Source organism: Coloeus monedula (assembly GCF_965178545.1).
Source record: "Coloeus monedula genome assembly, chromosome: 3".
NCBI classification, from domain to species: Eukaryota; Metazoa; Chordata; class Aves; order Passeriformes; family Corvidae; genus Coloeus; species Coloeus monedula.
The window spans coordinates 29,433,768-29,555,663 of record NC_138783.1 but is presented as its reverse complement, the minus strand read 5'-3'; the positions used below and the strand labels follow the sequence as shown (position 1 = coordinate 29,555,663).

General features: G+C 43.8%; 1 protein-coding gene and 5 gene segments (V, D, J or C); 5 read left to right on the top strand and 1 right to left on the bottom strand.

Moving 5' to 3' along the window:
• Positions 1–17,745: 17,745 nt before the first annotated feature.
• Positions 17,746–20,825, bottom strand: LOC309571026 (trypsin-like; the record flags this gene model as incomplete). Its single annotated transcript, XM_082278158.1, has 5 exons — positions 17,746–17,895; positions 18,278–18,414; positions 19,043–19,296; positions 19,908–20,076; positions 20,786–20,825. 5 exons carry the CDS (start codon positions 20,823–20,825, stop codon positions 17,746–17,748), a joined length of 750 nt encoding a protein of 249 aa, XP_082134284.1.
• A 3,480-nt stretch (positions 20,826–24,305) lies between these two features.
• Positions 24,306–29,243, top strand: LOC309570772 (T cell receptor beta variable 20-1-like). The segment is given in 2 exons: positions 24,306–24,417; positions 28,927–29,243.
• A 3,897-nt stretch (positions 29,244–33,140) lies between these two features.
• LOC309570963 (T cell receptor beta constant 2-like) lies at positions 33,141–41,730 on the top strand. The segment is given in 5 exons: positions 33,141–33,169; positions 37,769–38,104; positions 38,501–38,518; positions 39,628–39,734; positions 41,522–41,730.
• Positions 41,731–48,631: 6,901 nt separating this feature from the next.
• LOC309570964 (T cell receptor beta constant 2-like) lies at positions 48,632–55,314 on the top strand. The segment is given in 5 exons: positions 48,632–48,645; positions 51,470–51,805; positions 52,195–52,212; positions 53,322–53,428; positions 55,216–55,314.
• Positions 55,315–62,316: 7,002 nt separating this feature from the next.
• LOC309570527 (T cell receptor beta constant 2-like) lies at positions 62,317–69,004 on the top strand. The segment is given in 5 exons: positions 62,317–62,330; positions 65,155–65,490; positions 65,885–65,902; positions 67,012–67,118; positions 68,906–69,004.
• A 6,048-nt stretch (positions 69,005–75,052) lies between these two features.
• LOC309571560 (T cell receptor beta constant 2-like) lies at positions 75,053–81,871 on the top strand. The segment is given in 5 exons: positions 75,053–75,090; positions 77,917–78,252; positions 78,642–78,659; positions 79,769–79,875; positions 81,663–81,871.
• The last annotated feature ends 40,025 nt before the right edge of the window (positions 81,872–121,896 follow it).

Sequence of the window (121,896 nt, the reverse complement as noted above, 5' to 3'; positions counted from 1 at the left end):
CAGCTGCACTGGAGCTGCTGCTGCCTCCTCAGCTGTGCCCGCAGTGCCCCTTCCCCAAGGCTTCCAGGGGGAGGATGGGCAATGAACCAAGGGAGCTTTTCCACCACCTATTGAATCAGGAAACTCTGCACAGCTACAGATTTCTTTTTTCCTGTCCCATTTTAATACTTCACCTGAAAGTGCCAAAGTCATTCTTTCTCAAAGCAGATTTCCCATTCTATTTGAAACTGGTTTGTTTGGGGTTTTTTGATCCCATGTGTCTTTTTTGCAGAAACAGGGCACTGTCCCATAGCTTTCTGGTATCCTGGTGGCATTCCATGCCATGACACACTTCAAGGATGTGCATTTTTGTCCTCTTCAATGTATTTCACTTCCCACATTTCTTCTCCTGTCTTTCCAGGCTGGGCCCTTCAGCAATCACCAGATACAGTCGTCCGGGAGGGAGACCCTGTGACTCTGGAATGTTCTGCATCAGGGAAAGATTACCTATACATGTCCTGGTACAAGTTGCCCATGGAGAAGGATGCCAGCATGCAGCTGGTTGTATATTCAGTGGAAGGTGGCAAAGCAGATATTGAGAAGGAATTCAGAAATCGCTTCCAGAGTAATGGGACTCGGAACAACCGTTTATCTGTGAAGATAGATCATGCCCTACTCAATGACTCGGGCACATATTTCTGTGCTGAACAAGATCCACAGTGACTCAAAGGCTGGTGCAGCACAGCACAAACCTTTCCAGGCAATCAGGGATCTGCCACAGCACACACTGAGCCCTGTGTTTGACAGAACGCCATTTTCTTCACTTGCCCTCCAGCTCTCCAGGAGAGACGAGGTTATGCTTGTCTGTCTTTCTGTCTGTGCATCTGTCTGTCTTCTTCATGGTCTCTAGCAGCTTCTCTATTCTTTCTCATGGGGGAATCACCTTTTGACTCTCCTTTCTTCTTGTCCTCACTGTCTCACCTCATTTCTCTGCCATTCACAGAGAAATACTCTGTCCCCCTGACCTTTCCTCTCCATCCCCTGACGCCTTCCTATTTCCTTCATTCTCATCCATCTCTCCTTCCTTTCAGTCTGCTACCTCAGCTCATGCAGAAGCACGATGTGGAACGCTTTGCACAGCCCTTTCCTTCTCCACCAGCAGGAAGGACAAGGCCAACTGGTCCTTGGCCCCACTGGTCTCCAGGCAATGGGCACACTGCTGTGCAGCAGGGACCCCAAGTCACACCACTACCCTGGCATCTGAAGAATCTGATGTTTGAGATCTGTCCTGAGTGCACAGGAGGAGACAGCCCAAGTTGGCCATGGAATGTCCCTGGTGACCAGGGCAAGGACTGGGAGGAAGAAGTCTGAGTGAACTCTTCAGCAGGGGCCGTTGGTGTTTGCCAGCATCTTGTCTGGCCCATCCACTACATCCCCTGCTGCTTGCTGCAAGACATGAGGGCTGTCCTGACTTGCTTATTCCTCTTTATCTCCAGCACAAAACAGAGTGCAAGGGCCCAGGGGAATCTGATGCTCACAGAAATTTTCATAATCCGTCAAGAACAGAAGCTGGAAATTCCTTACTGGAGTGTGAGGCACAGGCTTGGTCAGAGGTGCTGCAGCTCAGCCCATAGCTGTGGGGACAGGGAGGTGCTTTCTGCTGCTCAAGTTGTAGTGGTTTAAGCCCAATCAGCCACTCGGTGTCACAGACACTCACTCACCACCCCCTTCTCCTGCTGGGATGGGAGAAAGGGTAAAACTTATGGGTTGAGATACAAACAGAGCAAGAATAGGAGTAAATAAAAAGGGAAAGAGAGAGAAATAAAACTCATCAGAATCCATGTGATGCACAATACTGTCACTCACCACCCACTGACACGGGGCCCAGCCTGTCCCTGAGCAGTGATAGGCAGCCCCTGGACAGTTTCCTCCCCTCAGTTTCCATCCTGAGCATCATGTTGCATGGGAGGAAATATCCTTTTGGCCAGTTTGGGTCAGCTGTCCTGGAAATGCTCCCTTCCAGCTGCTTGTGCACCTGCTCTCTGGCAGAGCATGAGACACTGCAAGGTCCTCGACTTGGGGCAAGCAGTGCTTAACTACAACTAAAACTCTGTTATCAACATTATTCTCATGGTGAATTCAGAGCACAGCACTGTAACGCAGTCTCCACTGGCTGATCCTGTCTCCTGTTTAGCACCTGCATTGGGTTTTCCTCAGGACGTCCACTGAATTTCTTCTTCAGAGGAACACTGAGTTGGCTGACACCCCACTAGCCTTGTCCTTCCCAGAGTCCATGGGCAGAAGTTCCAGCAGGGATCCTAGCCCACTTCCCCTTGTTTCTCCTTGCCTATTGTCAGGCAGAGCTCCAGGCACAGGAAGGAGAAGGATGAGGGAAATGTGATGCCAGAAGACCTCAGTAGAATGGCCTGTCACTCGGTCCCTGTGTTCCTGTCACCCTTCCCACTGTCCCAGATGTTGATCCCTGTGCTCATCGCGTTCCCCAGCTATCCTATGCAGAGGTTGTCCCACGCAGGAGAGGCCACGTGGATGTTCTTCAGAGCAGAAACACCTGAGGGCGCAGTGGAGAGGATGCAGTGGCCTGGGTCACCTCAGCCTGGGAGCAGAGCAGCAGAGAGGTGTCACTGGCAGAGCACGAGTGAATGAACTTGCACTGTGCAGCTCCTTTCTAGACCCCAGTGCTCCCACTGGCTGAATCCCAGCGGCAGCCTCCACACCCCGCTGGAGGACAAGCTCAGTCGTGCCAGGAAAGCAAATCTCCTTGGACAGGTCACTTCACAGGGCAGAGGGGCAATGACACTGATGCTCTCAGTGCCCTGAATTTGCCAAATGCAGTGTGTTCCTGAAGCCAAACCTCTGGAAGCCCTTGTGCCACAGGCAGCACCAGTCTGCCACAGCCTGGGCTCCCCAGCTAGGCCCCAGGTGCCACGGAGAAGCCATCTCTGGGGGAACTTTGCCTATTTCCAGTCAGCAAGGAGAGGCCACTCTGACACCCATCCTGAGCACCCTGTCACCCTCACGGCTGTCCCTGTGGGCCACACTCGATCCTTTCTCTCTTCCCATGCCAGGGCATTGACTGTCCCTCGGCTCTTCACAGGTATTTACCTCCCTCTCCTACGGCTCTCACAGCAACACCCATGAGAGCCAGCCCAAGTCCGAGTGCTTGGGCTGCTGTGGTGTCTTTGGGTTCCTGCCTCTCTCTCACTGATGTTATTTGCTGTGCCCACAGTGCTGCATAGAGAAGAAGAGCCATCACACAGCTGGGTGCAAAGTGGGGTGGCCAGGCAGGAAGTGAACCAGCCACGTCTGGGGAAGACAGGGAAAGCACATGGGAAAATTCAAGGGAGCCCTATGTGGCCTTTATCCCTCATTCCTCCATCTCCCAAGGATTTCAGAAGCAGGAGGGCAGCGGCCAGCCTTCCTCGGCCTTGCACGCACTCAGCCTCCCATGCAAGCTCAGCACAGTTCTGCCCATACAACCCCTCCCTCCCTTCCTTCCTTCCCTCCCTCCCCACCCACCCACGCCCTGCCTGCCCCTTCCACCTGCTGCATCTCTGCAGGGTTTCTGCTTTCCTGCCACAGTTTGGGTCATTCCCCAGGCTGTCCCAGCCAGCCAATGCCTGCTCACATTTCTTGGCCGGCCCCACCCCAAGGTGTCTCACCCTCACTCACTGCTTCCTCTTCACATATCTTTGGGCAGCTGCAAGGGGCAGGTTGCTGAGAGGGTAGGGGGCTTTTCCCCATGGTTCCCTGCTGTTTCTTTGTGGCCATGCTGGCCCCTCTGGGTAAGTGAACTCAACTCAGCCCTGAGCACCTCCATCCATCCATCCATCCATCCCACTGCTGCTCTCCCAGCTGTGTAGCCAGTTGCTGGCAGTGCTTCATTCTGCAGAGCTCCCTGTGCTGAGGATAAGCAATGAATGTGGTGGGCAGGAATCCCTGAATCTTCTGCAATGGCTGTCTATTTGTCTTTCTTTGTGCAGCCCATAGATTGTTCCTGGTTTTGGACACAAACTGCCCAGGAATGCATCTTGCCTACTGAAGAGAGATTGGAAATTCACTTGCTGATCTGGAGATCTGTCCCATGCCTTGAACCGCTCCCTTGCCTGCCCTATTTCTTCTCACTCTTGCCCTCCCAACCCACCGTGCCTAGTTAGAAATTTTCCCATTCTTTCCTTCTCCTCACTGCTCCTTCTTTTCCTTTCCAGTGTTAGCCCTGGAACAGTCTCCAGACATGGTGATAAAAGAAGGCCAGTCCGTGAAAGTGGAATGTTCCAAGAAGAAATCCTCCAGCTCAGCTATGTACTGGTACATGCTGCCTTCAGAGAAGAATTCCAGTCTGACCCTACTGGCTTCTGCATTCGAAGGTGGCAATGCAGCTGTGGAGAAGGACTTTGAGAACCATTTCAAGAGCAGTAATATAAAAGGAGACAGTATCACCCTCTCGATAGACCATGCCTTTCTCAATGACTCTGGCACATATTTCTGTGCTGAGAGTGAACACAGTGGTGAGGCTGCTGAGGGAGCTGAGCACAAACTTCTCCCTGCACAAACAGGACCTGCTTTCCACCTCATGGGTGCTGTGGGAGGCAGGGTGATCTCTTCTCACTCATTAGCTCCTCTGCTTCCCAGCCTTCCCTTTTTCCTCTTCTCACATGCTGAGAGTTTATTTGTCCTGCCTTCTCTCCTTGCCACTCCACGCCTCCCTTTTTGTTACTCTTGGTCTAACTCTTACTTGCAATACACCTAACTCCTGCCAACCCTTCTTCTCCTCTCTGCCTCCCTTTCCTTCCCCACCTTGTTCTTTTTGCCTTCAATCTGCACTCCGCTGCCTTCCTCTTACTTAAGTCCAGTCAAGCCTGCTCATGATTCTCACTGCCAAACAGAAAGAATGCTTGTGTGGGAAGTTCTTGGTGCACCTGTAGATAAAGGCAAGGCCAGGCAGGTGCTGAAGTAGCCAGTAGTGTGTGGGAGGTGCCCACATGCTCCTCTGTTACAACGACTTGTCTGTGGTTGTTCTGTGGCCAAGGAGTATTTACAGCAGAGCCAAAGCCTGTGCTTACTCAGGTTAAGTGTTTTGTGGATCAGTAATACCTCCTTCTACAGTGGTCTCTGGGGCAGGATCCACCTGCCTTCCACCCCGTGATCCACACTCAGCTTATCTTTACCAAATACATGATAACAATTAGAGGTTATGTGCAGCTAATAGAGATTTCCAACAGGTTACATTGTTCCATTAATCAGAGACTCAGATGGAGGGCTAGAGAGTCTCCTCATCGACTTCATTGATGCCACCAAGCTGGGAGGATTGGCTGATACTCCAGAGGGCTGTGCAGCCCTTCTGAGGGACCTTGACAGCTTGGAGAGATGGGCAGAGGGGAACCTTCTGAAATTCAGCAGAGGCAAATGCAGGGTTCTGCACGTGGGGAGGAAGAGCCCCATGTACCTGCACAGGCTGAGGGCTGACCTGCTGGAAAGCAGCTCTGCAGAGAAGGACCTGAGGGTCCTGGTGGCCAAAAAGCTGTCCATGAGCCAGCAGTGTGTCATGGTGGCCAAGCACACCACTGGTGTTCTGGGCTGGATTAGGAAGAACATTGCCAGCAGGGCGAGGGAGGTGATCCTGCCCCTGCAGTCAGCCCTGGTGAGGTGAATCTGGGGTGCTGTGTCCAGTTCTGGGCTCCTCAGTTGCACAGAGACATGGAGCTCCTGGAGCAGGTCCAGCAGAGGAAAAGAAAGATGATTAATGGAGTGGAGCATCTCACTCTCATGAGCAAAGGCTGAGGGAGCTGGGCCTGTTTGGCCTCAAGAAGAAACAACAAAGTGGCCACTTCATCAATGTCTATAATGTGAAGGGAGGCCACCAAGAGGTGCATCCAGGCTCTTCTCTGTGCTGCCAAGCACTAGGACAAGGAGCAATGGGCAGAAACTGATGCCCAGGAACTTCCACCTGAATATGAGATGAGATCTTTGCAGTGTTGGGTGACTGTGCACTGGAACAGATTGCCCAGAGAAGTTGTGGAGTCTCTCTCTGTCTCGATACTCCAGAACCATCTGGATGCAATCCTGTGCCATGTGCTCTAGGAAGCCCCTGCTTGAGCAGGGATGTTGGATCAGATGACTCCCTGAGGTCCCTTCTCAGCTGACCCATTCCGTGTTTCTGTCATGCATAACACACACCGGTGCACAGCACAGGCCTGCATGGGCCACTCCAGGTGGTTCCCACCCTGCAGATTCCCATGCTGACACACAAGCTTCTCAGGACCTAAACACAGGGCCCCACAGAGCAGCCACGCCTGTTCAACATCACTAACTCCTCAAACACCGTGCCTTCGGCAAGGCTCCCTACGCACTGCTGTGCCCTCTGCACAGCCCAGGGAATTGCAGACCCTTTCCATGGACCCATCAGGCACAGCCTCCTCTCAGCTGGAGTGCTGCTGTGCTGTGAGGATCTGGGGTTTCTACAATGCAGCTCAACCTCTTTGCGTTTTTCTCCCTTTTCTTCACAGGAACCGTGGGTGTTTCCTGAATCTTCTCCAGGCAGCTGGGGAAATGAATGCAATGGGACACACTTAGACCTGCAGCAGAGGGTTTGGGAGCTGGAGGCATGGCTGCTCCCCTCTGCTGAGAGGACACAGGGGAACATCTTCACTGCAAAGCCCATGACAGCCTGGAGCTGCTGGGTCACTTGATGTCCTGTGTGGGCAGCCTTACACTGCCGTGCACCACTGGGCACACAGCACAGCACGGATGGGCTGGGTCTCTGTCAGACCTCTGTACCCAAACTCAGTGCACACAAACGACGAGTGTCTCTTCCTGCCTACACTGATTTCCCACTGCCTTGGGCTGCTGAACAAGGCCATGTGCAGAGAAGAACACATTCTTTTCTCCAGCTCAATCCATTTGTGTCCTGTTGCTCTTTTGCAGAGTGCTGCAACAAAGAGACAAGGAGAGTATCAGTTCTTCCCTGGCATGGAGAAGGGCAGTCTGTAGCAGCATATCCTGTGGGGCATTCTCCTTCTCTTCAGAAATCTCTCTGAGGCGCAGCCTCTGAAGGGGCAGTCCCAGTGCAGAGCCACAACCAGCCTTTTGTCTCCTTGAGACCCCCCCTTTGGAGCTCGAAAAGTTACAGAACTATTCTCTGTCTTGCTACAGGAGACACCAGGTTGACAGGTCAGTAGCTTTTCCCATACCTGGACATCATCTCAGCTCCGACTGGGACGAGCAGGGATTCCACCTTGCAGCTTGCAGGGCTGGGAATCTGTGAGCTTGAGGGTGGCTGCAGAGGACACAAACTGGGGGACACAGACACGAAGACACATTCCTGGGATCTTCTTCTCTTCCCATCCTTTTCTGCCATTCTGTGCATTCCTGTGCACACGCTCAGGCTGCCACACAGCCCCATCATGCTCCGTGAGAGCACTGAACTCTCCCACCTACTGAACTCCCACCTGCTCGTGCACACCCACGCTCACAGCCAGCAGGAAGCCAGGGGAGCAGAGCACATGCACCTCATGGCTGCCTGCAGGTGTCATTCCCCACCGCTCCCGGACAGCCAACTGCCTTGTCACATTTCAGACTCCCTCTCCCTCCCCTGCCCACCCACTGAGAGACGCATCTCTTCCTCTCCTCCTCTCCTCTTTGCACATCTCCGTGTCTGTGCTGTCACCAGGCCCAGGTTGCTGGAAGGAGGTGGCCTTTCTCTATGGATTTCCCCCGCTTCCTTGTGGCCATCCTGCTGCCTGTGGGTAAGTGGGCTTCCCTTCCCCTTCAACAGCTGCACTGGAGCTGCTGCTGCCTCCTCAGCTGTGCCCGCAGTGCCCCTTCCCCAAGGCTTCCAGGGGGAGGATGGGCAATGAACCAAGGGAGCTTTTCCACCACCTGTTGAATCAGGAAACTCTGCACAGCTACAGATTTCTTTTTTCCTGTCCCATTTTAATACTTCACCTGAAAGTACCAAAGTCATTCTTTCTCAAAGCAGATTTCCCATTCTATTTGAAACTGGTTTGTTTGGGGTTTTTTGATCCCATATGTCTTCTTTGCAGACACAGGGCACTGTCCCATAGCTTTCTGGTATCCTGGTGGCATTCCATGCCATGACACACTTCAACGATGTGTATTTTTGTCCTCTTCAAGGTATTTAACTTCCCACATTTCTTCTCCTGTCTTTCCAGGCTGGGCCCTTCAGCAATCACCAGATACAGTCGTCCGGGAGGGAGACCCTGTGACTCTGGAATGTTCTGGATCGGGGAATGCATTCTGGTCCATGTACTGGTACAAGTTGCCCATGGAGAAGGATGCCAGCATGCAGCTGGTTGTATATTCAGCTGCCGGTAGCAAAGCAGATATTGAGAAGGAATTCAGAAATCGCTTCCAGAGTAATGGGACTCGGAACAACCGTTTATCTGTGAAGATAGATCATGCCCTACTCAATGACTCGGGCACATATTTCTGTGCTGAACAAGATCCACAGTGACTCAAAGGCTGGTGCAGCACAGCACAAACCTTTCCAGGCAATCAGGGATCTGCCACAGCACACACTGAGCCCTGTGTTTGACAGAACGCCATTTTCTTCACTTGCCCTCCAGCTCTCCAGGAGAGACGAGGTTATGCTTGTCTGTCTTTCTGTCTGTGTATCTGTCTGTCTTCTTCATGGTCTCTAGCAGCTTCTCTGTTCTTTCTCATGGGGGAATCACCTTTTGACTCTTCTTTCTTCTTGTCCTCACTGTCTCACCTCATTTCTCTGCCATTCACAGAGAAATACTCTGTCCCCCTGACCTTTCCTCTCCATCCCCTAATGCCTTCCTATTTCCTTCATTCTCATCCATCTCTCCTTCCTTTCAGTCTGCTACCTCAGCTCATGCAGAAGCACGATATGGAATGCTTTGCACAGCCCTTTCCTTCTCCACCAGCAGGAAGGACAAGGCCAACTGGTCCTTGGCCCCACTGGTCTCCAGGCAATGGGCACACTGCTGTGCAGCAGGGACCCCAAGTCACACCACTACCCTGGCATCTGAAGAATCTGATGTTTGAGATCTGTCCTGAGTGCACAGGAGGAGACAGCCCAAGTTGGCCATGGAATGTCCCTGGTGACCAGGGCAAAGACTGGGAGGAAGAAGTCTGAGTGAACTCTTCAGCAGGGGTCGTTGGTGTTTGCCAGCATCTTGTCTGGCCCATCCACTACATCCCCTGCTGCTTGCTGCAAGACATGAGGGCTGTCCTGACTTGCTTATTCCTCTTTATCTCCAGCATAAAACAGAATGCAAGGGCCCAGGGGAATCGTATGCTCACGGAAATTTTCATAATCCATCAAGAACAGAAGCTGGAAATTCCTTACTGGAGTGTGAGGCACAGGCTTGGTCAGAGGTGCTGCAGCTCAGCCCATAGCTGTGGGGACAGGGAGGTGCTGTCTGCTGCTCAAGTTGTAGTGGTGTAGGCCCAGTCAGCCACTCGGTGTCACAGACACTCACTCACCACCCCCTTCTCCTGCTGGGATGGGAGAAAGGGTAAAACTTATGGGTTGAGATACAAACAGAGCAAGAATAGGAGTAAATAAAAAGGGAAAGAGAGAAATAAAACTCATCAGAATCCATGTGATGCACAATACTGTCACTCACCACCCACTGACACGGGGCCCAGCCTGTCCCTGAGCAGTGATAGGCAGCCCCTGGACAGTTTCCTCCCCTCAGTTTCCATCCTGAGCATCATGTTGCATGGAAGGAAATATCCTTTTGGCCAGTTTGGGTCAGCTGTCCTGGAAATGCTCCCTTCCAGCTGCTTGTGCACCTGCTCTCTGGCAGAGCATGAGACACTGCAAGGTCCTCGATTTGGGGTAAGCAGTGCTTAACTACAACTAAAACTCTGTTATCAACATTATTCTCATGGTGAATTCAAACCACAGCACTGTAACACAGTCTCCAGCGGCTGATCCTGTCTCCTTTTTAGCACCTGCATTGGGTTTTCCTCAGGACTTCCACTGAATTTCTCCTTCAGAGGAACACTGTGTTGGCTGACACCCCACTAGCCTTCTCCTTCCCAGAGTCCATGGGCAGAAATTCCAGCGGGAACCTATCCCATTTCAACTTGTTTCTCCTTTCTTTCTATTGTCAGGCAGAGCTCCAGGCACAGGAAGGAGAAGGATGAGGGAAATGTGATGCCAGAAGACCTCGGTAGAATGGCCTGTCATTCGGTCCCTGTGTTCCTGTCACCCTTCCCACTGTCCCAGATGTTGATCCCTGTGCTCATCGCATTCCCCAGCTATCCTATGCAGAGGTTGTCCCACGCAGGAGAGGCCACGTGGATGTTCTTCAGAGCAGAAACACCTGAGGGCGCAGTGGAGAGGATGCAGTGGCCTGGGTCACCTCAGCCTGGGAGCAGAGCAGCAGAGAGGTGTCACTGGCAGAGCACGAGTGAATGAACTTGCACTGTGCAGCTCCTTTCTAGACCCCAGTGCTCCCACTGGCTGAATCCCAGCGGCAGCCTCCACACCCCGCTGGAGGACAAGCTCAGTCGTGCCAGGAAAGCAAATCTCCTTGGACAGGTCACTTCACAGGGCAGAGGGGCAATGACACTGATGCTCTCAGTGCCCTGGATTTGCCAAATGCAGTGTGTTCCTGAAGCCAAACCTCTGGAAGCCCTTGTGCCACAGGCAGCACCAGTCTGCCACAGCCTGGGCTCCCCAGCTAGGCCCCAGGTGCCACGGAGAAGCCATCTCTGGGGGAACTTTGCCTATTTCCAGTCAGCAAGGAGAGGCCACTCTGACACCCATCCTGAGCACCCTGTCACCCTCACGGCTGTCCCTGTGGGCCACACTCGATCCTTTCTCTCTTCCCATGCCAGGGCATTGACTGTCCCTCGGCTCTTCACAGGTATTTACCTCCCTCTCCTACGGCTCTCACAGCAACGCCCATGAGAGCCAGCCCAAGTCCGAGTGCTTGGGCTGCTGTGGTGTCTTTGGCTTCCTGCCTCTCTCTCACTGATGTTATTTGCTGTGCCCACAGTGCTGCATAGAGAAGAAGAGCCATCACACAGCTGGGTGCAAAGTGGGGTGGCCAGGCAGGAAGTGAACCAGCCACGTCTGGGGAAGACAGGGAAAGCGCATGGGAAAATTCAAGGGAGCCCTATGTGGCCTTTATCCCTCATTCCTCCATCTCCCAAGGATTTCAGAAGCAGGAGGGCAGCGGCCAGCCTTCCTCGGCCTTGCACGCACTCAGCCTCCCATGCAAGCTCAGCACAGTTCTGCCCATACAACCCCTCCCTCCCTTCCTTCCTTCCCTCCCTCCCCACCCACCCACGCCCTGCCTGCCCCTTCCACCTGCTGCATCTCTGCAGGGTTTCTGCTTTCCTGCCACAGTTTGGGTCATTCCCCAGGGTTCCCAGCCAGCCAATGCCTGCTCACATTTCTTGGCCGGCCCCACCCCAAGGTGTCTCACCCTCACTCACTGCTTCCTCTTCACATATCTTTGGGCAGCTGCAAGGGGCAGGTTGCTGAGAGGGTAGGGGCTTTTCCCCATGGTTCCCTGCTGTTTCTTTGTGGCCATGCTGGCCCCTCTGGGTAAGTGAACTCAACTCAGCCCTGAGCACCTCCATCCATCCATCCATCCCACTGCTGCTCTCCCAGCTGTGTAGCCAGTTGCTGGCAGTGCTTCATTCTGCAGAGCTCCCTGTGCTGAGGATAAGCAATGAATGTGGTGGGCAGGAATCCCTGAATCTTCTGCAATGGCTGTCTATTTGTCTTTCTTTGTGCAGCCCATAGATGGTTCCTGGTTTTGCACACAAACTGCCCAGGAATGCATCTTGCCTACTGAAGAGAGATTGGAAATTCACTTGCTGATCTGGAGATCTGTCCCATGCCTTGAACTGCTCCCTTGCCTGCCCTATTTCTTCTCACCCTTGCCCTCCCAACCCACCGTGCCTAGTTAAAAATTTTCCCATTCTTTCCTTCTCCTCACTGCTCCTTCTTTTCCTTTCCAGTGTTAGCCCTGGAACAGTCTCCAGACATGGTGATAAAAGAAGGCCAGTCCGTGAAAGTGGAATGTTCCAAGAAGAAACCCAGCAACACAGCTATGTACTGGTACATGCTGCCTTCAGAGAAGAATTCCAGTCTGACCCTACTGGCTTCTGCAATACAAGGCGGTAATGCAGCTGTGGAGAAGGACTTTGAGAACCATTTCAAGAGCAGCAATATAAAAGGAGACAGTATCACCCTCTCGATAGACCATGCCTTTCTCAATGACTCTGGCACATATTTCTGTGCTGAGAGTGAACACAGTGGTGAGGCTGCTGAGGGAGCTGAGCACAAACTTCTCCCTGCACAAACAGGACCTGCTTTCCACCTCATGGGTGCTGCAGGAGGCAGGGTGATCTCTTCTCACTCATTAGCTCCTCTGCTTCCCAGCCTTCCCTTTTTCCTCTTCTCACATGCTGAGAGTTTATTTGTCCTGCCTTCTCTCCTTGCCACTCCACGCCTCCCTTTTTGTTACTCTTGGTTTAACTCTTACTTGCAATACACCTAACTTCTGCCAACCCTTCTTCTCCTCTCTGCCTTCCTTTCCTTCCCCACCTTGTTCTTTTTGTCTTCAATCTGCACTCCACTGCCTTCCTCTTACTTAAGTCCAGTCAAGCCTGCTCATGATTCTCACTGCCAAACAGAAAGAATGCTTGTGTGGGAAGTTCTTGGTGCACCTGTAGGTAAAGGCAAGGCCAGGCAGGTGCTGAAGTAGCCAGTAGTGTGTGGGAGGTGCCCACATGCTCCTCTGTTACAAGGACTTGTCTGTGGTTGTTCTGTGGCCAAGGAGTATTTACAGCAGAGCCAAAGCCTGTGCTTACTCAGGTTAAGTGTTATGTGGATCAGTAATACCTCCTTCTACAGTGGCCTCTGGGGCAGGATCCACCTGCCTTCCACCCTGTGATCCACACTCAGCTTATCTTTACCAAATACATGATAACAATGAGAGGTTATGTTAACAAGAACTGCAGCTAATAGAGATTTTCAACAGGTTACAGTGTTCCATTAATCAGAGACACAGATGGAGGGCTAGAGAGTCTCCTCATTGACTTCATTGATGCCACCAAGCTGGGAGGAGTGGCTGATACTCCAGAGGGCTGTGCAGCCCTTCCGAGGGACCTCGACAGCTTGGAGAGATGGGCAGAGGGGAACCTTCTGAAATTCAGCAGAGGCAAATGCAGGGTTCTGCACGTGGGGAGGAAGAGCCCCATGTACCTGCACAGGCTGGGGGCTGACCTGCTGGAAAGCAGCTCTGCAGAGAAGGACCTGAGGGTCCTGGTGGCCAAAAAGCTGTCCATGAGCCGGCAGTGTGTCATGGTGGCCAAGAACACCACTGGTGTCCTGGGTTCATTAGGAAGAACATTGCCAGCAGGGCGAGGGTGGTGATCCTGCCCCTGCAGTCAGCCCTGGTGAAGTGAATCTGGGGTGCTGTGTCCAGTTCTGGGCTCCTCAGTCGCACAGAGACATGGAGCTCCTGGAGCAGGTCCAGCAGAGGAAAAGAAAGATGATTAATGGAGTGGAGCATCTCTCTCTCATGAGCAAAGGCTGAGGGAGCTGGGCCTGTTTGGCCTCAAGAAGAAACAACAAAGTGGCTACTTCATCAATGTCTATAATGTGAAGGGAGGCCACCAAGAGGTGCATCCAGGCTCTTCTCTGTGCTGCCAAGCACTAGGACAAGGAGCAATGGGCAGAAACTGGTGCCCAGGAACTTCCACCTAAATATGAGATGAGATCTTTGCAGATGAGACTGTGCACTGGAACAGATTGCCCAGAGAAGTTGTGGAGTCTCTCTCTGTCTCGATACTCCAGAACCATCTGGATGCAATCCTGTGCCATGTGCTCTAGGAAGCCCCTGCTTGAGCAGGGATGTTGGATCAGATGACTCCCTGAGGTCCCTTCTCAGCTGACCCATTCCGTGTTTCTGTCATGCATAACACACACCGGTGCACAGCACAGGCCTGCATGGGCCACTCCAGGTGGTTCCCACCCTGCAGATTCCCATGCTGACACACAAGCTTCTCAGGACCTAAACACAGGGCCCCACAGAGCAGCCACGCCTGTTCAACATCACTAACTCCTCAAACACCGTGCCTTCGGCAAGGCTCCCTACGCACTGCTGTGCCCTCTGCACAGCCCAGGGAATTGCAGACCCTTTCCATGGACCCATCAGGCACAGCCTCCTCTCAGCTGGAGTGCTGCTGTGCTGTGAGGATCTGGGGTTTCTACAATGCAGCTCAACCTCTTTGCGTTTTTCTCCCTTTTCTTCACAGGAACCGTGGGTGTTTCCTGAATCTTCTCCAGGCAGCTGGGGAAATGAATGCAATGGGACACACTTAGACCTGCAGCAGAGGGTTTGGGAGCTGGAGGCATGGCTGCTCCCCTCTGCTGAGAGGACACAGGGGAACATCTTCACTGCAAAGCCCATGACAGCCTGGAGCTGCTGGGTCACTTGATGTCCTGTGTGGGCAGCCTTACACTGCCGTGCACCACTGGGCACACAGCACAGCACGGATGGGCTGGGTCTCTGTCAGACCTCTGTACCCAAACTCAGTGCACACAAACGACGAGTGTCTCTTCCTGCCTACACTGATTTCCCACTGCCTTGGGCTGCTGAACAAGGCCATGTGCAGAGAGGAACACATTCTTTTCTCCAGCTCAGTCCATTTGTGTCTTGTTGCTCTTTTGCAGAATGCTTCCACAAAGAGACAAGGAGAGTATCAGTTCTTCCCTGGCATGGAGAAGGGCAGTCTCTAGCAGCATATCCTGTGGGGCACTTCCTTCTCTTCAGAAATCTCTCTGAGGAACAGCCTCTGAAGGGGCAGTCCCAGTGCAGAGCCACAACCAGCCTTTTGTCTCCTTGAGACCCCTCTTTGGAGCTGGAGGTGTTACAGAACTATTCTCTGTCTTGCTACAGGAGACACCAGGTTGACAGGTCAGTAGCTTTTCCCATACCTGGACAACATCTTAGCTCTGACTGGGACGAGCAGGGATTCCACCTTGCAGCTTGCAGGGCTGGGAATCTGTGAGCTTGAGGGTGGCTGCAGAGGACACAAACTGGGGGACACAGACACGAAGACACATTCCTGGGATCTCCTTCTCTTCCCATCCTTTTCTGCCATTCTGTGCATTCCTGTGCACACGCTCAGGCTGCCACACAGCCCCATCATGCTCCGTGAGAGCACTGAACTCTCCCACCTACTGAACTCCCACCTGCTCGTGCACACCCACGCTCACAGCCAGCAGGAAGCCAGGGGAGCAGAGCACATGCACCTCATGGCTGCCTGCAGGTGTCATTCCCCACCGCTCCCGGACAGCCAACTGCCTTGTCACATTTCAGACTCCCTCTCCCTCCCCTGCCCACCCACTGAGAGACGCATCTCTTCCTCTCCTCCTCTCCTCTTTGCACATCTCCGTGTCTGTGCTGTCACCAGGCCCAGGTTGCTGGAAGGAGGTGGCCTTTCTCTATGGATTTCCCCCGCTTCCTTGTGGCCATCCTGCTGCCTGTGGGTAAGTGGGCTTCCCTTCCCCTTCAACAGCTGCACTGGAGCTGCTGCTGCCTCCTCAGCTGTGCCCGCAGTGCCCCTTCCCCAAGGCTTCCAGGGGGAGGATGGGCAATGAACCAAGGGAGCTTTTCCACCACCTATTGAATCAGGAAACTCTGCACAGCTACAAATTTGTTTTTTCCTGTCCCATTTTAATACTTCACCTGAAAGTACCAATGTCATTCTTTCTCAAAGCAGATTTCCCATTGTATTTGAAACTGGTATGTTTGGGGCTTTTTGATCCCATGTGTCTTTTTTGCAGACACAGGGCACTGTCCCATAGCTTTCTGGTATCCTGGTGGCATTCCATGCCATGACACACTTCAACGATGTGTATTTTTGTCCTCTTCAAGGTATTTAACTTCCCACATTTCTTCTCCTGTCTTTCCAGGCTGGGCCCTTCAGCAATCACCAGATACAGTCATCCGGGAGGGAGACCCTGTGACTCTGGAATGTTCTGGATCGGGAAGTGCAATCAGGTCCATGTACTGGTACAAGTTGCCCATGGAGAAGGATGCCAGCATGCAGCTGGTTGTATATTCAGCTGCCGGTAGCAAAGCAGATATTGAGAAGGAATTCAGAAATCGCTTCCAGAGTAATGGGACTCGGAACAACCATTTATCTGTGAAGATAGATCATGCCCTACTCAATGACTCGGGCACATATTTCTGTGCTGAACAAGATCCACAGTGACTCAAAGGCTGGTGCAGCACAGCACAAACCTTTCCAGGCAATCAGGGATCTGCCACAGCACACACTGAGCCCTGTGTTTGACAGAACGCCATTTTCTTCACTTGCCCTCCAGCTCTCCAGGAGAGACGAGGTTATGCTTGTCTGTCTTTCTGTCTGTGCATCTGTCTGTCTTCTTCATGGTCTCTAGCAGCTTCTCTATTCTTTCCCATGGGGGAATCACCTTTTGACTCTCCTTTCTTCTTGTCCTCACTGTCTCACCTCATTTCTCTGCCATTCACAGAGAAATTGTGTGTCCCCCTGACCTTTCCTCTCCATCCCCTGACGCCTTCCTATTTCCTTCATTCTCATCCATCTCTCCTTCCTTTCAGTCTGCTACCTCAGCTCATGCAGAAGCACGATGTGGAATGCTTTGCACAGCACCTTCCTTCTCCACCAGCAGGAAGGACAAGGCCAACTGGTCCTTGGCCCCACTGGTCTCCAGGCAATGGGCACACTGCTGTGCAGCAGGGATCCCAAGTCACACCACTACCCTGGCATCTGAAGAATCTGATGTTTGTGATAGAGCCCAAGTTTTGAGAGTATCCAGGGACTGTAGGTAAAGAACCCCAGGCACCAGCAGATTCTCATGTCTACCCTCACTCTCTGAGCCTTTTTTTCTGCCCTCCTGCAACTTTCATTTCCAGTCCTCATTTGAGTTTTTTTTCTTTCCTAGATTTTTGCTATTTTTTTAACCTTCCTGCTCTCCTGCTTTCTTCCTTGCCTTCCTCCCTTTCTGGCATGTGTTCCAGCTTCCCTCCCAACCTTAAGTCCTTCCTTCCTGCAGCTTTTCTGCCCTCCTTCCTCACTTCCCTCCTTCTTCTCTCCTGGCCTTTTCTTCTTGGGATTTGGGATGGTAAGGCCTTGTTCTCGGACTCTGGAAGCACAGAACATGACATCCCAATCAGCCTCCTGACAAGGACCAACTCTTTCACTTGGCAGGTCCAAAGGCTCCACTCCAATGCCCTGCCTCCTGCTGACCTCCTGTCAAAACACCTTCTTCCTCCCATTCCTCCCTTCAGTGGTATAAGCAGGCTAAAAAAAAGGATGACAATGTGCAGCTGGTAGTGTTCTCAGAGGAAGGGGGAAAGGCAGAACTTGAGGATGAATTTCAGAATCACTTCAAGAACTGTGGAAATGTGGGCTATTGCTTGTCCTTTTCAAAAAGAACATAAATGATGTTCTGTTCCAGAAACAAGAGCAAGTAACCGACTAAAAGACTCCTGATGAGGAGCCGGTAAAGTGTTCCAAGATCCCTCCACTTCTACAGGACTACAAATATTAAATACTTTCTCCTGAGTGGCATTCACTGCCTCTGTGCTCCATATCACAGCCCATTGAAGTTCCCAAAGAAACAGTGCACAGAGTAGGGGTGCCTGAAAGTCTTTATTTGTTTTTCATAATTTTTGCTTGTCCAGACCCAAAAGAGCAGAAATGATGATGAGAAAATACAGGTCACACCAAAGGAGTGTCTCAGTTGGCAGCTATGGTGGACTGGATCCAGGAGACGTAGTTGCAAACCTTGGTGTAAACTCCGGGATAGCCCCTCTGGGCACATCCGATACCCCAGGAAACAATGCCCTGGAGCTCTCCATTGCAGACCACGGGACCGCCGGAATCTCCCTGTGCACACAAAGGATAGGGATATTCAGCAAATGGCATCAGCCTGAGCAACGAGCCAGAGATCCCTGAGATCACGGACTTTGGAGGAAGCCCTGTCAGGCTTACTCTGCACAGAAGTTCTACAAAGGCCCTTTCTGATTCCCCCTCTCCACCTGATGCTACCGTGCCTGACTTTAGCTCCAAGGGCACCACAGCTAAGGATGAGTCAGCTGCCAGTTTTTGTGGTACTCGGCAAACATTCAGGATACGTGCGCCTGAAGCCTCAGCTGTCATTCAAAAACTCAGGTGTGCCAGTGCAGTGAGTATAGCTGACTCTAATGTGAAGGCCTCTTCAGCTGGGAAAAGGCAGGAGAGAAATGAATGGGAGAGGCAGATGATTTACCTGGCAGGAGTCTTTTCCTCCCTCCAGGAATCCTACACACATCATGTTCTCGGTAATTTGCCCAGGGTAGGAATCGGAGCAGTCGGTGGCGGAGAGGACCGGAGCCTTCAGGCACTGCAAGGTGTCTGGGTAGTTAGCTACAAGGAAATAGGGAGAGATGGCTGATGGCATTGCTGAGTCCCTTCCAGAGCTCAGAGAAGATCTTAGCAGAAAAGCAAATGCTGGACATTCTGTTCTTGCAGCCATCCTGCTTCCTCTCAACAGTAAGCACAGCATGGGTTCCTTCTGTAGAGATGCAACAAATTCTACCCATGGACCCACCACTCTACACTGCAGCCACCTCAACTTTTTGGGTACCTGGAATTCCATCAATTTACAACAGTGGGGCCACTCCTGTGCCAAATGCCCTGGAAGAAACCAGAGCCTCAGGAAAACCATCTTCTCCTCTGGTGCAGGTTTAGATGTCATCAGTGGAATAGACACCACTCGCCATGCACATCTCTGACCATTGGTGTAAGAGAATGGAGCTCTCTAGTAGGAATTCTAGATCCACAGTCTCAGACTTCACCCTTATTCTGAGAGAACTGACAACTCTGTTGACATGAGCTGAATCCACTATGCTGTCCCTACACTGACCCATCGCTCAGAGAAACCCGTGCCACAGCACTTCTCTCTGTTTTAGCCTGTCCTGGTGGGGGTTAATGGTGAGGTCTTGGAGACTGTCCCGGGCCCCCAGGGGGCTGTACATTCCCCCAGAGTACTCACTGCCACTGCTGAGAGTGTTGCCCCAGCCGGAGATCAGGCAGGTGGTGCCGGTGGCCACGCAGCTGGTTGGCAGAGGAATTGTCTGGACAGCTTTGGTGAGCTGGGCTGGGGTGGCCAGCTTGATGAGCATGATGTCATTGTCCAGGGTGTAGGCACTGTAGCCAGGGTTGCGGATGACTTTAGCAGAGTTGATAAACTGCTGTGTGGATTCTGTGAGTTCCAGGTTGTGTTTCCCGAGCTGCACTTGGATGCGACTGGAAAAGAGAAGGCACAGCACGTACTTTACTGCTACTGGCAGGTTGAGAGGAACCTCCCTGTCACTGAGTGCACTTGCTCCAACATCACTGCCACAGAAGCTCTCTGGGGGAGGTGATCTTTCTTGTCCTGCAGGGAGCCCTGGGGATCCACAGTGAGACTTTAACCCACTCCCAGTAGGAGTGGTGAATTTCTCCAGGTTTGCAACTACATGACAGCAGTTAAATACATAGCAGCGCTTCATACAAATGTTCTGCGACAAATCAAACTGCTCTAGCCTGACCTCACTCCTTTTCCTGTTCTCCAGGGAGAATGCTTTAGCAAGATTCATGCAATTGATAAGAAATCACTTGATAAGAGCTCAGCACTCGTTGCTTGATTATCCCCTTGTTATTTCAGACAGTGCTCTGCAGTCACAGAAACATTTGCAGAAGTGGAAAAGGCCTCAGGATGCCTCGGCCCAGCTTCCTGAACGATCCACCCATCCCTTGGCCGTGTCCGGTCAGAATGGAGGCACTTACATATTTCTATCTCATAGCTCAGAATTCCTGCTAGAAGTGAACTGGAAGACAGAAGTAGGTTATAGGAGGATGTCATTTTTTCCACTCACGATTTGTAGCAGTGAGCAGCTGACACGACCCACTGGCTGCTGATGAGGGAGCCTCCACAGAAGTGATACCCAGAATTCAGGGACACCTGATAGGGCACAGAGTTTGCTGCACAGGTGTAGCCTCCCACAATCTTGTCATCATCATCTTCAGCAAAGGTGGGGAAGGCAACTGCAAGATAAGAAGTGCCATGTGTCAACAGCTGGCCTAAGGTAATCTGGTGCCCTGTGACTGCCTCTTTGAAGCCCCTCATTGTAGGCTCCCCTTCTATGGACACTCAGGGCAGCAGTGGTGGGCAAGTCTAAGGCACATTCATTTGCTGCAGCCTTAGAAAAGAAGGGGATCAGACTTACACTGGTGCCTCTCATATCTGCAACTAAAGCCCTGCTGGCTACTCCCTGAGGGAACATAAGGACATAGAAATGTTCTTATGTTGGACCAGATCACAGGTGTGTCTTTCCCAGGACCCCGTTTGCAGAAACAGTCAAGAGTTGACTGCGGGAAAAAGTCAAACCAAATGTGCAGTGACATTTTCTTGGAGCACCCACCCAGCGTCCAACATTTTGCAGTTGCTTTAGGACTTCCTGGGCCAGAACTATTCCCTGTGCACTCCTTAGTCCTGAAGAGGGAGGCAGCCTTTTTCTGAAGCTATGGCCACATCTCTATAGCTGGGTCAGGAACCTCTATGAAGGCGTTCATTCCCCAGGTTGTGGCACAAGGCATTATGAACAGACAGAAGACAGAAGTTGCAGGGCTCCACCTTCAAACTTCTGCAAGTCAAAACTGGACTTGGCTTTCCCACAATAGGCCACCTTGCAATTTTGCTTAGAAAATCAGCGTCCTATTAAATTACAGAAATAGAAATAAAAAATATACTCACCAGCCACCCCAATAAAGGCGAGAAGCAGCAGGCACTTCATGGTCTTGATTCAACCTCAAGCCCAGGCAGGCCAACTGGAAGTGGGAGCTGCTAGAAATACGTTTTTGGTAATGGCCTTATCTCTAGTCCAAGGTTTTCTCCAGACAAAAAGTACACAGTGGAAAATTTGAAGATCCAAATGTGGGCATTAACAGGCATCGGTAGAACGCACAAATAACATACCTGTTAATCATAAACCTCTGCTAAGATAGAGAGCTATTTTAAATTATTCTAGAGGGTAGCCTTCAATCTAAAAATACATTTTGGCTTTGGAAGATGTGTAGTTGTCTGTCTGATTCTTATACGCAGCACCTGTTGAGAAGAACTCTCAAACCTCTTTCAGATTCCTCTGTGCTGATGGTGTCTTTCTAAAAAATGCATATTTTTACCAGAAGCTGAATATTGTAGGTAGCAGACAGAAAGATACAATGAATTTATTGGGAAAAAAAAAAAAAAAAAAAAAAGCCAGCAAAGCCAGTGGTTAACTTTGTTAAGTTTATTTCAGCAAATTCCTTTTCTTGACTAATGTGTGTTTTTATCGTATGCAACACAGTGTTTTCCTAAATCAAATTCCTGCATTGTAATTTCAAAAGGGAGGATAGAAAAACTATCCTGTGCCCCCCATTGCTTCCCAAGTTAAATAATTCCACTATGGCAATGCTCAGCATCTCCCTTTCCTAATTTCTCTCTCCTAGCCTGTATGAAAATATCTGCCTAAGTACCAAACCATGTTTTTATTCATCTTTGGAATGTTCTACAGAGACTAATTTTTGCCCCACAAGAACTTCAGTATAATGCTGATGTTTATGAATGTAATGTAGAGGAGCAATAATCCTGCAAACACAAATAGTGAGGTCTTCTGAAATCCCTCTCTGCAGGAGTGGGGATTTCTGTCATGATGCAAAGTTTACTAAAGCTTAATGCTTTGCTGAATAATCATTTTCATTTTCCAAGCAGCTGCCAACTTCATCATGTTAGCTCCTGAAAGACATAGGATTCTCTCCAGAGACAGTAAAGGGAAACGTTTGTTTGGAGATGCTGGAATAGCTTGAGAGACTAAATAGGAATACTCTTCCTACTCCATTTCTTGATTAATTTTTTTGCAGGCCTGGAGGATTGATACACAAGTTTTTCAGTGTCCAGATGCAATTTTTTCTTCATGATAAAGTACAAGTCCAAGGCCGGTGACTCCTCCAAGGGGGTGCATGAATTCTGTTGGCCTCTAAACTGGCATCAGTGCACCACTTTCTTACAAGCATGTTTTATCCTGTGACAGAAAGAAGGATTAGAAGCTTCCTGTGGCAAAGGAGAATGTCCATAATAGGACTAAGAGTGTCAAAAAATACCAAAGCTGTCCAATCCTGTCATAACTAAGCAGAGCAAGAAAAGTTTCCAGTTTACAATAGTGTTTTATTTGATCTGTGGATTTCTAATTTCTTTGTCCAAAACATGCCATTGGCATAGAAACAGACTGATACTTTACAACAATATTTTTCCTGATCAATAGCTCTCATATCCTATTAGGTAACTCTTAGGCTACGACTGGTTCCCTTTCCTTCTTTTTAGGGGGTTTCACATTTGGTTTAATGTCCACACAAATTTCAGAGGAATTAGGAAGTGAGCATTTGAATCAGGAAGCTTACTCGCCTTTATCTTGGTACTTTTTATTTTTTTTCTTTGTTACTTATTTAATCTACTCTGATCTTAAACTTATAAATTATTCTTAACAGCAGCATTGTATAGGGCTGGCTGATAATCCCCAAGAACAGGATCTCTGAGGTTCCCTATTCTATGTGCTTAAATCAGCAGGAGAAGACTCCTGACCTCTTCCCAGGCTACTGCTAAAGCTCACGGCCAAAGATCTGGATAATAGTTCCGGTGGCTCTTGTGTTCCTAAGTCCTTGATGGCAGGTATCTAGTGAACATACCTCACCCAAGTCTCTCTCGTTCTCCTAACAGCTATTCTGACACTCCTAGAGGCTCCCATGACGCCCAGAACTCCAGGGCATGTGCCCTGTTCATGGGGCAAACTGATGTCAAATGTAGGCAAATAGTGTTTCTGACTCATGATTCAGACAGTCTCGGAGCAGCCCTTCAGGCCTTTCCATGAGAACTGTGAAGGATGAACAGACCCCTCTGAATTACAGTTGAAATTGGAACACCTCTGATGACCCTCTTTTCTTTCTTTCTTTAGGAGGGCAAATCCCTGTCTGAAACATTAATAACTCCTTCTGCTCAGTGCTGCCAAACATTCCATAGACCCACTGAAATGCTTTTTACAGGATCCTTCAAAGAATATACTCAAGTATATATCCATTGCTGCAAACAAGTTTCTCATTGCACGCAGTGATGCTGCAGTAGAAAGCTGGTGGCTCCAGGGGCACAGGATGGGGGAGGGCTGGTGACTGAAGGGCAGCTGTGTTAGGTTTTATCAATGGACAAGCAATGGCAGCTGGTATTTCTAGAACTCCATGTTCCTAGTTTAAGTATTTCAGTCAGCTGTATCATTACAGGACTCAGATAAAGGAAATACATTTGTCCAAACTGATGCAAGATCCTGGGAAAGAGAAACCTGGTAAGACCATGGACTGACAGAGATAAAACTTCCCATGAGCATAAAACATGAAGTTTCTGAGCTTAGTCCTTTTACATTTCAGTCATGGGTTTGATCCCCTGTATGAGCCATTCACTTATGAGTTGGACTTGATGATCCTTGTGGGTCCCTTCCAACTCAGAATACTCTGTGATTCTGTGATCTCACACAGCTTCATGGTGGAGTCACCATTTCTACCCTCTTCCCAAGTATCTCCTGCCAGTGAGGTGTTTCTGGACTGGCACACCTAGGACTGGGAACATCAACTTCTCAGTTGCTGGGTGGCCAGGAGAGTGTTTGGTGAAGGGCTGTGCATCATCTAGTCTTTGCATCTGTAATCGATATTCAGAGACAGGCTGCTGGCTTATGATGTTCCTGTGCAGGAGTCTTCAAAGTGGGGTGCATGCACCCCTGGGGCTGTGCACAACGATGCACAGAGGTGTGGGGTGGAAGCATTAGAACTTTAGTGTTATACATATATAATTATCAGCTACTAAATGTACATATACTGGGTGCATGTGTTTAAAAATACTTTACTGATAGGGGTGTACAATGAAATATTTTTGGAGAACACTGTTCTAGTACTGTCAAAAAGTATTTCACATGGGGTTTCTTATATTTTGCTATAACATCCAGTGTCCAACAATGTCCAATTCTGCAGAGCCTTCATGTACTCTCTGACTTCTTCACTATCCTGCAGCAGTTCTGGTTTTTGTTAATTTTTGGGGGGCGAAGAAGGAAAGTTATGACTTCTTTCAGAGTGCCTGAGCTCAGGAACCGGGTAGGGATTCTGGATGATTGTGGCCAGAGGCACTGAGGGAATAAATAGTAAGCAAAGAGCATGATACTAGGGAGGAGGGTAGGAAAATCCTAAGAACGGGGTCCCACATGGAGCCAGATGTGGTTATAAAGCCTCAGCCTTTGAGGTGGAAAACAGACTGTGTCCCAGTAATCTTCAGCAAATGGCTGGACCAGAAAGAAAGGGCTTTGAAAGGACATGGTGGGGGGGAGATCAGATTTGAAAGGATTTATTTAATCCATCTCATCCAGCACATGATCTGCAAGAGAGCAGCCTGAAGAACCTTCCCTGGAGGGTCTGTGTACCCCAAACTTCTATGAACTGGGCCACTTCTGGGAAATTTTAACATCTCCAAACCTAGAAGCTGACTCTTTGCTATAAGAATATGGGATGGAGAGTTAGGAAAACAAAAGGAAGACAAAGAAAGACTGGGAAAAGTGTAAAAGTGGTGACGTAGAAAGTCAGATGGTCTGAAAAACTCGGGAAGAAGTTTAGAGGTGGAAGCCAGCAAGGCTGGCACAGTGAAATAGAATGGATGAGGAAGAGGAACTTTAACCAAACAAGCAGACAAGCTTGAAATTCTAGAAATAGAATTAGACTGGACTGGTTGGGGATGAGAGTTGTGAAAGGAGCAGCATGGGTCAGAATGGGCAAGGGGTGACAAGCCTGAGGAGGAAGGATTTCTCTAAGAATTTTCTGCAAAGATTTGGCCCTGGAGAAACTTCCTGTACTCATGTAGACTACTGAAAGGAACTGGTCTGAGGTGCCTTAAATCTCCTAAGACTAAAGAGCCATCTGATGTTCACAGTCACCACTGATTTGGATACAGTCCTAGTCCAGACCTTATGCCCTAAGCCTACATGTAGGCCTGAAAATGGGTTGTCAGTGCTTTCCTCGTGTTGCAACAGGCATTTTTCTCTATCATTTGGGACAGGGAAGCCCACCTTTGCCTGATGCTTGTTTCATTACATTAGTTTCCAAATCCAGCACAAACCTCTGCTAAGCCAGTACTTACTGTTCCCGGTTTATGTTTAAGACTCTTCAGTAGGAATCATTTCCTTATTCCTTTGGTTCTCGTCCATGTGTGCAGCGTACCTCAGCCCTTTCCTCATTGTCATAACTCTGCTACGGTCTCTTTTACCCTTAGGGAGATCTCACAGTTTTCACAAGGCTCACTGGTAGGCTGGGCTGACAGGGGGGAGGCTGCCACAGCTCCAGACCCCCTGGCCCAGCTGGTAGTATGAATGAGAATGTCTCCCCAGTTGACATACAGATAAATACCAAGCATACATACATGGATACACAGCTGAACACACAGATCAACACAGATGCACCTACAGAAACAGCACCAAGGGCCTCATCTTTTGCCCCTCTTTGGCTGGGGTCCATAGTGGGAAATAAGGGTTCTAGGCAAGGGTTCAATAGTGGGAAATACATGTATACATAGGCACAGTGAGCAAGCTTTCCATACGTTTCCATGCTTAGACACTGAGTCCTGTGGCTGGCACTGGACCCCAGTCAGCACATGTGCCGGCCCTTAGACCTCTGAGATCCCAGGTCCTGCAGCCCCACTTCAATTGCCTTTATGTCCACACACACACCTCTCACACATCTCCCTCTCCAGTAAATGCCTGGGACTCCCCTGCTCCCTACAGTTGCAACCTCTCACTGTTCTTGCCATTAGAGACACACACCTAGAGCCCAGGTCACCTCACTTACTTGGCAGATAGTCTGGCTTCACGTTCACCAGTGATCACACACTCACACACCCTCCCTCGCCCAGCTGCCAGCATGGTGAGCACATGGCCCTTCTTGCCTGGGCCCTACTCCAGTGTCTGCTGCTTAAGTTCACTCACTTTGGTCTCTCCAGCTGCTGGTGCCTGTGGTCTGACTCCAGTTCCTAGCCCTTAGATGTCCAGACAAAAAACACATGCACACAGAACAGACGGTTTCTCCCTCAGGTAAATACTTAGACATGGAACTTAGTAAGACATGGATACACTGAGCTAAGCCAGTACAAAGCATAGCCAGACAAGCATACTCAGCATCCTGTTTATCTGTGAGTGGCCCCTTTTATAACTGTATTCCTCCACTTTTCTGCATCTGTTCTTCCCCAAATACAGTAGTTCAGGGTCTTACTTGGGAAGCTTGACCATACCTGTCTTTATCTTGGTACTTTTTTGTTTTCTCTTCTTTCATCTTTGATCTTAAAAGAAAATAGACTGAAAGAATTAGACATTCTGAACTGAAAAATGAAAGGGTTGTCAATTTAGCTACATTTCAAAAGGCAGTAACATAGTAAGCAATTCCTGAGAGACACACTAGAGGTCCTGAGTTACATCTTCCAGGTACATCCTTCCTTTGGAGAGTCTTCAATCATCTTTTGTTTCCTGAGACAGAAAAGTTACTCTGAATAAAAATCTTCATCCTGGAATGAGTAATAAATTCTAACATATGTGATTAGAGAAGAAGATGTAGCCCAAATGCACTGAAATGATTTTGCCTTGTCTCAGAGTTCTTACACAGCATCATCTTAGTATTAATTCTCACAGTCTCCACAATCTGTTTCATTTCCCATCAAATCTCCAAAGCAGTTTCTCCCTCCAGGACTTAATGTCTGATTACTACTGGAAAAAAAGGCTTTAAACAGGTTTGGCATGACAGACAATAATCAAACTAAAAATCCTTTGCTGTCTCTGTGCAAAAGGCATGCATTTTGGGACATTGATCAAAGCAGGAGTGTCTTATGGAATTGTCTAAACAGGGTCCATGGAAGTGTCTAACAGTGTCCCATCCTAGCAGTAAGGTGAAAGGGCAAAAGATCAATAAAATCAAATGAAGAACAAGTAAAATCAAAATAAACCTTCCATAAAAAGAAGAAAAGATTGTGAGGAGTAAAAGCCAAAAATCTGCATCAAAGGATAATTGGTGTCAAAACATAAAAGAATATGGAAGGATATTAAATTTATTCAAATTTATTTGCTAACTGATGTATTGATTTTGAAAAAAAAAAACCAAAGAAAAATGTAAAAATTATGGAAGGTAATTAAAAAACCAAAAAGGTCCATATCACCTGCAATTCCTTGACAAGTCACTGAAACTGTAATGTCTCCAGCACAGGGCTCAGCCTCACTTCAGCACAGGTAAGGAATAATTTCTCCTGAGAAAAGCCACAGCGGCAAGAAATGGCCAAAACCATACTTCTTAGATGCAAAGTGTCCACGACACTGGAGATCATACAAAATTTTTATACACCATATAAAATGCATTTTCGTTCTTGACTGAGAAGAAGCTATAGCTTCTCAGGTAGTTTCTGCTAACTCGCTTATAAAGACGGATTTAAAAAGTGAGATAGGGAACATTCACTACCAAGTTTTTGAGATTCCCACTGCTCTGAATCATGCAGGATTCAGGAACTCAGCCTTAGTCCCAAAGAAAGTACAACATTGCCAGGCTCACAGACAGAACATGCCTTTTATATAAATATCTAGAAGCCAAGGGAAGATATAAATCTCTCTAGAGCATCAGGCAAATATGGGAGAGGGGATATCAACAAAATGTGAAGAAAAAGAGAAAACCTCAGAAGTATCCCTCAGTTTTTGGAAGATGGAATATCAGGATTACTGAAGGTCATTGAAATTAAATGTGTGTGTTTCATTAAAAGAACTAGGGAGAAAAGAAGCTGTTGCAATGATAGAAGCTTTTTGAATCTTACATAATCAGAAAAGAATGGAGAGGTCTATATATAGAACTGTATAGAATAGAATAGAATACATTCTATATATAGAATAGGCTAACTATGATGTATCTGGCAGGCTAGAAAAAAACAAGAGTGTTCATGAGGTTTATGTTTAACTACAGTTTTTACTTTCAGAAAAAATGGCTGGCAAAGATGTCTTGTTTTTTGTAAAAGTGACTTAGAGCTCCCAGAAAGATTAAATGTCTGGGAATATGCATCCCTGGCTGGAAAACTGAAGAAATTACGGTATGATTAAACACGAATTTTGTGCCTTTGCTGTCTTGATCTATCATCTTTGTTTCTGACTAGCAAGTTCTGAGTTGTGAGGTACCATGCTCCACATATTAAGAACAACTCTTCAGAATGAAAGAATACAGATGTACTTTTGCTGGAAAGCCTTCTGCAAAGATGGCCCAAGTTATATCCACTGATGTAAATGAGTCAAAAAATCATTTATGAATCCACTGATCCCAGGTTCCTGTCTGACCTCCATCACCCAGACCTTCTCAGTCATGGAATGACAGCTCAGCATTCAGCCAGCAACATACTGGTCTGCAGGAAATTCCGCATTTTTGCCAGGAGCTCAGAATACTGCCTGTCTTGTGGAAAGGCTAAAGCAGAACTTGGAGCCACCTGAATATGTAGCTTTGCTTTGAATGGCTCACCAAAGAAAGTATCAAAACTGGACAGTCCCTTCTCTCTTCTCCACCCAGGCTTGACAGACAAATCAGAGCAAGGGGAGGGGCATCAGTGTCTCTTACCTCACAGTGAGTAGGAACACATTGCCCTGGGACAGCTGGAGAGCCATGCTGGCTGTTTTGCTTGCTCTTTTACCTGGTGAGAGACAGCAGATCCATCTGCAGCATGGCTCTCACCCAGGCCATGCAGGGCTAATGTTAGGTAGAGGACCCCTCTGGCCATCATCTGTACTCCTACTCCTCACTCTCTCTTGTTATCTCTTTCTAATGCAGGTGTTGGGATCGGAACCTACATTGCACAGTGGCCAGAAAAAATCCTTAAAAGAGCTGGAGACTCTGTGACCATCTTCTGTTACCAGAATTACAGTAACCTTGCCTATGTGTTCTGGTACCAGCAGCCTCCAATAAATGGTTTGAAGTTAGTTGTCAGCAGTAGTACATGGAGTCATAACTCTTACGAGGATGGTTACAGTGAGGCCAAGTTTGAAGTTAACAGAGAGAGTACTGAATACACTCTGATGACAATCAAGAATCTGACACCCAAGGATGAAGCCACGTATTTCTGTGCTGCGAGTGATCACACGGTGTAGCGAGGGGGTTGTGCACTAAGATAAAATCCCCACCTTCTCTGAGTGAGAGATGGAGTCTTTGAAAAATGTGAGACAGTCAGGAGAGGGGCAGAGGAAGAGCAGAAAGAAGACTAGGAAGAAATTGGGGGAATAGATGCAGTATGTTTTGAAGGGGCGACAGAGCAGTGCAGCAGCCTGTCTTAAAAAAAAAAAAAATTATAAAATCAGATCCCTCCTTCCACCATCATTTCTTTTCAGTGCACAGATATGCCCTGAAAAAGAGTTGTTGCTTAACTTTAGCAGGTTGTGGTCAAAAGCACTGAATATTTATGGAAAGCTTCCTAGTGTCTCTAAAACAAATCTATAAATCTCAGGGAGTCTCTGTAGTATAGCTGGCTTCTTTGTAGCTGCTTCTTCTGTAAACGCCAAAGAATCCAGGACTGGTATAACTGATACAATCGCTACTTTCCTGTGAAATTCTTCCACTAAAAGGATATCACTGTTAGAAAATATGTCCCTAAATGTTTCTTCTTAGATGTTATAGTTTTTCCTTGTCTGAAGTCTTATGCAGAATAGCCTCCAAAGCCCAAAAAGCCTCCTATGAAAGACTTGGAAATAAAAATCTAGGATCTGTGTCCCCTTTGTTCTCTCACTCACATTTATTTGAATTAATGGCCTGCAATTTCCTTTTGAAAGGCTACAATGAAACATTAAGGTGGGACAAGACTGGTCTCTGCTGGCATGTCTTGGAAATTGCCTTTTGAACATGACCTGAGGAGCTGATAGCACCACATACTCCTCAAAAACTAATAGAGGGGTGACTTCCTTCTTTTTAAATGAAAGACATCTCATGGAAGAGAGTCTGTTAGTGACAGTAAGGACATTAATGGAGCTCTAGACTGGAGATGAAGACAGAATAATCTTAAATGAATTTTAGTACAATGGATTAAGACCCTGAATAAATTGTGTTGAGATGAGAGGCAGACTAAGACTGAGGCAGGAAAATAATATTCCACTATTAGTTTTATTATTTGGCAGTGACAGCCAAAAAAATCCTAAATGTATTTTTGGAAAGAATTCAATATATACAAACAAATGTTCGATATAAACAGACATAATTAGTGACTTAAGTACTCAGTTTCCTGTTGTAGAAGAGAGGACAACCTAGGGCATTCCGAGATGACCTGTCCAATACCTTGTGTTCTGTAGTCCTATCTCTTGATCCTACATGTTACAGCTTAGTCTATGTTTATTGTTCCCTTCTCTGGGACACTAAGAGCTCTCCCCAGCTAAACAGGCTGTATCAGAAGTTATGGCTTCTTCTGTGAAATCTGAAAATAATAGAAAAAAAAAAAATCTGTGATTTTCCTAGTAGAATGACCTCGTTTTGAAGGATTTTGTCCTGTGCTTTACAGTCTATTTTTCATATCAAGACCAATATGAAAAACATGTTTACTGCAGGTACTTGGTTAGGTTGGTAACTATGTGTTGACACTTTGTGAGAGAAGACTGGGCCTCTTATGCTTAAGGGAGGGAGATAAAAGTAGCCCGTTACCTGTTCCCATCAGTTCCCATCCCTTCAGACAGTCTGCAGAAGGAAGGCTTGCTCTTACTCCTAGATGAAGCCTTTTCATAGGAGAGTCACAAGCCCTGGGAGGACGCTCTCAAGCAAGACCAAGCTACCAAGACAGACACCAGCCTGTAGTAAGCAATTTACCCACATTGCAAACCAGTTGCTGTGGGCTTGAAGTTGGTTTGTCATCCTAGGGGCAGAAGAGAGAAAGAGTGGAAAGGAAAGCAGCATGAACACAGCCAGGACGCTACCAAGTGAAAAATTACTGCATTTAAAGCCAAGCAAGAAAAGAAAAACAAGTGTTAGCTTTTTGAGTATAAGCAAAAAATCTTGAGATTATAAATTGAGGGATAATGGATACACTAAGAGGTAATTGGACTATCACATAGAAATGGCAATGGCAAAGGAAGGATGTGGTCTGTGGTTCTCTCATGGTTTAGCCCCAGGCAGGATCAAGCCCCACTCAGCTGCTCGCTCACTTCCCACCAGCAGGACTGGGGAGAGAATTGCAAAAGCACAAGTGAGCAACTCGTGGCTTGAGGTAAAGGCAGTTTAAGAGGCAAAGCAAAAACTGTGCACAGAGGCAAAGCAAAACAAGGAATTCATTCACCACGTCCCATGGGCGGGCAGGTGTTCAGCCATTCCCAGGATGGCAGGGCCCCATCACACGTCACGGTGACTTGGGAAGACAAACACCATCCCTCCAAATGTCCCTCTCTTCCCTCTTCCTCCCCCTTCTCACCCATTTCACATACTGAGAATGATGCCACAGGATATGGAATACCCCGTGGATCAGTTGGGATCAGCTGTCCCTGCTGTCCCTCCTGCCAAGTTCTCATGCACCACCAGCCTCCTTGCCAGCACGCTGGTATGAGAAGCAGAAAAGCCCTTGAGTGCTGTGCAAGCATTGCAGCAATAACAAAAACATTTCTATCGTGTCAACAGTGTTTGCAGAACAAGGCCAAAACACAACCCCACCATAGCCACTGTGAAGGAAATTAGGTCTACCACAGTCTGCCTGAACCAGCAGAGGGTCTCATGGCAATCCTTCCTGGTTGACAAAAACAGGGGGTGGAGCCATGGGTGGGATTGTTTTTGTAGGAGGCTGTATCATTGTGGGGACAGGGGGATCCACGATGATACATTTGCCAGGAAGGCTTTACAAAAACCCAGAGGTGCATGAGCCTTGTGGCACAGCATGTGAAGGCAGCTGCAGAGCATCCTGCAGCAGAGCAGACGTGCTCTGCCTTGGTTTCTCTTAACAGACCTTGTATGCTGGGACTTACTTTCATCACCTGAGAACTGCCCTCTCTGGGAAGCAAGCTAGGAAATTCTGGGATATTGAAATTAATTTTCAGCAAACCACATTGACTGCAGATGCACCTAAAGCCCATCAGAGCATGCAAAGCAGGAATTAGTTTTCTGAATAATTTTTCCTGATTCACCAATGTTTGCTACAGATGACAAAAAGGTTCTTTCTTAATTTGGTACAAGTGTTACAAGAAGAATTCTACACATGTAGCAGGTATCTCTGAGAGACACTACATAAAATGTGTTGGGGTTTTCTCTCTTAAATAAGCTTCCAGTATCTGCTGACTGCCTCATGCCTGTGAGAACAAAGGTTGCCTCTAATCCTTGTCCCTACTGTCTCACTGCAGTTCTTCCTAATGGATATCAAGGGTTTGTCTGGGACCAGTCAACAGATTCTTCTGGGCTCTCCTTGTGTGGATTGTTTTAACCTATATAGAAAATTGAATGGGATCCTGAAAGACTGTTCAAGACAGCTGGCCTGCCATGGAAGGGAAAACAAAGGGATTTGTTTTAGTTCACTGCCAAAGGCAAATCACCTGAATTCGATTATGAAATCCACAAAGCAAGTATCATTAGATTATTAACTTCACAAGTTACAGAAACAAAAGGCTTCACAACGCTTGGAATACAAGACTGACAGTGAGGAAGTTCTAGTTGCAGAGGAGTTCTATTTCTAGACAGTGACAACCTTTGGGTATGTCTGCTTGTTTTTGAGATGTGCAAAATGAGAATAGCAGGTAAAATCAGTAACATGACATAGAGATTGGAGAAAGATGGCAAAAAGAACTTGGGGTCAAATGTAGAAAAAGTAAACAAATCTGGGAAATGCTTTTATGAATTCTACAGATTATACAATTGATTTCAAGCTGGTTTTCTGTCAAACCCCTTCAGACAGAGACTTGAGTGATGTGTGGAATTCCAAGTGCAGAAATGATTTCTTAAGCTTTTGCTCCTAGTAAGCCAGCTGCAGTGTATCCCTTCTCTTAGCTTATGATACATCACTTTGTCACTGTGTATAATTCTGGTTTGTCTTTCGGCAGTGGCACAAAAATTACAGTAATGGGTAAGAAATTTCTGTTTTCTCTTGCAATTCACTTCAAATGCTATGTCTTCCCATTCGAGAACTTCATTATTATCCTCCCTTTGATCATTAAACTGGCATTCTCCTGGTGTGCTAGCCACCCTGTCTACTTCAGAGAATAGAATAAGTTGAGTCCTCACACACCTTTCATTTTGAAGAACTGAATGAATGCATTTTCAGTAAAGAAAAAGCTGCCCATAGAAAGAATTAGGATAAGGAGTGGCATAAATAACGTATGCATGACATAAAAAAATGTTTTGTTAATGAGTCAACATGCAAAAATTCTCCAAAAGTATATCCTCTATAATGCTGGTTCTGCTGGGGCTACGGATGATTAAGGACAAGTCAGTGAAAAGCTCTCTATCTGTCTGCAAAGAACTGACTTACAGTTCCACTTTGAAGGGGTCTAGAAAACAAAATGAAGATGACACAAGCCTAAATTACCTTGGATCTTCCCAGAGTAAGTTACAGCATGTGTTATCTCAGATAACTGGGAAAACAAGTGTGCTAGCATTTTTGGTTGATAAAACAGAAAGCACAAATAAATACTCAGCTATATAATAGGCAATACTAAAATCTCTCTGCAGCTGTTTAAGTGCTTGTTGTTATAGAAAGTAGCTCTCCACAGCAGACCCACTTTCTTTTCACTAAACAGGCTCACCAGGATGGTGATAAAAAGATCATTAAGGACAATGGCCTTACCATTTCAGAATAGTTGCTAAACAGCCACTGAAAACCATAAAAAAGAATGTGTGATTCGTTTCAAAGAAAAGGAGCTCTCAGGGAATGTTTCTTTCTGAGCCACATTGATGGATTTGGACTGTCCAAATCTGGGGGAAAACAGGACTACTGCTGAGATGCTGATAACTGACAGTGATCTCTTCTTCTCCTTGCGTTGCTCCTGGGAATTGATGCCTCAGATACTTGTACCACATTTGTGCCACTACAGAATAAATTGGTAACAAGTGGTAAAATTCAATCTCCATATGAAAAAAATCAGGGATCAGCACATTTTTTTGATATCCAGTATTTACCTGAGGTGCCTGAGCTGATGAAAATGAAAACACTGATCCTTCATTGACCATAGTAATTTATGCAGCTAAACTGAATAATGATCACCAAGAGAACACAGGCAATAAAAGCAGAGACTTCCTTCCAGGGAAAGAGAAAGGGGGCAAGTTTAGGAACTTCCACAAAGAGCAGAATGGACCAGGACACCGTGGTATCTATAAAAATTATTTTGCAAGAAAAAAATAGGCATTTTTTTTACAAATTAAGAATATTCATAATGTTGAAAAAAATTAAAAGGAAATGTGGTTATTTAGCTGAGAATAAGAAATTACTCAGTCTGCACATGGGAAATATTTTCTAATATTCTAATGTGACCTAACCTAGATAAATATCTAAATATCTAACCTAGATAAATAGGTAAATATCCTCTAAAGAAATGGTGGAAGCTCCAGCAAGTGATTCACCTAAGCCTGAAGCAAAAGGGCTCTGGACAGGGGATTTCTGATGTTGATCTCACCTGTTCAGACACACAGATTTGCTGGTGTTCCCTTACAGACCTGTTTTTTAGGAGACCTGAGATAAATGTACGCTGTGTTTTTCCTCTTGCTGGTACCACATGAGGGGAGGGTTAGTCCACAGGCTTGGCTCAAAGGACTGGGAGTAGAGGAGAGGTTTTTCTGCAGCTGCAAAATGGTGTGAATAATAAAAGGCCGTCCTTTGGCAGTGGGACAAAACTTACGGTCATGGGTAAGTCCAAAGTCAGATCTCTGTGATCTATGTGATACTGGTTTAGGGGACAAGAACATTCTTAATTAAAAGCTGAATAATGATGATTTTTCATACAGCCATGAGAGCAGGATTAATGCTTTACTGGTTGCTTATTAAATGAGATGTGCTATTACAGAAGTGTAGGATTTGGAGGCACAAATGTTGAGGTCCTTGTGTCTGCAGCCTTTGTCTTTCATTTCTGGGAACTTCACAAAGGGAGAAGGGAATAAATAATTTTGTTTCCTCCCATTCTCCAAGAAAATACCATAGAGGTTGGGAATGAAAAACGCTTCTCTGGTCTGCAGGTTTTTGCAGTTCATCTGCGTAATGATCCAAAGCAGCATTTTGGAGGTAGAGTCTGGATTCTCCGGGGTGCTGAATCAGACAGGGAAAGAGTAATCTTGCTGGCACTTTGCTTGCCTCTCCATAGATGGTTGGCAGGCTGTCTAAAGTTGCTTTGGGGTGCTTGCTTCTGCTAACAATCCTTCTCACAACTTCTACTGCTCAGCAAGGACTGTATTCTTTTTCTCTCAGCATACTTTTCTCCCGTATTCTTTTTCCTTGTCCCCATTTGCTTTCTCTTTCTTCTCCACCCCAGCAAAGGATTTAACATCACCTATATCAAGGCAGGTTGGAATCACAGGGCAAAGTAACCTTTTCCATCTGCTACTGCCCCATCTGATAGCAAACTGTAGAAATACTCAGTGGTGCCTGATCCTTTAAACAGTACCATTTTAAGGAACAGTGTGGCTGGCAGGAAGAGCATAATGACACTGTGCGTTATAGCCTGACTTTGTACAGCTGTGCAAACCTGCAGCTTAACTTTGGAGTTGGCACTGTGCTCAGAGTTATAGGTAAGGAGCTGTTCTTAACCCAAGTGTTCCGTGAGGAGAACACTTGAAAATTTCCCTTGCATTAATGATATGTAGCATATACACAGATGATTTTAAAATAGAAGTAGCAGGGAAAGATAACAAGAAATTATGAAACTGACCTTGCCATGATGGGAATGGAGGAACTGTGGTACTTTTTCTCTCAGCTGGGTGAAAACTGTATGACAGGGAATGCATGAGTTTATGCATGGAAGTGATCAAGCTTTGTGTCAGTGTCTACCATGAGCAGTGTGGAAGACCAAAACAAAATGGGCTGCTGATCAGACTTTTCCTTCCAGTTCTTGCTTTTAGCAGTCTCCTTATTCCATTTCAAGCATGCTCATTTTCTGGTTTTCTTTGTCTTTCCAGTAGTTTCAGTAGTTTTATCATTCTCTCTTTCTGTCTCCCTTTTTCACCTACCTTCCCCTCCTTTTTTTTTTTTGTTTGTTTGTTTCTTTCTTTCTTTAGTCTTTTAAACCTCTCCTTTTCTTTTGTGTCTTCCTATCTGTTTCCATCTCTTCACTCATTAGCTGTTTAGGCTAGGAGCAGAAGAATCTGTCAGAAATACTTCTGAATAGGAAAAGAAATCATAATGCCAAGTACTAGAAGGGAGAAGTAGAAGCGATCAAACTCTCTTTGTACCCACTGGAAGGAAAGCAGAGCAGTGCTAAACCTTCTAGGCAGTCCTCTCTATTAACATCTAGGTCATCTAAAGTCTGTACAAGCCCACACAGAGGCAGCCCAGGGATCTTTGCAGAGTGAGCACTGGTGGTCACGATTAAGGCAACATTTGAATGTAAACATGAGGGCTTAGGGGACAAGATCCATGCAAGATATTAATTTCTGCTAATTCTGCTAGCTCTCTTCCTCTGCAAAGGAGAGAGTGATCAGGAAGAACAGCTACAATTTATAGTGCCTTCATACACAAAAACCAACCTGGAGTAATAATTTTCTCTTTGGCTCCATAATTTTCTCTGCGTTTCTTTTTCCAGCGGCACTCTACAGATCTCATGGGTTTCTCATGCTAGATGAGCAAAAAAGGCACTCTAAAATAGTATATGGAAAAAGCCCTGGCTTTTAGGGTCACTGCTTGGCTTCTGAGTAATTTCTCATTGCTGTCTTGTACATCCTTTTGACTGAAGTCTGTTCTCATGAGTCTTACAAGTAGGTATTAATCACTTTAAGGCAGGGAACAACTGTTGGTTTGTGAGTGTATAGAATCCTGCATCAGTGGGATGAGATTTGGGAGAGTGGGTAGCCTAGGATCAAGGCTTCTTGTACCTAGGATCACCTAAATAATAAATTACATAAAGAGATGTTTAATATTCTTAGAAGTGGATTGCACGTTAAGATAAAAGGCAAAACCTGTCCCTGGCAGATTCATGTTACCTGCTTCAAGTGTTCTTGACTTCAGACAGTGAGAAAGATCAGCTCTTTCCTTCCTTCCTTCCAAGTCATCTCTTAGATGGGGGGCCAAGTAGGGTATCCCGTGACAGTATAATTCTGAACGCTGCAATGACCACCACGTCTTAACTCCATCTCCAGGAATGTACCTCAGCCTACTGAAGAGACTCCCATCTGTTAATACAGTATTGCAAATACAGGCCTTACAGCAAAACTGGGGACGTTTCTGCCCACCTGTTTGCTCAGCTCCTTTCCAGCTGTCTATTCTTCCGACAGAGGCAATACAAGAAATTCTTAGGCTTGTGCATTTCTGTGGCCAGACCCTTTATGTTTCTGTGTAACGAGGGAAAACAAATGCTTCCAGTGTCCTGGTGTCTGATATCCAATAGACATTAACTGTCCAATAGACAGCTGCTAAAAGGCCAGGTCTTTCAGGAGTAACAGGGCACAAACTCAGGACCATTTTCAGGGGTTTCTGATTGCATAGAGTGATGGAGGCTCTGGGCCATGTTGCTCTGTGTTTCAGGGAAGAACGATGAAATCATACCTCCAGCTGTGGCCATCTTTTCCCCATCAAAGCAGGAGATCCAGCAGAAGAGCAAGGCCACACTGGTGTGCCTGGCCTCTGGTTTCTACCCTGACCACCTGACTCTGGTCTGGAGGGTGAATGGTGTGAAAAGGACCGAAGGGGTGGGGACAGATGAGTCCTCCACACGGAATGGGAGTACCTACTCACTGACCAGCCGACTGAGGATGCCAGCCTGGGAATGGTTCAACCCTTTGAATCGCTTTGAGTGTGTTGCCAATTTTTTTCAGAATGGAACAACGCAATCAGCGCAAAAATTTATCTATGGCGATGCTGGTGAGTAAAGAAAGACCCCCCCCCCCCCCCCCCCCCCGCCATGCTGTACAAGATGGAAATCACTAATCAAAAGAGCATGTGTTATGATATGAAACACATCTATATAGAGCTTCCATGCAGGGTGTTGTTATGCAGAAATACATGTCGAAATATGTCGGTATTAGCATATGTCTCTTCACATTCCTGGGCCTTTGTACCTACATTGCCATTAAACATCTCTAGTTTCCTCAGGCTTTCCACTGACAAATCTCTGTAGTATAGTAAGTTGTACAGTATAATAAAACACTTAATAATGTAAAATGAATGAGGCAGTGTTTTGTAAACGGAAATTTCTAAAATCTGTATTCTGTTTGCTTTGAAGAGAAGCATGACTTTCAGTTCATTTTTGTCTTTCAGGTTGTGCACTCACAGAAGGTACGTGCGGCTTCTCACATAAAGAGAATTTTGCCTCTTCTCTCAGGCAAATATCAGTGTGCATTTTAATTCCAGCTTTACTGACACTAAGTACAACGGGCAGGAGATATCTGCTGTATGAATAGCTTCTACTTTCTCATCTAAGTGATTTGTATGTGACATTAAAGAAGAAAAAAAAAGAGAAGCAAATTCTTTGGGAGGGCTGTTTGTGCATATTGTATCTAGCTCTGATTTAGGGTTTAGCTCTTCCACATGATTCCATTTTGAAAAATCAGAAGAAATCATGGAATCTTCCTGTAGACTGTAATTTCCTCTTTATCACCTCCTCCGCTCCTAGACACTGACTTCTGTTGGGAATATTCTTGCTCAGCCATGAAAGAAATGATCCCTACTTATCCAAGTGATTTTGACATCAAGATTCAGGATATGACATTCTGAAAATTTCTTGGTGTCAAACTCAGAACACTTCCCGTGACAAGCCACATGCCCCTCCACACTGGTGTCACGTATGGAGGAGATCCATATTGCAAATTACATTTTTCTCCTCTTTGTATACATATTTGCACACTCCTGTTTGTCACCCACTTCTTTAAGGCTTCAGGAATCTTAAGGCTGAACCAAGACTGAGCTGGTATCTCAACAGTACGGCAACCCCTTAAGAGTGAAAAATCAACAAGAATAAAAGCTCTAGAAGCCAAGTTATTCTGGGCTTTGTAAAACTTCCTTGAGCAGCACTCATAAGGCCACTGACAATAATGAGACAAAATAAAAAATTGGTGTCTTTTGATGCAGCCTATTCTGCATTCCTAACAGGAATGTTCAGATGAACAGCCCAGTTTATCAGTAGGTGTGGCAACACCGCACTTTGCTAGCATAAAGCCAATCTCTGTCTTTCCTGGACTTGCTTTCTCTTTTGGTTCTTTGAGTCCCTATGTTCTGTCCCATCCCCTGCTCTCTGGTGTCAACAGAGCCACTCATTCGGCTCTGGTTCCTTTATGTTGCTTAGCTAAAGATTTCAAGGGTTCACATTTGATAAAAGCTCCATTAGATCCAGCATCTCGTGATGACGATGATGATAATTGAATACACAAATGGTGCTTGACTTGCAGAGTCGTACTTGCGGTATGGAAATTCTCTGAAGCTCACTTACCTCATCCTCTGTGGCAAAGCCTTGGTCTATGCAGTTTTGGTGAGCGGTCTGGTGTGGACAGCCAAGGTAAGTCCGAGTGCCCCTGGAAGGCTGGGCTTCCTCACTAGTCAAGGAACAGTGGATGCAGGCTAAACCTGCTCTCAGAGGTGTGGTTGTTCTGCATGGGCTCTGGCAGGCTTTGTGCAGCCTGGCTTGAAAAATCACAAGTGATGGGTTTTCTATTACTGTTTTTCCAGGACTCAAATAAAATCAGTGCCATCTAGCAGAGAAATTCCTTCTCACAATCCTCTTTAAATACGTGAAAAAGATGAGAATTAAGGCGAAATTCTCCAGAAAGTAAATAAGGGAAATATCAGATATATCATGCTTTTCCGTAACCATTGTAAAGGGGCTTACGCCTGCAGTGAAAGTAATAAGCAGTTTTTTTGAGGTGATACAGGGGATAAATCTGATCAAACCTTTACAAGGACTTACAAAAACCAGTGGGATCAATCTGAACAAATGGGATAAATTGAACTAACTGCTGGGAAATGCTTTTTATTAGTAAGTTTTTTCTATGGCTAAAAGATATACCCAGTGAGAGCAGCAAAAGCCTCAGCACTTGTAACTTTTACAAGCAGAACAGGGAGATGTATTTGAAAAGTGACCTGGTAGAGTTGAGGGCAAGGATGATGAGAGTCTCAGGTATAGTTTTGGTTCTTTTGCAAGGATATACTGGACGGGGTAGATTTCTCCTTTTCTGGATCATAGTCATAGAATCACAGAATGGTTTAGGTGAGAAGGAACCTTTAAAGGTCATCTAGCTCCACCTCCACCCTGAAACGGGCAGGGACATCTTTCGCTAGACCAGGTTGCTTGAGCCCCATGCAACCAAGCCTTAAACACTTCCAGGGATGGGGCATCCACAACTTCTCTGAGAAACCTGTTCCACTCTCTCACCTCTCTCACCTGAACAAATTTCTTCCTTTGATCTGAAGTTACCCCGTATTAGTTTAAAAGCAGTGCCCTTTGCCCTGTCGCTGCAGGCCCTGGTAAAACATCTCTGGTTTTCGTAAAAGCCACCCCGCCCCATTTAATGAAAGGCCTCAGGCAGGCCTCTCCAGAGGCTTCTCTTCTCCAGTCTGAAGAGGAGTTGTTGTCTCAGCCTGTCTTCATACACTGGAGCCCTATGGCTATTTTTGTGGGCCTCCTCTGGACCTGCTCTAACATGTGCATGTGTTTCTTGTGCCGGGCCTGCAGAGCTGGCCACAGAACTCCAGGTGCCGTGGTGGGGGTCACCTGAGAGCAGAGCAAAGGGGCAGAATCGCTTGCCCAGGCCTGCCAGCCCCACTGTTTTTGATGTAGGCCTGGATACGGTTGCCCATTTGGGCTGCAAGTACACAAGGCGGGCTGACCTACAACTTCCCATCCACCAGTATCCCAGATTCCTTCTCCACAGGGCTGCTCTAAAGCCATTCATCCCCCGGTCTGTACTGATCCTGGTGGTTGCAGTGTTCACGTGGGCCCAGTCTCTAAGTTTGTCCCGGTCCCTCTGGATGTCATCCCTTCCCTCAGACACATCAATGGCCACACAGCTTCATGTCATCTGTGAACTTGCTGAGGGTACACTTGATCCCAGTGTCAATGACACACTGATGAAAGTACTGAATGGTTTTGGTCCCAGTAGAGACCCTTGAGGGAAACCTTTTGTGACTGGTTACCACTTGAACATTGAGCCATTGCTGGTAAATCTTTGGGCAAGGTCACCTAGCCAATTCCTGTATTTGTTTCTGCTGTTTGGTGCTCCTTGATGTTGTTATTATCATTGTTATTTTATTATTCTCATTATTTTACTCCATTTTGTTTTCAATTAGACCGGTGTCAAGTTATCTAGAGAATAAATGAAGAGCCCTCTTCATCACATCAGCAGGAAGACAGCAAGTTCTCAATCTTTCCATAGCAAAGTGTCTCTGCTTCTAAGAACTTCTGCATATAGTTTTCCTGTGATTGTCTCTTGCCCTCCTGTTCTTCACTTTGTTGTAATCACTGCTGAATTTTCTCTGTACTTCCATATCATATTGTATCCTATTTTATTGTAACATCTCTTTAAAACTAGCACCTTTGTAATGCTCAGAGGCTGAGAACTCATTGAATTGATTTAGGAATAAAGTTTTAGCTCCTTTTCCCTTGAAAAAGCAGGAGTTGTTGTTGTTTTTTAATTTGGTCTTCACTAGTAATGACGTGCTACTATGCAATTTTCAGTGATGAATAGCATCTGAAGGAATTCCCATTAAAGATCATTCACTGATAATCCTTATAGGAATAACTTACCTGTCATGGGAACAGTAGAGACTCATCCAGTACTTACACTGTGTACCAACAAGTGGAGCAGGGCTGCAGGCTTTAGAGGCTTGCCCTCTCCAGGGGCTGATTTTGAGCCAAAATAGATGCATAATTCAAAGGTGATAGAGAAGGAAACAGAATTTCAGCCAGATGAGAAGTGACATCCTCTCACATCCTCTCAGGAGAGGCATGGCAGCTGCCTTTTCTCTCACCGTTATTTTTTCTTCAGGTGAGCTTGGTGATGGCACCAGACTCACTGTGGAAATGAAGAAAAATTTGGTGGATAGATTAAAAGTCACCTGACATTTAATGCATTGTTTCAAAAGAATTTGATGACAAATTTGAGAGGAATATGGGATACCTCTTTATAAGTCGTTAAAGAGAAAAGCTGTATCTTAGTGCTAGAGGACAGATGGGTATAATGCTGAGAAATGGAGTTCTTTTTCCTGCTCTGTGCTTGTCACTACTTTAATCTCCTCATAACACTTCAGAACAGGAGAAAATATCCTATTGAACCAAGAGATTTCTTTGGTGTTATGATTACAAAAATTACTTATGGAGTCTCATGGCTGCTTCAAACAAAAAGGAGAACTGTTTCCTGATTAACACTTTTTACAAAAATGCTTCTAAAGTTCTTATATTCACAGGATGTGAACAGCCTGGTCTAGTGAAAGGTGTCCCCTTCTTCTTTGGAGACGAAACCAAAGGAACAGTTCTTGGCAAGTGGGAATTGTGAGAAGGTTGTGCAAGGGGCACATTTCAGGGAGTGTGACAAAGGTAAACAAAGAGAGAAGTCTCTCAGTTCTGACAATGGGCTCTTTTCCCAAGATGCCTCATTATTCATATTCTATGAGGTTAGAGTAGACTGGAGCACAGCAGAATGGAATATTAAAAAATAATTCTAGCTCAGTCTGAAACACATTAAGATGAATATAAGTTATTAGGACATTTGGTGAAAATGGCTGCATTTATCAAGGCTGTCAGACAAACCCCCAGATCCATTTTCACACACAGACTTTCAGAGTGGTCATGGCAGAACTTGGTCAAAGTGAACAGAGGACAAACTTGGGCATAGGAGTTTTGGAGCAGACAAGCTACATTTGGAAAGAGGGACACAACCAAGCAGTTCTATGGAAGAAAAGAATTTGGTAAGTGACAGAGACTTCCTTTAAGATTCTGGAATAAGAAGAATGTTCCCTCACTGAATTCATAGCTCTCAGTTGCTGGAAATTGAGACCAAGCACAGGAGTCCAATCCTGTTCTGTTCCAAGCTTGCTACAAGCCATGTAATTCTCATGCCCACACACTCCCTCGATTGTAGGAGTGATTGTGCAAAGAGAGCACTTCAAAAGATGGGCAGATACATATCTGGGCTCATATAATATCTCCTCCTTTTTTTCTTTTGGTTTGAAGTATGTTTAAAGGAAAGTTTTTGTCCATGAAGCTCATTTTCAAGAGTGGTTTGTACAGAGGATGTTTGTGATGGGGCTGATGCTTAGGTCCAAGGAGAGCAGCAGAATTCTGTTCTGCACACATTTGTTATCACTCATTCTAACCATACAGGAGGCCACTTTGGACACAGTGAGGTCTTCCAGGCGATATTTATGTAAGTCCACTTCTCTACAATTACACTGTGTCTCTTATAATTTTCAAGAGAACCAGATAGTGTGAATCAAGGGGAGGGTTTTAGACAAAAAGAAGGAAAGATTTACAGGTGCACTAAACAATGGAGGAAGTATGATAAAATTGTGTTGACCTTTTAAAGAAACCAGTAATAGGAAAATTAGGATAAATAAGCAAAAAGAAAAACAAAGACCAAGAAAAGCAAAGGAGGAATGAAAATAAAGACACAACTTAGAGATAGGGTAAAAAGGATACAGTTGAGAAACAGGGAAGAAAATCTAATCTGTAGTGGAGGAGCAAAAGGATCCAGAGTGTGTATCTGTAAAACTGTGTTTGTGGGTACTTTTTCTGTGCAACATAAACTATAAAACTAAAGGATTACTAAACCTGGAGAGTGTTTCTGGTGATCTTTCATCCACTTTACATCTCATTATTACCTCACACCACAAGTTAAAAAATTGTTAATGCAGAGGAAGCTGACACAGGACTAAATGAAGAACAGAGTCATACATTTTATGTATAAATGTTTCCTGCGTACATGTAGGAATAACACAGACCAAGGCAGATGAGCACTTGTGCAGTTTTGGATGCAGAAGATCTGGAATATTTGAAAACAACAGAAAATTTTTCGTGATTTTCCCAGTAGAATGGCCTCGTTTTGAAGGATTTTGTCCTGTGCTTTACAGTCTATTTTTCATATCAAGATAGACTCAAATGAAGACATTAAAGACCAATATGAAAAACATGTTTACTGCAGGTACTTGGTTAGGTTGGTAACTATGTGTTGACACTTTGTGAGAGAAGACTGGGCCTCTTATGCTTAAGGGAGGGAGATAAAAGTAGCCCGTTACCTGTTCCCATCAGTTCCCATCCCTTCAGACAGTCTGCAGAAGGAAGGCTTGCTCTTACTCCTAGATGAAGCCTTTTCATAGGAGAGTCACAAGCCCTGGGAGGACGCTCTCAAGCAAGACCAAGCTACCAAGACAGACACCAGCCTGTAGTAAGCAATTTACCCACATTGCAAACCAGTTGCTGTGGGCTTGAAGTTGGTTTGTCATCCTAGGGGCAGAAGAGAGAAAGAGTGGAAAGGAAAGCAGCATGAACACAGCCAGGACGCTACCAAGTGAAAAATTACTGCATTTAAAGCCAAGCAAGAAAAGAAAAACAAGTGTTAGCTTTTTGAGTATAAGCAAAAAATCTTGAGATTATAAATTGAGGGATAATGGATACACTAAGAGGTAATTGGACTATCACATAGAAATGGCAATGGCAAAGGAAGGATGTGGTCTGTGGTTCTCTCATGGTTTAGCCCCAGGCAGGATCAAGCCCCACTCAGCTGCTCGCTCACTTCCCACCAGCAGGACTGGGGAGAGAATTGCAAAAGCACAAGTGAGCAACTCGTGGCTTGAGGTAAAGGCAGTTTAAGAGGCAAAGCAAAAACTGTGCACAGAGGCAAAGCAAAACAAGGAATTCATTCACCACGTCCCATGGGCGGGCAGGTGTTCAGCCATTCCCAGGATGGCAGGGCCCCATCACACGTCACGGTGACTTGGGAAGACAAACACCATCACTCCAAATGTCCCTCTCTTCCCTCTTCCTCCCCCTTCTCACCCGTTTCACATACTGAGAATGATGCCACAGGATATGGAATACCCCGTGGATCAGTTGGGATCAGCTGTCCCTGCTGTCCCTCCTGCCAAGTTCTCATGCACCACCAGCCTCCTTGCCAGCATGCTGGTATGAGAAGCAGAAAAGCCCTTGAGTGCTGTGCAAGCATTGCAGCAATAACAAAAACATTTCTATCGTGTCAACAGTGTTTGCAGAACAAGGCCAAAACACAACCCCACCATAGCCACTGTGAAGGAAATTAGGTCTACCACAGTCTGCCTGAACCAGCAGAGGGTCTCATGGCAATCCTTCCTGGTTGACAAAAACAGGGGGTGGAGCCATGGGTTGGATTGTTTTTGTCCCAGGTTGTATCATTGTGGGGATGGGGGGGGCAGGGGGGCCACGATGATACATTTTGCCAGGAAGGCTTTACAAAAACCCAGAGGTGCATGAGCCTTGTGGCACAGCATGTGAAGGCAGCTGCAGAGCATCCTGCAGCAGAGCAGACGTGCTCTGCCTTGGTTTCTCTTAACAGACCTTGTATGCTGGGACTTACTTTCATCACCTGAGAACTGCCCTCTCTGGGAAGCAAGCTAGGAAATTCTGGGATATTGAAATTAATTTTCAGCAAACCACATTGACTGCAGATGCACCTAAAGCCCATCAGAGCATGCAAAGCAGGAATTAGTTTTCTGAATAATTTTTCCTGATTCACCAATGTTTGCAACAGATGACAAAAAGGTTCTTTCTTAATTTGGTACAAGTGTTACAAGAAGAATTCTACACATGTAGCAGGTATCTCTGAGAGACACTACATAAAATGTGTTGGGGTTTTCTCTCTTAAATAAGCTTCCAGTATCTGCTGACTGCCTCATGCCTGTGAGAACAAAGGTTGCCTCTAATCCTTGTCCCTACTGTCTCACTGCAGTTCTTCCTAATGGATATCAAGGGTTTGTCTGGGACCAGTCAACAGATTCTTCTGGGCTCTCCTTGTGTGGATTGTTTTAACCTATATAGAAAATTGAATGGGATCCTGAAAGACTGTTCAAGACAGCTGGCCTGCCATGGAAGGGAAAACAAAGGGATTTGTTTTAGTTCACTGCCAAAGGCAAATCACCTGAATTCGATTATGAAAACCACAAAGCAAGTATCATTAGATTATTAACTTCACAAGTTACAGAAACAAAAGGCTTCACAACGCTTGGAATACAAGACTGACAGTGAGGAAGTTCTAGTTGCAGAGGAGTTCTATTTCTAGACAGTGACAACCTTTGGGTATGTCTGCTTGTTTTTGAGATGTGCAAAATGAGAATAGCAGGTAAAATCAGTAACATGACATAGAGATTGGAGAAAGATGGCAAAAAGAACTTGGGGTCAAATGTAGAAAAAGTAAACAAATCTGGGAAATGCTTTTATGAATTCTACAGATTATACAATTGATTTCAAGCTGGTTTTCTGTCAAACCCCTTCAGACAGAGACTTGAGTGATGTGTGGAATTCCAAGTGCAGAAATGATTTCTTAAGCTTTTGCTCCTAGTAAGCCAGCTGCAGTGTATCCCTTCTCTTAGTTTATGATACATCACTTTGTCACTGTGTATAATTCTGGTTTGTCGTTCGGCAGTGGCACAAAAATTACAGTAATGGGTAAGAAATTTCTGTTTTCTCTTGCAATTCACTTCAAATGCTATGTCTTCCCATTCGAGAACTTCATTATTTTCCTCCCTTTGATCATTAAACTGGCATTCTCCTGGTGTGCTAGCCACCCTGTCTACTTCAGAGAATAGAATAAGTTGAGTCCTCACACACCTTTCATTTTGAAGAACTGAATGAATGCATTTTCAGTAAAGAAAAAGCTGCCCATAGAAAGAATTAGGATAAGGAGTGGCATAAATAACGTATGCATGACATAAAAAAATGTTTTGTTAATGAGTCAACATGCAAAAATTCTCCAAAAGTATATCTATTCTCTATAATGCTGGTTCTGCTGGGGCTACGGATGATTAAGGACAAGTCAGTGAAAAGCTGTCTATCTGTCTGCAAAGAACTGACTTACAGTTCCACTTTGAAGGGGTCTAGAAAACAAAATGAAGATGACACAAGCCTAAATTACCTTGGATCTTCCCAGAGTAAGTTACAGCATGTGTTATCTCAGATAACTGGGAAAACAAGTGTGCTAGCATTTTTGGTTGATAAAACAGAAAGCACAAATAAATACTCAGCTATATAATAGGCAATACTAAAATCTCTCTGCAGCTGTTTAAGTGCTTGTTGTTATAGAAAGTAGCTCTCCACAGCAGACCCACTTTCTTTTCACTAAACAGGCTCACCAGGATGGTGATAAAAAGATCATTAAGGACAATGGCCTTACCATTTCAGAATAGTTGCTAAACAGCCACTGAAAACCATAAAAAAGAATGTGTGATTCGTTTCAAAGAAAAGGAGCTCTCAGGGAATGTTTCTTTCTGAGCCACATTGATGGATTTGGACTGTCCAAATCTGGGGGAAAACAGGACTACTGCTGAGATGCTGATAACTGACGGTGATCTCTTCTTCTCCTTGCGTTGCTCCTGGGAATTGATGCCTCAGATACTTGTACCACATTTGTGCCACTACAGAATAAATTGGTAACAAGTGGTAAAATTCAATCTCCATATGAAAAAAATCAGGGATCAGCACATTTTTTTGATATCCAGTATTTACCTGAGGTGCCTGAGCTGATGAAAATGAAAACACTGATCTCTCATTGACCATAGTAATTTATGCAGCTAAACTGAATAATGATCACCAAGAGAACACAGGCAATAAAAGCAGAGACTTCCTTCCAGGGAAAGAGAAAGGGGGCAAGTTTAGGAACTTCCACAAAGAGCAGAATGGACCAGGACACCGTGGTATCTATAAAAATTATTTTGCAAGAAAAAAATAGGCATTTTTTTTACAAATTAAGAATATTCATAATGTTGAAAAAAATTAAAAGGAAATGTGGTTATTTAGCTGAGAATAAGAAATTACTCAGTCTGCACATGGGAAATATTTTCTAATATTCTAATGTGACCTAACCTAGATAAATATCTAAATATCTAACCTAGATAAATAGGTAAATATCCTCTAAAGAAATGGTGGAAGCTCCAGCAAGTGATTCACCTAAGCCTGAAGCAAAAGGGCTCTGGACAGGGGATTTCTGATGTTGATCTCACCTGTTCAGACACACAGATTTGCTGGTGTTCCCTTACAGACCTGTTTTTTAGGAGACCTGAGATAAATGTACGCTGTGTTTTTCCTCTTGCTGGTACCACATGAGGGGAGGGTTAGTCCACAGGCTTGGCTCAGAGGACTGGGAGTAGAGGAGAGGTTTTTCTGCAGCTGCAAAATGGTGTGAATAATAAAAGGCCGTCCTTTGGCAGTGGGACAAAACTTACGGTCATGGGTAAGTCCAAAGTCAGATCTCTGTGATCTATGTGATACTGGTTTAGGGGACAAGAACATTCTTCATTAAAAGCTGAATAATGATAATTTTTCATACAGCCATGAGAGCAGGATTAATGCTTTACTGGTTGCTTATTAAATGAGATGTGCTATTACAGAAGTGTAGGATTTGGAGGCACAAATGTTGAGGTCCTTGTGTCTGCAGCCTTTGTCTTTCATTTCTGGGAACTTCACAAAGGGAGAAGGGAATAAATAATTTTGTTTCCTCCCATTCTCCAAGAAAATACCATAGAGGTTGGGAATGAAAAACGCTTCTCTGGTCTGCAGGTTTTTGCAGTTCATCTGCGTAATGATCCAAAGCAGCATTTTGGAGGTAGAGTCTGGATTCTCCGGGGTGCTGAATCAGACAGGGAAAGAGTAATCTTGCTGGCACTTTGCTTGCCTCTCCATAGATGGTTGGCAGGCTGTCTAAAGTTGCTTTGGGGTGCTTGCTTCTGCTAACAATCCTTCTCACAACTTCTACTGCTCAGCAAGGACTGTATTCTTTTTCTCTCAGCATACTTTTCTCCCGTATTCTTTTTCCTTGTCCCCATTTGCTTTCTCTTTCTTCTCCGCCTCAGCAAAGGATTTAACATCACCTATATCAAGGCAGGTTGGAATCACAGGGCAAAGTAACCTTTTCCATCTGCTACTGCCCCATCTGATAGCAAACTGTAGAAATACTCAGTGGTGCCTGATCCTTTAAACAGTACCATTTTAAGGAACAGTGTGGCTGGCAGGAAGAGCATAATGACACTGTGCGTTATAGCCTGACTTTGTACAGCTGTGCAAACCTGCAGCTTAACTTTGGAGTTGGCACTGTGCTCAGAGTTATAGGTAAGGAGCTGTTCTTAACCCAAGTGTTCCGTGAGGAGAACACTTGAAAATTTCCCTTGCATTAATGATATGTAGCATATACACAGATGATTTTAAAATAGAAGTAGCAGGGAAAGATAACAAGAAATTATGAAACTGACCTTGCCATGATGGGAATGGAGGAACTGTGGTACTTTTTCTCTCAGCTGGGTGAAAACTGTATGACAGGGAATGCATGAGTTTATGCATGGAAGTGATCAAGCTTTGTGTCAGTGTCTACCATGAGCAGTGTGGAAGACCAAAACAAAATGGGCTGCTGATCAGACTTTTCCTTCCAGTTCTTGCTTTTAGCAGTCTCCTTATTCCATTTCAAGCATGCTCATTTTCTGGTTTTCTTTGTCTTTCCAGTAGTTTCAGTAGTTTTATCATTCTCTCTTTCTGTCTCCCTTGTTCACCTACCTTCCCCTTCTTTTTTTTTGTTTGTTTCTTTCTTTCTTTCTTTCTTTAGTCTTTTAAACCTCTCCTTTTCTTTTGTGTCTTCCTATCTGTTTCCATCTCTTCACTCATTAGCTGTTTAGGCTAGGAGCAGAAGAATCTGTCAGAAATACTTCTGAATAGGAAAAGAAATCATAATGCCAAGTACTAGAAGGGAGAAGTAGAAGCGATCAAACTCTCTTTGTACCCACTGGAAGGAAAGCAGAGCAGTGCTAAACCTTCTAGGCAGTCCTCTCTATTAACATCTAGGTCATCTAAAGTCTGTACAAGCCCACACAGAGGCAGCCCAGGGATCTTTGCAGAATGAGCACTGGTGGTCATGATTAAGGCAACATTTGAATGTAAACATGAGGGCTTAGGGGACAAGATCCATGCAAGATATTAATTTCTGCTAATTCTGCTAGCTCTCTTCCTCTGCAAAGGAGAGAGTGATCAGGAAGAACAGCTACAATTTATAGTGCCTTCATACACAAAAACCAACCTGGAGTAATAATTTTCTCTTTGGCTCCATAATTTTCTCTGCGTTTCTTTTTCCAGCGGCACTCTACAGATCTCATGGGTTTCTCATGCTAGATGAGCAAAAAAGGCACTCTAAAATAGTATATGGAAAAAGCCCTGGCTTTTAGGGTCACTGCTTGGCTTCTGAGTAATTTCTCATTGCTGTCTTGTACATCCTTTTGACTGAAGTCTGTTCTCATGAGTCTTACAAGTAGGTATTAATCACTTTAAGGCAGGGAACAACTGTTGGTTTGTGAGTGTATAGAATCCTGCATCATTGGGATGAGATTTGGGAGAGTGGGTAGCCTAGGATCAAGGCTTCTTGTACCTAGGATCACCTAAATAATAAATTACATAAAGAGATGTTTAATATTCTTAGAAGTGGATTGCACGTTAAGATAAAAGGCAAAACCTGTCCCTGGCAGATTCATGTTACCTGCTTCAAGTGTTCTTGACTTCAGACAGTGAGAAAGATCAGCTCTTTCCTTCCTTCCTTCCAAGTCATCTCTTAGATGGGGGGCCAAGTAGGGTATCCCGTGACAGTATAATTCTGAACGCTGCAATGACCACCACGTCTTAACTCCATCTCCAGGAATGTACCTCAGCCTACTGAAGAGACTCCCATCTGTTAATACAGTATTGCAAATACAGGCCTTACAGCAAAACTGGGGACGTTTCTGCCCACCTGTTTGCTCAGCTCCTTTCCAGCTGTCTATTCTTCCGACAGAGGCAATACAAGAAATTCTTAGGCTTGTGCATTTCTGTGGCCAGACCCTTTATGTTTCTGTGTAACGAGGGAAAACAAATGCTTCCAGTGTCCTGGTGTCTGATATCCAATAGACATTAACTGTCCAATAGACAGCTGCTAAAAGGCCAGGTCTTTCAGGAGTAACAGGGCACAAACTCAGGACCATTTTCAGGGGTTTCTGATTGCATAGAGTGATGGAGGCTCTGGGCCATGTTGCTCTGTGTTTCAGGGAAGAACGATGAAATCATACCTCCAGCTGTGGCCATCTTTTCCCCATCAAAGCAGGAGATCCAGCAGAAGAGCAAGGCCACACTGGTGTGCCTGGCCTCTGGTTTCTACCCTGACCACCTGACTCTGGTCTGGAGGGTGAATGGTGTGAAAAGGACCGAAGGGGTGGGGACAGATGAGTCCTCCACACGGAATGGGAGTACCTACTCACTGACCAGCCGACTGAGGATGCCAGCCTGGGAATGGTTCAACCCTTTGAATCGCTTTGAGTGTGTTGCCAATTTTTTTCAGAATGGAACAACGCAATCAGCGCAAAAATTTATCTATGGCGATGCTGGTGAGTAAAGAAAGACCCCCCCCCCCCCCCGCCATGCTGTACAAGATGGAAATCACTAATCAAAAGAGCATGTGTTATGATATGAAACACATCTATATAGAGCTTCCATGCAGGGTGTTGTTATGCAGAAATACATGTCGAAATATGTCGGTATTAGCATATGTCTCTTCACATTCCTGGGCCTTTGTACCTACATTGCCATTAAACATCTCTAGTTTCCTCAGGCTTTCCACTGACAAATCTCTGTAGTATAGTAAGTTGTACAGTATAATAAAACACTTAATAATGTAAAATGAATGAGGCAGTGTTTTGTAAACGGAAATTTCTAAAATCTGTATTCTGTTTGCTTTGAAGAGAAGCATGACTTTCAGTTCATTTTTGTCTTTCAGGTTGTGCACTCACAGAAGGTACGTGCGGCTTCTCACATAAAGAGAATTTTGCCTCTTCTCTCAGGCAAATATCAGTGTGCATTTTAATTCCAGCTTTACTGACACTAAGTACAACGGGCGGGAGATATCTGCTGTATGAATAGCTTCTACTTTCTCATCTAAGTGATTTGTATGTGACATTAAAGAAGAAAAAAAAAGAGAAGCAAATTCTTTGGGAGGGCTGTTTGTGCATATTGTATCTAGCTCTGATTTGGGGTTTAGCTCTTCCACATGATTCCATTTTGAAAAATCAGAAGAAATCATGGAATCTTCCTGTAGACTGTAATTTCCTCTTTATCACCTCCTCCGCTCCTAGACACTGACTTCTGTTGGGAATATTCTTGCTCAGCCATGAAAGAAATGATCCCTACTTATCCAAGTGATTTTGACATCAAGATTCAGGATATGACATTCTGAAAATTTCTTGGTGTCAAACTCAGAACACTTCCCGTGACAAGCCACATGCCCCTCCACACTGGTGTCACGTATGGAGGAGATCCATATTGCAAATTACATTTTTCTCCTCTTTGTATACATATTTGCACACTCCTGTTTGTCACCCACTTCTTTAAGGCTTCAGGAATCTTAAGGCTGAACCAAGACTGAGCTGGTATCTCAACAGTACGGCAACCCCTTAAGAGTGAAAAATCAACAAGAATAAAAGCTCTAGAAGCCAAGTTATTCTGGGCTTTGTAAAACTTCCTTGAGCAGCACTCATAAGGCCACTGACAATAATGAGACAAAATAAAAAATTGGTGTCTTTTGATGCAGCCTATTCTGCATTCCTAACAGGAATGTTCAGATGAACAGCCCAGTTTATCAGTAGGTGTGGCAACACCGCACTTTGCTAGCATAAAGCCAATCTCTGTCTTTCCTGGACTTGCTTTCTCTTTTGGTTCTTTGAGTCCCTATGTTCTGTCCCATCCCCTGCTCTCTGGTGTCAACAGAGCCACTCATTCGGCTCTGGTTCCTTTATGTTGCTTAGCTAAAGATTTCAAGGGTTCACATTTGATAAAAGCTCCATTAGATCCAGCATCTCGTGATGACGATGATGATAATTGAATACACAAATGGTGCTTGACTTGCAGAGTCGTACTTGCGGTATGGAAATTCTCTGAAGCTCACTTACCTCATCCTCTGTGGCAAAGCCTTGGTCTATGCAGTTTTGGTGAGCGGTCTGGTGTGGACAGCCAAGGTAAGTCCGAGTGCCCCTGGAAGGCTGGGCTTCCTCACTAGTCAAGGAACAGTGGATGCAGGCTAAACCTGCTCTCAGAGGTGTGGTTGTTCTGCATGGGCTCTGGCAGGCTTTGTGCAGCCTGGCTTGAAAAATCACAAGTGATGGGTTTTCTATTACTGTTTTTCCAGGACTCAAATAAAATCAGTGCCATCTAGCAGAGAAATTCCTTCTCACAATCCTCTTTAAATACGTGAAAAAGATGAGAATTAAGGCGAAATTCTCCAGAAAGTAAATAAGGGAAATATCAGATATATCATGCTTTTCCGTAACCATTGTAAAGGGGCTTACGCCTGCAGTGAAAGTAATAAGCAGTTTTTTTGAGGTGATACAGGGGATAAATCTGATCAAACCTTTACAAGGACTTACAAAAACCAGTGGGATCAATCTGAACAAATGGGATAAATTGAACTAACTGCTGGGAAATGCTTTTTATTAGTAAGTTTTTTCTATGGCTAAAAGATATACCCAGTGAGAGCAGCAAAAGCCTCAGCACTTGTAACTTTTACAAGCAGAACAGGGAGATGTATTTGAAAAGTGACCTGGTAGAGTTGAGGGCAAGGATGATGAGAGTCTCAGGTATAGTTTTGGTTCTTTTGCAAGGATATACTGGACGGGGTAGATTTCTCCTTTTCTGGATCATAGTCATAGAATCACAGAATGGTTTAGGTGAGAAAGAACCTTTAAAGGTCATCTAGCTCCACCTCCACCCTGAAACGGGCAGGGACATCTTTCGCTAGACCAGGTTGCTTGAGCCCCATGCAACCAAGCCTTAAACACTTCCAGGGATGGGGCATCCACAACTTCTCTGAGAAACCTGTTCCACTCTCTCACCTCTCTCACCTGAACAAATTTCTTCCTTTGATCTGAAGTTACCCCGTATTAGTTTAAAAGCAGTGCCCTTTGCCCTGTCGCTGCAGGCCCTGGTAAAACATCTCTGGTTTTCGTAAAAGCCACCCCGCCCCATTTAATGAAAGGCCTCAGGCAGGCCTCTCCAGAGGCTTCTCTTCTCCAGTCTGAAGAGGAGTTGTTGTCTCAGCCTGTCTTCATACACTGGAGCCCTATGGCTATTTTTGTGGGCCTCCTCTGGACCTGCTCTAACATGTGCATGTGTTTCTTGTGCCGGGCCTGCAGAGCTGGCCACGGAACTCCAGGTGCCGTGGTGGGGGTCACCTGAGAGCAGAGCAAAGGGGCAGAATCGCTTGCCCAGGCCTGCCAGCCCCACTGTTTTTGATGTAGGCCTGGATACGGTTGCCCATTTGGGCTGCAAGTACACAAGGCGGGCTGACCTACAACTTCCCATCCACCAGTATCCCAGATTCCTTCTCCACAGGGCTGCTCTAAAGCCATTCATCCCCCGGTCTGTACTGATCCTGGTGGTTGCAGTGTTCACGTGGGCCCAGTCTCTAAGTTTGTCCCGGTCCCTCTGGATGTCATCCCTTCCCTCAGACACATCAATGGCCACACAGCTTCATGTCATCTGTGAACTTGCTGAGGGTACACTTGATCCCAGTGTCAATGACACACTGATGAAAGTACTGAATGGTTTTGGTCCCAGTAGAGACCCTTGAGGGAAACCTTTTGTGACTGGTTACCACTTGAACATTGAGCCATTGCTGGTAAATCTTTGGGCAAGGTCACCTAGCCAATTCCTGTATTTGTTTCTGCTGTTTGGTGCTCCTTGATGTTGTTATTATCATTGTTATTTTATTATTCTCATTATTTTACTCCATTTTGTTTTCAATTAGACCGGTGTCAAGTTATCTAGAGAATAAATGAAGAGCCCTCTTCATCACATCAGCAGGAAGACAGCAAGTTCTCAATCTTTCCATAGCAAAGTGTCTCTGCTTCTAAGAACTTCTGCATATAGTTTTCCTGTGATTGTCTCTTGCCCTCCTGTTCTACACTTTGTTGTAATCACTGCTGAATTTTCTCTGTACTTCCATATCATATTGTATCCTATTTTATTGTAACATCTCTTTAAAACTAGCACCTTTGTAATGCTCAGAGGCTGAGAACTCATTGAATTGATTTAGGAATAAAGTTTTAGCTCCTTTTCCCTTGAAAAAGCAGGAGTTGTTGTTGTTTTTTAATTTGGTCTTCACTAGTAATGATGTGCTACTATGCAATTTTCAGTGATGAATAGCATCTGAAGGAATTCCCATTAAAGATCATTCACTGATAATCCTTATAGGAATAACTTACCTGTCATGGGAACAGTAGAGACTCATCCAGTACTTACACTGTGTACCAACAAGTGGAGCAGGGCTGCAGGCTTTAGAGGCTTGCCCTCTCCAGGGGCTGATTTTGAGCCAAAATAGATGCATAATTCAAAGGTGATAGAGAAGGAAACAGAATTTCAGCCAGATGAGAAGTGACATCCTCTCACATCCTCTCAGGAGAGGCATGGCAGCTGCCTTTTCTCTCACTGTTATTTTTTCTTCAGGTGAGCTTGGTGATGGCACCAGACTCACTGTGGAAATGAAGAAAAATTTGGTGGATAGATTAAAAGTCACCTGACATTTAATGCATTGTTTCAAAAGAATTTGATGACAAATTTGAGAGGAATATGGGATACCTCTTTATAAGTCGTTAAAGAGAAAAGCTGTATCTTAGTGCTAGAGGACAGATGGGTATAATGCTGAGAAATGGAGTTCTTTTTCCTGCTCTGTGCTTGTCACTACTTTAATCTCCTCATAACACTTCAGAACAGGAGAAAATATCCTATTGAACCAAGAGATTTCTTTGGTGTTATGATTACAGAAATTACTTATGGAGTCTCATGGCTGCTTCAAACAAAAAGGAGAACTGTTTCCTGATTAACACTTTTTACAAAAATGCTTCTAAAGTTCTTATATTCACAGGATGTGAACAGCCTGGTCTAGTGAAAGGTGTCCCCTTCTTCTTTGGAGACGAAACCAAAGGAACAGTTCTTGGCAAGTGGGAATTGTGAGAAGGTTGTGCAAGGGGCACATTTCAGGGAGTGTGACAAAGGTAAACAAAGAGAGAAGTCTCTCAGTTCTGACAATGGGCTCTTTTCCCAAGATGCCTCATTATTCATATTCTATGAGGTTAGAGTAGACTGGAGCACAGCAGAATGGAATATTAAAAAATAATTCTAGCTCAGTCTGAAACACATTAAGATGAATATAAGTTATTAGGACATTTGGTGAAAATGGCTGCATTTATCAAGGCTGTCAGACAAACCCCCAGATCCATTTTCACACACAGACTTTCAGAGTGGTCATGGCAGAACTTGGTCAAAGTGAACAGAGGACAAACTTGGGCATAGGAGTTTTGGAGCAGACAAGCTACATTTGGAAAGAGGGACACAACCAAGCAGTTCTATGGAAGAAAAGAATTTGGTAAGTGACAGAGACTTCCTTTAAGATTCTGGAATAAGAAGAATGTTCCCACACTGAATTCATAGCTCTCAGTTGCTGGAAATTGAGACCAAGCACAGGAGTCCAATCCTGTTCTGTTCCAAGCTTGCTACAAGCCATGTAATTCTCATGCCCACACACTCCCTTGATTGTAGGAGTGATTGTGCAAAGAGAGCACTTCAAAAGATGGGCAGATACATATCTGGGCTCATATAATATCTCCTCCTTTTTTTCTTTTGGTTTGAAGTATGTTTAAAGGAAAGTTTTTGTCCATGAAGCTCATTTTCAAGAGTGGTTTGTACAGAGGATGTTTGTGATAGGGCTGATGCTTAGGTCCAAGGAGAGCAGCAGAATTCTGTTCTGCACACATTTGTTATCACTCATTCTAACCATACAGGAGGCCACTTTGGACACAGTGAGGTCTTCCAGGCGATATTTATGTAAGTCCACTTCTCTACAATTACACTGTGTCTCTTATAATTTTCAAGAGAACCAGATAGTGTGAATCAAGGGGAGGGTTTTAGACAAAAAGAAGGAAAGATTTACAGGTGCACTAAACAATGGAGGAAGTATGATAAAATTGTGTTGACCTTTTAAAGAAACCAGTAATAGGAAAATTAGGATAAATAAGCAAAAAGAAAAACAAAGACCAAGAAAAGCAAAGGAGGAATGAAAATAAAGACACAACTTAGAGACAGGGTAAAAAGGATACAGTTGAGAAACAGGGAAGAAAATCTAATCTGTAGTGGAGGAGCAAAAGGATCCAGAGTGTGTATCTGTAAAACTGTGTTTGTGGGTACTTTTTCTGTGCAACATAAACTATAAAACTAAAGGATTACTAAACCTGGAGAGTGTTTCTGGTGATCTTTCATCCACTTTACATCTCATTATTACCTCACACCACAAGTTAAAAAATTGTTAATGCAGAGGAAGCTGACACAGGACTAAATGAAGAACAGAGTCATACATTTTATGTATAAATGTTTCCTGCGTACATGTAGGAATAACACAGACCAAGGCAGATGAGCACTTGTGCAGCTTTGGATGCAGAAGATCTGGAATATTTGAAAACAACAGAAAATTTTTTGTGATTTTCCCAGTAGAATGGCCTCATTTTGAAGGATTTTGTCCTGTGCTTTACAGTCTATTTTTCATATCAAGATAGACTCAAATGAAGACATTAAAGACCAATATGAAAAACATGTTTACTGCAGGTACTTGGTTAGGTTGGTAACTATGTGTTGACACTTTGTGAGAGAAGACTGGGCCTCTTATGCTTAAGGGAGGGAGATAAAAGTAGCCCGTTACCTGTTCCCATCAGTTCCCATCCCTTCAGACAGTCTGCAGAAGGAAGGCTTGCTCTTACTCCTAGATGAAGCCTTTTCATAGGAGAGTCACAAGCCCTGGGAGGACGCTCTCAAGCAAGACCAAGCTACCAAGACAGACACCAGCCTGTAGTAAGCAATTTACCCACATTGCAAACCAGTTGCTGTGGGCTTGAAGTTGGTTTGTCATCCTAGGGGCAGAAGAGAGAAAGAGTGGAAAGGAAAGCAGCATGAACACAGCCAGGACGCTACCAAGTGAAAAATTACTGCATTTAAAGCCAAGCAAGAAAAGAAAAACAAGTGTTAGCTTTTTGAGTATAAGCAAAAAATCTTGAGATTATAAATTGAGGGATAATGGATACACTAAGAGGTAATTGGACTATCACATAGAAATGGCAATGGCAAAGGAAGGATGTGGTCTGTGGTTCTCTCATGGTTTAGCCCCAGGCAGGATCAAGCCCCACTCAGCTGCTCGCTCACTTCCCACCAGCAGGACTGGGGAGAGAATTGCAAAAGCACAAGTGAGCAACTCGTGGCTTGAGGTAAAGGCAGTTTAAGAGGCAAAGCAAAAACTGTGCACAGAGGCAAAGCAAAACAAGGAATTCATTCACCACGTCCCATGGGCGGGCAGGTGTTCAGCCATTCCCAGGATGGCAGGGCCCCATCACACGTCACGGTGACTTGGGAAGACAAACACCATCACTCCAAATGTCCCTCTCTTCCCTCTTCCTCCCCCTTCTCACCCGTTTCACATACTGAGAATGATGCCACAGGATATGGAATACCCCGTGGATCAGTTGGGATCAGCTGTCCCTGCTGTCCCTCCTGCCAAGTTCTCATGCACCACCAGCCTCCTTGCCAGCACGCTGGTATGAGAAGCAGAAAAGCCCTTGAGTGCTGTGCAAGCATTGCAGCAATAACAAAAACATTTCTATCGTGTCAACAGTGTTTGCAGAACAAGCCCAAAACACAGCCCCACCATAGCCACTGTGAAGGAAATTAGGTCTACCACAGTCTGCCTGAACCAGCAGAGGGTCTCATGGCAATCCTTCCTGGTTGACAAAAACAGGGGGTGGAGCCATGGGTGGGATTGTTTTTGTAGGAGGCTGTATCATTGTGGGGACAGGGGGATCCACGATGATACATTTGCCAGGAAGGCTTTACAAAAACCCAGAGGTGCATGAGCCTTGTGGCACAGCATGTGAAGGCAGCTGCAGAGCATCCTGCAGCAGAGCAGACGTGCTCTGCCTTGGTTTCCCTTAACAGACCTTGTATGCTGGGACTTACTTTCATCACCTGAGAACTGCCCTCTCTGGGAAGCAAGCTAGGAAATTCTGGGATATTGAAATTAATTTTCAGCAAACCACATTGACTGCAGATGCACCTAAAGCCCATCAGAGCATGCAAAGCAGGAATTAGTTTTCTGAATAATTTTTCCTGATTCACCAATGTTTGCAACAGATGACAAAAAGGTTCTTTCTTAATTTGGTACAAGTGTTACAAGAAGAATTCTACACATGTAGCAGGTATCTCTCAGAGGCACTACATAAAATGTGTTGGGGTTTTCTCTCTTAAATAAGCCTCCAGTATCTGCTGACTGCCTCATGCCTGTGAGAACAAAGGTTGCCTCTAATCCTTGTCCCTACTGTCTCACTGCAGTTCTTCCTAATGGATATCAAGGGTTTGTCTGGGACCAGTCAACAGATTCTTCTGGGCTCTCCTTGTGTGGATTGTTTTAACCTATATAGAAAATTGAATGGGATCCTGAAAGACTGTTCAAGACAGCTGGCCTGCCATGGAAGGGAAAACAAAGGGATTTGTTTTAGTTCACTGCCAAAGGCAAATCACCTGAATTCGATTATGAAAACCACAAAGCAAGTATCATTAGATTATTAACTTCACAAGTTACAGAAACAAAAGGCTTCACAACGCTTGGAATACAAGACTGACAGTGAGGAAGTTCTAGTTGCAGAGGAGTTCTATTTCTAGACAGTGACAACCTTTGGGTATGTCTGCTTGTTTTTGAGATGTGCAAAATGAGAATAGCAGGTAAAATCAGTAACATGACATAGAGATTGGAGAAAGATGGCAAAAAGAACTTGGGGTCAAATGTAGAAAAAGTAAACAAATCTGGGAAATGCTTTTATGAATTCTACAGATTATACAATTGATTTCAAGCTGGTTTTCTGTCAAACCCCTTCAGACAGAGACTTGAGTGATGTGTGGAATTCCAAGTGCAGAAATGATTTCTTAAGCTTTTGCTCCTAGTAAGCCAGCTGCAGTGTATCCCTTCTCTTAGCTTATGATACATCACTTTGTCACTGTGTATAATTCTGGTTTGTCTTTCGGCAGTGGCACAAAAATTACAGTAATGGGTAAGAAATTTCTGTTTTCTCTTGCAATTCACTTCAAATGCTATGTCTTCCCATTCGAGAACTTCATTATTATCCTCCCTTTGATCATTAAACTGGCATTCTCCTGGTGTGCTAGCCACCCTGTCTACTTCAGAGAATAGAATAAGTTGAGTCCTCACACACCTTTCATTTTGAAGAACTGAATGAATGCATTTTCAGTAAAGAAAAAGCTGCCCATAGAAAGAATTAGGATAAGGAGTGGCATAAATAACGTATGCATGACATAAAAAAATGTTTTGTTAATGAGTCAACATGCAAAAATTCTCCAAAAGTATATCTATTCTCTATAATGCTGGTTCTGCTGGGGCTACGGATGATTAAGGACAAGTCAGTGAAAAGCTGTCTATCTGTCTGCAAAGAACTGACTTACAGTTCCACTTTGAAGGGGTCTAGAAAACAAAATGAAGATGACACAAGCCTAAATTACCTTGGATCTTCCCAGAGTAAGTTACAGCATGTGTTATCTCAGATAACTGGGAAAACAAGTGTGCTAGCATTTTTGGTTGATAAAACAGAAAGCACAAATAAATACTCAGCTATATAATAGGCAATACTAAAATCTCTCTGCAGCTGTTTAAGTGCTTGTTGTTATAGAAAGTAGCTCTCCACAGCAGACCCACTTTCTTTTCACTAAACAGGCTCACCAGGATGGTGATAAAAAGATCATTAAGGACAATGGCCTTACCATTTCAGAATAGTTGCTAAACAGCCACTGAAAACCATAAAAAAGAATGTGTGATTCGTTTCAAAGAAAAGGAGCTCTCAGGGAATGTTTCTTTCTGAGCCACATTGATGGATTTGGACTGTCCAAATCTGGGGGAAAACAGGACTACTGCTGAGATGCTGATAACTGACAGTGATCTCTTCTTCTCCTTGCGTTGCTCCTGGGAATTGATGCCTCAGATACTTGTACCACATTTGTGCCACTACAGAATAAATTGGTAACAAGTGGTAAAATTCAATCTCCATATGAAAAAAATCAGGGATCAGCACATTTTTTTGATATCCAGTATTTACCTGAGGTGCCTGAGCTGATGAAAATGAAAACACTGATCCTTCATTGACCATAGTAATTTATGCAGCTAAACTGAATAATGATCACCAAGAGAACACAGGCAATAAAAGCAGAGACTTCCTTCCAGGGAAAGAGAAGGGGGGCAAGTTTAGGAACTTCCACAAAGAGCAGAATGGACCAGGACACCGTGGTATCTATAAAAATTATTTTGCAAGAAAAAAATAGGCATTTTTTTTACAAATTAAGAATATTCATAATGTTGAAAAAAATTAAAAGGAAATGTGGTTATTTAGCTGAGAATAAGAAATTACTCAGTCTGCACATGGGAAATATTTTCTAATATTCTAATGTGACCTAACCTAGATAAATATCTAAATATCTAACCTAGATAAATAGGTAAATATCCTCTAAAGAAATGGTGGAAGCTCCAGCAAGTGATTCACCTAAGCCTGAAACAAAAGGGCTCTGGACAGGGGATTTCTGATGTTGATCTCACCTGTTCAGACACACAGATTTGCTGGTGTTCCCTTACAGACCTGTTTTTTAGGAGACCTGAGATAAATGTACGCTGTGTTTTTCCTCTTGCTGGTACCACATGAGGGGAGGGTTAGTCCACAGGCTTGGCTCAAAGGACTGGGAGTAGAGGAGAGGTTTTTCTGCAGCTGCAAAATGGTGTGAATAATAAAAGGCCGTCCTTTGGCAGTGGGACAAAACTTACGGTCATGGGTAAGTCCAAAGTCAGATCTCTGTGATCTATGTGATACTGGTTTAGGGGACAAGAACATTCTTAATTAAAAGCTGAATAATGATGATTTTTCATACAGCCATGAGAGCAGGATTAATGCTTTACTGGTTGCTTATTAAATGAGATGTGCTATTACAGAAGTGTAGGATTTGGAGGCACAAATGTTGAGGTCCTTGTGTCTGCAGCCTTTGTCTTTCATTTCTGGGAACTTCACAAAGGGAGAAGGGAATAAATAATTTTGTTTCCTCCCATTCTCCAAGAAAATACCATAGAGGTTGGGAATGAAAAACGCTTCTCTGGTCTGCAGGTTTTTGCAGTTCATCTGCGTAATGATCCAAAGCAGCATTTTGGAGGTAGAGTCTGGATTCTCCGGGGTGCTGAATCAGACAGGGAAAGAGTAATCTTGCTGGCACTTTGCTTGCCTCTCCATAGATGGTTGGCAGGCTGTCTAAAGTTGCTTTGGGGTGCTTGCTTCTGCTAACAATCCTTCTCACAACTTCTACTGCTCAGCAAGGACTGTATTCTTTTTCTCTCAGCATACTTTTCTCCCGTATTCTTTTTCCTTGTCCCCATTTGCTTTCTCTTTCTTCTCCGCCTCAGCAAAGGATTTAACATCACCTATATCAAGGCAGGTTGGAATCACAGGGCAAAGTAACCTTTTCCATCTGCTACTGCCCCATCTGATAGCAAACTGTAGAAATACTCAGTGGTGCCTGATCCTTTAAACAGTACCATTTTAAGGAACAGTGTGGCTGGCAGGAAGAGCATAATGACACTGTGCGTTATAGCCTGACTTTGTACAGCTGTGCAAACCTGCAGCTTAACTTTGGAGTTGGCACTGTGCTCAGAGTTATAGGTAAGGAGCTGTTCTTAACCCAAGTGTTCCGTGAGGAGAACACTTGAAAATTTCCCTTGCATTAATGATATGTAGCATATACACAGATGATTTTAAAATAGAAGTAGCAGGGAAAGATAACAAGAAATTATGAAACTGACCTTGCCATGATGGGAATGGAGGAACTGTGGTACTTTTTCTCTCAGCTGGGTGAAAACTGTATGACAGGGAATGCATGAGTTTATGCATGGAAGTGATCAAGCTTTGTGTCAGTGTCTACCATGAGCAGTGTGGAAGACCAAAACAAAATGGGCTGCTGATCAGACTTTTCCTTCCAGTTCTTGCTTTTAGCAGTCTCCTTATTCCATTTCAAGCATGCTCATTTTCTGGTTTTCTTTGTCTTTCCAGTAGTTTCAGTAGTTTTATCATTCTCTCTTTCTGTCTCCCTTGTTCACCTACCTTCCCCTTCTTTTTTTTTGTTTGTTTGTTTCTTTCTTTCTTTCTTTAGTCTTTTAAACCTCTCCTTTTCTTTTGTGTCTTCCTATCTGTTTCCATCTCTTCACTCATTAGCTGTTTAGGCTAGGAGCAGAAGAATCTGTCAGAAATACTTCTGAATAGGAAAAGAAATCATAATGCCAAGTACTAGAAGGGAGAAGTAGAAGCGATCAAACTCTCTTTGTACCCACTGGAAGGAAAGCAGAGCAGTGCTAAACCTTCTAGGCAGTCCTCTCTATTAACATCTAGGTCATCTAAAGTCTGTACAAGCCCACACAGAGGCAGCCCAGGGATCTTTGCAGAGTGAGCACTGGTGGTCACGATTAAGGCAACATTTGAATGTAAACATGAGGGCTTAGGGGACAAGATCCATGCAAGATATTAATTTCTGCTAATTCTGCTAGCTCTCTTCCTCTGCAAAGGAGAGAGTGATCAGGAAGAACAGCTACAATTTATAGTGCCTTCATACACAAAAACCAACCTGGAGTAATAATTTTCTCTTTGGCTCCATAATTTTCTCTGCGTTTCTTTTTCCAGCGGCACTCTACAGATCTCATGGGTTTCTCATGCTAGATGAGCAAAAAAGGCACTCTAAAATAGTATATGGAAAAAGCCCTGGCTTTTAGGGTCACTGCTTGGCTTCTGAGTAATTTCTCATTGCTGTCTTGTACATCCTTTTGACTGAAGTCTGTTCTCATGAGTCTTACAAGTAGGTATTAATCACTTTAAGGCAGGGAACAACTGTTGGTTTGTGAGTGTATAGAATCCTGCATCATTGGGATGAGATTTGGGAGAGTGGGTAGCCTAGGATCAAGGCTTCTTGTACCTAGGATCACCTAAATAATAAATTACATAAAGAGATGTTTAATATTCTTAGAAGTGGATTGCACGTTAAGATAAAAGGCAAAACCTGTCCCTGGCAGATTCATGTTACCTACTTCAAGTGTTCTTGACTTCAGACAGTGAGAAAGATCAGCTCTTTCCTTCCTTCCTTCCAAGTCATCTCTTAGATGGGGGGCCAAGTAGGGTATCCCGTGACAGTATAATTCTGAACGCTGCAATGACCACCACGTCTTAACTCCATCTCCAGGAATGTACCTCAGCCTACTGAAGAGACTCCTATCTGTTAATACAGTATTGCAAATACAGGCCTTACAGCAAAACTGGGGACGTTTCTGCCCACCTGTTTGCTCAGCTCCTTTCCAGCTGTCTATTCTTCCGACAGAGGCAATACAAGAAATTCTTAGGCTTGTGCATTTCTGTGGCCAGACCCTTTATGTTTCTGTGTAATGAGGGAAAACAAATGCTTCCAGTGTCCTGGTGTCTGATATCCAATAGACATTAACTGTCCAATAGACAGCTGCTAAAAGGCCAGGTCTTTCAGGAGTAACAGGGCACAAACTCAGGACCATTTTCAGGGGTTTCTGATTGCATAGAGTGATGGAGGCTCTGGGCCATGTTGCTCTGTGTTTCAGGGAAGAACGATGAAATCATACCTCCAGCTGTGGCCATCTTTTCCCCATCAAAGCAGGAGATCCAGCAGAAGAGCAAGGCCACACTGGTGTGCCTGGCCTCTGGTTTCTACCCTGACCACCTGACTCTGGTCTGGAGGGTGAATGGTGTGAAAAGGACCGAAGGGGTGGGGACAGATGAGTCCTCCACACGGAATGGGAGTACCTACTCACTGACCAGCCGACTGAGGATGCCAGCCTGGGAATGGTTCAACCCTTTGAATCGCTTTGAGTGTGTTGCCAATTTTTTTCAGAATGGAACAACGCAATCAGCGCAAAAATTTATCTATGGCGATGCTGGTGAGTAAAGAAAGACCCCCCCCCCCCCCCCCCCCGCCATGCTGTACAAGATGGAAATCACTAATCAAAAGAGCATGTGTTATGATATGAAACACATCTATATAGAGCTTCCATGCAGGGTGTTGTTATGCAGAAATACATGTCGAAATATGTCGGTATTAGCATATGTCTCTTCACATTCCTGGGCCTTTGTACCTACATTGCCATTAAACATCTCTAGTTTCCTCAGGCTTTCCACTGACAAATCTCTGTAGTATAGTAAGTTGTACAGTATAATAAAACACTTAATAATGTAAAATGAATGAGGCAGTGTTTTGTAAACGGAAATTTCTAAAATCTGTATTCTGTTTGCTTTGAAGAGAAGCATGACTTTCAGTTCATTTTTGTCTTTCAGGTTGTGCACTCACAGAAGGTACGTGTGGCTTCTCACATAAAGAGAATTTTGCCTCTTCTCTCAGGCAAATATCAGTGTGCATTTTAATTCCAGCTTTACTGACACTAAGTACAACGGGCGGGAGATATCTGCTGTATGAATAGCTTCTACTTTCTCATCTAAGTGATTTGTATGTGACATTAAAGAAGAAAAAAAAAGAGAAGCAAATTCTTTGGGAGGGCTGTTTGTGCATATTGTATCTAGCTCTGATTTGGGGTTTAGCTCTTCCACATGATTCCATTTTGAAAAATCAGAAGAAATCATGGAATCTTCCTGTAGACTGTAATTTCCTCTTTATCACCTCCTCCGCTCCTAGACACTGACTTCTGTTGGGAATATTCTTGCTCAGCCATGAAAGAAATGATCCCTACTTATCCAAGTGATTTTGACATCAAGATTCAGGATATGACATTCTGAAAATTTCTTGGTGTCAAACTCAGAACACTTCCCGTGACAAGCCACATGCCCCTCCACACTGGTGTCACGTATGGAGGAGATCCATATTGCAAATTACATTTTTCTCCTCTTTGTATACATATTTGCACACTCCTGTTTGTCACCCACTTCTTTAAGGCTTCAGGAATCTTAAGGCTGAACCAAGACTGAGCTGGTATCTCAACAGTACAGCAACCCCTTAAGAATGAAAAATCAACAAGAATAAAAGCTCTAGAAGCCAAGTTATTCTGGGCTTTGTAAAACTTCCTTGAGCAGCACTCATAAGGCCACTGACAATAATGAGACAAAATAAAAAATTGGTGTCTTTTGATGCAGCCTATTCTGCATTCCTAACAGGAATGTTCAGATGAACAGCCCAGTTTATCAGTAGGTGTGGCAACACCGCACTTTGCTAGCATAAAGCCAATCTCTGTCTTTCCTGGACTTGCTTTCTCTTTTGGTTCTTTGAGTCCCTATGTTCTGTCCCATCCCCTGCTCTCTGGTGTCAACAGAGCCACTCATTCGGCTCTGGTTCCTTTATGTTGCTTAGCTAAAGATTTCAAGGGTTCACATTTGATAAAAGCTCCATTAGATCCAGCATCTCGTGATGACGATGATGATAATTGAATACACAAATGGTGCTTGACTTGCAGAGTCGTACTTGCGGTATGGAAATTCTCTGAAGCTCACTTACCTCATCCTCTGTGGCAAAGCCTTGGTCTATGCAGTTTTGGTGAGCGGTCTGGTGTGGACAGCCAAGGTAAGTCCGAGTGCCCCTGGAAGGCTGGGCTTCCTCACTAGTCAAGGAACAGTGGATGCAGGCTAAACCTGCTCTCAGAGGTGTGGTTGTTCTGCATGGGCTCTGGCAGGCTTTGTGCAGCCTGGCTTGAAAAATCACAAGTGATGGGTTTTCTATTACTGTTTTTCCAGGACTCAAATAAAATCAGTGCCATCTAGCAGAGAAATTCCTTCTCACAATCCTCTTTAAATATGTGAAAAAGATGAGAATTAAGGCGAAATTCTCCAGAAAGTAAATAAGGGAAATATCAGATATATCATGCTTTTCTGTAACCATTGTAAAGGGGCTTACGCCTGCAGTGAAAGTAATAAGCAGTTTTTTTGAGGTGATACAGGGGATAAATCTGATCAAACCTTTACAAGGACTTACAAAAACCAGTGGGATCAATCTGAACAAATGGGATAAATTGAACTAACTGCTGGGAAATGCTTTTTATTAGTAAGTTTTTTCTATGGCTAAAAGATATACCCAGTGAGAGCAGCAAAAGCCTCAGCACTTGTAACTTTTACAAGCAGAACAGGGAGATGTATTTGAAAAGTGACCTGGTAGAGTTGAGGGCAAGGATGATGAGAGTCTCAGGTATAGTTTTGGTTCTTTTGCAAGGATATACTGGACGGGGTAGATTTCTCCTTTTCTGGATCATAGTCATAGAATCACAGAATGGTTTAGGTGAGAAAGAACCTTTAAAGGTCATCTAGCTCCACCTCCACCCTGAAACGGGCAGGGACATCTTTCGCTAGACCAGGTTGCTTGAGCCCCATGCAACCAAGCCTTAAACACTTCCAGGGATGGGGCATCCACAACTTCTCTGAGAAACCTGTTCCACTCTCTCACCTCTCTCACCTGAACAAATTTCTTCCTTTGATCTGAAGTTACCCCGTATTAGTTTAAAAGCAGTGCCCTTTGCCCTGTCGCTGCAGGCCCTGGTAAAACATCTCTGGTTTTCGTAAAAGCCACCCCGCCCCATTTAATGAAAGGCCTCAGGCAGGCCTCTCCAGAGGCTTCTCTTCTCCAGTCTGAAGAGGAGTTGTTGTCTCAGCCTGTCTTCATACACTGGAGCCCTATGGCTATTTTTGTGGGCCTCCTCTGGACCTGCTCTAACATGTGCATGTGTTTCTTGTGCCGGGCCTGCAGAGCTGGCCACGGAACTCCAGGTGCCGTGGTGGGGGTCACCTGAGAGCAGAGCAAAGGGGCAGAATCACTTGCCCAGGCCTGCCAGCCCCACTGTTTTTGATGTAGGCCTGGATACGGTTGCCCATTTGGGCTGCAAGTACACAAGGCGGGCTGACCTACAACTTCCCATCCACCAGTATCCCAGATTCCTTCTCCACAGGGCTGCTCTAAAGCCATTCATCCCCCGGTCTGTACTGATCCTGGTGGTTGCAGTGTTCACGTGGGCCCAGTCTCTAAGTTTGTCCCGGTCCCTCTGGATGTCATCCCTTCCCTCAGACACATCAATGGCCACACAGCTTCATGTCATCTGTGAACTTGCTGAGGGTACACTTGATCCCAGTGTCAATGACACACTGATGAAAGTACTGAATGGTTTTGATCCCAGTAGAGACCCTTGAGGGAAACCTTTTGTGACTGGTTACCACTTGAACATTGAGCCATTGCTGGTAAATCTTTGGGCAAGGTCACCTAGCCAATTCCTGTATTCGTTTCTGCTGTTTGGTGCTCCTTGATGTTGTTATTATCATTGTTATTTTATTATTCTCATTATTTTACTCCATTTTGTTTTCAATTAGACCGGTGTCAAGTTATCTAGAGAATAAATGAAGAGCCCTCTTCATCACATCAGCAGGAAGACAGCAAGTTCTCAATCTTTCCATAGCAAAGTGTCTCTGCTTCTAAGAACTTCTGCATATAGTTTTCCTGTGATTGTCTCTTGCCTTCCTGTTCTTCACTTTGTTGTAATCACTGCTGAATTTTCTCTGTACTTCCATATCATATTGTATCCTATTTTATTGTAACATCTCTTTAAAACTAGCACCTTTGTAATGCTCAGAGGCTGAGAACTCATTGAATTGATTTAGGAATAAAGTTTTAGCTCCTTTTCCCTTGAAAAAGCAGGAGTTGTTGTTGTTTTTTAATTTGGTCTTCACTAGTAATGACGTGCTACTATGCAATTTTCAGTGATGAATAGCATCTGAAGGAATTCCCATTAAAGATCATTCACTGATAATCCTTATAGGAATAACTTACCTGTCATGGGAACAGTAGAGACTCATCCAGTACTTACACTGTGTACCAACAAGTGGAGCAGGGCTGCAGGCTTTAGAGGCTTGCCCTCTCCAGGGGCTGATTTTGAGCCAAAATAGATGCATAATTCAAAGGTGATAGAGAAGGAAACAGAATTTCAGCCAGATGAGAAGTGACATCCTCTCACATCCTCTCAGGAGAGGCATGGCAGCTGCCTTTTCTCTCACCGTTATTTTTTCTTCAGGTGAGCTTGGTGATGGCACCAGACTCACTGTGGAAATGAAGAAAAATTTGGTGGATAGATTAAAAGTCACCTGACATTTAATGCATTGTTTCAAAAGAATTTGATGACAAATTTGAGAGGAATATGGGATACCTCTTTATAAGTCGTTAAAGAGAAAAGCTGTATCTTAGTGCTAGAGGACAGATGGGTATAATGCTGAGAAATGGAGTTCTTTTTCCTGCTCTGTGCTTGTCACTACTTTAATCTCCTCATAACACTTCAGAACAGGAGAAAATATCCTATTGAACCAAGAGATTTCTTTGGTGTTATGATTACAAAAATTACTTACGGAGTCTCATGGCTGCTTCAAACAAAAAGGAGAACTGTTTCCTGATTAACACTTTTTACAAAAATGCTTCTAAAGTTCTTATATTCACAGGATGTGAACAGCCTGGTCTAGTGAAAGGTGTCCCCTTCTTCTTTGGAGACGAAACCAAAGGAACAGTTCTTGGCAAGTGGGAATTGTGAGAAGGTTGTGCAAGGGGCACATTTCAGGGAGTGTGACAAAGGTAAACAAAGAGAGAAGTCTCTCAGTTCTGACAATGGGCTCTTTTCCCAAGATGCCTCATTATTCATATTCTATGAGGTTAGAGTAGACTGGAGCACAGCAGAATGGAATATTAAAAAATAATTCTAGCTCAGTCTGAAACACATTAAGATGAATATAAGTTATTAGGACATTTGGTGAAAATGGCTGCATTTATCAAGGCTGTCAGACAAACCCCCAGATCCATTTTCACACGCAGACTTTCAGAGTGGTCATGGCAGAACTTGGTCAAAGTGAACAGAGGACAAACTTGGGCATAGGAGTTTTGGAGCAGACAAGCTACATTTGGAAAGAGGGACACAACCAAGCAGTTCTATGGAAGAAAAGAATTTGGTAAGTGACAGAGACTTCCTTTAAGATTCTGGAATAAGAAGAATGTTCCCTCACTGAATTCATAGCTCTCAGTTGCTGGAAATTGAGACCAAGCACAGGAGTCCAATCCTGTTCTGTTCCAAGCTTGCTACAAGCCATGTAATTCTCATGCCCACACACTCCCTCGATTGTAGGAGGGATTGTGCAAAGAGAGCACTTCAAAAGATGGGCAGATACATATCTGGGCTCATATAATATCTCCTCCTTTTTTTCTTTTGGTTTGAAGTATGTTTAAAGGAAAGTTTTTGTCCATGAAGCTCATTTTCAAGAGTGGTTTGTACAGAGGATGTTTGTGATGGGGCTGATGCTTAGGTCCAAGGAGAGCAGCAGAATTCTGTTCTGCACACATTTGTTATCACTCATTCTAACCATACAGGAGGCCACTTTGGACACAGTGAGGTCTTCCAGGCGATATTTATGTAAGTCCACTTCTCTACAATTACACTGTGTCTCTTATAATTTTCAAGAGAACCAGATAGTGTGAATCAAGGGGAGGGTTTTAGACAAAAAGAAGGAAAGATTTACAGGTGCACTAAACAATGGAGGAAGTATGATAAAATTGTGTTGACCTTTTAAAGAAACCAGTAATAGGAAAATTAGGATAAATAAGCAAAAAGAAAAACAAAGACCAAGAAAAGCAAAGGAGGAATGAAAATAAAGACACAACTTAGAGATAGGGTAAAAAGGATACAGTTGAGAAACAGGGAAGAAAATCTAATCTGTAGTGGAGGAGCAAAAGGATCCAGAGTGTGTATCTGTAAAACTGTGTTTGTGGGTACTTTTTCTGTGCAACATAAACTATAAAACTAAAGGATTACTAAACCTGGAGAGTGTTTCTGGTGATCTTTCATCCACTTTACATCTCATTATTACCTCACACCACAAGTTAAAAAATTGTTAATGCAGAGGAAGCTGACACAGGACTAAATGAAGAACAGAGTCATACATTTTATGTATAAATGTTTCCTGCGTACATGTAGGAATAACACAGACCAAGGCAGATGAGCACTTGTGCAGCTTTGGATGCAGAAGATCTGGAATATTTGAAAACAACAGAAAATTTTTCGTGATTTTCCCAGTAGAATGGCCTCATTTTGAAGGATTTTGTCCTGTGCTTTACAGTCTATTTTTCATATCAAGATAGACTCAAATGAAGACATTAAAGACCAATATGAAAAACATGTTTACTGCAGGTACTTGGTTAGGTTGGTAACTATGTGTTGACACTTTGTGAGAGAAGACTGGGCCTCTTATGCTTAAGGGAGGGAGATAAAAGTAGCCCGTTACCTGTTCCCATCAGTTCCCATCCCTTCAGACAGTCTGCAGAAGGAAGGCTTGCTCTTACTCCTAGATGAAGCCTTTTCATAGGAGAGTCACAAGCCCTGGGAGGACGCTCTCAAGCAAGACCAAGCTACCAAGACAGACACCAGCCTGTAGTAAGCAATTTACCCACATTGCAAACCAGTTGCTGTGGGCTTGAAGTTGGTTTGTCATCCTAGGGGCAGAAGAGAGAAAGAGTGGAAAGGAAAGCAGCATGAACACAGCCAGGACGCTACCAAGTGAAAAATTACTGCATTTAAAGCCAAGCAAGAAAAGAAAAACAAGTGTTAGCTTTTTGAGTATAAGCAAAAAATCTTGAGATTATAAATTGAGGGATAATGGATACACTAAGAGGTAATTGGACTATCACATAGAAATGGCAATGGCAAAGGAAGGATGTGGTCTGTGGTTCTCTCATGGTTTAGCCCCAGGCAGGATCAAGCCCCACTCAGCTGCTCGCTCACTTCCCACCAGCAGGACTGGGGAGAGAATTGCAAAAGCACAAGTGAGCAACTCGTGGCTTGAGGTAAAGGCAGTTTACGAGGCAAAGCAAAAACTGTGCACAGAGGCAAAGCAAAACAAGGAATTCATTCACCACGTCCCATGGGCGGGCAGGTGTTCAGCCATTCCCAGGATGGCAGGGCCCCATCACACGTCACGGTGACTTGGGAAGACAAACACCATCACTCCAAATGTCCCTCTCTTCCCTCTTCCTCCCCCTTCTCACCCATTTCACATACTGAGAATGATGCCACAGGATATGGAATACCCCGTGGATCAGTTGGGATCAGCTGTCCCTGCTGTCCCTCCTGCCAAGTTCTCATGCACCACCAGCCTCCTTGCCAGCACGCTGGTATGAGAAGCAGAAAAGCCCTTGAGTGCTGTGCAAGCATTGCAGCAATAACAAAAACATTTCTATCGTGTCAACAGTGTTTGCAGAACAAGCCCAAAACACAGCCCCACCATAGCCACTGTGAAGGAAATTAGGTCTACCACAGTCTGCCTGAACCAGCAGAGGGTCTCATGGCAATCCTTCCTGGTTGACAAAAACAGGGGGTGGAGCCATGGGTTGGATTGTTTTTGTCCCAGGTTGTATCATTGTGGGGATGGGGGGGGCAGGGGGGCCACGATGATACATTTTGCCAGGAAGGCTTTACAAAAACCCAGAGGTGCATGAGCCTTGTGGCACAGCATGTGAAGGCAGCTGCAGAGCATCCTGCAGCAGAGCAGACGTGCTCTGCCTTGGTTTCCCTTAACAGACCTTGTATGCTGGGACTTACTTTCATCACCTGAGAACTGCCCTCTCTGGGAAGCAAGCTAGGAAATTCTGGGATATTGAAATTAATTTTCAGCAAACCACATTGACTGCAGATGCACCTAAAGCCCATCAGAGCATGCAAAGCAGGAATTAGTTTTCTGAATAATTTTTCCTGATTCGCCAATGTTTGCAACAGATGACAAAAAGGTTCTTTCTTAATTTGGTACAAGTGTTACAAGAAGAATTCTACACATGTAGCAGGTATCTCTGAGAGGCACTACATAAAATGTGTTGGGGTTTTCTCTCTTAAATAAGCTTCCAGTATCTGCTGACTGCCTCATGCCTGTGAGAACAAAGGTTGCCTCTAATCCTTGTCCCTACTGTCTCACTGCAGTTCTTCCTAATGGATATCAAGGGTTTGTCTGGGACCAGTCAACAGATTCTTCTGGGCTCTCCTTGTGTGGATTGTTTTAACCTATATAGAAAATTGAATGGGATCTTGAAAGACTGTTCAAGACAGCTGGCCTGCCATGGAAGGGAAAACAAAGGGATTTGTTTTAGTTCACTGCCAAAGGCAAATCACCTCAGACAGAGATTGAATGATTTCTGGAATTTCAAATACAGTAGTGATTTCTTAAGCTTCTGCTCATAGTAAACCAGCTGCAGTGCATCCCTTCTCTTAGCTTATGATACATCACTTTGTCACTGTGAATAGTGCTGATATGCGTTTCGGCAGTGGCACAAAACTTACAGTAATGGGTAAGAAACTTTTGCTTTCTCTTGCAATTCACTTCGAATGCTATGTCTTCCCATTTGAGAATTTCATTATTTTCCTCCCTTTCATTGTTAAACTGGCATTCTCCTGGTGTGCTAGCCACCCTGTCTACTTCAGAGAATAGAATAAGTTGAGTCCTCTAGGTAGGGACACAGCTTTCATTTTGAAGAACTGAATGAATGCATTTTCAGTAAAGAAAAAGCTGCCCATAGAAAGAATTAGGATAAGGAGTGGCATAAATAACGTATGCATGACATAAAAAAATGTTTTGTTAATGAGTCAACATGCAAAAATTCTCCAAAAGTATATCTATTCTCTATAATGCTGGTTCTGCTGGGGCTACGGATGATTAAGGACAAGTCAGTGAAAAGCTGTCTATCTGTCTGCAAAGAACTGACTTACAGTTCCACTTTGAAGGGGTCTAGAAAACAAAATGAAGATGACACAAGCCTAAATTACCTTGGATCTTCCCAGAGTAAGTTACAGCATGTGTTATCTCAGATAACTGGGAAAACAAGTGTGCTAGCATTTTTGGTTGATAAAACAGAAAGCACAAATAAATACTCAGCTATATAATAGGCAATACTAAAATCTCTCTGCAGCTGTTTAAGTGCTTGTTGTTATAGAAAGTAGCTCTCCACAGCAGACCCACTTTCTTTTCACTAAACAGGCTCATACAGAGATCACAAAGGACAATGGCCTTACCATTTCAGAACAGATGCTAAACAGCCACTGGAAAGCAGAGAAAAAGAATATATGATTCATTGCAAAGAGAAGAATCTCTCAGGGAATGTCTGTACATGGGAAATATTTTCTAATGTTCTAATGTGACACCTAGATAAATAGGTAAATATCCTCTAAAGAAATGGTGGAAGCTCCAGCAAGTGATTCACCTAAGCCTGAAGCAAAAGGGCTCTGGACAGGGGATTTCTGATGTTGATCTCACCTGTTCAGACACACAGATTTGCTGGTGTTCCCTTACAGACCTGTTTTTTAGGAGACCTGAGATAAATGTACGCTGTGTTTTTCCTCTTGCTGGTACCACATGAGGGGAGGGTTAGTCCACAGGCTTGGCTCAAAGGACTGGGAGTAGAGGAGAGGTTTTTCTGCAGCTGCAAAACGGTGTGAATAATAATAGACTGTCCTTTGGCAGTGGGACAAAACTTACGGTCATGGGTAAGTCCAAAGTCAGATCTCTGTGATCTATGTGATACTGGTTTAGGGGACAAGAACATTCTTCATTAAAAGCTGAATAATGATAATTTTTCATACAGCCATGAGAGCAGGATTAATGCTTTACTGGTTGCTTATTAAATGAGATGTGCTTTTACAGAAGTGTAGGATTTGGAGGCACAAATGTTGAGGTCCTTGTGTCTGCAGCCTTTGTCTTTCATTTCTGGGAACTTCACAAAGGGAGAAGGGAATAAATAATTTTGTTTCCTCCCATTCTCCAAGAAAATACCATAGAGGTTGGGAATGAAAAACGCTTCTCTGGTCTGCAGGTTTTTGCAGTTCATCTGCGTAATGATCCAAAGCAGCATTTTGGAGGTAGAGTCTGGATTCTCCGGGGTGCTGAATCAGACAGGGAAAGAGTAATCTTGCTGGCACTTTGCTTGCCTCTCCATAGATGGTTGGCAGGCTGTCTAAAGTTGCTTTGGGGTGCTTGCTTCTGCTAACAATCCTTCTCACAACTTCTACTGCTCAGCAAGGACTGTATTCTTTTTCTCTCAGCATACTTTTCTCCCGTATTCTTTTTCCTTGTCCCCATTTGCTTTCTCTTTCTTCTCCACCCCAGCAAAGGATTTAACATCACCTATATCAAGGCAGGTTGGAATCACAGGGCAAAGTAACCTTTTCCATCTGCTACTGCCCCATCTGATAGCAAACTGTAGAAATACTCAGTGGTGCCTGATCCTTTAAACAGTACCATTTTAAGGAACAGTGTGGCTGGCAGGAAGAGCATAATGACACTGTGCGTTATAGCCTGACTTTGTACAGCTGTGCAAACCTGCAGCTTAACTTTGGAGTTGGCACTGTGCTCAGAGTTATAGGTAAGGAGCTGTTCTTAACCCAAGTGTTCCGTGAGGAGAACACTTGAAAATTTCCCTTGCATTAATGATATGTAGCATATACACAGATGATTTTAAAATAGAAGTAGCAGGGAAAGATAACAAGAAATTATGAAACTGACCTTGCCATGATGGGAATGGAGGAACTGTGGTACTTTTTCTCTCAGCTGGGTGAAAACTGTATGACAGGGAATGCATGAGTTTATGCATGGAAGTGATCAAGCTTTGTGTCAGTGTCTACCATGAGCAGTGTGGAAGACCAAAACAAAATGGGCTGCTGATCAGACTTTTCCTTCCAGTTCTTGCTTTTAGCAGTCTCCTTATTCCATTTCAAGCATGCTCATTTTCTGGTTTTCTTTGTCTTTCCAGTAGTTTCAGTAGTTTTATCATTCTCTCTTTCTGTCTCCCTTTTTCACCTACCTTCCCCTCCTTTTTTTTTTTTTTTGTTTGTTTGTTTGTTTCTTTCTTTAGTCTTTTAAACCTCTCCTTTTCTTTTGTGTCTTCCTATCTGTTTCCATCTCTTCACTCATTAGCTGTTTAGGCTAGGAGCAGAAGAATCTGTCAGAAATACTTCTGAATAGGAAAAGAAATCATAATGCCAAGTACTAGAAGGGAGAAGTAGAAGCGATCAAACTCTCTTTGTACCCACTGGAAGGAAAGCAGAGCAGTGCTAAACCTTCTAGGCAGTCCTCTCTATTAACATCTAGGTCATCTAAAGTCTGTACAAGCCCACACAGAGGCAGCCCAGGGATCTTTGCAGAATGAGCACTGGTGGTCACGATTAAGGCAACATTTGAATGTAAACATGAGGGCTTAGGGGACAAGATCCATGCAAGATATTAATTTCTGCTAATTCTGCTAGCTCTCTTCCTCTGCAAAGGAGAGAGTGATCAGGAAGAACAGCTACAATTTATAGTGCCTTCATACACAAAAACCAACCTGGAGTAATAATTTTCTCTTTGGCTCCATAATTTTCTCTGCGTTTCTTTTTCCAGCGGCACTCTACAGATCTCATGGGTTTCTCATGCTAGATGAGCAAAAAAGGCACTCTAAAATAGTATATGGAAAAAGCCCTGGCTTTTAGGGTCACTGCTTGGCTTCTGAGTAATTTCTCATTGCTGTCTTGTACATCCTTTTGACTGAAGTCTGTTCTCATGAGTCTTACAAGTAGGTATTAATCACTTTAAGGCAGGGAACAACTGTTGGTTTGTGAGTGTATAGAATCCTGCATCATTGGGATGAGATTTGGGAGAGTGGGTAGCCTAGGATCAAGGCTTCTTGTACCTAGGATCACCTAAATAATAAATTACATAACGAGATGTTTAATATTCTTAGAAGTGGATTGCACGTTAAGATAAAAGGCAAAACCTGTCCCTGGCAGATTCATGTTACCTACTTCAAGTGTTCTTGACTTCAGACAGTGAGAAAGATCAGCTCTTTCCTTCCTTCCTTCCAAGTCATCTCTTAGATGGGGGGCCAAGTAGGGTATCCCGTGACAGTATAATTCTGAACGCTGCAATGACCACCACGTCTTAACTCCATCTCCAGGAATGTACCTCAGCCTACTGAAGAGACTCCCATCTGTTAATACAGTATTGCAAATACAGGCCTTACAGCAAAACTGGGGACGTTTCTGCCCACCTGTTTGCTCAGCTCCTTTCCAGCTGTCTATTCTTCCGACAGAGGCAATACAAGAAATTCTTAGGCTTGTGCATTTCTGTGGCCAGACCCTTTATGTTTCTGTGTAACGAGGGAAAACAAATGCTTCCAGTGTCCTGGTGTCTGATATCCAATAGACATTAACTGTCCAATAGACAGCTGCTAAAAGGCCAGGTCTTTCAGGAGTAACAGGGCACAAACTCAGGACCATTTTCAGGGGTTTCTGATTGCATAGAGTGATGGAGGCTCTGGGCCATGTTGCTCTGTGTTTCAGGGAAGAACGATGAAATCATACCTCCAGCTGTGGCCATCTTTTCCCCATCAAAGCAGGAGATCCAGCAGAAGAGCAAGGCCACACTGGTGTGCCTGGCCTCTGGTTTCTACCCTGACCACCTGACTCTGGTCTGGAGGGTGAATGGTGTGAAAAGGACCGAAGGGGTGGGGACAGATGAGTCCTCCACACGGAATGGGAGTACCTACTCACTGACCAGCCGACTGAGGATGCCAGCCTGGGAATGGTTCAACCCTTTGAATCGCTTTGAGTGTGTTGCCAATTTTTTTCAGAATGGAACAACGCAATCAGCGCAAAAATTTATCTATGGCGATGCTGGTGAGTAAAGAAAGACCCCCCCCCCCCCCCGCCATGCTGTACAAGATGGAAATCACTAATCAAAAGAGCATGTGTTATGATATGAAACACATCTATATAGAGCTTCCATGCAGGGTGTTGTTATGCAGAAATACATGTCGAAATATGTCGGTATTAGCATATGTCTCTTCACATTCCTGGGCCTTTGTACCTACATTGCCATTAAACATCTCTAGTTTCCTCAGGCTTTCCACTGACAAATCTCTGTAGTATAGTAAGTTGCACAGTATAATAAAACACTTAATAATGTAAAATGAATGAGGCAGTGTTTTGTAAACGGAAATTTCTAAAATCTGTATTCTGTTTGCTTTGAAGAGAAGCATGACTTTCAGTTCATTTTTGTCTTTCAGGTTGTGCACTCACAGAAGGTACGTGCGGCTTCTCACATAAAGAGAATTTTGCCTCTTCTCTCAGGCAAATATCAGTGTGCATTTTAATTCCAGCTTTACTGACACTAAGTACAACGGGCGGGAGATATCTGCTGTATGAATAGCTTCTACTTTCTCATCTAAGTGATTTGTATGTGACATTAAAGAAGAAAAAAAAAGAGAAGCAAATTCTTTGGGAGGGCTGTTTGTGCATATTGTATCTAGCTCTGATTTGGGGTTTAGCTCTTCCACATGATTCCATTTTGAAAAATCAGAAGAAATCATGGAATCTTCCTGTAGACTGTAATTTCCTCTTTATCACCTCCTCCGCTCCTAGACACTGACTTCTGTTGGGAATATTCTTGCTCAGCCATGAAAGAAATGATCCCTACTTATCCAAGTGATTTTGACATCAAGATTCAGGATATGACATTCTGAAAATTTCTTGGTGTCAAACTCAGAACACTTCCCGTGACAAGCCACATGCCCCTCCACACTGGTGTCACGTATGGAGGAGATCCATATTGCAAATTACATTTTTCTCCTCTTTGTATACATATTTGCACACTCCTGTTTGTCACCCACTTCTTTAAGGCTTCAGGAATCTTAAGGCTGAACCAAGACTGAGCTGGTATCTCAACAGTACGGCAACCCCTTAAGAATGAAAAATCAACAAGAATAAAAGCTCTAGAAGCCAAGTTATTCTGGGCTTTGTAAAACTTCCTTGAGCAGCACTCATAAGGCCACTGACAATAATGAGACAAAATAAAAAATTGGTGTCTTTTGATGCAGCCTATTCTGCATTCCTAACAGGAATGTTCAGATGAACAGCCCAGTTTATCAGTAGGTGTGGCAACACCGCACTTTGCTAGCATAAAGCCAATCTCTGTCTTTCCTGGACTTGCTTTCTCTTTTGGTTCTTTGAGTCCCTATGTTCTGTCCCATCCCCTGCTCTCTGGTGTCAACAGAGCCACTCATTCGGCTCTGGTTCCTTTATGTTGCTTAGCTAAAGATTTCAAGGGTTCACATTTGATAAAAGCTCCATTAGATCCAGCATCTCGTGATGACGATGATGATAATTGAATACACAAATGGTGCTTGACTTGCAGAGTCGTACTTGCGGTATGGAAATTCTCTGAAGCTCACTTACCTCATCCTCTGTGGCAAAGCCTTGGTCTATGCAGTTTTGGTGAGCGGTCTGGTGTGGACAGCCAAGGTAAGTCCGAGTGCCCCTGGAAGGCTGGGCTTCCTCACTAGTCAAGGAACAGTGGATGCAGGCTAAACCTGCTCTCAGAGGTGTGGTTGTTCTGCATGGGCTCTGGCAGGCTTTGTGCAGCCTGGCTTGAAAAATCACAAGTGATGGGTTTTCTATTACTGTTTTTCCAGGACTCAAATAAAATCAGTGCCATCTAGCAGAGAAATTCCTTCTCACAATCCTCTTTAAATATGTGAAAAAGATGAGAATTAAGGCGAAATTCTCCAGAAAGTAAATAAGGGAAATATCAGATATATCATGCTTTTCTGTAACCATTGTAAAGGGGCTTACGCCTGCAGTGAAAGTAATAAGCAGTTTTTTTGAGGTGATACAGGGGATAAATCTGATCAAACCTTTACAAGGACTTACAAAAACCAGTGGGATCAATCTGAACAAATGGGATAAATTGAACTAACTGCTGGGAAATGCTTTTTATTAGTAAGTTTTTTCTATGGCTAAAAGATATACCCAGTGAGAGCAGCAAAAGCCTCAGCACTTGTAACTTTTACAAGCAGAACAGGGAGATGTATTTGAAAAGTGACCTGGTAGAGTTGAGGGCAAGGATGATGAGAGTCTCAGGTATAGTTTTGGTTCTTTTGCAAGGATATACTGGACGGGGTAGATTTCTCCTTTTCTGGATCATAGTCATAGAATCACAGAATGGTTTAGGTGAGAAAGAACCTTTAAAGGTCATCTAGCTCCACCTCCACCCTGAAACGGGCAGGGACATCTTTCGCTAGACCAGGTTGCTTGAGCCCCATGCAACCAAGCCTTAAACACTTCCAGGGATGGGGCATCCACAACTTCTCTGAGAAACCTGTTCCACTCTCTCACCTCTCTCACCTGAACAAATTTCTTCCTTTGATCTGAAGTTACCCCGTATTAGTTTAAAAGCAGTGCCCTTTGCCCTGTCGCTGCAGGCCCTGGTAAAACATCTCTGGTTTTCGTAAAAGCCACCCCGCCCCATTTAATGAAAGGCCTCAGGCAGGCCTCTCCAGAGGCTTCTCTTCTCCAGTCTGAAGAGGAGTTGTTGTCTCAGCCTGTCTTCATACACTGGAGCCCTATGGCTATTTTTGTGGGCCTCCTCTGGACCTGCTCTAACATGTGCATGTGTTTCTTGTGCCGGGCCTGCAGAGCTGGCCACGGAACTCCAGGTGCCGTGGTGGGGGTCACCTGAGAGCAGAGCAAAGGGGCAGAATCGCTTGCCCAGGCCTGCCAGCCCCACTGTTTTTGATGTAGGCCTGGATACGGTTGCCCATTTGGGCTGCAAGTACACAAGGCGGGCTGACCTACAACTTCCCATCCACCAGTATCCCAGATTCCTTCTCCACAGGGCTGCTCTAAAGCCATTCATCCCCCGGTCTGTACTGATCCTGGTGGTTGCAGTGTTCACGTGGGCCCAGTCTCTAAGTTTGTCCCGGTCCCTCTGGATGTCATCCCTTCCCTCAGACACATCAATGGCCACACAGCTTCATGTCATCTGTGAACTTGCTGAGGGTACACTTGATCCCAGTGTCAATGACACACTGATGAAAGTACTGAATGGTTTTGATCCCAGTAGAGACCCTTGAGGGAAACCTTTTGTGACTGGTTACCACTTGAACATTGAGCCATTGCTGGTAAATCTTTGGGCAAGGTCACCTAGCCAATTCCTGTATTCGTTTCTGCTGTTTGGTGCTCCTTGATGTTGTTATTATCATTGTTATTTTATTATTCTCATTATTTTACTCCATTTTGTTTTCAATTAGACCGGTGTCAAGTTATCTAGAGAATAAATGAAGAGCCCTCTTCATCACATCAGCAGGAAGACAGCAAGTTCTCAATCTTTCCATAGCAAAGTGTCTCTGCTTCTAAGAACTTCTGCATATAGTTTTCCTGTGATTGTCTCTTGCCCTCCTGTTCTTCACTTTGTTGTAATCACTGCTGAATTTTCTCTGTACTTCCATATCATATTGTATCCTATTTTATTGTAACATCTCTTTAAAACTAGCACCTTTGTAATGCTCAGAGGCTGAGAACTCATTGAATTGATTTAGGAATAAAGTTTTAGCTCCTTTTCCCTTGAAAAAGCAGGAGTTGTTGTTGTTTTTTAATTTGGTCTTCACTAGTAATGACGTGCTACTATGCAATTTTCAGTGATGAATAGCATCTGAAGGAATTCCCTTTAAAGATCATTCACTGATAATCCTTATAGGAATAACTTACCTGTCATGGGAACAGTAGAGACTCATCCAGTACTTACACTGTGTACCAACAAGTGGAGCAGGGCTGCAGGCTTTAGAGGCTTGCTCTCTCCAGGGGCTGATTTTGAGCCAAAATAGATGCATAATTCAAAGGTGATAGAGAAGGAAACAGAATTTCAGCCAGATGAGAAGTGACATCCTCTCACATCCTCTCAGGAGAGGCATGGCAGCTGCCTTTTCTCTCACTGTTATTTTTTCTTCAGGTGAGCTTGGTGATGGCACCAGACTCACTGTGGAAATGAAGAAAAATTTGGTGGATAGATTAAAAGTCACCTGACATTTAATGCATTGTTTCAAAAGAATTTGATGACAAATTTGAGAGGAATATGGGATACCTCTTTATAAGTCGTTAAAGAGAAAAGCTGTATCTTAGTGCTAGAGGACAGATGGGTATAATGCTGAGAAATGGAGTTCTTTTTCCTGCTCTGTGCTTGTCACTACTTTAATCTCCTCATAACACTTCAGAACAGGAGAAAATATCCTATTGAACCAAGAGATTTCTTTGGTGTTATGATTACAGAAATTACTTACGGAGTCTCATGGCTGCTTCAAACAAAAAGGAGAACTGTTTCCTGATTAACACTTTTTACAAAAATGCTTCTAAAGTTCTTATATTCACAGGATGTGAACAGCCTGGTCTAGTGAAAGGTGTCCCCTTCTTCTTTGGAGACAAAACCAAAGGAACAGTTCTTGGCAAGTGGGAATTGTGAGAAGGTTGTGCAAGGGGCACATTTCAGGGAGTGTGACAAAGGTAAACAAAGAGAGAAGTCTCTCAGTTCTGACAATGGGCTCTTTTCCCAAGATGCCTCATTATTCATATTCTATGAGGTTAGAATGGACTGGAGCACAGCAGAATGGAATATTAAAAAATAATTCTAGCTCAGTCTGAAACACATTAAGATGAATATAAGTTATTAGGACATTTGGTGAAAATGGCTGCATTTATCAAGGCTGTCAGACAAACCCCCAGATCCATTTTCACACACAGACTTTCAGAGTGGTCATGGCAGAACTTGGTCAAAGTGAACAGAGGACAAACTTGGGCATAGGAGTTTTGGAGCAGACAAGCTACATTTGGAAAGAGGGACACAACCAAGCAGTTCTATGGAAGAAAAGAATTTGGTAAGTGACAGAGACTTCCTTTAAGATTCTGGAATAAGAAGAATGTTCCCTCACTGAATTCATAGCTCTCAGTTGCTGGAAATTGAGACCAAGCACAGGAGTCCAATCCTGTTCTGTTCCAAGCTTGCTACAAGCCATGTAATTCTCATGCCCACACACTCCCTCGATTGTAGGAGTGATTGTGCAAAGAGAGCACTTCAAAAGATGGGCAGATACATATCTGGGCTCATATAATATCTCCTCCTTTTTTTCTTTTGGTTTGAAGTATGTTTAAAGGAAAGTTTTTGTCCATGAAGCTCATTTTCAAGAGTGGTTTGTACAGAGGATGTTTGTGATGGGGCTGATGCTTAGGTCCAAGGAGAGCAGCAGAATTCTGTTCTGCACACATTTGTTATCACTCATTCTAACCATACAGGAGGCCACTTTGGACACAGTGAGGTCTTCCAGGCGATATTTATGTAAGTCCACTTCTCTACAATTACACTGTGTCTCTTATAATTTTCAAGAGAACCAGATAGTGTGAATCAAGGGGAGGTTTTTAGACAAAAAGAGGGAAAAAATTCCAGGGAGATACTGCATAAGACAATGGAGGAAGTATGATAAAATTGTGTTGACCTTTTAAAGAAAACAGTAAAAAGGAAAATTAGGAAGAGTAAGAAAACAAGAAAATAAAGACCTAAGAAAAGCGATGGGGGAGTGAAAATAAAGACATAACTTAGAGATAGGGAAAAAAGGATACAATTGAAACATGGTATTGATTGAGGGGTGGGAATCTATCTGTGGAGGAGGAACAAAGGGAACCAGAGTGTAAAACTGTGTTTAGGGGCACCTTTTCTGTGCAACATAAACTATAAAACCAAGGGATTACTAAACCTGAAGAGTGTTTCTGGTGATCCTTCATCCACTTTGCATCTCATTATTACCTCACACCACAAGTTAAACCATTGGTAATTCAGTAGTAGCACACGCAGGAGTAGATGAAGAACTGAGTCATAGATTTTATGTATAAATGTTTCCCAAATAGACACAGGAATAACACAGACCAAGGTAGGGGAGCACCTGTGGAGCTTTGGAAGCAGAAGATCTGAGAATGCACCAGCAAGGGAGAAGGAGTAGGAGGCATAGAGTGGAGACCCTAAAGGGAATTTCTTTCTAACATAGAGTCAACAGCAGGGGAAAATGTCTCTAAAGGCCTCAGCAGAAAATGGTACCTCAGAATGAGAGCAGGTCGTGTGCCAAAATGTGCTGGAAAATATCTCTTTAAGGCAACAGCAGTTAAATTTTAGCAAAACAGGATGTGGTTTGACATTTACTCAAAAAACCATTTTGATAACCCATCAGCCTCTCTTACCACAACACCACCCCAGCTTCTCAGGACGAGGCACAGGATGTGGCTTTCTATTCACCATTTTACAGTTGGACAGAAAAAGTGGCACATAAACGGTCTCATGAAAGCTGTTGGGTGTTTTGCCTCAAGTTATCACACAATCTTCTTGCTCCTCAAGTCTGCAGATGGGTCCTGCATGTGCAGCTGCTCTTTCTATTGTGCAACATACAAAAAAATTAAAAGATTTGAGGGTTTGGGGGAGTTGTTGACCTGCTTTTACAAATTAAAAAAACTCTAATGGTTTTTCTAGGCATCTCAAATCAGCAAAGCAAGACAATAAAAATCACAGACTTGTAGAAAAATTATGATGGGAGGGGACTTCTGGAGGTGTCTCAATCGAAATTCCTGTTCAAAACAGGGCTAACTTCAGTGCTCCAACTCATGTTGCTCAGAGCTTTGTCCAGATGATTTCTGAATATTTCAAGGACAGAGATTTCATAAGATCTCCGAGAAACCTGTTCCAGTGCTGAAGCATCATCAAGAGAAAGTATTTTTTTTTATGTCTAATCAGAATTTATCTTGCCGTGGCTTGTTCCCACCTGATTCCACTGTGCCCCTCTAAGACTACAACACTGTTTAGGCAGTTGGAATCATGCAATTATTCATCTTTTAGCCTTCTCTCCATGATGAACAAAATCAGTTCCCTCAACCTCTCTTATGTTTCTGCTCCAGTGCCTTCATCATCTAGGTGACTGACTCTCTGCTTCACCCTACCGTTTTTGGTATCTCCATTGCCCTGGGGCTGGGGCAGGGCAGGCATGTGTATGGACTAGAGAAGTGGCATTCCAGATGTAGTCTCAGGAGTGCTTCAACATGCTAACTGCACCCTTGCTAATGCAACCAAAAATGCAACTAGCCTTCAGTGCTGGAAGGGCTTGCTGCCTATCCACGTTCAATTACTTTTCTGCAAAGTTGTTCTCCTAGCCATTCAGCTGATATTTAAAGGACTCACATAAAGGCTCTTTCGCCTCTTCTCCAGGGATGTGCCTGTAATCCAATAGTTCTCTTCCCAATGAAGAAACACTGCACAACAATCTCAAATTGAAATTTTCCCTTGGAGATCAGTATGGTTATCCTGCATGTGTTGTAATACTCTTTTGCCCTACAACACTTACAATATAATCTGACATAATTCAGACTGGGCTAAGAATAATTTCACAGTGTGGATGCTATGTCTAATTATGGAATGTTCCCATTCTACATCCTGTATTTAAAGCTTTCCAAAATGGAAACACATTATTATTATTATTATTATTATTATTATTATTAATTTCAGAACTAGCACATTATGCAGGTGACTTTTATACATCACAAGAACCTTGCTTAGTGCTTTTTTGGTTTAGAGCAATTTAAGACAATTTGTTATATTATCATCGTGAAAGGCTTACACCAAAGAGTATCTCAGGCTATGACTAATCCCACTGCATCAATTACACTGTCTGGGAGAATGGTGGTGATGGAAAGACACTGGAAAATCTTTTTGTGTGACACACAAGAGTCTTCATACCAAACCAGAAATATCCTGTCAGGGAGAGGTTATGTAGTAAATAAATTTACATTCACATCCTGTTTGTTCATCCCTCTATATTTTTGTCTTCAAAATATGGATGCTCTCTGAAGCAGTGTTCATATCAGGACTTAGCTCACAGTCAGAAACCCACAAGACCTTGAGAAACATCGCAAAGTTGCCTTGGATAAAAAAAGCCCTCAGAACTCAGCCATAGAGAGAAGGAATAACCAGATTAGTACTGATTGTTGCTGCTTATTGAGTTGAGAGAGAGGTGGATAGATAGATAGATAGATAGATAGATAGATAGATAGATAGATAGATGTGATGCACATAGTGGCATGGGAATCACTATGCAGCCAGAAATAAACTCCATAGTCAGAACAATTTCTGAACAAATGAAAACCTACATGTTATTTTTTCTTGAATGTGAATTCATTCTAAGGTGCATACTACTTTGACTACCTCCCATTCCACTTCATACCCTCCATATACATATAACTTTTCAGGATTTTTTCTACGCACTTGTAGGTCATGGCAATGACTCTTCTCATTTTAATCCAATCTGTTGCATATTAGTTCTGTTCAGATTCTATTCCTGCATCATCTTTTGTTCAGACTCCTTTTCATCACTGCTGTCAATGGTAATTCTGGACTTTTCTTGTGATTAGGGTAACCTTTCCAAGCACAATAAAAACCACTGTGGTTCAGGAAAGAATAAGAGTGCACATAGGAGTCACGATCTCTAAAGTATTTCAGACTTGCATATGTCAAGCAACTGTTCTGAGTCAGGCAAGAAAATGTCTTAGAGGACAATAAGTTGTGGCTGTGTAGGCTAGAATTTACATTTACTTTATTTTATGTCTGCATTTGTTTAAGCATTGTTATTGATTGTCCTGATGAGATGGAGGATAAATGGCTGACCAAGAAAGAGGAGCTCAGCATTAACCTGCACTTCAAATACCTATTTTTCCTAGGTCTTATTTCTACCTATTCTTCTTCCCCCTTCTTGGTAACATCTGGTTTGTGAGTAGGTGATTGCCCTACGCACCCTTTTCCTGTGCTGAGAGTGTCTCCCTTCAGAGGGAAGGTGCTGAAAGGGGAGAGGTTTATGTAAAGAAAGCAAGTGACTTTGAAGTGTTGTGTCCAAACTACTGGCACAGAAATAGATGCCTGAGTGGTTCAACTTCACAGGCAAAATATCCAAATAGAATTCTTCAGTCCTTGGCCGGTTTGCTTGGAATCCAGCGCGAACGTCACCCTCTTGCTTTTGATTTGCTCCATAGGAAGAATAAATCAATTGCATTCCATTTCCTGGCTGCTGCAGATACCAGTACATAGAAGGGTGACCATTATTTTGACTGCATTTCAGAGTAGCTTTCTCATCTTCTCTCACCACAAGACTTGGGGTCTGGGTGATTTCAGCTCCTGTAAGACAAAACAAAACAAAAACACAGTAAAACAAGTAAGCCACATTCTCCCAGCAGCAGAGCAGGTATTATGGCTCTACTGATTCCTTACTTGTTCCAAAGAAGTACATGGCCACACACAGAGCTGTCCACATCCTCATTTCTGCCTTGGTAGTCAGTGAACCTACCCTACATGGGACTTATATAGGTCTATTTCACCTGCTTCCCTTAAACCAATAGCAGATAGCTCTGTAACAGCTACATCTATGCTGAAAAACAAGCTCCTTCCTGCAAGATTTCAAGCAAACACTTTATTTGAAATGCATGTGTTGAAAACACACACAAAGTTTCAAACTGACTCATCTGGAAGCTTTTCGTACTCTACCAGACAGGATGTTGTCATGTGTTACAACTGAGGTTTTATTTACCCTTGCAAGTCTTATTTCACCTTTTGATATTTTGTTTCCAGAATAAACCAGAAAATGTTTAGTGCAACAAAATAAAGTGGTTTTATTTTGTACCGGTAACTGCTGGATTTTTTCTTTCTGGAAAAGCACAATACCTATGCTTAGACTTTATTTTTCTTCCTTTTCCACCTGTTAGGACAAGCATGCATGATATTATTTTGTAAGAGTTTTACATGGGAGCTTGTTGAAGCCTTAGCACACAGCAAAAATGAAGGAAAATTGGATTATTCCTGAAGCAAATATCTAACTTCTTGTCCAGAAGTACCTGTACTAATTGTAAGTGCATCTTGCAGGATCCAGAGTGATACCACTGATTCTGACACAATCTTTTAACCTGTGTTAAGAAGAGTGATTGCTGTCCTACCATGGTATTTTGGAAGCACAGAGGGAACCATCACAGCACTCACATTTGCCATTTATAGCTTTGAAGTGTGGCCCTAGGGGCCAGTGCTCATATCAAGCAATACAGGATCTGTGCTACTGGAACTATTCTTTCTTATTTAAGTGAAAGGGTACCATCTGGTGGAGTGAGGGCGTGTATACTGTGATCCTTAGAGGATGATTTCTCACGGTTCTTTATTTTTGCATTGGCAGATATTCATGGAAAAGGGACTGGAACTAATGTAGCAGAGATACGTATGTCTGTCGTTAAACTGGAGACTGTGAAATGCTGCATTGGAAGTGTTGACTCACAAGTACACAGGCTCTTAATCTGGACAAGAAAAATCTCAGAGCTGATATTGAGAATGGGGTTTCAAAAACATAATGCAGATGAGGAGGGGAACTAGTGTGTGGAGTAGCCAATGAAGTTCCTAACTAGATAAGCTGTGAAAGTTGTCACAAGGTCCAGGTAGATGGGCTGGAAAAAGAAACCTTTTTTCACACAGAACACAGAGCTAAGAGTTTTCCTTTGGGTTTATGTGGCACAGGGGGCAGAAGAGGGGTCTACAGCAATATTATAGGTAAAACCTTTGAGAACAATATCTAGATTAAAATCCCATGTTATTGTTTTTTCAAGACAGGATCTGAATCCAGACAAACCAGCTCTCCAGTGCACTGTGCTGTAGGGTATCACAAAGGGATTAATGGCTAATGTTTTTCAACTGTATAAAAAATACAGATTTATAGCCTAGACTTTTCATGGAGCAGATTCCATGATCAATAAATATTTAAGTATTTAATACAAAGTGAAAGAATTTCAAGAGGAAAATCTGACTCACAACATCCTGTCGCACACCAGTAGTTAAGTCTAAGTGGTTAAGTGTGGGAGAGAGAGACCTCATCACCTAATCCTGGCAGTGAGTTTGTTGGGAGGCTAGTCTTCCTGATGAAGTTGTAAAAGTAAAGGCATCAAAATGTCTTGCTGTCACTCTGAGCATAACGTGGCCAATAACCTATTCACCTAATCATCAGCTCAGTGCTGTGATAGGCTTACTTTCTTCTTAATGGGAATGAACACATGTAACATGGGCTTCACTCTCAACAAATGTCATTATTATCCTTTCAGCCATGGGTTTTTTTAATTTTTGTATGACTCTGACATTACAAGATGGGGAAGAAAGTTGTTACTAGCAATGTTAGTGGAACTAATCCAGTAAATACAAATACATCTTTCAGGAAAAAAAATTAGACTATTATACCTGCAATTTAAAAAATTTAGAAAAAATAGTGTGCCTTTTTTTTCCCACTTTTCTTTTTTTTTTTCTTTCTTCTTTTTTTAGGTGGAAAAAAATTGTTTGAATGCTCTAACTATTATCCTGTCAGAAAAAAAAGCCAAGATGAGATGTAGAAAACATGCCCTTTTCTTCCTAGACTTGTCAAGTTTATTTTAAAATTAGTGTTACATATGCCACCTTGCAGTCATGGGTATCAGGAACATTTTACATGAGAGAAAACTCAATCCTGTCTGTAAGCCAGCTGTTTCAGACTAGCGTTGTCACAGCATTTTTATTTGAAAAATGTATGATAATGGCATTTAGTATCATTTGCATGTTCCATAATCTCTTCTCTGGTCAGTTCAATTTCAGACAACACTGCTGGTGAGGATGAGTTACACAAAGAAGGATTTCAGTCTGCCCACTGTAACAGTCTGGGTTTGAGTGTGGATTTCATAACATCCAGAGATGTTGCAAAAATAGTTATCTCATAAATTAGGGGTCTCTTAGCTCTCTTCATGGTCAGAATTTTGAATGCTATTATTATTTAGGACTGAGTGATAGGTTTTCTTTCAGGAGATCCCTAACTCCCTGATGGTGTCTCTGTTTCAGAACCCTGTGTGTTGCTCAGTAAAGGTCATGGAAGTTTCAACACAAGATGGTTGCCATCACAGCTAAAACACTGGAAATGAAGGTTTGGTACTGGCTCCTTTCTACCCAGGCCCAGAATTTCAATCCACTTTTTTCAGGATGGCTTCTTTGTTTTTTTATTTGAACCAGTTCTAACTTCTTATTGCAGATATAATAGAATTAAAGCATGGACTGTTTATTACAGGAACATCCATTGGTGAGGGTGGAAGGGAAAGAAACTGGCCTACTGACAGAAACTTTGTCTGTTCAGCAACTCACAATTGAGAGTAAATGAGATTATTTTTTTGTTGTTGCAGGACCTGCATGTGCTCAGTCATACTGAAGGCTCCTGGCACAGTAATGCATCCCAATGTTTTGGGTTTTCTTTTTTTTCTGACAAAGTGGTTTTATGCTCAGTGTAAACTTCTGCTGCCTGCACTTTAATATGTTGTCTTAACTCCCTGAACTGGTTGTTGGAAGCAGTAAATGCAAGATTGTCTCTGTGCCCCTCCTGGTGGATAATCAAGAGAATCCACCTGGAAAAGAAAAGGAGTTCGGAAGGAAGGAATTCGGAAGGAAGGAAGGAATTCGGAATTCGGAATTCGGAATTCGGAATTCGGAATTCGGAATTCGGAATTCGGAAGGAAGGAAGGAATTCGGAAGGAATTCGGAAGGAATTCGGAAGGAATTCGGAAGGAATTCGGAAGGAAGGAAGGAAGGAAGGAAGGAAGGAAGGAAGGAAGGAAGGAAGGAAGGAAGGAAGGAAGGAAGGAAGGAAGGAAGGAAGGAAGGAAGGAAGGAAGGAAGGAAGGAAGGAAGGAAGGAAGGAAGGAAGGAAGGAAGGAAGAAAGAAAGAAAGAAAGAAAGAAAGAAAGAAAGAAAGAAAGAAAGAAAGAAAGAAAGAAAGAAAGAAAGAAAGAAAGAAAGAAAGAAAGAAAGAAAGAAAGAAAGAAAGAAAGAAAGAAAGAAAGAAAGAAAGAAAGAAAGAAAGAAAGAAAGAAAGAAAGAAAGAAAGAAAGAAAGAAAGAAAGAAAGAAAGAAAGAAAGAAAGAAAGAAAGAAAGAAAGAAAGAAAGAGTAAAACAAACAAACAAACCCAGAGAAAGGAAGAAGTCTTCTCATGCACAGCAGATAATTTCTCCTCACGTATTTAGTGAATGTCATGATAAAAAGAAGCAGCAATGGCTACCCAGGTATCTTTCTTTCCTTTAACATTACTGATCTCAGATAATTTTCCTTCCTCCAGGCAGGTAAAAGCTACAGATAAGTTGAATCACATAACATTTCAGAGTTTCTATCTTCCCCTGCCATTTGTATTAACCTTAAGCTTATCCCTGATTTGCTCTAGAATTCACATGCAACACTTTTACAGATTACTTCCATTCTCCTCTCTTCTCATCTTCTTGCTTTTCCTCTTCCTCAATTAAAATTCATCATTTCTAAACAATGTACCTGTACCAACTAAGTGGTCCTTTTGCATCAAGGCCTGCCAAACCTCACAGTTTTGATCAGACTGTACTTTTGTTAATCTCCAGATTACAAAGCAACCTTTTAAAATTTCCACTACTAGACCTTCAGATGATTACTTTTTGTCATCTTGTAAGTTTTTAAGAACACACAAAACTCTCAGGCTTCCCCCACCCACTCATCTGGCCTGATGAACTACACAACCTCATCCTGCAAATTCTACCCTCTGCTCTTTCAAACACAGATACAGAGTGAGAGGAATTATACTGAAAGCCTCCTTCAGTTTGGCAATCAACAGTAGAATAAAGCACATCCTCATATTCACAGGTTTCGTCTTTCATATCACACTACTCAGAAGCCAGGAATATCATGCCCTGCAGGACTGATGACTCCTTGGGCAGCTGATCACAACTCCTAGTAGTCTGCCTCCTCTTTTAGCTGCCAGCATCAAGCGTGTTGCAGGCCTACTGATCTTTTGCTTCTGACTAATAGACCAGCTTGTGAGTGCTTTAGAAAGGAGAGCCAGTGGGAGAACAGGCAGCATTAGGAGTCAAATGGTAAAAGAGAAAAGTTGGCATAAAGCTAAGTCCTCTTGTCTATAAACTGTGCAACTACTGTGGTGAGAGGGAAGATAGAACTGGAAATAGCAGACAGGAGACCAACAGGTGTATTGCTTCAGCCTGAACAGAGCTAGGTGGAGGCTCAAATAAAGAGAACAGAATGTCAAGGAAAGGACGTTTAGTCAACTTGCAATGCTGTGAACTGAGATGCAGCAATTATATCTGCTTGTCCTTCACCTAAGCAATGCCTAACACTCAAGATATTGATTTTGAGTATATTTGCTGTCAGTGCAGCCAATAAAATACTTTGCAGAGGAAGCAAAAGCTATAGACCTCTAAAATCTGATGTAAGTAAAGAAGAATGCTTTACAGCACAGCTGCAAATAAATCCTAAAGGATGCTGGCTGCCTCACATTCTTGAGTAGAAGATACTGCTCATTAACTATTCAACAGTTTACTGAAAAACCAAGGAAAGAAGACAAGTCAGCAAAACCTTAAAACCAGCCTGAAACTGTATTTTATCACACAGGGATAAAAGTATTTAATTGCAGAGTTCTCTTTCTGGCACATCTGTACAAAATTTCACATATAACCACCAAACAAAATTAATTTCTTTGCTCCCAGTCTTACCCATATGATTAAAAAAAAATAAACCCAAAGCATTTGGCTTTGCAAAGAACATAAAAATAACATGGAGCCAGGCAGTGAATAAAGTGAGAAGCACATACTGGCAGGACCAAGAAACACAGCTTGCATTTTATGATGCTAGCAGGACTGTATGGGAGAAGGAAAAAATCTTTCTGGCTGATGATACTACAACACAGAGGTATAACCCTACAGTATTTAAGGCAGTTCTAATTAATGATATAACTATATATTTGGTATGTGCACTCAGGATGTGATTGAGAAAGAATACTACTATTTCTGTATCTGTGACAACTATCCATTTTTTCACTGTTCAGATTATTACATACTGGCTAAAATTGACTAGAAGCTGATTCTGTGACCAGCTAAACATGGAGAGGAAGGTGGGCTGAATCTGAGTGCCATTAATAACTTTTTCTGTAGTTTGATGAGCATGATCTACCAGGCCACTTTCACTGTGCAACAATGTACAGAAGCCCTATAATACTTCCTAATTCTTATCACACCCTGAGAAAAGAACTGATGCAGTTAGTTATACTTGCTTGAACACACTTCTTCTTTGGGAAAGAAGACAAGAATCAGAAATAACAGTTAAGTCCATAAACACCCTTCTTTGTGGTGATGTTTGATGTTCTGTTGGTAATCAAAGTACTTCTTGCAAGAAAAAAAATCTCAACACGCTCTGGTTGGATCTGTTCTTATGTCAACCCTTCATGCCCCACACTGGCAAAAAGGACTGTGGTGGGTTTAAGCTCATCTGGAGATGAAACACCACACAGCTGCTGACCCCCCTCTGCCTCCCCCCACCCCCCCCCCCCCGGTGGAATGGGGAGGGGGGGATCAAAATAAAACTTCTCTGTTGAGATAAGAACAGTTTAATAACTGAAAATAAAGTCAAATAGAATAACAATGATTATTACTGGTAATAATAATAATGAAACAAACGCGTGATGCACAGTGCAATTGCTCACCACCCTCTGACCAATGCCAGACCTCACTTCCCAACCCCAGGCTGGCTGTGAACTGACTGTGAACATGAACTCCCATGAACTCCCCCCGGTTTAAACACTGGGCATGACATTTTATGGTGTGGAATATCCCTCTGGCCAGTTTGGGTCACCTGTCCCAGCTATGCTTCCTCCCAGCTTCTTTTGTGTACTTCCTCACTGGCAGAGTATGAGACATGGAAAAAGGGGTGATAAATGACTCATGATAAATATGACTTAGCAAAAAACCAAAACATCAGTGTGTTACCAACACCATTCTCTTTCCAAATCAACACGCAGCACTGCAACAGCAACAGAGAAGAAATTAACTCTACACCAGCTGAAACCAGGACAATAAAGTACAAATAAACTTTACAATTCCATTTGAAAACTTGAGTACCTTTACTTTTTCATAGAGAAAGACAAAGGATTTTAAAAAAGCATTAATAAACTTTCATAACTAAGATATATGTGAGTTTCTCCGTTGCTTTAACACTATTGACTTTAACAAATATACTTGAATCCACAGAAGAACACTTACTACATTTTCTTTACAAGCTTTTGAAGCTGTTTAGTGAAGCTAAAAAAAGAGTTTGGGGAGCAATGTGATTATAGGAATGAACTTGTATTGATGTACATGCAAAATGTGATAGCACAATTTTCTCTCAAACTATGAAATAAAGCGGGCATCAAATATATGTCAATAAATTAGTATATGCTGACACATAGGAATATAAAAGACTAGAAATCAATTAATCTCTTATTTCTGCAGTTATACAAGATGATTTAAGAAGAACTAGGCTGGATTTCTACCAGCAGGAGGGCTAAAGGATGTTTTCCTATTCATATTATTCACTATAGTTAAATTTGTATTAAGATACTCTAAAAGAAAGCAGAAGACAAAGTTTATTTATATAAAAAACTGTTAGAGTTGTCAGGAAAATCCACAAACGCCAGGGTTTATGTCCAAAAAGGAGACAGAGGAGTCCTGCAACTTCATTCGAATAAAGGGAGAGAGCCCACCGGGGCACACGCCCGCGGGGTTTTCTCTCTCGGGCTTTCGGAGGGCGCAGCCTCCTTTTATCCCAAACTCCCGGCCGCATGTTGCCCTCTTCCTTTCCCCACTGGCTCAGGTACAGGGAAGGTGCAGCCTTCCCGAACCGCCTCCCACATCTTCCCCCCTCGAACCTACTGTTTTACCCCAAAGTGCCGAAGTTCAGGCTTGTGCAGACCCTTGTGGGTTTCAGGAGCCAAGCTGTGTGGGCTCTGCAGCAAACCTGCTGCCCAAAGTTAGTAGAGACATTAAGACCCATTTCAAAAACATTAACACCCATACCTTCACCCATCGAATTGTTTGTAAAGACATTAGCTTGCCTCTCATAATACAGTCCAGAGAAAACGTTATTTATAGCCTTGTTTTTCCTACTTGGAATTTTTCAACATTTTTCTGACCCTAAAACAAGTTCTTATGCATCATTTACCCTCAGTATTCCTCGACCTGAGGGAAAATGTCAAGTATCTCTAGAAAAGTCTGCATATAGAACAGCATTAGGATATACTCAGTGTTTTGAGGTGCTATCAAATCAAATGTCTCGTCATGGTCTATTGGGATATCTCAAATTTACAGGATAAAATACCTGGGATCTAAACTTTATTTCATGAGCTCATAAAGAAATGCAGCCAGTCTGACAAACAGGAGCTCAACCCCCTTTTGCCTAGACTAGTCTATCACAGGAATTCACTTATTCAGCATTCAAATCATACGGTTTCAAAACTTAGAACCCATAATTGTTAATTCATGCCCTTACGAGGAAAAAAAAAAAACAAACTAGCCGATAGTGAGAACGTTCATCCTTCCTCTTCCATCATTTGGGCATCCCCCGTGAAACACCGGGAAGCATGGAAGTCCCAGCAATCCAGCTGCTACTGGTTTTGTATCTTCCAGCTAAAGGTTTGGTCTAAATAATTTTCGTAAATTAGCAGATTGTGCAGAAAGTGCCAGACGGAGACGATGGCTGCAGGAACCAGCGATCTGCAGGTGACAATGGCTGCATAATGGCCCTTTGCCCCTTTCTGGGCACCTGTCCTGCCTACTGGCGCTCTCTCTTCGACCCAGTGTCTGCCCCCAGCCTACACCACACCTGACCAGGAGCTGTGCCAGCCATCTCCTGAGCAGCATTTTACTGAACAGGCACAATCCTTAAACAAGATTTAAGAACAACCTGTTCCCTATTCATTAGTAAAATCTGAGTGCAGTCAAGAGTCAAAAGAAATTGTCCCTCCCACACATAATTCAACTGACTGTGAGCTGATCCTATTTCCCCTTCCCCTAGGGCATGAACACACTCTAAGGCTCACCTTTCTGTGGATTTCTCACTGATGAGCATTCCTTAGACTGAGGTGGATGAACCACATTCCATACATCCTGAAAACGCAGATTTTAAGAACAGTCTCAAGGAGAAGGCAGTTTTATATCTTCCAGTGAATCTCATTTTTATATGTAAACTAGCAATGAAAAAAAATGTACAAAACTTATCAGAGGTATTGGCAAAAATCAATAAAAAGCCTTTTGATTAATTCAGAATTTTCTTTGGCATTTGGGAGTAATTGTGCTTTTGATCTGAAATAAAACCCCTGAAAAGACTTTACTAATGAGGAGTTCCTTTTTCATTCGTCTTCCGGGGTTAACAAAAGGTAAGCAGCCTGTATTTATGAGGAAGCAGTCCGGGGCACCTCCCTTCAGAGAGGGTGGGAAGTGCCAGCTGAAACCAGCACAGCTCTGTTCGGCTGGTAAAGAGCTCTGGGCAAGAGCTGTGTTTGCGTGGCTCAGCAGGAGGCTCCAGGCACCAGCAAGACACCTCTTGTGTCACTGCTAATGAAACTCCTTGTGCTCATGGGAGCTGCCTCTTCTGCCCGCCAGCCACGACATGTTTGTGCAGGATGCTCGCACTATCCGGAGCAGCACAAAGCCCCGGCGCTGGGAAAGCTTCCTCACGGGCTAGCTGCTGGTTCAGAGGAACGCTGCCACTGCAGCTTTCCAAGAAGCTGGACTGATGATCCCTGGAGCTGAAAACTGAAACAGGGAGGCTACTAGAAGGTCTGAGAACACTCATCTGAGAGAAAGGAGGGGAAAAAAAGAAGTCACACCTCTTGATCCTGACAGCTCCAGTGTGTTCTTGCATTCAGCAGCTGTAAGAAGGAATAAAAACAACAACCATGTCAGCATTTTCCTGTCCTGCAACTGCACTGATGTCAGCAAGAGACATCAGGCACTTTGAAACCAGATGTTCTATGTGTTGCCTGGATTTTATTTTTCCCTACAAAACCTTCCTTTTTCCAGTCTTCATTAATTCATTCCACTGGATTTATTTGGTCATGCTGTGGCTCTTATTTTCTCTACTTTTACTAGAGTCTCTCTTTATTCCCAATCCTCCCTCTTCAATTCTCTTTTTAATTTCCTGAAAAAAATCAGAAGTTAATACTTTTCCTATTCAACATTCCACTTCCACAGAATCATTTTACCAGAGAATTACTGAAAAACTGGTTATGAAATCAGTCCCATTTTCCTGGAGTATTCCTTTTATGAGTTATGTTCCATCTTTGAAAGAAAAGACAAATGTACCTTAAACATGAATTTTTCACATTATTTTCTGTTCTTCTTCACATGAGTATAGGATGCTGAACCCTGAACTAACTAGGCATGAACCTCTTTGCATGTGGCAACTACCTCTTCTCTTAAATGATTGGCTCAAAACATTTATTGATTCAGTCTTGCTCAGGCAGTAGCTCAGTCCAGGAAAATGAAGAATTTCAGCAGTTCATTAAAAAGCACTTCATATGAAAGGAATGACAAGAAGTTGGTAGATAGAAATACTAGACTGCCTGATTAGACTATCACACACTCATTGTAAGGCAGGTTGACACAGGCTGTGATTTAGGATAAATGTGAATGAGAAAGGAAAAATGGACTTACAGAAAGCAAAAGATAGGTCATTTGGGACTAAGGTCTGTCCCTAGGACACTGAGGTAGAAGCAAGACACTAGGCTAGTTTGTTTAAGGAAAAAAAGCAAACCCACCTTACCGTGGACAAAATAGCTTTACTTCCTTTACAGGCCACAAACTGACCCTCAAAAACAGTCTTGAATTTATCTGAAGCTGCAGCATTTTTTTGAAGCTATTTTTTTTTTTCTGAGCCAGAGAATTCTTTGTCAAGGATGCAAACTTGCAGTTACAGATAGAAATCTTCCAACCACATCCTTGTTCATATTATTGAATGTGAAACCAGAAAGCACCTCACTGCAAGCAGCCTACATTAGCTGCTTTTAGGAGAGGTGTCCTCTTCCTCATCTGCATTTTGTGCCCAGACAAGCTGTTTGCTATGTCCTCTCTGAGCAGACACATAATCAACTATAGCAAAACAACAACCATACCACACATTTTGCATGCATACATAATATTTATTTATTTGTTTGTTTGTTTGTTTGGATGACCTGTCCAATCTTGCTGCAAAGCACAGCAGCAAGCTCCCCATTTTTTTTTCTTTCTTTTTTTTCCCTGCAGCTCTCTACTGTTCACTTGGTTATACCTTGTCAAAACTGTTACTTCTTTTATGCAGCAAGTGAGCTGCAGTGCAGGTGAGATCTAAGTACCTATGGTCCTCACAAGCCTGACTCTAATTGATAGACCTTGTAGAAGTAGTTCCATGACATTTTCCATAAAACCTACTGTATTTTTAAGATGACATTTCCCTGCTCTTCCCTGTACAAGATTTATTGTCTCAGTGATACTAATGGGATCTGATAAAAATGTCTGTATTTTGGCAAAGTAATGTAGCCACTTGTGTCAGTGGCAAAGACCTTAAGCTGGCCGTTCCTGAATGACAATCTGCCTTTAAAATGCTCCAAAGAACCTTTATGCATCAATCCAGTGGTCACTAAGTAGGAGAGAAAGCCTTTAGATGAGCCAGCAGGAGACTGTCCACATGAGAACAAGCAATTTGTAAATATGGTCCATAAAAGATCACTGGAGCTTTTTCTAACAACAAATGCAAGGAGGGATCTGCAGGCTAGTGGTGCATTTCACCCATCTTACCAAAAACAAAGGTGAAGATCTGCTCACAACATAGCTTAGACAAGGAATCTGTGCCGACATTTGAGTTTAAATACAGCTTTTGGGGCAAGGGACAGAAACTGCACTGTTGGAGAGTGCAGGTGAGTTTGTCTAGAACAATCGAGGCTTATTGGTGCACTCAGGATCCTGACTGTCTTGGCTGAAAGTACAGCTTCAACAAGCATCACAGAGGAAATCATAAACTCAGGAAAAAAAGACTTACTTAAACCACAAGCAGCATCACTTAGAATGCATGACTATCCTTGAAATGCTAGAGATTAGGTAGAGAGTTTCAAATTACTTTTCCCTACCGAGTTCAGTACCCTGAACTGTGCAGTGCTAGTAAGGACCCAGAAAAGGAGACGGTTAGTACCTTTCCAAGTCCTTTTCCAAGTTTTGGGGTTTTTTATTTCATGGAATTTCTAAAATTTGCATACGCAATGCTTTCATGCCCCTGGCTGTGGTAAGCGTGAGGGATGAGCCGGCGGTCGGTGGGGCGGAGCCGGTGCTTTGGGGCGCTCGGACGGTTCCGCCGGCCGGCAATACCAGCTGTGACCACCGGGCGGCACTGTTGAGCCGCAGAACCGCCCCCCGGACCCCGCGTGCGGCCTCTGGAAGGGGCGCCCCGAAATCGCCTGCCTTGGGTGACTTCACACGCACAGACAGCTGGAGTTCCGGGCTCTCCTGAAAGAGCCAGAGACATTCTAGGCCCTCCACATGATATCTTTACCCCGTGTTCAGACTTCAGCGCAAGGAAAAATGTATTGCTTGTTCTCCAGACACATTCACCGGCTCAATATTCTCCTGAGCACTAGTTGAAAATTACACTCCCTATTCCATGTTTTTCTTCAATTTTTTTTTGTACCTTTTTCACAAATCTTAGTCCTCTCTGTTCACAGCCTGGATTCTAATACATACAAACTGGGGGACGAGAGGCTGGAGAGCCCCGTGGAAAGGGATGTGGGGGTTTGGGTGGATGGCAAGTGGAACATGAGTCAGCAGTGCCCTGGCAGCCAAAAGGGCCAACCGTGTCCTGGGGGGCATCAGGCACAGCATCGCCAGCCGGGCAACAGAGGGGATTGTCCTGCTCTGCTCTGCTCTGCTCTGCACTGCACTGATGTGACCTCACTCAAGTTCTGGGTGCAGTTTTGGGCACCACAGTGTAAGAAGAACATCAGGTTATTATTAGAGTGTGTCCAGAGGAGGGTGACCAAGACGATTAAAGTTCTCCAGAGCAAGAGGTCACTTGGTTTGTTCAGCTTAAAGAAGGCTGAGGAGTGATCTACAGCTTTCTCATGGGGTAAATGGAGTGGGAGGTGCTGATCTCCTCTCTCTGGTGACCCAAGATAGGACACAAGGAAATCTAGAATCATTAAGGTTGGAAAACACCTTAAGATCATCAAATCCAACCATAAACCCAACCCTGCCAAGCCTGTCTCTAAGATGTGTCCCTAATTGCCACATTTGCACATCTTTTAAATGTCTCCAGGGATAGTGACTAATCCACTTTCCTGGACAGCCTGTTCCAGTGTTTGATAAACCGTTTGGTGAACAAATCTTACTTCATTTCCAATCTAAACCTGCCCTGGCACAACTCAAGGTTGTTTCCTCTTGTTCTGTTGCTTGTTACATGGAAAAATAGACTCACCCCCACCTGGCTACACCCTCCTTTCAGGGAGTTGTGGAGCATGATAAGGTCCCCCTGAGCCTCCTTTTCTCCAGGCTAAACACCCCCAGCTCCCTCAGCAGCTCCTCATAGGACCTGTGCTCCAGACCCTTCACCAGCTCTGTTGCCCTTCTCTGGACATGTTCCAGCACCTCAATGTCCTTCTTGTACTGACGGGCCCGGAACTGGACACAGCACTCGACGTGTGGCCTCAGCAGTGCCAAGAAGATAGGGGATGATCACTGCCCTGGTCCTGCTGGACACGCTATTGCTGATACAGGCCAAGATGCCATTGGCCTTCTTGGCCACCTGGGCTTTATTGAACCTCTCAAAACTGGCCTTGACCCATCAATCCAGCCTGTCCAGATCCCTCTGCAGAGTCCTCCTGCCCTCCAGCAGATCAACACTCCCACCCAGTTTGATGTCTCCTGCAAACTTGATCCCCTCATCCAGACCACGGATAAAGATATTAAACAGGACTGGCCCCAACACTGAGCCCTGGGGGACACCACCTGTGACCAGATACCACTTGGATGTAACTCCATTCACTACCACTTCCTGGGCCCAGCCATCCAGCCAGTTTTTAGTCCAGTGAAAAGTACACCTGTCCAAGTGATGAGCAGCCAGTTTCTCCAGGAGAATGTTGTGGGAAATGGTGTCAAAGGCTTTACTGTAGTCCAGGTAGAAGATAACATCCACTGCCTTTCCCTCACTCACTAGGCAGGTCACCCTGTCATGGAAGGAGAGCAGGTTGGTCAAGCAGGACCTGCCTTTCCTAAATCCATGCTGGTGGGCTTGAATCCCTGGTTTCCCTGCACATGACTGTGTGATGGCACTCAGGATGAGCTGTTCCATGACCTTCCCCAGCACGGAGGTCAGCCTGACAGGTCCTTAGTTCCCTGGATCTTCCTTCTGGCCCTTCTTGTGGATGGGCATCACATTTGTCAATGTCCAGTCAACTGGCCCTCCCTGGTGATCCAGGTCCCTCAGGTGGATCCCATCTGGACCCAAAGCCCTGTGTGTGTCTAAGTGGTGCAGCAGGTCACTGAGCACTTCCATTGGATTATGGGGGCTGCATTCTGTTCCCTATCCCTGTCTTCCATCTCAGGGAGATGGGTACCTGAAGAACAACTGGCATTGTTTTTAAGGACTGAGGCAAGGAAGGTCTATTATGTACCTTTTCCTCATCCTTTGTCACTGTTTCCCCCTGCAGCATCCAGTAAAGGATGGAGATTCTCCTCAGCCCTCCATTTGTTGCTGATGTATCTATAAAAACATTTTTATTGTCTTTTCATTCCCCTGAAATTATACGAAGCTGTGTTAGGGGAAGTTTACATTGGCCATTAGGAAAAATTCCTTCACTGAGAGCACTGTCGGTCACTGGAACATGCTCCCCAGGGAAGTGGTCTTGGCCCCAAGCTTGCTGGAGTTCAAGGAGCACTTAGTCATATGGTTTAGATTTAGGCAGTCCTGTGAGGAGCAGGGAGTTGGACTCAATGATCCTCATGGGTCCCTTGCAACTCAAGGTATTCTGTGACTCTATAATTCTATGATTCAGGGTGATAAGCAGGAGAGCTGATGGTGATTGTATAGATTACTCCCAACACGATGAAGAGAAGTTGTTCATTGCTTTTGTTACCTTGAAGGTGCTTACTCACCTTCTGCAGGTGTGCTGCCTAATGCATAAGGGGTTTACTCTTTTCATGTTACTCTGTGGCTAAACCTGTGTGACTTCACACCTCCACACCCTCAGTTTTTTCCAGATTTACTCAACAAGGGCATTTCAACAATTTCTGGAGGCATTTTCAGGTTTAGCTTCATATTCTTGCATACTTTCTTAGCTATTTTCTTTCTTTCTTTTTGCAGCTTTATTTTTGGTGGGAAGAGAACAGTTTCATACACAGACCGCAACAGCAAGGGGTACTGAAAACATATCCCTGTTACGGGATACTCAGTTTCAAAGGCCTCATACTCTGGGGACTGGCATATGTCCACTTAAAACAAACATCAACTCTCTTGACTGTCCCCTCCCAACCTGCACACCCTTTGCCTTCCCATCCATCTTCTAGCTGTAGCATTTATTCAGTTCCATAAAGTAAAATTGTACATATAATTTTTGATGAATTAGTTTTCAGACAGATCAGGTCCTTGATCCAGATCACTGCACAAATCTTTGCTGATAGCATTGGGAAGGTGATGAGGAAAGGGTAGAGAAAAAAAAGAGTGTAAGGTCACCTGTCTCAGTAGAGGTTCATATTCTTCTGGGGTTGAAATGTCTGTGGGACTACGCCCTTAGAAGTAAATTCCCATTTTGCACTACACTGCTTTTAAACTGTTTTCTATAAATATGTTGCCACCTCTGGGTTCTGAATATTCCAGTCTGTGCATGGGAGATGGAATGAGAAATTAATCTTTCTGTTGAGATGTTTCCATATCTTACAAGTAATTAAGCATTCCTTGGGAAAGAAACTGGCATCCAGGCAGCAGACTGAGACCCAGGAACTGCCAGGGTTTGGAGTGGTTCTGTTCATGAAACACTTTTCCTGCCAGGAAATGTATCCAGCCATTCATTCCCTTCTCTGAAAAACTCCTGAAATAATTACATTAAATGGAGTTTCATGCTAAACAAAATTGTTTTAACACTTCCCACGTTCTTTTTCTCTAGGAAAGAAAATAAATCATTTTATTCCCAACTAAATTTGTAGTTCTCCTTTCCTACTCATTTTTCAGCCAAGAGCTAAATGAAAAAGGCAGTCATTTATGTAATCCCTTGCTGCAAGTTTGAGCAGGCTCACAGACCTTTACTGATGGATCTGGACATAGGGTGGCACCAGTCACCATCTCTGGCAGCCAAAAAGAAAAATCCTGTGGGTACCTTACATTCTCTCATAGAACCTCAGCTCCATTCCATTCAGCTTCCTGAGGGTGTGGAGCCCTCACCTCTCTGCCTTTCAATGCCAGTGACTTAATGTCCTTATTTTTCTACTGGGCTTCCAAGAATAAGCTTTATGTTATGTGATCTTTTTAGCAGGGCGATTTTGCTTAAATCCCAGGGCACTTAGGAAGTGCAACTTCCCTTTCCATCTGCGTAACTGTTGGTCCATTTTTTCCACTAGAGCATAGGCATGCAACCGAAAACAGAGCTTTTCGGAATCTTCTGCAGTTTTCTGGAGTCATTCTTCAGATGAGCAACAGTCACCTGAATCTAGCACAGATCTCCTTTAAGTATGGAACACTTCCAAACCCTCTTATGGAAGCAACAGAACAGTAGGATAATTAGAGTTTATTTGAGCCCCTCTTCCTTCCAAGTCAAACAGACAATACTGAAAAAAATACAGTGGTACTCGGTCCGTGCTATTCCAACAGGAGTTCGCAGTTTCTGGTTTTCACAAGCAGAAATTAGGAATTTTATGCTTGGTCAAGAACTGTGGTTGCAGCACACATCCAAAGGAAGTGAGTGAAGCTTGGAACATGGATCAACATGGATCAGCAGATAGGGTTAGTCTTAGGTGCTTTATAGAATATAAAGGAGATTGCAAAACATACAAGTTCATAACTTCAATACCTCTTTAAAATATATACCTATGCATTCATACTTTCTAGGGAGTTCATAGGACTTTAATAACAACATATACAAGATAAATGTACATCTCCCTCACTGTGCATTTCTGTTCCTGGGCCATGGCTGTAGAGCTCATGAATTTTACATTTTTCTCCCTTTGGCAGCTTCAGAAACCCTGTAGTGTCTCATGTTCCAGTAAGCAAAAAATTAATTTACAAGGTCTGGGCATTCAGGTAAAACCTAGTAGCAGTATTGAACTTACACAGCTGGATTGCAGGTCTGCACAGAATTGACTAAATAGTGTCCAGTCCCAGCATGGAACTAGGCTTGGTGTAAAACCAGTCACGGATCCCAGGCAGCCATTCTCTTTTTAAAGTTCCCCAAATCCTGGTCCACAGCATAAATGACTGTTTTTCCCTCTAGGTGTTGGCATGATGAACACTGGCATTCTCTCTGTGTGATGAGTGTGTCAGAACACTAGGGTTGCATAGGTAGGATGCTGGAAAATGGATAGAAAAACAGACATTCAGACTGTAGCTGCAGTGAACTGGCACAAGTACAGCTGTTTCTTCGCCTTTGAGACTGTTCATGAAAATTTGCAACTGGCCCGTGCCAACTGAGGAGAGAGGTTAGGATGCAAAGCGTAGAATTACAATGGGCAAATGTTAATTCACGTGCATGAGGTGTCCCAGCCAAACTGGGGCAGCCTGCATGTGGTTTTACACACAATTCATATACCCTTCAAACATGCAGGTAATACATGATTTGACTAATCACTTACACCCACACTCCTGATTATTAATAACAGTAAATCTCTGCAAAGCACCTGCATTTTTGCAGAATTCTTACTGCTTATCTGTTGATCCAGACATCCCTGGAGTCCGTCTTGCTATAATTACTTGCTATGATGCCAGGAGATGCTGGGAAGATGTGGTCTAAGATGCTGCTGTTATCTTGGTTGTCAAAGTCCATATTTCTAGGACTAGGTCATCCTTTAGTTTCTTTTACTTAAGTAGGAACAATACTAACTTCAGTAAAACTTCACAACTTTGTGACAATACAGTCTATAATGTGAACTAATATATGTTAACAAAATTAATACACTGTCACACTATAAAGATTGATATAATAGTCAAGGAAGATAATTTTCACAACAACTGATACACATACTTAATGAAAACAATAATTAAAAATATAGGTGGGTGAATAGTCAGCTAATGTAGATTGAGGTTTTTCTCCTCTTGGCATTTATTTCCATTAAAGCTCATAAGCAAAGCCCTAAGCAGAAGTGCAGGATGGCAAAGAAGGAACAAAGAGAACAAGTCTGGTCTGTAAGCAGAAGCACACTGCTTGTTTCAAGGGAGAACTGAGATCCAGAAGCCTTTTTGCTGGTAGAAAATCTCATTATTTGTGATAAAGATTAAAAGAAAAAAATTAAAAAGCATGTCTGTATACTAATGTTGCCAAGAGCCGGTGTGGAGACTGTAAAGGTGCAGAGTCTGGTTTTTCACACTCCATTTTGAGCTGCCCGTCAGTCCTTTGCCCTTCTGTGCCTCCCCAAATTATCTTCAGTTATCTCTTAGGAATTTTCTGTAAGCTTCTCCTCTTTCTATGCCAAGCTTTCTTAGGGAGAAAATACCTTTGTACTTCACCAAACACAGCAACAAACAAAACAACAAGGCTTTGGATATAGGGTATCCAGAAGGATATTATAAGGTTTTAGTTTACTGATCTGTATGATTATTTTTCAGAAATCTGTGAAGGAAAATGTGCTATTTCAGACAGTTGCAGTGATAAATCTGCCCTTGAAAAAAATCTTCTTGAAGATTTTATCCACTAAATAGTTCTGCTTCAAAACTGCTTGTCAAACATGTCCTCTCATGTATAAATAGTACACTTCTTATTCTTTCCTCTGCCTGCTATTCTATTTGCTGTTCCCAGCTCCTCCCTTTCTTCTTCACATCCCTTTCTTTCCTTGTCTGTCTTTTATAGTCGCTCTGTGTGTATCTTGCTTTCTCTACCTCTGTCTCCCACCTCTCTCACTCTTACCCTCCTTCTTCTCTCCTTTTTCTTTGAAACTCTATTCCCCTTGTCTTAGCCTCACCCCTCCCTTTTATCCTCCTCAGCTATTCTCTCATGGGTGGTTTTCTTCACTTTGGTTTGTGTGGTCTGCCCTGCACATTCCAATTCTTTTCTCTTCAAGACCTAACATGTTTCACACAGTGAGGAGAGTATTTGAGAAATGAATTACGCTTTGCTGCTCTGACCATTGTTTTAATAACTGCAACTTTAAATATTACGAGATCTGTTTGTGTGTCTGGACATTTGAAACTCACTATTGTGTGGAATTGTGTGTCTATAAAATGAATGTCTGTCTGTGTAATTTGGAGTACATGATTGTCTTTATCAGTGTCTCCAAACTTTCTTGATCACGTACCCCTTTTAGTAAAAGGCTTTAGCATACACCCCGTTATGCATGTATTTACTTATTTATAAATTATGTAGTACTGAAGTTCTAATATTTTCCTCCTGCCCCCCAATGGGCTGCCTTGCATACCCCTTTGGGGTGCATGCACCCCACTTTGGAGATCACAGCTCTATATTGTGGAAGCCACATTGTTGCATGAGATACACTGGTTTTGTCACATTTAGAGATTGTCCTGAGAATCCGTGGTAGTTTGGGATTGAGAGCTTTTTCTCCTCTGTTTCTGTCACGTCAGCTGTGATTGTTTATATATTGAGAGGGCTGAGTTTTTCTGGTAGGGTGTGATAATTTGCCTAGCAGAGGGAGATTTCAGAAACTGGATTTTTTTTTTTTTTTAAGATACAAATTCTGCAGCATTGCAAAATGCCGCAACATTGGAGAAGGAACATTTAAACGCTGACGTAAAAATTAATCCCTCGTAAAAGGTTGACTGTCCGCTTGCCTTTCACCAGGTGAGGTTTTAAAGAGGGTTTGGATGTTGCATGTGCACGCGTGCACAGGAACTTTTCCCAGACTTCCCCATTCAGAGCAGTTCGCTCATGCTTGGCTTTCATTCCACAAGAAGGAGGAGGAGGAGGTTTTGGGGGGAATATTCCGTTACCATAAAGGGGAGGAAGTGTTTCTGCAGCTATTGAACAAAGAAGCTAGTTAACCTCTTTCCCGACCCCGGTGCAATGGTACAGTCCCACTGCTCCTTTCTAGGGGCCAGATGCTCCTCACAGTAGTAAAATGAGGAAGAAAGGAAAACATATGTGCAAAAATTTACTACCCAACTGAGTAAGGACCAGATTCCAGGAGGAGCTGAATACCTGCAATTTCTCCTAAAGTAAATTTATTTTAGAATCATATTGGGGGGGGGCGGGGGGGGGTGGAAGAGAGAGGGAGGGAAGTTGGAAGGAAAGAGGTCTGTTGTAATTGGTGTCTAGAAACCCCCACAGAGAGGATTAAGAAAGAAACTATGCTGTCTGGGAAGAAGTAGGTATTTGTGTTACTCTGCATATATACAGAACTGCTAGGAAAGGCTGTGTTCTGTGGAAACCAGCCCTAGGTTTTTGAACACTGAGATGTGTCACTGTCTGCTGGTGGTACGTCTTTTAAGCAGAACGTTATTCAATGTGCTTTTTTCTTCTGTATGTATACCAGTGTCTTATGTGGAAGGGAATCACAGTCACCTTCTATTGTCCGTATTGTGAAGCTCATACTTCAAACCAAAGGAAGTTACTTTGGTAACAGAAGCCCAAAATTCTGCTCTGTGTTATCACAGAAGTATTTATGAATTGTAAGGCACTGAGTTTTGATATCTTTTCCGTTCAGTCCTAATGCACGCTGTGTTTAGCTCACTGCACCCTCCCTCATTTTCTGCTGCTTGGCTGTGTAACTCACTGAATGGTAGGAATGAGCAGAGGGTTATGCTGTATGTCTCATCCTCTAGCATTTCTCTGTTTTCAGCCCAGTGACATTTGCAAAATGAGTAGGTAGACTCTTGTTCTTGCACGAGCAATAAACAGGAGACACCCAGAAAGATTATTCAAGAAAGATGCAAAGTCCTTTGTTTCCACCTTGGAAGCTGAGGTTCTCCTTTGGAAGAACTAAGGAACCCTGTTTGATTCACCCAGACAATTGAGGTTTGTCAGTGCCTGGAATCGAAGAAGTGCCTAGCTAGCTTCTGTGACATTTCACAGAATCACAGCATGGGTCAGGCTGAAGGGATCACGGGAGGGGTCCTCTGCTCCAACGTCCCTGCTCAAGCAGGGTCATCCCAGAGCACATGGCACAGGATTGTACTCAGATGGTTCTGGAATAACTCCAGTGAGGAAGACTCCACAACCTCTGTGGGCAACCTGTTCCAGTGCTTGGTCACCCACACAGTGAAGAAATTCTTCCTCATGTTCAGGTGGAACTTCCTGTGCATCAGTTTCTGTTCGTTGCCTCGTGTCCTAGTGCTTGGCACCATTAAAAAGAAGAGCCTGGCTCTATCCTTGACACCCTCCTTGCAGATACTTACAGACACTGCTAAGGTCCCCCCCTCAGACATCTCTTCTAGAGGCTAAACAGGCCCCACTTCTTCAGCCTTTCCTCATAGGAAAGGTGCTCCAGTCTGTTAATAATCTTTGTAGCCCTCCACTGGACCCGTTCCTGGAACTCCATTTCTCTCTTGGACGGAGGAGCCCAGAACTGGACACTGCAACTCCAGAGGCAACTCACCCGGGCTGAGTAGAAAGGAAGCTTTGGCGGTGGAGTACAAGTAAGCACAGATGCACTAACTTGAGGCTGGGTCCGGCAGAACAACAGGAGATGCCACACAATAATTTGGGTTTCAACAGTATCAAGAGAGACTGACCAAGGATCAGTCCTGTACAGCCACACTGTCCCTCCTGACCTGAACCCGGCAGGGGCAGAGGGGCAGAGGGGCTGGGGCAGGAGCTTGGGCAGAGGTTGGGGCAGGCACAGCTGCGGCCACGCTCGGGATCCCCAGAGAGCAGGCGGTGAGGGAAGACCCGCTTGGAAAATCCCTCTCTGGAAGAGGCTAGGTGGGGGAAAGGGGGAGAGGTCGGGCAGCACAGGCTGGGATCGCGGAGGGAAGCCGGTGCCGCCCAGCGACCCGCCCAGCGGAGCGGCTCCGAGGGGAGGCTGCGTGCGGCCGGGGGAGCCGGCGGGGCGTGCGGCACAGAGGATGGCGATGGCCGCGGAAGTGACAGGAGTGCCTGCAGCCGCCTCCGAGTGCGGGATCCCGCAGCGCCCCCACCCCCATTTGCCGTCGCTGGGCCTCTGCGAAGGAAAGCAGGTCGGGGGGGCGGAGAGAGAATGGAGGAGGGGCACGACGAGGAAGGGAGGGAGGGAGGGAAGGGGGGAGAGAAAGCGAGAGAGAGAGAGGAGCCGGGAGAAAGGGACAAGGCAGATTCTGGGAAGCGAGAGGAAGAGAGACTCCTGCAGGAGGGGAAACCTGGGCGGGGAGAGGACATTCCCAGTGAAGGGCCTGGAGGGGAGCGCAAGGATCGGGACTGCTCACAAGCATCCGACTTGTTGAAAGACGTCGAGCGAGGACCAGAGGCTGTGCCCGGGGCCGGGGGACAAAGCGGCGTTGGGCGCGGAGCGAGAGGGAGCTGGCGCTGGCCCGCCGGGATGGTGCGACTCGCGCCGTGAAAATGGTCTTTGTCCAACTTTTCTGATGCCGGGAGGCCGGGCGGCACGGCTCTAGCGGGAAGGGCTCCTGCGAACACTGATCGAGTAATGCTGGGAAGTGGAGGGGGTGTTGCTGGAGTCCTGCACAAGGTACCGTGGCGGACGGGCGAGGACGGGCATTGTGAGTCCGGCCGGAGCGCTCGGAGCGAGCGGGACGTGGTCGCGGGTTACCCGCCGGTCTCTGCCATCCGGGGGAGGGGGCACAGAACAAACGAGGACTACTTAAAAAGGGGTTCAAACTCCTCAGGTCATGTTTTTTCCCTCCTTTCCCGGTGCGTGCTGTTCAAAGGCTGCGTTACCGGGACCCTCCCCCGAGCGCGCCTCTGCTGTCAGGTGCCGGCTGTGGGCGCGGGGAGGACAGATGTGGGCAGTCGGGTCACGGCCTCTTGCTCACGGAGCTTACCATCGCACCCAGAGTCCTTCCACACAGCCATGGTGCGTTTGGTCTGCTCCCATGAGCGGTGTTTTCCGTCTCTCTAGCCCCCTGAAGAGCCATAGGGAAAAGCTGCCTTTGAAGTCTCTGAAGTAGGGCTTGATGGATGCTGGTGCCGGTTCGCGATCCTCGTGGAACTACACAAGCGAGGCTGTGTGGCCTTGTCTGTGGGTAGGGTTGCTCACCGCTCTTGTGGGGGACAGATGGCTGTATGAGTGCTTGTGGCAGAGAAAAGCCATGTTAGGCTATTTTTCAAGGAGATGATGCAAGTTACTACTACTCAAGCTAAATAAATCTGTGAATGTGGGAGGGGCTGTTGTGATGGGTAATTTTAATTTTGCCTTTTGTGGGATCCACTGAGATGATTTCACTTACTCTGAAGTTTCTCTTGCTGTTACCACACTCATTTGGCTGGGGAGGAGAGTGAGTATCACCTGCCTTTCTTTCCTACAAGTTCCAGAAACCAGAGAGTAAAGGTGGGGAAGCAAATCTCCCGAGGGGCATCCTTCACTAGCAGTGATACCATGTCATGCAGATTCATGATGAAGAGGAGTGAGAGGGCAAATGGAAACAACAAAGTCAAGAAGAGTAGCTGGCGCCAGATGCATCTGTTACAGGGACAAATCTGTAGCCTCATCTGGGATGGAGGAGGAGACCTCCTTTTTCATTGTTGTAGGGGTTCTAATCAGAAACATGAAACTGGATGTGGGTGCACCTCTTGTTTAGTTACAGCTGATCCAGCTGCCCTAAGCCATTAGTACAAGATTTATTGGCTGGTTTTAGGTATTTCTTCATTCCTGATTTGAAATAATTTCAGTGCTGATGTTCCTTTGGGAGAAGGAAAGGAAAAGATAATCCACAATCTAATAATCCTCTTCTGATGCTACCCCATCTCATTGCAGAAAAAAAAAATACTGTTTTTCTCTAGAAGTTCATTCCCTAAATTCAACACCTTGCACTACTTCAGTTCGCTGTGCTGATGTATTGGCAAGTTTCAGATAACTGCACATAATTGCATCCTTTCCTTTACTGCCTTTTGCATGTATGTTCTCTTAGCCAAATTACACATGTGCAGTTTTTAATTCCTTGACTTGTGTGTCCCTCTAGCCACTAGACATTTTTTTCTTGTCTCCTGAGTCCTCTTCTATTTGACATTCTTGCACTTGCATTGAGCTTCTTAGAATTGTTTGCATGGCCATGTGTTTTGATACTTGGAAATACCATCACTTCGGGGCACTGGAGATTGTATGAAGTAGGATTGTATCTCTTTCTAATTTCATCACAGAAACCCTACAAAGGCATGTTTTCTTGCATTGTTCTGAGGTTCTCAGCTCTTCCAAGCTGTTACCTGTGGCAAGAACAGCTTAGGTTGTGGAGACTTTTTGGAGGGGGTTGGGAAAGAGATGTCTCTTCTCGTTTCTTTCGCCCAAGGCTGCTGCTGTCTTCTCCTTCTGTATTTTACTTGGAGGCTGACCAATGGCACAATGTAAATCTTTTTTGGGGGAAGGCAGCTGGTGGCTCCAAGGAGACAGCTGCTTATTCTCCAGCATGCTCCCATAGGCTACCAGCACATGTGTCTGACAAGGGAGCTGATCCCTCAGTCCATTGAGAATTGTCTTCTTTATGCCTGTACAAATTCGCTGTGTACGTCCCTCTTTGTGCCCAGGTGCAGATGTCTTCCCCTTCTCCCCTCTGATACTGCATGTGCCATATGCAAAAGATCATGTAAGAGATGAGTATATTTTTTCCCCCTTATCTTGTGTGCTTCCAATTAAGACAGTGTTGTTTTTTTTGGTCAACTCTCCCTCCCTGAATTGTAGAAGATTTATGCATGCTTTTCCTCTGGTGCAGGAATGCTCCTCTCTCCAGATCTGCTCTCCCTAAAACCTTAGTTTCCTTGTATTTCATTGTCCATCAGCAGTCTCTTTGTAGAGGGTTATCCTAAAGTCCTTACAGTTTAGTGCAGAGTACTTTTTGAGCACACATAAGGTTGCACAATATATTTTAATTTCTCATGTCTGTGGCCATACTGCATATGTTTACTGCACACATAAACAATAGAAGGTGGAAGAAGTACAAATGGGTGTGTATGGTCAAGCTAGAGCTTTATAATGTCATTTAGCCACCAAACAAGAGGGCAGTATCTCCTAAAAAGGGTGCTGTCATGAAGAAGTATTTATTAAGAATATTCCAGATTGGCTGGTTTTGGTCATAAACATGTGATGATTTTTTTCAAAAAGCTCAAAGACTTATTTCTGTGAAAAGCAGATTAAGGGTTTAGGGGGAAACTGATGAGTCCCTATAATATTGTCATTATTTAGTCTTGTTTGTTGTTGTTTTTTTCCTTAAAACTGATTTAATATTATATTACTATTATATCTTGCTGTTGAGTTTGATTTTGTTAGCAAGCTTTGTATCATCTTGCAGAAGTGCAGGTAATGTACTTCTTCCAGCTACTGACTCCACACGTTCAGCAGTTTTCCAACTCATCACGACCTTATACTTTAGCTTCTACCTGTTAAGTCTTGGGCTGGGTATCACTCTTCTCTCCATATTTGCTCTCTTTGGCAACCATGAAGTGTCATGGGCTTCAGGGGTGTACACAAGTGTAACACAGGTGTATTTTGTAAATAATTCTGTAGATGTTGTACAACAGCATACTAGCTCTCTTTCTCCAGTGCTGCCAACTGTGCTGTGTAAACAGACCCCCAAAAGGATAAAAACTCCTTAATTGCTTGTGTCAGCCACAGCAGTCAAACATGTGAGCAGCAAGTCTGAGTAAGAAAAAGCCATTTCATGTTGTCACTCTTCTCTCACTTGATTTATACAAGGAGTTTTAAACTTAACAAAGAACTACACTAGTACTTCCTTCTCAGAGGCATGTGTTGTGCTTGAAGAAATACTCCTCTGCCACCAGAAATAGAATATTATTGGAAGTGTACTGTTAGTATATGTTGTGTTTTAAAAAATTCAATTAAAACGTGTACTTTTTGGAGATCCTGGCACATTATTTTATACTGAAGGTGCTGTCTTGCCTCTTAAAAAGTCGCCATGGAGCAAGCTGATGCTTCTGTCACAGAGGTCCTACTTGAAGGTTGTTCTTGAGATCACTTCTGCCAAAAGATCTTCTAGTCACTGGTTTCAATTTTCCATGCCAACAGAGGCCCCTGTGCATTCTGCTACTCAGGCCTGCTTGTCAAGAAGATTTTTGTTCAAACATTTCACGTGCAAACCCCCACTCCCATATGCACGCACGTGTGCGCATGCTCGTGTGTGCCCACAGCTATGGGCAAAGAGCGGAAAAAAGGGCTGTCCTGGCAGTAGAGAAGATTCTGGGTACTATAAGAACACAGCCTATCCAGCCTGAAAACTATAGTCTTACATATGAAAGCTGAATCCTTAAGGTCTTGATTCACCTTAGGATGGAAATTCTCGCCAGCCCAGACCTGCACATTGAAACATACATGACTTCATTTTCAGACAGGCTTTTTTTTTTCCCCCTGTCTCCTTAAGCTTGCCAAGTGAATGATTCCTCTGCTGATTCTGCAAGTTTCCAAGTGCAGTTTTTTGCTCTATGCCATGTCTCTGGAAAATATCCAATGTGTCTAAATCATGTAATTAAACCCTAGAAGCTAAAGACTCAGAACTACTGACTCTTTGTAAGATATTTCTGTTTTAGCATGCTGATGTTTCTCCAAGTTACTGTAAAGCTTTCAAAGCTCCCTAAATGACCTGATCTCTCTCCCACTTACTGCAAAACATTCACATGATATGAATCTGTTTGGCCCAGCTGACCACTTCAGAGGCAGTGTGTAGGATACAGACGCCTGTGTGGAAGGCTTTAGCATCAGGCTTACCACAGGTTCTCTCAGATCCTGAGGATGTCTACAAATGGAAGCATGGTTCCTTGGCAGAACTCTCTTATCTTCCTAACTATTCTCTAAGAAGAGAGTGGGATGTCACAAGAGAGACAATATTACAGAGATTTCTGGGCAGGCTTTGAATAAATTCAATTTGGAAATTCAAACTGGACTGTTTATAAGACTGTTTGAATTTCCAAATGTTAAGTTTCACTCACAGCTAGGATCAATTTCATTCCAGTACGCAGAATCTGGAATGCTTTCTGCACCAGGAAGATGTTTTAAATTACTCCTTGGGTTTGAGCCAGGAAGAAGCTGCTGGAAGCACAGCTGGATTGGGATGCATGCCTGCAGTTGTCTCCCAGATGGTCCCTTCCCTTCCTAATGTCAGTAGGCTTTCAGCTGGTGCCAGCAGCAATGGGAATGCAACTATGTACTGACATTTTCACTTTTCAGTGAGTTTGCTAATCCTGTTCGGTGCATGTGTTGTCCCTAAAGGGGCTACCATAGCAGCAGTAACCACTGCCATCACTACAGTATCAGGAATGGAGTAGTTGAAGAATGTTTGTTTCACTGTTAGTGCAGAGAGGATCTTAGTGGTCTTCTCCTCTTCCGGTATCTAAGCATGTTAGAAATACATAAAGATGCAGTACCACATGATGTGAGAACAAATCCTGATGACTTAAGTATAAACCAGCAGTCTGTTAAAATCCAGGAGATAGATTGAGGCTTGACAGAGGGAATTTTCTTAGTTTGCGCGTGCCTTGTTCTGCTGGGACATGTATGTGGAGTCAGATGCTGAAGAGTAATTAGTCTTCATTTTGAGCCTTACTGTAGCTACCTTTTTGCTTGGGGCTCCCGGCTGAGCACCAGAAAGACATTTGGTGAAATAACGTAATGGGAATGATGCATGACTTGTGCTCCTTGTTTCAGTCAGAAGTCCTCTTAGCTGACTGCAAGAATCGTGTTGACAGCTGTGTGTTTCTCATGGATAATTTTACCAGTCTTGAATTAGAAGTGGCTCTGGATGGTCTCAGAGAGCTGCAGGTTCTTGCAAGAACTAAGGATGTCTTCGGGTAGAAGATGGAGGGCCATGAAGGGAGGGCCAGAAAACAGGGCTGAAGCACCTCTTCTATGAAGACAGGCTGAGAGAGCTGGGATTGTTCCGAGTGGAGAAAACTCCGGAGAGACATTATTGTGGCCTTCCAGTACTTAAAGGGGATGCAAGAGAGCTGGAGAGGGACTTTTGACAAGGGCATGTAAGCAATTAAACATCTGGGAAAGACTTTAAACTGATGGAGGGGTGGTTTAGAGCAAGGAATTCTTTACTGAGAGAGTGGTGAGGCACTGGAACAGGTTGCCCAGAGAAGCAGTGGATGTCTCTTCTCTGGAAGTGTTCAAGGCCAGGCTGGATGGTGCTTGGAACAACCTGGGGTAGTGGAAGGTGTCCCTGCCCATGGCAGGGGGATCAGAGCTAAATGATCTTTAAGGTCCCCTCCAACCCAAAACATTCTATGATTCTATGATTCTGTGAAATCAAATTAGTGACTAGATCCCTGTTACCTGAAAAGAATAGCTTAAAAAATTGTCTCCCAAATAGATTCTTTTGATTATGTGAACCCCAAAAAGAGTGTGTGTGATGATAGAGCATAAAGAAAACAAATCCATCTTTGGAAACAGATTAAAAATAAAAATGTTCAATTCTTTAAAAGAATTGAGCTAAAACAAGTCTTACTCCGTCTGATAAATTAACACTTACAGCCCTAATGGAAAGGATCAGAATAGGCTCGTTGAATAGTTGTTCATTTCCTACTTCTCTTGGCTGATTGTACCAGCCCACTGTGTCTAATAACATTGTAAAGAGTTGTGTGTACAGAAATCAGAGTGGGAAGAGGGAACTTACCCTAAACCCTCAGAAAGTTCTTTTAAAATCAGTTTTTAGATTTTTTTTTTCTAAGAAAGACTTAGCTTTCCCCTTCTCCACCCAGATCATAGCAGATCAGCCTGGTGTTTTCTGCTTTTTTTCTTTTGTGCCTCTGAACCTGAGGTGTTGAAATTGGACAGTCCCTGACTTTATGGCACTAATGCAAATGCACACAAACTATTTGTGTTTGACTGTGTGAACTTCTCTGCCACAGCACTGATGAACTGGGAGCTCAGTGAAGAACAACAGAAGTGATTAGGTGACTATAGGGAATTTCTAAAATGCTATTAAAAAGAACTAGCTTACTGATGAGTGAAAAGGGTTTGCCCTGGAGTAGCTAGACTAGCTGGAAGGCTGTTGGCAGGTTCCTAGGCAAAGGGCTGGCTCAAATTGCCCAAAGCAGATGGATTTGGGTTCAGTATTAAGATGTGGTTTCTTCCAGCAAAGGTTCACACAGATTGTAGAAAGTCATGGAAGCCATATTGCTAATGACATTTAAAAATATGACTAGGCAAGCCTAAGGAAATATACAGCCAAAAATCCTGCAGTTGACCGGGGACTGTAGGCCAGATGTTGTCTAAATAAAGATGCCCATCCCCCTTGTTTCATTTCTATTATAGCCTCACCAACAACTGGGGGAGGGACTACCTTCCTGACAGAAAATGTATCTTGGATCTGCTCTGTTACAACCAAGACTGGTTGATATCCAGGGAAAGGAAGTGGTGTATTGTACTGACTCCATTTTAAATGTAATCCTTTGGGTTTGAGGTTGGACGTGGATGTAACAAGAGCAGTGAGCCCCAGCATCCACACTGAAATATAAATAAGCCTTTGAGACACTGAGGAGGCAGGATGAACTCTGAGATTTATGTGTTGTTGCTTTCATCTCTGGCACGAAAAATAATACAAACATACGTTAGAAAGAGATGCTATGAGCCTGAAATATCTTTCTACCGTAACCTGCTTGGCCTTCCCTTTTCCTCTTAAGACTATTTCTGTTCTGCTGAAGTATTAGTGGCACATAATGTTCCCATTTCCTGAGGGTGGAAACATTGAACTGGAAATGCAGGATGGAGCAGGAGAGAAGGACCTGAGAATGAAATTGGCTGCTCTTCAGGCTCTGCCAGTGGCAAGTTCAAAATTTTGGTGGAGCTTCCTAACCCACTTTTGCTACACATGGGCTCCTTGTGATGCTTCACTGGACTCAGGTAATTGTTCCAAGCAGTCATTCTCATTCATATCATCTCTTCTTTGCAGCCTTCATCTGGCTTCTTTTCTTCAAGCTACCATTTCTCCTTCATTTCCCTTTCGATTGTCTTGTAGACGAGAGCCAGTTTTGGCCAAACCTATTCCCAAAATCAAAGTGAAAACCTGGTCAAAGCCTTGAACCAGCATGAATCATTAGTGTTGTCCACTAAATAAATATCTAGATGTTGATAAAAAGTCTTAAAGGTCTTAGTGTTAAAGACCAAGTGAGATGTTTCTGAAGTCCAAGGCACTAAGAAGAAAGACAGCTGAGTCTGAATGAATATTATGGATTTTGAGACTGGAACTGAAGACAGCAAAACTGGAGAAACAATCTGTTTTCTCAAAGTCTTTCCAGAGTAAGTTCTAGGTGTCGTAGTTCTTTTCTTTGTGTTCTTGAGAGATTGCCTGTTACTGCACAGTGTAGTAACATCTCCTGCAAAAATGGTTGTAGACAGACTGAAGTAAGCATTGGTGTGCAGTTCTCAGAGTGTGACCAGTGCAGTGCAGGGTTGTTTTGTAGTGTTTTATTACCTAACATGAACGTGAGACTCAAACTAATGGCAGAACAGACAGAATTCCCATCTAGGCAAACAGTGGTCATAAAAGAATGAAAACTGTGTGGCAGAGCTCTTCTCTGAGCCATTTTCTCCCTCCCTCGTAGCTTCCTAGTTTTGTGCATATATTTCCACATCAAACGCTCTAATTTACGTGCTGGAACTAAAGCTTGTATATTGTACAGCCTGTTGGTGCAGTCAGCAAAATGTAAGGGAATCAGCTTGACTGAAGATAATTTTTTATTCCCACTGCCATTTGGGGAGTATGTTATGTTACAGCCCTCTGTTGGGGCAACCTTATGAACTGAAAAACTGGTATTTGCAATTTTGTGGGGGTTTAACTAGATGGAAGCTACCTGGTAATCATCTGCGTGGAGGGAAGCTGGGAGAGTAGGTCTGGACAGCAAGGCCAAGGCAGTGAAAAAGTCAGTGAAGTGATCGTGCTTCAGTGCTTTTCTGCCTTGTTGTTTTACAAAGAAGCATTCTTGCTTCTCTTAACAGGAATTAAAACAGTGATGATAAATAATGCTAGTAATTAAATAGTTTTAAAGTAGCCTCTATCTGCAAATGCACGAAGCCAACAATTTGTGAACCAAGCTCTATGACAGCCCAAGGCTGTGAAACTGATTAAAATGGAAAAAAGTAGTTTTAATTAACCCTTAAATTATGAAGCACATTCTCTGAAAACCCAAGCTGCCTCATTGAAGCCAGAATGGATGTTAATAAAAAGAGCTGCACTTAAATTAAGATGCTTTAATATTATTAGTTCTTTCTGTAATCTGTTTTGAAATGACAGTTTCTCTCATGGAATGAAAGGCAATTTCAAAATGATGGGAATTCTCATAGAAGAAGAACATTATCTCTTAACCGGCTGTCAGTGCTGCCACTATATCCCAATAGACAGCATAGCCTTGGATACTGTGAATACGAATAACATGCATTTTCTGCTTATGCTAAATATTTCTTACTGTAAAACCCTCATGAAGTCAAAAGCAAAATTAGAGATGAAGACAGTAAGCATATTTTTACAAAAAAAATGAAGTTCTTTACTGCAGCTGAAGAAAATACTAATCCATACTAAAGGATTTTGCAGACTGGTCCACAATGAACAGTTTTAGAAAAGTATTTTCAGCTTGTTCCTTTTTTTCCCTCCATTGTATCTTTTTAGTATTTGTGCATAGATCTTGGTTCATCTATTTCTAGGCATGCCCTGTAAGGCTACATTCTTAAGTTACAATGGGAAAGAGCATTAGTATAAAACATCCCTTTTCTTAGACTTACTCATGTCTTAGTCTTGCAAGCCACTCTCGCTTTTGCTCCTGCTCAACCCTTCAGGCCCTTGATTTCTTTTCCAGTGTCCTGAGAGTGCCTTTAAGGTTGTTTTGCAGCTCTGTGTTTGGGTTGTCTGTGGAGATTTGCAGTTGCATTTGCAGGCTTGGTCAGCAAATGTCAAGGTTATTTTTCTGATTTGTGGCATTGCTTGTCTGGCCATAGCAGACACTGTGCTTGGCTTCTTTATCACTTTCCACCCATCAGCAATCAGAACTTGGTATATAATAACTTTAATTTCACTTGAAAAAAAAAAAAAAAGCATGATCAGCACTGCTGAGTAGATGAGAACATGATTTTAGGGACATTCTCTTTACGTCACTGTCATGGTTTAACCCCAGCTGGCAACTGAGCAGCACACAGCTGCTCGCTTAGCCCTACCCTCCCACCCCTCAGTGGGATGGGAAGGAGAAGCGGAAAAAGTTAAAAGACATGGGTTAGATAAGAACAATAAGAACAATTTAATAATTGAAATAAAATAATATCAATCATAATGGTGATGATGGTGATGATGATGATGATGGAAAGGAAAGGAAGAGAGAGGCATAAAACCCAAGAAAAGCAAGTGATGCACAGTACAGTCACTCACCACCCACTGATGGATGCCCAGCACATCCCTGACCAGCGATCAACAGATCCTGGCCACCTCCCCTCTGTTTGTGTACGGAGCATGACATTCCATAGTATGGAATATCTCTTCAGCCTGTTTGGGTCAGCTGTTCCTGGCCATGATCCCTCCCAGTTTCTTGTCCACTTCCTCACTGGCAGAGCATGGGAAATTGAAAAGTTCTTGATTTAGAGTAAGCTCTACTTAGCAACAACTAAAACATCTGTGTTATTAAGAGTATTCTCATACTGAATCCAAAATACAGCACTGTGCCAGCTCTGAAGAAGAAATTTAACTCTCTCCCAGCCAAAATCAGGACAGTAACACATCCTTTGTTTAATAACCATTTGTGAAAATGTGTTATTTCCTTTCCCCTTTTAAACGCCGAAATAGGATGCATCTTTTTTCTTGTTGTTTTCAAACCTCTTCTGTAGTAAACTTTCAACGAATTTTGGGATGTTTGTTTAAACTTAAGCTGTATCAGAGAAAGTGTCAATTTTCAAAGAATTTTTGGTACCACAGATGATTTTTACCTAGAAGTTAATAATGTGGTGATCTTCAGGGATATTTAAGTCTAGGACTTTAAACTTAAAATTCTGTGCTTAGAATTGTGGAAATACAACATTTTACACAGTGCTTGACAAAGGTTTGCTGCTGTACCCTAGAGTTTGTGAATTGCATTTATTTTCCTCTCTGAAGCCTTACGTCTTCCTTTTGTACAGATGAAAGTATAATTGTCAAAGATAAATCATACTTGAAGTTGATAACATATTTATTTGCACATAGAAGTGCAAGGATCTGTGCATAGTTGTACTGAGAGAAGTATCCTGAGAAATTAGAGTAAAATCAATAGCAGGACAGTGAAACCATACCCAGTGGGTATAGTTGTCATCTTCTCTTTCCATCAAAGAAGAGAAATGTGATGGACAGCTGCTAATTCTTTTTCTCCCTGTTCGTACAGTCTCCTTTATTTACTGTATGAAAATTCAGAGGGGGTAATTTCTGTATCATTTCAATTCCTGGGTTTTTTTGGAGAATTTCTATCAGGCAAGTGATGGATTACATACAAAACAATTAATTTCTTCACATTTTTCATTCTATAATGTTAATATGCTAAAACCAGGATTGTGCTTCCAGGTGTGAATGTTAGAAACTCAAGTATAATTGCCAGTGTTTCTTTGAAAACGACACAAATCATTATAAAAATTGTCAGTGAAGTCAAATCTTGTGAGGTGGGAAGAGATTTCTTTCAGGATCTTAATTGTGTTTAATATTTATATAATTAAAGTAATAGGTGGAAGAAAGAATCTAATTAAAATTTTTTTTTTAATTGCTGTAGTTTCAAGAGATCAGTGTCCATCTTTGTTAGGAATAGCAAAGCATGATGTGGAGGCATTGAGAGAGTCTGCAGAAACATGGAGCAGCTGTGAATGAATTTTGCTTAGGAAGAAAGACTAGATTTACAAGCTAAGCTGTGAGGCTACTCTAGCTGACTATGTGTCATGGCAGATGAGAGGGATTTAAGGGAAAGCACTGTAGTTATCTAAAGAGATGCTAGTGTGGCCACCGGTGTGGGTTGAAAGATCTCACAGAGGCTTGGAATCTCCCCAGATACCTGCGGGCTGCACCTGGGGAGTCATCGGGAGGGAGCTGTTCAGCTGTCCATAGCTCCCTTTTTTAATTAGTGCAGCTCTTAGTTACCTGGTGAAGATGATTCAGCTCTGTCCAGTGACTGTAGAGGTCATTTGAGTGATTATGCTTCTAATTTGGACACCCTGTTCGAGCCTCAGGGGTTTAATAAGAATGCATGAAAATAAGCGTCTCTTTCTTCCCTTCAAGAGCTGTGGAAGTTCTTCATTTGGATCCCACTAGGAAATGTATAATCAGAGCATGGAAGATCAGCTTCAGGACTCCTGGTGTTTCTGTGGTAAACAAGGAAGTAAA